The 144,179-nt window shown below is 43.4% G+C and overlaps 2 protein-coding genes across 5 annotated transcripts; both read right to left on the bottom strand.

The window, feature by feature from the left end:
* Positions 1 to 32,586: 32,586 nt before the first annotated feature.
* On the bottom strand, positions 32,587 to 33,182 carry LOC116147358 (thymosin beta-4-like). The gene has a single exon (XM_064496840.1). It carries the CDS (start codon positions 33,123 to 33,125, stop codon positions 33,009 to 33,011), a length of 117 nt encoding a protein of 38 aa, XP_064352910.1. The 5' UTR covers positions 33,126 to 33,182; the 3' UTR covers positions 32,587 to 33,008.
* Positions 33,183 to 60,196: 27,014 nt separating this feature from the next.
* ZFP64 (ZFP64 zinc finger protein) lies at positions 60,197 to 129,440 on the bottom strand. 4 transcript variants are annotated; one of them, XM_010975292.3, is made up of 9 exons: positions 129,243 to 129,440; positions 126,086 to 126,325; positions 112,282 to 112,443; positions 111,189 to 111,251; positions 107,982 to 108,233; positions 75,387 to 75,536; positions 75,078 to 75,140; positions 67,335 to 67,586; positions 60,197 to 64,333 (listed from the first exon to the last, which is right to left on the bottom strand). In XM_010975292.3, the coding sequence occupies exons 1-9, from the start codon at positions 129,286 to 129,288 to the stop codon at positions 63,624 to 63,626; spliced, it is 1,938 nt and encodes a 645-aa protein (XP_010973594.1). In that variant the 5' UTR covers positions 129,289 to 129,440; the 3' UTR covers positions 60,197 to 63,623. The 4 variants fall into 4 exon arrangements, with proteins under 4 accessions (XP_010973594.1, XP_031289467.2, XP_031289465.1 ...); XM_031433605.2 differs by lacking the exons at positions 60,197 to 64,333; positions 67,335 to 67,586; positions 75,078 to 75,140; positions 75,387 to 75,536 and adding an exon at positions 100,542 to 102,470; XM_031433606.2 differs by lacking the exons at positions 60,197 to 64,333; positions 67,335 to 67,586; positions 75,078 to 75,140; positions 75,387 to 75,536 and adding an exon at positions 100,542 to 102,470 and having other exon boundaries at positions 126,086 to 126,319.
* Between the last annotated feature and the right edge of the window lie 14,739 nt (positions 129,441 to 144,179).

Raw genomic sequence — 144,179 nt, 5'->3', positions numbered from 1 at the left:
ATGAGCCTGACGCGCTAACACCTGGTGTGAAACTTTCTATTCAAAATCAGCTAACCCTCCTTCCTCCACAATAACTCACAGGTGCAACCTTCCTTACGTCCACTTCTACAAGCACACTTGAGGTCTTTTTCAAGGTACAGTGTTATTTATTGCAGTATTTATATACTTAATTTAAGATATATAAAACGGTGATACCATTTTCATTACATTCCTGTCTTTTTTAAAAAAATGTGTCACCAATGAGGTTTTTCAATACTGTGCCCACTCCTATTTTTCCACCAGCCCTGTGGTTTTTATTGTGCAATTCTGCATAGCACGATGATTTTTAGGAACATAAGTGTCACCTTACAGAACTGACATCATACGCACAACCATACACATACAACCACACCCACACACAACACAAACGCCGCTTTTCTAGTCCCCTCTCCCTTCAAACGCAACAGCATGAACTCCAGGCAGTAAATCTTTACCCACAACATTACTTTTATAGGCTCTGCCACATTCCATTGTATGGATGGACCACAATTAGTGTTTCAAAGCATAAATGGTATTTTTTCCTAACCTCACGAAGAACACATTCGATGTAAATAACTTCAAGCACTATAGCATTCTATCACGTAGGAAGGAATGGTTTCCCATAATCCCACCCCAGCCATCCATCTGGCAAACACGTGGTGGGAACTCTACACACTGGGCTCTGAGTTGAGCCGAGGCTTCAACAGAGGGGGAATGACCAGGCACTGAAGATGCTCTCAAGAAGGCAACGCTGTAGCGAGGGAGAAAGGTATCAATCAAATAACCTTACCGGGCAGAATAAAATTGTAGGCAGTAGTAAGCGCTATGTAGGAAATGTGCAGTTTACAACTAGGTGCTACCGCAGGAGGGTGTGTGCGGGGGTGTCGGGGTGGGGGTCTGAGAGCACCTCCCTAAAGCCCATAGTGTCCAGGAGGACCACTCGCCCAAGCATGATACATGCTCTTCCTGTTTGATTTTTCCACAATGCACACACTAATTTTTTTCTTTTCTAAAAATGAAACCATGCTTATTAACTTGCCTCTTTTGGCCAAGCAGTATACCCAAGGCAGCTTTTCAAGGCCACGTAACACAATAGGTAAGACCTTGGCTTCTGGATTCAGACAGGCTGAGTTCGAATCCTGGCTGTCTGCCTTTCACTAACTGTGGAGACTTGGGCAAGTTCCCTATCTCTCTCTGCCTCAGTTTCTTCATCTGCAAAATGGCAACAATAGAAGGGTTCTTAAAAGAATTAAAAAGAGATGATGGCCATAAGACTCTCAGCACTCAGCAAGTGTTAGGTATTAGACAGATGGCTGCCTGGTATTCATTTGTTTAAATCAGGATTTCTCCATCTTGGGAGTATTGACGCTTTGGGTCAGATAAGTCATTGTAGTGGGGGCTGCGCTGAGCACTGTAGGATGTTTAGCACAGGATGGTCTAAGATGGTCTCTCCCCCCTGGATTCCAGTAGCAGGACCCTAGTCATGACAATCAGAACTGTCCCCAGACATTGACAAATGTCTCCAGGGTAGAGGGGATAAAAATTGCCCTGGCTGAGAACCACTGCTTTCAATAAACACATAATTTATATATATATGTGTGTATATATATACACACATATATATATGCGCACACACACAATACAGAATATATAATATATGCTTATATAATGTTAAAGTCATTATTTAATAATACTATATTATGATAAACTATTATTAAATATAAATAATCTATGTTTATGAATAATATGCATGGATAATATATAAATACACATGCATTCTAAAATATGTATATGAACATATGTAAAAAGGTATATATATCTTTTTAATTAAGGAAGCATTGATAAGAACAGTTAAAAACTTAAGAAACAAACAAACAAAACCCATGGATACAGAAAAGAAAAATCTAAGGAAACAAAGGACATTTCAAAATTTGAGCAAAAGTGGTATGGTTTCTAATTTCCACCAAAGCAAAATGCGGACCAGATGGGGCTAGGGGATGAGTCGGCCCCATAGAGGAAGGCAGTTTGCTTTGGGGAAAATAAGCTATTTGTGTGTGTGTGTGTGTGTGTGTGTGTGTGCGTGACCCTAACAGGGATGTGGGCAGGGGGAGGGGTGGCCAACTTGATTTCTTGGTCAACAACCTCTCGGTGAAGACACAGGCTGGTAGGTTTGGAAACACTTATGGGAAGAAAACTATACTGCGACACAAACCACTTTCGGTTAATATAAATCTCACTTTGCCCCCTTAGAACAAAAGAGGCAGGAAGTATTTAATGAGGGTGTCTCCCCAAACTGAACAATGAGTTTGAGCCACTCTCTTCCTGTCCTTGTTCCCTGTCTGAGTTTTCCATTCACAGGGACAGAGCCCGGCTCAGGCTGAAAACGGCTGCTTGGCAGGGAGACAGAGGGTGAATGGGAAGAAGGCTTTGGTCTGTCCTGTTGACGGGGACACCCAGGGACATCAGTGATAACGTTTACCCCATGTTTTAGTGTGTCATGCCCTGTCCTAAGCGCATGACACGAACTGGCTCCTTTCACCCTCAGAGAAAGCCCAGGAAAAGCAGGAAGACATGATTGTGCCCATTTTACAGATGAGGACACTGAGGCACAGAGGGGGAGACCTGCAGCTTGCAAGCAACAGAGCTGGGACTGGAACCTTGGCAGGCTGCCTCCAGAACCCAGGGCTACTCTAGGCCAGTGGGTCTCTAAGGTGGTAGAGGGTGTGTGTGGGTATTCCCCCCACCTCGGGAGGACACCTGGCAATGTTTGTAGGTATTTTCAATTGTCACAACTTGGGGAGTGCTACCAGATTCTAGAAGGTAGAAGTCAAGGATGTTGTTAACCTCCTACAGTGTCCCCACCCTGAATTATTTAGCCCCAAATGTCAACAGTGTGGCTGAGACTCTTTCAAGAAAAGATAAGACCATCGTCCTTCTAAAACTCTTGAAATACATTTTGTCTTCTACATTACAAACAGCACTTGCTCATTGGAAAACAGAAGCAAGATGGATAATTATAAAGGAAAAGACATTTATCAAGAAAAAGTTTATAAATGAAAAAATTTCTCCTCAGTCCCATGCCCTGAGGAAACATCATTAACAGTTAGGCATATTCTCATCTTTTTCTACTTATGGACATTTGTTAGTTTATCTCCGTTTATTTCTTTTCTCCCTTTCCACAAACAGAAGCCATATGTACGCATATATACATGTATATGCACATTTTTTTCTGCCTTCACTCGGAACTGCAAACCACAAGCCTTTGCATCGGCTGTTCCCCTTTGCTGGAACGATCTTTCTCCAGACAGGTATCCGCTGGCTTGCATCTCTCCATGTACTGAGATCTGGGCACATCTCCTTAGAAGCGTGTTCCTGGACTTCCCCACATAAACTGGTCCCCTCCTCCACCTGCATTCCTCACCTGCTTGACATCTCTGACATCTGGCTGGACACTTACTTGTTAACTGATTCACTGGTCGTGTCCTCCCTAGAATATTGGTCCCATGGCGGCAGAAATTGTGTGTCTTTCATAACTGTGTCCCAGGACCCACAGCATAGCCTGGCACACAACAGGCACTCAGTGAATACTTAGTATAATCAATAAATGGATAAATAGATCAAATAATAGTGAATTTATCATGTATGTCCTTCAAAGTCCACACATGCAAATAAAGCTGTATCATTCTCTTTCATGGATGCTGAACATTCATTTAATTATTCCCAAGGTGATGGAAACTTGTCTCCATTAAAAAAAAGTTTTTTTTGGTGGGAGTGTTTTTATGAATCATGCCATAATGAGCATCTTATAGATATATCTGTGTGCACCTGTCAAGGTATTTCTATAGGTTAGATTCCCAGAAGTGGAACTGTGGATCAAATGTAAAGTTCTTTTTTTTTTAATTGAAGTATAGTCAGTTTATAATGTTGTGTCAATTTCTGGTGTATCAAATGTAAACTTTTGATGAAAGTTGCTACAAACTTGAACTCCAAAGAGAGAATGCCCTCTTGCCCTGTTCCCTCAACAACACTGGATAATTAGAACTCACATTAACTTGACACTACGTTCTAAGGCTTTTACATGTGTTAACTGAGTTAATCCTTAGAAAAATCCTCTAAAATAATAATAAATATTGCTATAGGAATATTTATACGCTTATATGCTAGACCCGGTTTTAAGTGTTTTATAAATACCTCATTTAGTCCCTATAACAACTGTCTGGGGTAGATAGTATCATTATTACTTCCCAGATGAGAAGCTGAGGCACCAGAAGGTAAGTCCAGTAATTCCTCCTGGATCAGACAACCGAAAAGTAGGACAGCCCAGATTGAGCCAGAAAGTCCAACTACAGGGTCCACACTCTTAATGTCTCTCCTATCCCGCTTCTCCATGGGGTAAGAACAATGATTATCTCCATTTCAAAACATGAGTTCTTTTGCCCAATCTGACTCATAACAAATCCAGACTCTTTTTAACTCCTAAAATGCCTTTTTTTGAGGGAGGGGAGGTAATTGGGTTTATTTATTTTTTAATGGAGGTACTGGGGATTGAACCCAGTACCTCATGCATGCTAAGCAAGCGCTCTACCTTGCGCTTGCTATACCCTCCCCCCTAAAGTGCCTCTTAAAATTAACTTCCAAATAAATTACTTTCGAGATGGAAACCACAAAAATATTTGAATTTACAAGCTGATAAATGCCTAAATGCAATGTGGCTTTTGTATTGGATCAAGGACGAGAATGGCTGTGGGAAAACTGGCGAAATCCGCAGAGTTTGTCTAGTTAATAGTGTTATTAATTTCCTAGTTTTGACAAATGTAAAGTATTACTGACAGGCAACGTGACAGACACTCTCTGTATCAATTTCGCAACTTTTCTGTTAATCTAACATAATTGCAAATAAAAAGGTTTTTAAAAGAGTGTTTTATTTTTATTTTTATTTTTATTTTTAAGTTCTGTAAACCTTCTCCTGATGTGGCTTGTCAGCCATGGGAAACACCTGGCTATGGCTACATTTTGGTAAAAAGGAAAAAAAAAAAAAGATCTCTGTTATCCTCCTGCTGGACAAAAGGGTATATTTAGAGTCAGAATTTTTTTGTGTGTGTGGTGACCTTTGTGTTCTGAAATGAATTAGAGGTTTATGTGTAAGAATGTTAAGCGCAGGAAATCAGGAAGTCGACAGGGTACCCCCTTTCCTGTCATATTTCATTAGTTCTTGTGGAACAGTGTCGTCAAGAGAGATTTTATGAGATTACCTTGGCACGACACACCTCTGGGTTCTGAAGTCACCATGCGTGGGTGCGCACTGCCACCTCGACCAGAACTCCTGGAGTTCCTGTGTGGAATTTCAACGCCATGGGTTAGCTGAGCAATCGCGATGATAATGATGATGATTTTAGTTGACTTATTATTTTAATGTGCTCTTGGTCTCTTGGCTATTTTAATCTAGAATAAATAACTTATCTTTTATTTTGCAGACAGTAAAAACAAGTTTTAATGTCTTAAATACAATCTGAGAGAAATTTTGGAAAGTAAATCGTGTTCCGTGACCCATAATTTCATATTCACTTGCTCTCTGTGGTAAATTGGAGATGGAATTATGAAATGTGGAATCTGTTCATCTTTTATTTGTTCTCCAATTTCAAGGCAGATAATGAAAAGGTCAATTTTCAGAGAATTCTGACTATCTCACTCATATATCCCAAGACCTAACGTGGTATCTGGCACATAATGGATACCCATATTTAGAAAGTGGTTGAAGGCAGAGAGAAGAAAAGTACATAATATTTTTGCATTTCAGATTTTTAGTGAGGATAAAAGCATCTTCTCTGCAGGAATGTTAAAATATAGCATATTTGACAATGTGACGGAAGAATATTTCTTGCCTTTGATACTCATTTTTAAGGAGAAGCCTTTATTGCAAGTAATTTCCAAGTTAATAGTTAGAATAAGGTAGGTCATTTCCCCTCTTATTCCTCAAATTTGGCCATGTTTGACTTCTCAGAAATACTAAAATGCTTACATGTTGCTTTCGTTCATGAAACGAACTTAGGGCTTTTGGTTGGGTTTTTATTTCAACGACATTTTAAAACGAGAGCGTATGTTTCAAGAAGTAATTAGTGACTGTTTAATATAACGACCCCGCAGGCTGGAAAGGCTGTAGGTCAGAATTGTTAACAGGCAAAGCAATGAAAAATAGTAAAGCATTAGCAGATAGCATAAATAGTCAAATCTGACCTCCAAAGGTCAGGAGAGAACTAAATAATTTGGTCACAGCCCTGGCTGATTTAAATCAATGCAATCCCAATTTCCTTTTTTGCTGGTTTGCCTTTGGTATTCCACGGTCTAGTACTCGCCAGGAGTCAGAAGAGAGAAAAAAAAAAAAAAAAGTCAGAAGAGAGAGAGAGCGAGCGAGAGAGGAGGGTAGGGTCCGCTCAGTGATATAATTTTACTAAATGTGGGTGGTTTCAAGGAAAAAAAAATAGCCAGAAGTATTTCAGGAAGCAAATGAAATTATTTAAACAGAACGCCATTGTTGTCCTCCTACTGCTTTTTTTTTGTTTCTCTAAGAATGATTTATGACGGTAACACCAATATAAATACATAATTAACTATGGAAGCATTTTGTATCTCAGGTTTCCCACGTTTTTCTCATTTGTAGGCGTCTTAGATTGAAAATTGTGTCTTTCTCCTGTAAAACTGAAAACCAGTAAAATCTACAAATTGTTGGATCAAATAAGTTTTTATCGAAGTGAAAAAAAAAATTCCTGAATTCTTCCAGATTTCTATCCAGAAATTTAAAAAAAATGGAATCACTCCCTCCCTCCTGACTACTCCTGCCTTCTATTTTTCCAAATAGGATCTTTCTGTGCCCATCTCCCACGTAGATAATACACGGCTGTTCAAATGCATTTTTTAAGGCAATAAATTGATATGCAGTTTTGATTAGGAAAGGGACATTTAAAGAAAAAAAAAATTCTTTTGGTGATTACAAAATCACTTTAAGACCCAGGGGGAACCATGCCTCAGTGACAAAACAAATTTGCCACAAATCATTGTACAAAAGAACAGCAGGACCTAAGCCTAAACTCGGGGACCGGTCCTATTCATCGTTCGTTTGTTTTGGAAACTCCACCCTCCTCCTGCCATGTTCAATATCTAATTGGCATTCTGACCCCGCGGATAACTCAACATCTGCTACTCGGATGCGTCTTGGAAGCCCTTTGTCCCCTTCAGGCGGAGTTCAAGGGGCTCTCTTTACTGAGACACAGGATTCATGCGTGCCATTGTGGACACAACTCCTGGTGGAGATTGGTGGAGACAAAACTTCGGCAAGCCGATACGAAAAACTGAGCCACCCCCCATATTCTAACCAAATCACATTCAACAGATTGAAAATTATGAATGGCTGGAGGAGTGAGCAGTGAATTAGCCAAAGAATCAGCTTCACTTCTTTCTCAGCACCTTGAGGCTGCAATCCACACACATCTATTTTTACTTCCACTAGTTTAAATGTATTTTGACTCCATAACCTCAAGTTTTCACGATTATGAGCCAATGTCTGGACTACAGGTTTGGATTTTGTGGCTATAACCTGGGATTTTTAGGGAGAGCCACAGAGAGGATTGATTCACTAACATAATTTCATTGAATCCAAGGCCCCATAGACTGCAAACTGTGGAATTATTTTCTGTGCCACTAAGAAGGAAAAACTTAAGCTAATTAACTTACGACATGCCTTCGACTCTAAGATGCAAGCCTAATGTCAGAGACGTGAAAATGTGCGTGTGGGAATGAGGACATTTGGTGGTACGTGCATCACCTGGTACAGTTTGGTGGGACAGATGATGGAATTTATGTTTCTGCAATTTACTGGGAAACTAATCATATTTTTTCAGCTGTTTTTTATTCCCTTAGTGACTCTGTTCTGTTAAGGGATGTCCAATTGTTGTCCCTTACCCTTCGGTTTTGATACTGATCTAAGGAAGGTCTTCTCTGAAACTAACCCCCACCCCCCAAACCTCAACTGTTCCCTGGTGCCACTTGCTGGGATGGGTTCCATGGGCCACAAGTCAGAACCACTTGTCCAGGCAATTGATTTTCTTTTCTTATTTTACTTGATAGTTCAGTTTAGGGTCAGTAGGATAATATTTAATTATCTCCTGGAAAGAATTAACCTACAATGAGCTGAGACAGGTTTAGCACCTTTTGAATACTGAAAGTTTTCTTAAGTTTTGGATCAGGCTGGAAGATTCTACTGTGACTAGTTTAAGGTTCAGGAGAAGCCAACAGAAGGGTATGAACTCCAGTCAAACAATCAGGAATCTGGGACACGTTTGAAAAAATTAAATAACTGATTTGTCTTCTTTTCCTGGTTTAAATGGTTGGGCAGGGCATTGTGGTGTTTTGGTTCAAATCTCTGCTCAGCCTGATTCTAACTAGGAGTGTCTTAGACAAATGTGCCCATTTATGAAATGGGGGTAATACTCACCTCACAGGGTTAAATGAGTTAATGCATATCAAGGGTTTAGCCCGGCATCTTGTACATATTATTAATTGTACAATAAATTATGATTATCCTTGTTGTTGTGAGAGTCCTTTTGACCCGAAGTTGAAAGAAATTTCATGCCAGTTCCCAAACAGATACAGTGTTCTCTCACTACAGCCTGGAATTTCTCAGATTTCTCGACGGGCGGACTATCACTATTGTTGTAAAAATTATTATTAACGATGTGCTTTTCTTTCATGGTTTCTGCCAGTTCTTCCGTCTAAACCTTCAGTCGGTATTTTCCTATATCCAGTTACAAGAACTGACAATTCCTGGGCAAAATGTCTCCATTGGCTTCCTTTCCTATTTCTGAGACCTGTTTAGGACTGGTATTTTCCAGAGCTCTGAGTGCTGAAATGCTAGGTTCTCCTTCCTAATGAGCTGAGACAGCCACACAATCCATGACTTTTTTTTTTCATCCATCATTGTCATCTTTAGACTACTGTTATTTGCCAGAACTTCTGAACAAAAGGAAACATCCCAGTCATCAGAGATTTTGCTTTAACTTGATAGCCTTGAATTTGAACACGTTCGGCCATTCTGTGTGCTAACAGCTGGGGGCACGAAATGAATGACCCACGGTCTCTGCTCAGGAGAAGTGCCCAGTGCTGAGGGCCAAAGTCCCAACCAGCCGTTTCGTTTCTTTACTTTAAAATATGTCCTTAGCTGCCTCCCAGGCAAGCAGGCCTGGGATGAAGGTGAGGCCAAAAATGTAAGGGGACACCAAAAAAAAAAAAAAATAAAATAAAAAACCCAAAAAACAAACCTCAGTCATAAAGATAAATACTATTTTAATGTAATGCTTTTATAAAAAATGCAATGTTTTGATCTGCCCCTTTCTAACTGTGAGGCTTAGAACAAATACTCATCTTTTGTGTCTCTGTTTCCTCATTTGTGAAATGGGAGTAATATTTACCTTGCAGGGTTGTTGAGGATTAAATGAGGTAACACATATGAAGCTCAGTGCCTTAAAATAAAAAAATTCATGATGAGCTGAACTCCAAAATTTTGGCTAAAGACTGGATCTATGAGCAAGATTGCACTAAGTTTTGAAAAAGTCCAAATGGGTCCTTTGAAGCTGAACAACTGCTTTTAAACAATCATTGTGATTCTAATTCCAAAGAAGGACAGGGTAGCAAAGTTTGCAAAAGAAAAACGTTGCAAAGAATTTTCTCTTTTGTCTTTCCTTTCTCCTCACTTTTGTCACTAAGTAGGTACCCGGCAAGTGTGGAATCTAAAACTTGATAGCCTTGAATTTGAACACTGGATCTACCACTTACTAGCTGGGCAACCTCGGGAAAGTTACTTAACCTCTCTGAGCCACGTGAGAATGAAATGAGATCATGCAAGGAGAGCAGGCACTCAGTAAGAGGGAGCTGGTATTCCTAATGAGGCAGTGCAACTCAAAGAGTAAAACTACCTCCATTTACTCCGTTTCTGCTTGTCACCCATGGTGCAGGTCATCACTTTCAGGAAGTTTTTTTTGACTTCACCAGTGCAGATGAGAATGTGTCCAAGATTCAGAGGGTTTAACAAATCCGACTGATAAAGGACTTGGTAATTTTTCACACCACCAACTGCCATTTTTCAGAACACTCGAAAAGTATTATTATTATTATTATTATTATTATTATTATTATTATTATTATTATTATTATTATTATTATTATTAGGATAAAAATGTTCAAACTCTACCCAATTGTAGAATGACCAGGTACAGTGAATGTTATAGGCCTATGGACAATGACTCAGATTTAATAATTATTAAGATTTTGCTTCAGCTAGGCTCCTCCTTGCCATTTTAGTATCTTAAAGCATGTCACAGAATTCATGTCATGTCACCCTATACATGCTAGTATTCAGATATAAAAACGCAGTTTGTTCAGGAAAAAAAACATACAATGCCATCGTTACCTCTAACAAAAGGGACAATGATTCCTCGGGATCACCCAGTCCATATTCCAGGGGTCTGCATCATCTCAAAAATGTCTCCTTAACTCTTGATTTGTTGGAATCAGGATCCAAACAAGGTCTGCCCACTGCATTTGGTTGTCATACGAAACCCTTTCTGTTAAGAACTCCCAGCGGGCGACTGTTGAATCTCTGACATCTTCTGCTTCCCTGGCCCCCAAGCACAGAACAAAAACAAAAAAATCCCAACCTATTTTTCAAACATGTTTATCCGAGAGAAAGGGTGGCAAGCCAGAGGCCCAGGAGAAGAGGCAGGGCCAGTGCGTCAGGAGGGCCATCAGCCGCCCAGCCGCATCCAACCTCATATCCAGGTGTTCGGCCTCAAACCCACTTGGGCCATTGTTTATCGCCCTCCTGTGGATTAATCCCCTGTCAGTCAGGCCAGAGATGCTCTCGGGGAGACAGGCCTGCGTAGCATCCCATGTGTCAAGGCCCCTTTGATACACTTTATCTCCCCTTATCCTCTCAGACGCACCATGACTCCTCTGCCGGTCACGGCCCTGGAGCTTTAGAATCTACGCACAGGGACTGACACCCCTCATTTGGAGGGGAGGCAGGGGATTTTTCTTTCTTTGACAGAATCATTGTTGACCTGATAAGACGTTTTTCAGGGGAGTCAAGTTGTGGCAAACTGGGAGTGCCGTGAGCCAGGGCTTCAGTAGCAGTTCCAGGGGCTGAGCTGCGTTGCCTGTTCGTTTTGACTGCCAAGATGCCTGTTGGTCTTGTCAAAACTAGGAACTTCCTTTTCTTTCTTTTTTTTTTGGAGGGGGGAGGGTGGTTCAGGAGTGATGCCTGAATAGGGTTTTAAATGCACGTGAGAGTTAAAATATTATCATACGTTCAAGTTTTATTTCTAAAATATCATAACTATTCACTGAAGGGGGAAAGGAAGAAGACATACAGGTTACATGTGTTGTACAATAAATATAAACGTAGTAATATTAATATTAAACCAATGCTCTTGGTTGAATTTTTTTCTTTTGGTGGCTACTGTTGCTTTTACTACTTTTTTATACTTTCATCATGGTGGTCTTACAATTTAAAATCAAATTTGAATTACACCGGTGATGCATGAATCAAATTCATGTAGTAAGAACAGTCATATTTCAGAGAGAAAGCTGAAAGTTCTTGACCAGCATCCCTCAATTCAGTCCCTAGCTCCATAAAAGGCAGCTGTTGCTGTCAGTTTGTCACATACAGCCACATACATGTCCTAGACTTAATTTTTAGATCTTTCCTGGAGTCAGCGTGTGGTGTTTAGTAATTGTTGCCTGATGGAGATGATGGGAGTGCATTTCTAGGAGCCACTACCACAAACTATGAAGATACTGATTTATGGGAGCTTATTATATAGAATCGAGGCAACTGCACAGATCTTCTTGGTAGAGAATCACTTCTGTTTCCTTTGCTGGACACAACTCCAAAATGATACTGAATAGCAACATGTAGTGGGACAATGTTGGAAATGATTGTTCTCACCTCCGGCCTCAAATCTTAGATTTCTAAAAGGGTCTGTCAAAGTTGGATGAAAATGAATTTTCCTAAAGTGGAGAGCCCCGTTCACCTCTTGCTTCTCCCATTAACAGCATTTTGCATTCTTTCGCTACTCCCCCTCCTATTTATTAAACATAATGAAGAGAAGATGGAAGTGGAATAAGATGGTTCTCAACCAGTATGTTCTGAGTTTACCAGTGAAAAATAAAAAAAAAAAAAGTGTCTCATTTAACATATGATTTTTGTCTGGTATGTTCTTTGAAGTTTCTCTAAGCTAATTTATTTTTTTCTGAATATATAGAGAATCTGCTGGTTTTAAGCAATGGATGTCACTCCTGATGCTCTAAATCCCTGACATTAAAACAGGACCAGGGACATAAGACAGTCAAACACAGATACTTTTAATTCCCTCCCAATTTAAAGCATCAAAAATCTGAGTTCCCAAAATAGTAGTAGTATAAATAATGATTATCATTAATATCTATGAAATGCCGCCTATGTGTCACACATCATTCAAGATACTTTACGTGTAATCATCTCATTTCTTTTCAAAACAACCCTATTGGGTAGGTATTACGGCTATAGAAATGCTAAAGAAAAGGTAATCTAAGCATTGGGCTAACTGGACAGACCAAAACCCTCCCCTTGTAGAAGCTTATAAATACAGATTAACTAATAAGAAAAGTGAATGAACCAAATCCTTTCAAAGAGTGAACAGTGCTGTGAAGACAGTGGGACCCTTTTTCATCTTCAGAGAAACATGTCACATGGTCATAATGCCTAATATCAGACGGTGCTTTAAAAAAAAAATCTGATTTTACTCTTTAATTCTTCCTCCACTCCTGTGAATTATGTATTCTGATCTCTGCTTTCTAAAGTGAGAAAACTAAGGCTCTGTGGGACTGCCCGAGGGTGTCCAGGTGACAAGAGGCAGACCTGAAAACGGTCTGTAGGAGTTTGTGACTATTCCTGCAGTTTATTGTGGAATATTGCAAAGTAATTATTGGAGGCATTCTCTCCCCATCCCTAATGATAGGAAACCAAATAAAGCTACTCCAACCTACCAGGTATAGATAAATTTTGACAAAAAGAAAGAGTCGGTACGTTTCAATCAATCAACAGTATTTGCTGAGTAACTTCTATGTGTTAGTTGCTGGGATTTTACTGTGAACGAGACAGGCACACTTAGAGTTCACAGTCTAGTGGGGAACGTGGATCGCAGAGCTGTGAATAAATACATCCAGAAATAAACGACAGAATGGTACCAACAGCAATGTCTGCGATGAGGTAAAACAGGTACTCGGGTGGGAAACGACTGAGAGGGTGGAGGACAAAGGTGGAGCTTCAGCAATGGTTGCCCAAGAGGGGGCTCTCTGAGGAGGTGGATTCTGAGCCGGAGCCTGAATGGTGAGATGATACAAAAAAACGTGGGGGAAGTGCATTCTGGGAGGGGCTGAGCATGTGCACGGTCCCTGCTGAGGGGACCTGCGTGGCGTGTTCATGGGTGGCAAGGAGGGAGGTAGGAGCGGGGCAGATGGTGCAGGTCCGTGATCATGGCCACTCTACCATGTAGAACTCAGAGAGATTCTCAGTCCTTTGGCAGCTGTGGGAGGGATCGAATCCAAGGAACAAGAATGGTGCTCTCACACATGACTGCAGTGGAAGACCCCAGAGAGGGAGGAATTTGGCGCAAGAGCTGTTTGACTCCCAGGGGTCTCAAAAAGAATCGTTTAGCATTATCTCCCACAGACCCCCTTCTGCAGGACTCCTAGACACATCACCATAGCAGATTCCAGGGGGCTTGAACACTTCATGCAAATTTAAATTTTGGAGGCAGGGCAGAAGTGCTGGTAATGCATTTATCACCTTATTCAGAATTCAGCTTTCAGCTTTTCTTGGCCAAAGGATACCACTTCAGGTGATACAGGTCCTGCTAAAATTGCCATCTCAAATGTTAGAAGAAAGCCAGAAGGGGAAAATCTAAATTTCATGAATCAGAGCCGCTGGGGAGCATCGGAGTATGGTGCTGTGCGGAGGACGGCCTGCTCTTTGATTAAACCCCTGCATGGGGGCTCACCTGCAAATTGGCTCCTTTGGTGACTTCTGAGGAGGGACCCTGGGAAGCTGGGGACCGAGGGAGGACTTTTCCCTGTATCTCCTTTTGTGCCTTTTCAGTCTGGTAATATTAGACTAGACTACCCCATTAAAAAACCCAGAAATGATATAAATACATTTTCTATTCATTTTATCAGTTAAATAGGCTGAACTTTTAACTGGTACATTGTCTCCAAAGTTAATTTAGCTGGTTAATTTTTTTTTTTAATTTTGAGAATGCTTTTCATTATCATAACACCACTGAATACGTATAGAGCCTTTGCTAAATTCTTTTGTAAAAGCAAAATCTTTCTTAACCAAAAGCAGAATGAATGGCAAATACCACAAAAATCATTTAGTTGATTATATACCAGGTTTAATCTATTAGGTTCTTTAATGGGTGTTTTTGTTGTTATTTAGAGAATTGTATGAAATCTTCATGAAGGCCTCATTGACTTGGAGTGATTTATTTTGGGGGAAACCAGATGTTTGGGATGGCTGATAACGCATGAAAAGCTGCTTTCTTTGCTGTTTGTTTTCTCAGGGTGTTAGGCAATGATGACAAATATTAAGGTACCACCTTACCCCATCCTACTGACAGGCCTGTGACTGATCTTTTTTATCAGCTGGTTGAAAACACACACGGAGAAAGAAAATTAAATAATAAGGCCTAGATGTGTGCATAGTTCAAGAAGTTAATTTAAATTTAGATGGCTAACTTACCCTCTGTGCCTTTACACTTTTTTTAACAAAAACCCCACGTGCCCACACTAAACACACACACACACACACACACACACACACACCCCTGCAGAATGTGTCGGAAGTATTTCTGAAGAACTACCACTGGCTCAGGGAAAAAAAAAAAAAAAAAAAGCCAGGATGCCTGGGCCGTTTGGTTTGAATAGTACAATTGCTATTTGTATATTTTAAAAATTCCAAATCTTATTGAATTAGAAAAGTGGGCTCCAAAGAAGCTTCAGGAAACAACTGAACCACTTGTGTGGCTAATTTCAGAAATTTAAAGAAAACACAAACCTGAGAATGTCACATGACTTGGTTCTAAGGCACAAAGCAGAAGGGGGATGGCCTCGGTCATTTGCTTGGTTTCTCTCTTCACATAAGATGGTCCTGCCGAATTCCAATTCAATGTGATGACTCCCTGGGAACTGAGCTAGAATCTCCCCAATTCCCAGCGCTGAGGGGTGTCTTAGCCAATGAACAAAGCCCCCAGTCCACCCCTGTGCCTGGAGGTCAGGCTGCCCAGCGCACAACTGAGCCAAGATTCATTTGCCAGTTTCAGGCTTATTTTTGCCCCGGGGTGGGGCGGGGCGGGGCGGGGCGGGGCACCCTGGCCCTACGTGAGTTTTCAAACCATGTGTTCCTCACTTTCCAACCCAAGGCGCTGCATCTTTGTCCTCCACCGATAACGAAGTCCTGGGATAACTTCTCTCATTTTACAGCAAACTAAACATGAGTCTATCTTTCAGCATTCAGCGATGGAAGCTTCCAGGTCTTTCTGAACGGCACTTTATTTCTGATTTCTCAGGTCAGAAACAGAAAACTGTTGGCAGATGATCTGACTCAACATAAGGCCAGCTTCGGGCTTTACAGCTCTAGAGGAAAGATTGTAACAAGAAAAAAAGGAAGGGAACCGTGTTCAATGTCTTGTAATAAACGGTAACAGACAAGAACATGTATAACTGAGTCACTTTGCTGTGCACCAGAAATGAACACAACACTGTAAATTAGCTGCACTTCAATAAGAAAAAAAGATCCTCGTCATCGGAAAAGAAAAAAGGAGTTATTTCGATGCATAACGCAGCACCTCAGGCAGAGGACTGCAGCTGGCAGAGCTCATCGTTTTTTGAACGTGCGCCTCGACACGCGCTGCGGAACATCCCGGGGATAGGAAAGGTTTTCCTCTTTGAGTCTTTTAATGTGAACGGAGGACTTTGACGGCTCCAGCCACGTGGCCGTGGGGTGAGGCTCACTGATCCCCAGTGCAGGCACTGGGGGGAGGGGGCTGTGTCAACAAGACTAAAAATAGTGGTCAGTTGAAAGATGTAGTTAGTCAGCCCTGAGGGGTTTGCGGAGGGAGGGGGAGGCAATCCCTTGAGCAGGTGACTCCCGCTAATTCATGTATTAATATTATTATTTAAAAATCAACAATAAAGCAAACAGCTTCCTTGCTGTGCCCAGGATGGTTCTAAAGTGCTTTGTAAATATTCGCTGGCTTAGTTCTCATGGTAACTTTTCTTGTCCCCGTTAGAAAAGCGAGGCATGAGACAGATTGTAAACTGGGGGTCCCCAGGCCACCCCCACCCACAGATAGATCTTGTCTGACCTACAAAGAGTTTGACAGGTTGGTAAAATTCACAACAAATTTGAGCTTCTGGCGTTCCTTGAAAACTGGAAAGATTTGGTGACTTTGGGTCTGCATTTCTGCACGGAGAGTGCTGGCGAGAGTCAGACAGACTCAGAGACAGATGGGCCAAGAGACCTGCACACACAGACAGGGCCCTGGATATGGACTGGCTTTCCGGCTACCGGGGCTCCAACCCGGCCTGCTGCCCCCACTCCTGATCTGTGCCTGGGCTCTGAGACAATCAGAGTTGGTGACCCTGGTGTTTCAAGCTATTCAAGTTCATTATGGGGGACAGATCATTCATGGTGGTGGTGGGAAGGGGTTAGGGAAGTTGAGGAAGAAATAAAATATGTGTTGAATGAATGAATGGTGTCTCTGGCCTTGAGCTGATTTTTCTGGGTGGTGAGAGGGATCAAAGGGGAAGGTTTTCCTCAGGAGAAGGTACAAGAAACGCCTTAATGTGCTGGTCTGCACTGGGGGCTCTGGAGAGTGGGGCTGCCTGGGTTCAAGTTCCGTCTGAATAAGCACTGTGGTCTCTGCGCTTCAGTGTCCCCATCTGTAAAATGGGACGAAGCAAACCAGTTGCTCCACCAGGGACCTGCATGGACAACATGGTGCAATGCCTGGAACATAACAGGTGTTCAACAAATGTTAGCTCTGAAAAGCCCTTTACAAATGCTCCTTTTATGAAATTCAAATAAAAGTCTGGAGTTTAGCTCATAGTAATGTAATGATGTCAGTTTCTTCACAGTGACAAATGTATCCCCTGTGAGGACAAGCTGGGTGAGGGGTATATGGGAACTCTCTGTACTGCTTCTGCAACTTTTCTTTTAATTAAAATGATTCTGCAATAAAAAGTATATTCATGGGGGGAGGGGATGCTGAAGTGGTAGAGCTCATGCTTAGCAAGCACAGGGTCCTGGCTTCAATCCCCAGTCCTTCCTCTAAAAATAAATAAATAAATAAACCTAACCCCCCAACCCCTGAAAGTATATTCAAAAATCACCTTTGTCGGTAAACTGTCTATGTCCCTTTCATCAATGGCAATGCCAAATGTTTACCAAAGTAAAGAAAATCCTCAAACACACCCTCAGCTTTCACACACTGAGGCCATAAAAGCTGCATCTGTGAAATAAATAGTTTCCCAAACGGCTTTTTAAGACAAGTGGCGATTCTGGGAAACAGCCCTTCCCAAAGCACTGGCTGACCCAGCGCCATGATGTGAACAGACAGCGGGGAGCCATGGAGCGGAGAAGTCCCACTTTGAGAAGGCCATCCCGGCCACAACCGAGAGGCGGGATGAAGCCCAGGAGTCAGATGAACAGGTCTGAATCTCAGTCCTGCAGTCACTGCTTGTGTGACCCTGAGCCACATCACTGAAACTCTCTCTGCCTCAGTTTCCTCATCAGTGCGATGGACATGGTGACCGTATTTACTTGGTAGACATCAGACTTAGCAGAGGACCTGACCTATTGAAAACATTCAGTAATACTGCCGAGCATTTCTGCACCCTTTTTTGTCAGTCCAACCATTTATCTTATTGCACCCCAAACCTGAGTCAGAAAGCACGATCTAGGAGAGGTCAGGCTTCGTGTCTCCTTTCATGGCCCAAGTAGGGGCCCTCGCAACGTATTCACATTGCCTGTGTCTAAAATTTGCAAACATAAGATACTTTTACAGTCTTTGTTTTAAAGAGCCCCCCGATTGTAAAGGTTCAGGCCCCACACAGTCTAGATCCGTCCCTGCACGGAGGGCAGGTAGGGCTGCCACAAGCTCCAGAGAAGCAGCATTTTCTCTCTGCACTGGAATTCAGTGGTACCGCCATTCTGGGCTGGACTGGGGGCTCGAACGTCTAACTCCAGACGCCACTCACTTTCTGAGCCCTGTCTCCTCACCTGCAGTCCGGGAATTGGTCAAGATAATATAGAACTGATCCTAGGAGACGCTCCATCGACATTTATTTAAATTTTAAAAGCCATAAATGGCCTTTGTCACAATGGGATTCCACATGGAAAGTATAAACATGGGGTAATTCTTATGCAGCTGTCTTCTTGTTCTTAATCCTGGGCTGAGATACTCATCTTGAGTCCTACCTCCAAGCCTGATTATCTTTAGACTTCGAAAGACAATGCCTCCTAGGACAATAGCTGCTATCTCTTAAGAGGAAGACAAAACAAATGAAAAAAGCCCGGATCCCCAAACAGTGGAATGTGAGCTGGGTAGGGGCAGGGAACCCGACTAGGTGCTCGGTGAGCATCCAAAGGACTGAAACACCGTCGGGTCCAACCCGAGACCACCAGGGTCCTGCTCTTTTTGTCTCTTAGACCCACACCACATGCCTTCCTCACCCAGTGCTGGCTGAGAGTTGAACGTAGGGTCGACCAAAGCTGGTTGTGGAGCTGACACAGGAAACTGATTCAACCCCAGCTCTGCCACTTGCCATCTACATGACTCTGGGCAAGGTCCTTAACATCTCCGGGTCTCAGTTTCTTCATCTGTAAGATGGGGCTACTAGGACCTACCTGATATGAAATTATACATATAAAGCTTTTAGCCAAGTGCTTGGTACACAGTTAGTGCTCAATAAATGTAGCTATCAGTATCAGGCAGCAGTAAACATTTCTTGAATGTTTGGTAGAACTAGCCTGTAAACCTGCTCCTGCCTGGTGCATGCCTGCGTGTGTGTGCACACGTTAGGAACTGATTCAATTTCTTCAATAGTGTTCAGTCTATTTAAGTCTCTGGATTTTCTTGGTTTGGTTTTATAAGTGATGCTTCTGTAGGAAGTTAACTTTTCCAAGTGCTCACTTTTTTGGGCATGAAATCTTTCACGGTATTCAATTTCAGTTACTATTCTCTTCTGTCTCCATAGTTAAGCCCTTTTTTTTTTTATCCCTAGTATTTTTATTTACATGTTCTTTTTTAAAATTACTTGACTCGGTCTAGCTAGCTGTCTTCCTTAGATTATTCATCTTTTCAAAGAACCAGCTTTTGGCTTGGCCAGTTTTTTTTTTTTCTCTCAAAAATCTTTTTTTTTCTGTTTTGTTATTTCAAAAATTATCTTTATTATTACAACCGTCCTGCTTTCTTCAGATTATTCTATTTTTTCCCTTACTTAATAGTTTACACTTGTAAGAAGAATTAAGATGTGGCCGAACCGATAATTCTCACCTCACAGGACTGTTGTGAAAAGTAAAGGACATTATGCATACATAGTGCTTATCAAGATGATGGGTACATAGCAGGTGCTTAATAAATGTCAACTCTCATTACTGGCTTCATGCCTCAGTTTTTACCATCTCTGAAATGGGTCCACAGGAGGATTAAACAAGATAGTGTGTGTAAAGTTCTTGGCTCATGCAGGCCCCCTTGTGATTCATGCCATTCACTGGGTGTACAGTATATCTGTCATTAATTATAACTGTCCTGATTGTGCCTGGAGGGAGCAAGGGCCTTGGCCTCCTCTCCCGGGACTAGCGACAGAATTGGCAGGACCCAGCGCGAAATGGAAGTGTGGTGCCTCTTGTTAAAACCTTATTAAGAATTTCAAGATGACAACAGCAGAGCTTTAAACCAAGCTTGGGGCCCCTTCTGAGCACAGTTGCAGGTCGGACATCCCTGAAGTTGGTCCTGTCCTCTCCCGGGGTCACGTGGGCAGAGAGCTGGTGTTTGGGTCTCGGAGGATGATTTTTCTACAGGACTCTTCCCCTGTCCCTTCTCACATGTGCCTGCTCCATCCTTCTAACTGATTCCAGGACCTCGGAATTCCTTCTGACCCCTAAGGCTGCTCCTAATGTAATCAGAGGGACACCAGATCCTGAGTCAGCCCCCAAATCAAAGGCCAGGACAAAATCCTGGATAAATTACAGCTGTTCTAAAGAAGTCACCTTTTACCTTGTTCTCCTGTTCCTTATGTTTATCATCATAACTCAGTGAAGCCCACAACATTTGCCATTGATAAACCTGGCCGGGGAAGCCTGCCCGATGGGTTCACAAGGACAATGAGAGCAACTTAAAGTGCCAGGCTCCAGACGAGAGGCCAAAGCTGACTTTTCAATATACAAGGCTGTTTTTTTTTTTGTTTTTTTTTTAAAGAATGAGTGGTGATTTACAGAGATGCAGCTCAGAATAACATTTTTTATAAGAAATTTAAGAATTCGTGAGACTCGGTCAGCTTGTTTGCTGTTCGTGAGCAGATGGTTTTGCTCTGAAATGCCAGGATTTCCTCAGCTGCAGACACCGCTCCTGTCTTGCATGAACAGGAACCATGGCCATCCCCACATCAGCCCAAAATACCTCGTACACCAGGTCCCCCACCAGGGGCTTTACAAGGATCATCTCCTTTCGTTCTCCTGACCACCCGGTGGCTACTAAGTTACCCAAGTTCACTTAGGAAGTGGGTGAGTAGGTTTTCAACCTGCCTATTTGACAAACCTATGTTCTTAGTCCCCATCCAATACAGTCACCTGGTCCTATAAGCGTGAATGACAGAAAGAGATAAAGATACAGGAATAACTAACATATGTGTATTCAACGCAAATTGTGCCAAGGCCTTTACACATATCATTACATTTGTACCTCGTTTTGGTTTTGTGATGATGATGATGATGATTATACCCATTAGACAGATGAGGAAACTAAGGCTTCAGGGAGTTGAGTGCTGAGGGTCACACAGCTGGTGACAGATCTGTAGAAAGGTTGTATCAGCAGTTGTCTAAGCTATCACAAGATACCGCAGGCTGGGTGGCTTAAGTGACAAACGTTTATTTCTCACCGTTCTGGAGGCTGGGCCATCCAAGACCAAGGTGCCAACAGATCCGGTGTCTGGTTTGCAGATGGTGGTGAACAGAGAGAGAGGAAGCAAGTTCCCTAGTGTCTCTTCTTCTTACCAGCGCACTAATTCTATCACAGGGGCCCCACCCTCATGACCTAATGCCTTGTCAAAGGCCCCACCTCCAAAACCCATAATGCTGGGGATTAGGGTTTCTGAACATAACTGTGGGGAGGACACCAACGTGTAGTCCGTAACAGAGGTCGTAATGTCAAAAATCAGAAAAGAGGCATTTGTTTTCTTTGCAGCAGTGGAGAACTGTGCTGCCAACTTTTGAATTTTCATTAACTTTACTTTTTTTTTTTTTTTTTGCTCAGTATGCTTGGCCTTCAGGGCTCCAAACAGTGAGAGGTACAGGAACACGTGAGGCCTCAAGATCCTGAAGACACACACACACACACACACACACACACACACAGAGGTGGCTTGATGCCAGTGATGAAAGAGTTAACAATCCTCTTGATTGTCAGCCTCAAACATTGCAGAACTAGGCCAGCAACTTTTTCTTTTTTCCAGAAAAGGTTATAAGTAAACACAGTATGCAATAGATCTGTACTCCTTAATTGTAAGCCGCAGTCAGCATAGAAGGTTGCACAGGCTGCAGGGACAGACATGAGGACTGGTGGCAAGGAAGTTTTCTCTTCTCTGAGGGTAGCTTTTTTTTTTTTTTTTTTGGAGAAGATTCAAATCAACTGAAAAGTACAGAAATATAGTATAACAAAAACTTACATTCCCACTGCCCCAAATCACCAAATATAATCATTGTGTTGCAATCTGATATTTTTAAAATAAAAAATAAAACATTACTAATTATATCAAGCCCATTATACCTTTTCACAAGGCCTCCCCAAAAGCTACTGCTGTCATGAAACTGATGCTTCCTTTTAGCCTCTGTTACAATGATTTTAATACTCTTGTATGTATGTGTGTATCTATCTGTATCTTTAAATGTTATAAGTTAATTCATACAATGAGTTTCTTGTTCCACTTGCTTTGTGTCTGAGATGTATCATGTTGATACATGTGATTCCCTTCGACCTCAGGGTCCTGTTCTCTCTCATTCTATTTATCCTCGCTCGGATTAGTGCATTCAGGCCGTGTGCAATATTTTGCTCTTCCAGCAGTGCTGTGAGCCTCCTTCTGCCCTTATGACACTGGTTAGTGTGCGTTCCTAGGCTGTACAGTGTGGACTTGCACAAGCTCCCAGAGCTGATACGTTGCTCTCCCAAGTATCACGGAGAGATTTACTCCTACTTTTACTGCCTTTGACTTGAGGACTAACAAGTCACTCTTACGATACATCCGAGCATCTCACCCAGCCTGTGGGACCCAGGGGGACCTGGCTGGAGCCCATCTTGGCCTCTGCTCCCCGCTGGGGTCACTCTCTGCCCCTGGAACATGTCAAGCCCTTCCCGGCCCCCAGACCTTGCGCTAACCGGCCCTCCCCGCAGCTGCCCTCCAGAGGCTCGGACGCTCTTCCCGGACCCGAGCTGGCCAAGCCATCGCCACGCGTCGCGGGGGCTGCCCCACACTTGAAATGTGGCTGCCATGTCTGAGGAACTGGATCTCTGACTTTACTTCACTTGAATTTAAATTAAAACTTCAAAACTGCTACTTCACTCGGTTATTAGAACACTTTTAAGTACCTTTAGTACAATCTGGGGTATATGACTCTACCTTTTCAACTATAAACTTTGTGAAATCTAGATTTAGATCAAATCTTTCTCATGAAAATTTAGTGTCCAAATTGAGATGTGCTTTTTTTAAAAATAAAATCTGTACCAGACTGCAAAGACTTTGTGTGGAAAAAAAAAAGTTAAAAAAAATCTCATTTGTTATTTTTTTCACACATTTTTGAAAAGATCATATTTTGAATACACTGGGTTGAGTGAAATTAAAAGATATTATTAAAATTAGTCTCATCTGTTTCTTTTCTACCCTTTTTAATCTGGCTACTAGAAAATTTAACATTACATATGAGGTTAAATATGCCACAATGTACTATTAAATAAATGTAAAAATAAATAAAATAAGTAATAAAAATAAACTTAAAATAGTTTTAAAAACTAAAACTAAATAAAAATTATAATACAAATGAAATAAAATAGATCATTAAAATGAAATTTTAAAATGACTATGTAAAGATTAATATAATTAATACATTAAAAGATTTATTAAAATAAAAACAAATTTAAATTAAATAAACCCTAAATAAAATCTTTCCACCCATTTCTTTTTTCCTCTTTCAACTTGGCTACTAGAGAACTCAGCTTGCCTTATATTTTGAGTGGCGAGCTCTGGTCTGTATCTTCCTAAGGCTGGTTTCTTCTAATATTTTTGCTTTAGCATCACCCTCTCAACGAGGCTTTTCCCAACTGTACAAACTTGAGGGTCACCCCTGTACGACACAGTGGCCCCCATCACCCTGCCTTGCCTTGTTCTCATCCCAGCTCTTATGACCACCTGCCATTTTGGGGTGTTTATTTCTTTGTTGCTTTCCTCCGCACAGAACATAAATGAGCATCTTCTGAATAGGAGTCTTTGCACTCTTGTTAAGCCATGTGCTCGGTGCTAGAATCGCGCCTGCCTCTTGGGTTATGCTCATAAGTATTTGTTGGGTCAACTCATCCCCATCATTCCTCAGGAACCTTTCCAAGAATTTACAAAACAAACTACACGTTGACACACACCACCCACCCAAGGTCTCGGACTGTGTAACTTGAAATCTAACATCAAGAAGTGACATTTTCTACTTGGGATTCCGAGGGCAATTGGATCTAATGACTTTGCCACCCAGCCTTCCTGAGGGGTAGAAACATGGGATGGAGAGAAAGATACAGTTTGGATTTATGCGGGAAGTACATTTGCCTGCAGCTTGATTAAAAATCATGGCTGGAACAACACCCCCATCCCCACCAAAAAAAAAAAAAAAAATCAATCAATCATTCCTTTCTTGATGGCTATTTTAAATATTTAGCTGAAATTGTCCTCATCTGGGTGTCAGCTGTTTTCTCTGCAAACACCCGCAGCCCTCCTGCTCACACACAATGCTGGGAGGCTGGAGGCCCAGCTGCAGGACACCTTTTGTGTTTTCAATTTAAAGCTTCTGGGTTGATAGTTCACATTAACATGGAAAGAAATATACAACTTGTGAGTTGGGAAAGCAGTTTTTGCTCATAAAATCCTTTGATAGTTTAGCCATCTGGTCAGAGTGAAGCCCCGCATAAAAGAGGCCCAAATAAGGTTAAAGGGCACACTCTCTCAGGGTCAAGGGGGCCCACCAGAGTTTGCTCTAGCAGAGTCCACTAAAAGGCCGCCTGACAAATTATTGCACATTCCATAGCTTTTTGCGTAAGTATTTGATTACAGTGGACAGGAATGTTGTTGATATTTTCAAACGTGAGGCCCGGAGGAGGGGAGGACGCAGTCCTGTTCATTAACGCTTCTCGGATCGCCCGGTTCCCTGCTCCTGTTAGACGTGCTCTAAGCATTTTATTGAATGGCTCCGCGCGGCCTCGGTGCCTTCGGAAGCCTTTTGGATTCGGCAGTGGTGTGAAGTGATAATGTTCCTCCCCCTCGGGGAGAAAAAAGAAACACACTGCCTCCCCCTGCATTGCCAGGACAACCCCTCTGCTAGTTTTTCTTGCTGTTTGGTAATAAAATAGGGAAGGAACCGCAATACGAGGAACTCTGTGCTCTTTCCGGTGTGAATGTCAACAGAACTAAACATATTTATGGCTTTATTTCTCAGAGGGGATCCCAGACAGAAGGGAATTTGAAGTGATTAAGCGTCATTTTCTCTAGAGCTCTGGACAAAAGCAGAGGAAATCACTTGATTTTATGGGGTCTTTGATAACGCAAGTACAGTAAGTAAACACAGGTCTTCGAACGGCCGGAGCACACATCTTGGATTGCTAAAACGTGCCAAGAAGGTATTCCCTTCACTTGAAATTAGGAAGAACAACAGTTTCATCCTGGTAAGAGACACAGCTTTGCAGATCTTTTTCCATAAGACACATTTGGGCGTGCCTGTGTAATTTTTCCAGCTTCCAGAAGCAAAGAGGTGGGCCACGCAGATGGACCAGTCAGTCCAAGAGGAGGTGAGTCTACGAGTTGGGCCCCAAGTCTCCAGCAGAGGGAGGACTGGCTGTGGCGGAAGGTCTGAGTATCAGGAGCCCTACCCCATCTCCAAGTCTCCCTGCAGGTGCCCAGAAAGCCCCTGGGGCCTCTTTATATATATTTTTTGGCGGTAAAATACACATAACGTAAAATTTACCACTTTAGGTGTAAAATGCAGTGGCATTTAGTCCATTCACAAAGCTGTGCAAACAGCAACACAATTTAGTTCCGGAACTTTTTTAGTAACCGAAAAGGAAAGCTCTGTGGCCATGAAGCAGCCCTTCAGGCGTTTGCTTTTTATTTTTTCTTTTATTCTGGGGGGGGGTGGTGGTAACTGGGCTTCTATATTTATTTATCTACTTATTTTTAATGGAGGGGCTGGGGATTGAACCCAGGACTGTGTGCCTGCTAGGCATGTGTTCTGCCCCTGAGCTATGCCCTCCCCCCACCAAGGCGTTTTTAAAAATAACAGGTTTGCTCCTGTGGGAACAATGCAAGAAGCCCATAAAAGACGGTGGGAAACTGCTCATTGGATCTGTTTATTTACGGTTCTATTTATTTCCTTCATGACAGGATATAAAGTCAGGCATGAAGTAAATAAATACAGAGGCACACACACACACATAGATATTTAGGTAGTTTTATTTGTGTGTGTGTGTGTGTGAGAGACAGAGCGAGGGAATGAGAGAGGGAAAGAATAGATCATGGACCCGAGGACGAGGGAAGAGCCATTTCGCTGTTGCCTGGTCACGTGCAATTTTATGTTCTACTGACAGTGAGGTTCCCGCATGTCATTCCATTCTGGCTATTTGACAACATGTTATATTAAAACATCACCTTAGTAGGCCTCAGCTTCTCAACGTACCAAAAGTTTATGTGAACAACGGGACATAGATACATTAATAAAAGTTAAAAAAAAAAAAGAGAATTAATGGCAACCAACGCATCAGGCTCAGTACGAGTTGCTCACGTGTTTCGTCTCTAACCCAACAGAAGACTCAATTTGCAAAATGAGAGGATGGGTCCATTATCCCATTTTACAGATTAGGATATTGAGGCTCCTGGCAGTGAAGGCACTGCTGAAGGTTATTTAACTAATTAGTGCTGAATCACTGGATCTAAACTCTTAACCATGAAACTCAGTGCCATGAAGAAAGTCAAAGTTTAACAGAAATCATACCCTCCAATGACAAAAAGGAAAATTAGACAGGGGTACTTAACGATACGCACAGGCTATGTGCCATCTGAGTTCTTGGAAAGTACGGCAGACATCCTTGTTTGCCTCCTGGACAGCCCTTAGCCCCTGATTTAGTGCAGACTAAATGGTACTTACCTTCTGGATTCATCTAAATTAGCAGTTCTCAGTTTTTTTGGATGTCAAGATACCAACTTAGACATGAAAACTAAGAACATTTAAAATATTTGTTTATTACAGTCAGCCCTTGGCATCAGTGAATCCCGCAGCAGGGGACACAGAGGGCCGACCATACTATGCCATTTTATATAAAGGACTTGAGCATCCACAGGTTTTGGTATCTGTGGGCATCCTAGAACCAATACCCTGTGGATACGGAAGAACTATAATTCCTTTAAAATAATAACCCCATTCCATATTAATAAATATTTTTTTTATGAAATATGAATATTTCCCCAAATTAAAAAAATTTAGTGAGAAGAGTAGCACTCAATCTTTTATATTTTTTGAAAATCTCTTCAGTGTCTGGCTTTAATAGAAGACAGCAGGATTCTCATATCTGCTTTTGCATGATTTGTGCAAATGTCCACACAATGAAAATAGGCAAGGAACTTTTAAGTGTTATCATGAAAACTGTTTTGACTTCACAGCCTCCTGACTCAGAGGATCTCAGAGACCACAGGGATTCCATGGACTATACTCTGAGGACCAGCTGGTTTGTATCAATCAGAGCAATTCTGTCTCCTTTCCACAGTAATACTGTGGAAGAGGTCATGTGACCCAGTTTGGTCAATGAGATGGACCCTCTGGAAAATATTTTCCTCCCTGACAAAAAGAAGGAGCCACAAGAGAAAAAAGCACTGTTGCCCCTACTCCTGTCTCCCTTTGCTGTGTGAGAATATGATACTGGTTGTGATGGCAGCCATTTTGGTACCATGAGGTAAGAATTTTCTCAGTAAAATGCTGAGAAAGGAGAAAGGAAAATCCTGTGTCCTCGATGGCATCACTGAATCGTTATGTCAAATTGGAGATGCAAGATTTTTGCTTTCTGAGATAATTAAATGTCTTCGTCTAAACCACACTGAGTGACCTTTGGATATAAAAGCATCCTACATGATACAACTCGTTACAGAAATACCAGAGACTAGCAGTAGATTTTAGAAGGTACAGGGTTGGAAACTTAATTTATGATTTTTACCAAATTAAAGTAAGTTACTGCTTGAAAAAAATGCTTTACCAAATGCCAACCTAGGAATGCATGTAAATTCTTCACTCATTCAGTCAAGAAATATTTACTGAGCCCTGAATGAGCTAGCATTAAGTCTTGCTGACAGAAAATCCAAAGTAACAGTGGTTTAAACTAAGAGACAAGTTTGCTGTTCTCAAGTGCACATAGGCAACAGAGCCCCAGCATGGCAGTTCCACAATCATCAGGAACTGAGGCTCTTTCCATCTTGCCATTCTGCTACCTGTTCTCAAACTGTGGTTCCCGCTGTCCACTATGGAAGCATGAGCTCCAGGTACCATGTCAATATTTACCTAGGAGCAAAGAGACCATGCTCCTTCCCTAAGGCCACTACTGGGAAGTTCTATGTGATGCTTTCTCATGTCTCATTGGCTGAGCATAGTCACATGACCACACCTAGCTGCAAGGGAGGCTGGGAAATGTAGTCTTTATTCTGGATATCAATGTGTCCTGCAATCAATCAGGGTTTCTGTTTTTATAGAAGACAAGAGTGGCTAACTGGGGACAAGAGCAGTCTCTGCCACACGTACCTACCACGTGCCATTTGTGAAACACTGTGTACAGTTTATTAAGGCATCAGCTTGTACTAGGAAACAGTACACTATCCTTCACTTAAATATTCATTTACTCAACAACTATTGCTTGAGGGCCTTTGTACAAGCTCTGAGCTATAAGACACTGGTGATAGGAAAACAAAGCAGAAGAAATCGTTGCCCAACAAGAAATAGCCTGGTTGGGGAGAGGAATTACGTTCAAGAAGTAAATAAAAAGCCATCATGAATATTTTCTTCATGAGGGAATAATCAAGGGCATGTACAAAATTCTAGCTATACAGAAGCTCACTGTCCTTTTCTATAAACCCATGGAAGATGGAAAGCAACCAAATATCCAGCTATTGTTAAAATCCGTCATGGCTCATAATTAACACCAATGCTGTAAAGCAATAATGACAGTGAGCTTTTGATTACCACTCACTTTACGCCAGATTCTGCACCAGCTCTTTACCCGTGTTAACAAAGGTAAATCCTTAACTAAGGCAACTGAGTTCTATGAGATAGATAATTATTATTCTCCCATTTTACAAATGAGGAAACTGAGGCACAGAAAAATAACTTGTTCCAGGTCACGTAGCACAGTGGGAGTGCTGGGATTTGAACACACAATCCAAGCTCTTCATCACTATTAGTTTGTGCATCGATAAAAAAAATTTTTTTGAGCTCTTATTATGTATAGCAGTGTGTTCTAGGTGCCTGAGATACCTCCTTGTGAAATTTATATCCTAACTGGGGGCAGGGGTTCAGACAATGAATAATAGATATAATAATCAATTAGATCATAAAATGTCGGGGGATTATATATGCTGTGGAAAAAACGAGCAGTATAAGGAGGACCCAGAGGAACTGTCACTGAGGAAGCAACACTTGAGCAAAGATTTGAAGGAGGTCCATAAGGATGGATGCCTGAGCAAGGCTGAGGGTGCGGCCAGTGCGGTCTCCCGGGCACGAGCACATCTGGGATGTTGGAGGAAGCAAGAAGGCCATTGTGTCTGATGCAGAGTGGGTGAGAGGGAGAGTGGGAAAGGCGACCAGATTGTAAGGACGGTTGGGGGTGGGGGACTGGTCATCAGGGCTTCCCAGTTTAATGTGAAAACTTAGACGCCTTGGGGGGTTTGAGTAAAGGAGGGCTGCCACCGAATCCCTCTGGCTGCAGTGTGAAAACTAGACCACAGAGGGCAAGCGTGGCCCCCAGGAGACCAGAGATATTGAACACATAGGAAGACCTTCACATTAGAGTAAGAATTTTCTTAAAGAGCTACACAACCGTATGTACAGACATGGTACTATAGTCACATGAGTGTGACCTCTGGGAAGTGGGTGAAAGGCACACGGGGGCCTCTCTGGGCTCTTTGTCATGTCCTGTGAGTCTATAATTATTTCTTAAAAAAAAAAGTATGAATAGAAAAAGCGCATTTTATTTAAAAAATGTCTATGCAAAGAAATAACACTGAAATCTTAATCTTAAAAACTAAACACTTCTTTTTTTTCTTGTGTGTACATTTTACAGGTTTTTTGTTTGTTTGTTTTTCAATGTTCACTTACTACTTTTGTAATTTAAAGAAAAAACTTTTATAAAACCATCTAGACTCATCTGAACCTGAGGGATCACAGACAGTAAGGAAAGGAAGTGTGAGGGTGGTTCAGGAAAACAATTCTTTCTACAAAAGCTGACCCGGGGCCAAGAGTAAGTGCTTTGACAGATTTGGAGACTGACCTGACCCAACGATGGCACATTTGAACGTCATCCGATTTATGGCCACGGCTTTAACACGCTGCGTCCAGCCCCCAGTCATCACATGTCATGCTGGCTTTGGAGGAGGCCGTCACCCCCCTGGTGGTTCCATTTGTCACCAGAAACTGACATGTTTGGATAACACACCAGCTCTCACCACGTTGTCCAGCGCTCCTGGGAGCTCTGTCCAGTCCCCCCACCCCGACATCTCTGTAATGACCTGTCCCTGAGTCTGAGGCTCCCTCCAGCATGTGAGCCACTCGAGAGCAGGAAGGAGTACTTGCTGGGCCCATGGTGGGCACTATGATGCCATCTGTCAGAAGAATGTCTTCCACCTTTGCCTGAACAGAAAGTGGCAACTCACTTCTGTTGATTCTGCTTGGTCCCTTAAAGAAGGAATGGCTTTTCAACAATTCCCCTCGAGGGAATAATCAGCATACAAGCTAGCAAATATGAGAGTGAGTGCTGCAGAGTGTCCCGAACAGGTGCCCCTCTGAACCCCAGATGAAGCCTCAACGTGTTATTTAATATTTTTTTCAAAAAACCCCCAAACTCCGGATGTATCATTTTTCCTCTCTCTCTCCCTCCGTCTCTTTTTTATCTAACAAATATATACGGATCATCTTCTGTGTTTGAGAACACATGCCAAGCAGTGTAGTGCAGTGATGAATAAAAAAGACAGGGTCCTTACTCTTAGGAAGCCTGCAGGATAGGGGGCAATCAGACACTGAACAAAGGTGCAGATGAAACAATTTAACTGCCGTGGCAATGAGTGCCAGGACAGAGATGTTCTCAGCACAGCAAGAGGGTACCAGCGTGGCCCTGACTTAGAGGTGAAGAGGATGGAGTGCACAGTGAAGGCTTCCCAGAAGAACTGACTTTTTGTTTTCTTGATAAAAATATTCATACTTATTTCCATATGTAAGTGCCTTGGGATGCTAGGCTAGAAGACATCTGAAAGAAGTCTGACAACTATTCCAACCAGTCCAACAGCCAGCAGAGTTGCTTATGGGCAACATACTCTACAAAGTGATGTAATCACGCCCTCATCCTTTAGCCAGCAGGTGTCCATCTGTCAGTGGATGGCCATTTAGGACCCAAGCTATTCCAATCCCCTTTCACAGATCTCCAGGGTTAACAGGAAATGCTGGTATGAGGGGTAGGCTGGGGGAGGGTGTCAGAAAATGGATTTGCAGAGATGAGCTGGGTCCCGATCATTGGACTTTATTCAAGAGACATGGTTAGGGTTTCATTCTATGTTTTGTTTGTTTGTTTGCTTTTGTTTTTTTAAATTTCTGTTGTGATGAGAATCCTTAGAGGCTTATATTCAGCAAAGGTACATGCTCTGATTTCATTTTAAAAGCTCGCTCTGGCTGTCAGGTGAAGAATAGAGCATGGGAGTCAAGAATGGAAGCAGAGAGCAGTGAGGGGGCTACTGATGTCCCACATGGTACCCTAACACAAGATGGGGAGGACTGAAAGGAACAGATGGGGCTGGGGTGAGGGAGGCCATATGGAGACCAACAGGACCATTTTCTTTCACTTATTTCTTTTATATTTTGTTTGTTCTCATCCAGAACCGTAATCTCTCTGAGCATCGACTTCCTCAACGGCCAAAGGGAGAGAAGCAAGCCTGTCTCACAGGGATTCTGTGCCCACTGGGATCTTTTCAGCTGCAAGTAACCATGGCTTAAATACTAACAGGACTTTATGATCTCACATAAATTGTCTTGGAGGTAGGTAGTGTCACGTGGGTTTAGTGGCTCAGAAAAGCCACCAGGATTCAAGGTCTCTCCATCCTTTTGCTTTCTCTCCTCTTGCACTGGTTTTCAATCTTCAGACTTGTCACATGGTTGCTAACCATCATATCCTCACACAGTTCCATGCAAAGATAGGAACATACAAAGTAGTCAGAGTCTCTCTTTCAGTAATGAATCTCCCTGGCCACAGAGATTAGATCCAAGGTGAGCCCATGACCCATCCCAGGCCATTCAGAAAAAGCAAAATGGAATTCTTGTTCAGAACTCCTGACGTAACCCTAAGGAATGAAACACTCTCTTAGTGTTGGACTGGAAGCTGGAAGGACTGGAGCTCTTGAGGATCCCGCACATAGAGGCTGCCTAAGAGGAAAGCAAGGCTTGTGGCACAGCATCTGAACACCTGGATGCAGCCACGCCTGAAGCCAGACCAGACACCAATTGCCTTTTCAGTTATGTAATCCAGTATATTTCCTGTTTTGCTTAAGCCTATGTGAGCTGGGTTTCTGTCACAGTTGAAGGATGCTTTGTAGCTTGCAGTGAGAGTTTTTCCTTAAATTCTAGGGTCTCTAGAGATAAACAAATGTATGAATGTTTCAGTCAACTCAGGCTACAAAAATACTATAGACTGAGTGGTTTAAAAAATAAACAATTGTTTCTTTTTTTTTTTTTTCAGGTTTTGAAACTTTTTATTTGCATATTTAAAAAATTGTGCATTCCAAAAATTAAAATCATTTGAACAACAAAAAAATGGCACTCTGATTAAACTGCATTTTATAGCCTGCAGGACACCTTGGACTACCTTGCATTTCACTCTAGATTTCACTGTCGACCCACCCAGCTTCCTCCTTCACCAACATGCAAGTTCTTTTCCTTCCCTGCCTGCCAGACAGGCAGATGGGAGAGGCAGGTGCGGACTCCGTTGTCAGCAGTTCACCATTTTTGATGTGAAAAGGGGCAGCACAGTCATTTCAACTTGATCCAACCTCTGTGCATCTTACAAAGTTAAACAGCTAAAAGAAGTAAAATAAGAAGGCAATGCTTGTGGAATGTACAGTGCATACTGGCGGCGCACGTCTCATTACGACTTGCCTGATTGCTTCTCCTGTTCAGTTGTTTCTCTGGAAGGCAGTGGATTTTTCTCTTGCGTTTCTGACTTCTTCAATTTCGACTTACCGAATTTCTCAACCTCAGCCATATCGGGTTTGTCAGACGTGGTTGCAGAGGAAGCGGAGCGAGGAGAGAGCGAGCTGAGCCTGGTCTATGCAGTGGCCGCCGCCGAGTCCAAACAATTATTTCTAACAATTATTTCTCAGCCACAGTTCCAGAGGCTGGAAGTTTGAGATCTAGGTACCAGCAGACGTGGGGTCTGGTGAAGACCCGCTTCCTGTTTGCAGATGGCTGTCTGACTTCTGAGAGCATCCTCACATGCTCTCTCTGGACCAGAGCGAGAGGAAGCAAGCTCTCTGGTATCTCTTCTTACTCATCCCATCATGAGGGCTCCACCCTTATGACCTAATTATCTCCCAAAGGCCCTCGTTCCACACTAGGGGTAGGATTTCAATATATAAATTTTGAGGGAACACAAACATTTGGTCCATGACAATAACTTATCTTAGTAAATCCAAAGACTTCTATAAAAATTAGTTTAAAATAATTTTTAGAAAAATTCTAGAGCAGCTTTTTAATCCAATGTAGAATGCAGAGGAGTCTTTCTTAATTCAGATGGTGTGGGCAGTATTCAGGTAGTCGTTACATTATGCTTTTGAATTTACAAATAGCCATCGTGGCATTATTGTTACAGAGAAGGAAATGGCAACAAGAAAGTCAATGGTTAAAAACATTCAGTGCAGCCAGACACTGAAATACTATGAAGCTATTTTAAAAAATGTGGTAGGGAGCTTCCTCTAGTATTGATGACATGGGTCATTTTCCAAGATGCAAGAAAAAGCAAATACAGATTCAGGTGTCTAATATCCTGCATTTGTAGCAACAAATAAAAAAAGACAGGATAAAAACATTTGCTTGTGAATGCATAAAAACCTCCAAAAAGAGAAATAAGAGACTAACACGGAGGCTGCCTCGGGGATGGGAAATGGTGGTTGCAGAACAAGAGAAGCAAATGCTTCCCCCCCCCCCCCCCCCCGGTCTGGGTTAATACAGGGATTTTTATTTTTTTTAACTGAAGTATAGTCAGTTTACAATGTGTCAGTTTCTGGTACACAGCATAATGCGTTAGTTATACATATGCATAATGTGTTTGTTTTCATATTCTTTTTCATTCTAGGTTACTACAAGATATTGAATATAGTTCTCTGTGCTATACAGTAGAAACTTGTTGTTTATCTATTTTATATATTGCAGTTAGCAAATCTTGAACTCCCAATTTATCCCTTCCCACTCCCATCCCCCCCATAACTGTAAGGTTATTTACTACGTCTGTGAGTTTGTTTCTGTTTTGTAGATAAGTTTATTTGTGTCGGCTTTTTTTTTTTTTTTTTTAAGAGTCCACATATCAGCGATATTGTATGGTATTTCTTTCTCTTTCTGGCTTAGAGAAGCAAATGTTTTTATTGCACATCCCTTTTTACCTTCTGAATATTGAATCCCATGAATGGATTATCTCTTTGAAATAAATAAATCACACGCATGCAAATAACAAAAAAAAAGATAAGCAAAAACTGCAAACATCAAGATAACACAGGATCATCTAAGGTTTGCTGACCCAACAAAATTAAGAAAGAATTGGCGTGGAATCTTGCTAAGACTTCCGAGCAGAATCTACTTAAAGGAACAGAATGTCTTCCATGGATTTCACATTGACCCTGATGGTCCAGAATCAAATTCTGAGCCCTGCTCTGCGTTTTCCCCCTTGGGTATAAATGATGGACGCATCACATCTCTGCCACTTTCCCTGCGAACTGGTATTCAGTGTTGTTATTCACAATGATTCTTTTTTTAAAAAAAGATTTTTGTGCTGCATATTTGGTAATTACAAGTGGGAAAAGTGAAGGTTATTTAAAATTAATATAATGACAAGTAAGTCCCCATAAGAAAACACACAAGAAAAGTCTTTAAACTCAACGAAGAAAAAAAAAAAAAAAGAAATAAAAAGAGACTTCTGTCTGGCTCTGTTGAGACTGTAAAAGGCATCTTTTCTTTCTTAGAAATATTAAGCTCCCAACAAGTAGATTAAAAACTTTGCCCTCCATTAAATCCTAAAACAGTGGCAGTGAATGATCCACTTCCCCAGTGTCATATTTCCGGAGGGGACAATGATTATGAATGTCTCTTGGATCTGTATGCTCCATTAAATCCTGTTAGGAAGAATACTTCCAAGCTCCAAGAGACAATTAATATCTTACTGCAATGGCATTCTTGAATAGATGACTGGGATTTTAATTACACTGAAACAGAAAGTAGTACTTTCTAGGGCTGGGTGAAAACACTCTTCGGAAGTTAAGTTGGGGGTCATAAAAATGGGGGATTACTTCAGCTAGTCAGTTGTAACAGGTAAATGGTTGTGCTTTAATTTCCGGGAGTTAGGGCTGGAGAAACAGAAGAGGATATTTCAGGAGGAGGGAGAAGAGTCCAGCTGAGGCAAGGGGAGACCTTTATGAATTTTTCCGTGGTTGAGAATTCATAAATAGTAACAGTATTTTTTGTAAGAAGGATACAACTTCAGGAAACATTTCTACAAATTTGTAAGTAACCCATTGGTGTTGTTTACCCAGTGCATTAATCATTGCTATAGGAAATGCAAACACCTCACCAAAAGTTGGAAAGAAAATCTGGAAAACAGTCACCAAATCTTCAAGTGGCTTGCAATATCTTAGTCCAGTGGTTCTTAAGCAGGGACGATCTTGTCCCCCAGGGAACACTTCACACTCTCTTGAAATATTTTTGGTTGTCACAACTTGGGGTACCGCTGGCATCTAACAGGTCAAGAATGCTGCTAAACATCCTGCAACACACAGAACAGCCCCCAACCCCCAACAACAAATTATGCAGCTCAAAAGACCAACAATGCTAGAGCAGAGAAACCAGGTCCAGAGCTTTGTTGAGTTAATGTATTGGAGGGTCTCTTCTCTTGCAACCCAATGTGACATAAATTTAGAATAATTCCCTTTTAGAACGGAGCCTAGCCCTTGACATATCATTTCTTTTGGCGGGTGTGTGTGTGTGTGTGTGTGTGTGTGTGTGTGTGTGTGTGGTGGTGGTGGTGTGTGGAGGTGGATTATTCGGATCGCAGGAGACTCTACCAATAACTACAAAAACAGTGGCAATCAGTTGGGGAACAACGAGTATGCCATTTGTTCCCACAATAGAACACCATACACCCCATCACTTAAGAAATAGCTAAAAAGGCATGGAAAATAGAAAGAAGATAGTTTTTTTTTTTCCTTTGGCAGAGAGGATGTAGGGAAAATCAGCACACTAGTTGAAAGAGGAAGTTTGGCCTCCTGGTAATCTCTCTAATTGGAGTAGCAGTCTTTAAAAGTCTTGGGTGGAATTCAAGGGGGGTTCTGTGGGCCTCCTTGAAATTAAATGCAGAATAGTTTGCATGTGCAGAGGACTGCAGCTTTCCTCAGATTCTGTGTGGGATCTATCACCCCCAAATGACTAAGAACCATGATTGCAAAGGGTTCCAAATACCACTTGTGGCTAAATGCATTTTCCACCCTATTTTTGAATAAGCCATACTTGTACTTGGTGAAAATAAAGTCAAGCAGATGAAAGGGTGTTGAGCACCAAGACGAGGATGAAGAGGTCCCTCACTCATCTTGGGCACAAAATTGAAAGGGGGGTGTCAAAAAACTTGGTCATCAAGATAAAAACTCTTTTAATGTAATATGCTAAACACAAAATGAATGGAAATGGAAAAATTAATGGAAAGATTCCATGATGAACAAAAATATCAAAACTTTAAATAAAAGCAAGGACAGTATTACTGATTTTTCTTTTTGCCTCGAGCTTCAACACGGCTCAGATGGGCACTGTTACCGACCATGGGTTTTGTAAGCTTCTTGTGTATTCTTCCAAAGAGATCCCACGCAACTGCACGCAAGTATGCAGAGAGTATCCCTGCCGACCTGTACGCTTTTGGTTACACCATGTGCACCGTTTTATATCTTGATTTCTTCGTTTACTCTATTTTCAAGACTTTTTCGTATCAGAATGGAGCAGAATATATTACATACATATGTTATAAATATATATTTCATGTGATAATTATGCAAGAAAACCCACTTGCTGTCTTCTCTTTTGAAGTGTCTATCTCACGAACTGCTTTCTGTAATTAAAATTATTTCTCCAAAGCCCCATCTTTTCCTTCAAAATCAATTTCTCTAATACTGGTTTGCCATGTCACAGCATATTAAAAAAAAAAATTCCCCAGAGAACTATACTTAATTAGCTCTCTATTTTTAAAAAATGCACGCCTCCTTCCCTCCTTCCCTGAGTCTGGTAACGCATCTAGGGATGGCGGGGTGGACCTGCGAGACTCCCAGGTAAACTGAGCACCCTACGGAGCACGCTGGCCTCCTCAGGTTACTAGTCACTGCTAATTAGTTTAGCGACTATAAACCCTTCAAATTCTCGAATTCCGTTTTCAAAGAAACAAGAGGCTTAAGTCGCCACAGATGTGAATGATGTCACTGCGAGGAACTTCACGAGGTACAGTCGAAAATCATCTGGGGCTGGCAGGGCAACGTAAGCCCGTGGCGTGGCCCTCCGCTATTGCGATTTAGCCAACACAAGAACCATCCAGTGTGTCCCTGCGGGAGCTCGGTGGCTCTCATGCCTCGTGCTGTTTCAGTTTGGGCTTAAGAAAAAAGAAAGTAAAAAATAAAGTTGGAAATACATCTTTTGTTGCAAATGAGACCAGTATGTTACATAGGGTGTTTTCCTTATGTCAGTAAGGGCAGCGATTCAGTAAAACTTATTTTACATAATCCTCTTTATATAATGCTTCTCTGGTCACACATTTGCTATACACAGTAACTCCACAGATATTTATGTAGGGTCCACTTTGTGCCTGGGATGTTTCCAGGACTGATCACGTAGGATGAAGGCAAACAAACAAAAACCAAGCGTTACAAAGTATGTTCTACGGAAAGAAAAGACGATGAGGGCCCATGGGTTTCTCCAACTTTTCTCCTTCCCTGCCTGTGCTCACAAATAATATTTTGCAATGATGGGGCTTTCTTGTGTGGATATGTGCATACGTATATAGATATTCTCAGTAACATCTGTGAGGGGAATAAAAACCTCCCAGATAAGTGATATTATAAAGATCCCTGTGTATCTTTCATCTCTACAGAGATTAAAATTGCTGACACTTAAACTGTATTCTGCATTTAAAAGAATTCTCTGCCTTTGATGGTGGGTCAGCGTCGTCACATTTATATGAATAAAAATGACAGCGGTGATAATAATCATAGAAACAAAAATGCCCCATTCCTGAGGCCCAGCCGCAAGGCACACACACTATGCGGCATGTTTACAATGTAAAGCACTTAGCCTGGCTCTTGAAACCACACAGCAGCCCCGGGAGGCTGGGTGCGATTCTCCAGGTGGAGACGAGCATGGGATGGGGGTGGGGGTGGGGGGGGCTGGGGCCTGGAGCAAGGACTTAGCAGCTCCCATCACAGATCTGCTTGGCTCCCAAGCACCGTCCTGCTCTAATACCATCTAAGCGAACAAAGAGCATCCACAGAACCTGTGAATCGACACACAGGAAACGGGGCTGCCGTTTGTCAGCGGCTGTATTTTGATGGAGCAAGTGCACTGGAGAAAAGCAAGATTTCCAAGACCGCAGTTCTGTGATCTCGCTAGAGGGTGACAGTGGGTGAGTCAGGTCCCCGTGCCTCAGTACGAAATGAGATAAATGTTCAAAACATGGACTCCAAAGGGGTCCTGTCCTATGAGGATTAAGCCACACAGTGCAAGTTAAAAAAAAAAGAAAAAAAAAAAAAAAAGGAAACTGTAAAGTGCTTTCAAAATTTTAATTACTATATACTATCTTGGGTTTTTTTGGCAAGATGATCTCACTTTATTTTTTATTGATGTGCATTCACGTAACATGAAATTAACCACTTTAAAGCATATAATTAAGAGGCATTAATTCATTCCTGATGTCATGCAACTACCAAACTATACCATCTTCATGAACATACACATGTTGCACACGACAATGCTGGGCACCTGACAGGCAGCATTGTTCTTTGACCCTTCAGTGATTTAGTGCCCCTCAGGGACCCTAGGCTCTTACAAGAGTCTCCCAACCCCTAGGCGTCTAGCTCACACAGGGTTTCCTGCCTCTTCTCAATCCTGTCGTTGAATTTCAAAGCCTTACAATTGCACCTAACAAATTGCTACGGGTGTTTATTCATGGTCTTTGTGATATGTGGCCATTTTCCAAAGCAAGTGAATGTCTGGGTCTCTGACTGGCTACGAAGCCAAAAATAATTCCAGGTAACAAGATAAATTTTTAATTATCACCACACTTGGTTTTAAGGAGTACACAAACTGAAAACAACAGCCCCCACCCCGCCGCCACTTCCTTGTCGGGTCGTTCAGTGGAGGACAGACTCAATGCTTACTGCTGGAAAGTTCTAGAAACATAGAGGGCTCAAAAACATTTAAGACCTTTGCACAGAAATAGGGAAGCCAGTTCAGAGCCCTTTCCATATCGGATAACTGGAGCTATCATTTCTTTTCCAATGCAAATAAGTTATTTGGGGTCTTATCAGAAAAGATTAAACTAGGTTATCTGCAGCACCGTGCAGGAGGATTACTTTTACAAGTGATGCAGTGATGCATGGGGACCAGCCCTGCTTTGATTTCTAGACAAGTAGTTTTATAGATTCACACATGCAGAGAGGCCCCGGTGATTTTTCTGAAGCCACAAATAAGCCCTGTGTTTGTTTCTTCTGCTGAAATGCTCTGGCTCAGGCTGTGTGTTCGTGATCACACCAAAGCAGCAGCATCCAGTTAAAAGTGGAGGAAAAACAATCTTAACAATGTAAGAATTTCCAAAAGTCTAAACATCCCTGGCCACGCCGCTCCCACAAATGGAAATGGTGTCAGATCTGCATCATAATTGATCCTCCAGATTTCCATCCACAAAAGAAGGATGTGGTCAAACAGAACAAACAACCGAGGAGCCTTTTTGCAAACTTTCCCCTCCCCTCCACCCAGCAAAGTTTAGCAACCAGCATCCATTTCAGCATAATTGCTCAAGATACAATCACAGTGGAGGTTTATGACATGTAACGAAGAGCAGGGGACAAGCAACCTGCACCATTTTTCCTCCTTGAGTTGTGAACTGCTGATAGATATTCACGGTAGAGGTTTTTTTCATAATTCTCTGATTCTTCAAAAGCTAAGCCATTTTGGGAGTCCAGGCTTTTTGCCCCTGCCCCCTACCCTCCAGCCCTAAAATGAGGGGGAAGGGAGAAAGAGTGAAAATGAGGGAGAGTAAGAGAAAAAAGAAAAAAAAATTGATACAGATAAAAGAAATTAAGCGAGCCATAAAGTCTGCTCTTTATTTTAACTGGGTTGTAAGGTCCTGCTGTGCCGCACAAAGTCCAGCTGGGAGAGGGGCCCCTGCTGGGTGGCTAATTAAAACAATTATAAATACAAAGAAGGTATCAATGGCATTCCAGGACTCAAACAAAGAGATAAAGCATTGAAGATTTAAATTGTCAATAGTCAATCTCTCTTCAGGAGGTTCTGAAGAGGAGTCAGTGTCCCCAGGACCCCCCAGTTCCTCCCTATACTGACTTACGTTTGGTTACTTGAGACCCTTCCTTCTGTTGGGCTGATAGACATCAAAATATGTCAGCGATGGAATTAAGGGAAATTAATTTATAGGCACAAAGAGACTTCATTTTCCTAGCATGTCAGGATGGCAGATCTGAGTTTAAAAATAAAATCCTGCATAGGGGAAATCGATATTTTCAACAATCAGAAAACAAAAGAGATCGTGAGACCTTTTGCCCTGATTCAAAGTGACGAAATGAAAGTCAATGTGAAATGTGATTAGAGAGCTTTCAAAAAGTACCGTGGGCAATTTTAGGAATGTTGAAAATGTGGTAAGTGTGCTAGAATACCACTTCGATGCGTGTGTGTGTGTGTTTTTTTTAAATGAGCTGCAGAAATTAAATGTATTAGCCAACAAAAGTGAAAGTCTTTCTTAATTTCTTAGACCAAACTTTTTTTTTTTCCTTTCTGGCTTTTATAGGCTGAACCCTAAAAGGAACACTCAGAAGTAAAATAACCTCGAGTTGCCTAAATTAGTTCTCTGATTGTGGTCAAGATCCTCAAGGTGTGAAACTGAAAGCCACAGGGAGCCTGTTCTCAGGGAAGTGTGGGGCCACTGTGAGTAGTTACAGAGCAGGACAGAGTAAGTGTCAGATGTGGATTGAAGTGCGGGATGAGTGACGTTCCTGATTCCTGCAGATACTGCTCTGCGCACACACCTCGCACCTTCTCAGCCTGTACGTGCTGAGCTAGCTCCCTGCACTTTCAGGAGCCTCGCTGGACTGAGTCCCCCTGAACAGACTGCAAACGTTTCAAGGGGGCGTCCCTCGGGGAGGGTGGTCTGTTGGCTCTCACAAGCTGGGTGTGACCAGTGAGAGCCTGCACTTTGGGGCCGGTCAGCTGGGCTTCGGGAAAAACACCCAAAAGCTCCAATTCTCCAAGGCTCACCCTCAAAAGGAGCAACGCTTCTTTTCATCTTCGAAAGAAAGTGGGGAAGCCAGTTAAGGAGGAAGGCAGTTAAGGTAGAGGAGCGGATAAGGACTCAGTGGGGGTCAGAGCCCTAGAGGCGCCCGCCCCCATCCTCCTCCCCTTCCCTCCCCCTCCTCCTCCTTTCTTGTGTTGCCTCCAGTTGCAAGAGGATTGAGACTTTCTTTGAGAATACCATTGCCCTCTCACCCTTCGACTTCGTGTTATTTCTTCCATCAAGTAGCTGGAACATAAGTCTCTTTCCTGGTGTCGAAACAGTATCAGTAAAAAAGACCGAGAGACTGAATTGGCCCAAAGCATTTGCAACACGTGATGATGATTAGTAAGAAGAAAGATAGGATTTGACCAGAATGACATTTTTTTCCTAAGATAAAAATGTTGCTTTAAAAAAAAAAAAGTTGCCACCCAAAGCACCTTTGCTGATTTGTGTATTGTTCAGTTATTATGTAACCAGAGTATTAATACAAAGCCCAGAAACTCCTCTAGTTATGAATGTTCAATTCAGAGCTTTTCTTGTGATTTGAACAAAACTCCACGCGAAAGGAAGCAAAGTGTGACAACTCTGCTCAACGCCAACAGAGGGCGGTAGATACTGGGATCTGTCACTTGAGTCTGGCCAAAATTTTTCGGCTAAGGCAAGACAAACTCAGATACACTCAGGCGGTGGGGCAAGTCTTCCAGCAACATTGTGGCCCACGGCCCACATACTGTTTGCCAGGATGCGTACAAGTCATTAAACTAATCTTAAAACATTTCATCTTCCCACTTTGACACACAGACATTCATAATGACAAAAGCAAAACGTACGTGTCAAGCTATTGTCTATGTAGGATTCAAAGTCAGAAAATTATCACAAAGAGAGAATGTCCTTGTTTTTGCACACGTCTGGGTGTTCTGTTGACGGCCTGTGATTTTCATGTGAGGAACGAACGTACTTCATAAATCACTATTTATCCCATAGCATTTCTCTTTGTTGCTTCCACTTCAGTAAAATCACAAAATAGGTAGTTACAGTCAAGTTTTTACATAATTTATATTCTACTGACCATAGACTGTAAAATATTTTTGTAAAGAGCCAGATAATAAATGAGGTTTTGTGGTCTACATATGGTCTCTCTCATATATTCTTCTTGGTTTATTTTACAAACCTTTAAAAATATAAAAACCATTCTTAGTTCACAGGATAAACACAGCCCTCAGGCTGTTAGAAATAAAATTCTGTCATTTGTTGATGCCTGGTATTGACAATAATCATCTTAAAGATAAAAAATATCAAGTCCAGCTACATTCAAAATATAAAAAATGTGAACGTAGTCATTAAAAAGTTAAATGTTAAAAATACTTCATGAATGTTTTAAAATATTTTTCTACCAAAACATTCAAAATTATTTAAGATCGAAAGGTAAAATAGATAAGATAATTGAGATCAAGCTTTATATAAAGATTCTTTAAATGAAGCTAACATATATGTAGTTAAAAGTATTCATTAAAACCCATTAAATATTTGCTATTAAAAAAAACCTATTTTCAATTCCAGCATTCAGTGTTCATCTAGCTGCCAATGTTGTGACTCTAAGCATGTTACATCAAGACCAATATATAGACAAATTGAAGAATAATGTGAATTGTTTAATATCACATGTCCTCTGCTGCCATGTGCAACTGACGCAAATACTGTGCTCTTTGTAGGCACCTCCAGAAAAATGAATTGGGACACTGAGAAGCAAGAAAGGCGATGGCTGGTATTGCTGGGGAGACAGGCTATACAAGTATCTGATGAATTTACAGCAGGAGAAGGCTTCGACAGTTAATTCAGTTGTCTTTTCTCTTTCCTAAGTGCTTCCCCTGTTCAAATTCTCCCCCGCACTATGGAGCAGTGTCCTCTGATGCTGGCAGCAAGACAACAAGCCTTCAAGATGTTCAGAAGCAAGTGCTTCTTGCTTTGCAGAACAGGATCAGAGATGTGCAGTGTTCCCTGTGGCCTGAATGGTGTCAGGCACGAGCGTGGATGTTTAATGCCATGGGTTGCCCGTTGCTCTTCCCCCCTGAGTCTGTAGGAAGACTGCAGGATAGGTTGAGCAAACTCAAGTGGGAAGACAAGGGCCACTGACACCAGGAGGCAGAGTCAGAAAGATGCCATGAAGTGGTGGAGATGTAGTGATCTGGGAAGCCCACATTCCTGTCTAAAGAAGACTGTCAAGATTCCGCCCTTACCAGTTACTGACAGGTAGGAAAGTGCACCTGATGGTGCTGGACTGTGTGATTTCTCAAGAGAATGCTAAACTCTGGGGTTTTATATGAAAAAAAAAAAATGATATTACAAATAATTCAAATTAAAAAAATTAAAAGGTACATTTGGAGGGATCATATCTTTAGGCTAGACTGATTCCCAAAGCCACCATGATCAGCCTTTTGGTCTACCACATGTTCCTGTTTGTGCTCATTTTGAAGCATTTATGATCATTAATTCTTCATTTTGGATAAATATGAAAGCAATGACAGAGTCAAAAGCATGGAAGAGGTATTTGGATAAATATGAAAGCAATGACAGAGTCAAAAGCATGGAAGAGGTATATGGTTAGGTTAGAGAAGAAAGTGAAGGCTATGTTTACACCTGTCTGAACACAAGGGCTACACGTGTTCTGTTACTTAGACTTAGCAGAACATGGACTCAGCAAGATCCTGTTTACTGTAGTAGAGAAGCCTCCATGTGTGGATACGTTAGTCTGTTTCTCTAAGTTTAGATTAATGTTTTAGAGAGCTTTACTGTACTTCAACTAATTTTTAGTAATAGGAGAGTGAGTGGTGAAAAATGTGAGATGAGGGAGTGAAAGGATGAAGCGAGAGATCTATGGGGAGTATTTCCAGAAGGGAGGAAGACTCAGGGTGCGGGGGTGCATCCTGTGGTCCCGGAAGGGCTAGCAGAAGATATTTGGCCTGGGAGTTGGGGAGGGAGAAAGGAAAGGAAATGTATCCAGTTCTGTTTGAGGCATCTTGGGAGCACAGGTGAGAGGCCCATGTCGATGTCAAGAGGTCAGACTCCCCAAGTTCAAAACCCAGCTTCAGTTGCTTCTGAAAAGTTGCTTCTCCCTCTGAACTTCTGTTTCATCATATGTAAGAGGGTGATAATTCTTACCTATCTCAGAGGGCTGCTCTGGGCAGTAAAGGAGCTAATCAAAGTTCAGGTCTAGTGCACATTCCTCAGTAAGTGCTCAATAAATGCTGCCTGTTGTTAGCAGGAGAATCCCTGGGATTAGTGAAGGGAACTTGGAAATCATCAGCAGAAGGCAGGCAGCTGAAATCTGAAGACACCACCTTGGAAGGGGGCATATGTATTGGGGAGCATATGGACTTGGGGGAGTAGAGGAAGGAAGTGGAACCCTCAAAGGGGTCAGAGAAGGAACTATTAGGTAGGAGAAAGGCCAAGAAAGGGTTAAGGGTTAAGAATTAAATTGGTTGATTTCCAAGTATTGAACCAACCTTGCATTCCTGAAATAATCCCATTTGGTCATGATGGATAGTGGGAAAGAGACACATTGGTCAGACCTCAATCTCAGGTTCCAGGATCCCTTTCCAGTCTCCAGGGTTCAGGGAGACATGACCTTCTACACCCAAACAACACAACAGCTCCCTGAGACTTGGAAATAAACTAGAGGTCTTCAGGAGCAGTGATCTTCAAACTGTTTTTCTCTTACACTCTATAAATTAATTTTTTAAAAGTTTGTACTCCCTTGGATGTTTTAAAGTTGATATTTAGAAGATTTCCATATGTTTAAATAGCTTAAAAGGATTCTGGGGCTTTATAATTTATTTGTTAGATAATTTCTTTAAATGTATTGAAAGTCATCTAAATATCATACATCCTTGACCTCCACTGCCATCCATTTAAATAACATATGAATAACCTGTTCTTTAACAGTTGAAATTTTACCTCATTATTTAAGGAGTTTTTCTTAAATAATAACTTCAGTTCCACATCCTCATGGAATTTTATATTAATCTTATAAATATTTTTGGCTTAGAAGTCTTTTATTGGTCACCTTGTCAAACTTCTCAGCAAGGAAATTTATATATAAGTAAAAAAAAAGTTTAACTTCCTTTGGTCAAAATGGAGTTACTGTTACAATTATTAATTTTTGTGTAACTGATGAAAACAAGGTGAATGTTCTATAGAATTAGAACATCAGAAGTTGTATCATTGTTGAAGCTGGGTCATGGGTGCAGGGAGGACCACTGTGATTCTCCTTTGTACACGTTTGAAATTTTTCACAATAAAAAGTTTAAAAACATATTGAAGAAATAAGTATGCTATATTCTGGTTAAACATTCCTAAAGAAGAAATATAACATTTTATTGGCAGCAACATTTTAACAAGATGGATGTGACTTTTCATAAGGTCCCTTTCTTTGGTGCAGATCAAGTAGCAACTCCTATTACCAGGTTCTTGTGATCTTTCCAGGCATGTTGGGTGAATATATAAATATTCATTTTTTTGGATATACAAATGGTAGCATAATGTACACATTCTGAGCACTATTTTTTTTTTTGCCTATGTATCTTCTATGACTATGTCATATAATAATGTATGTATACATACAGACAGATACTTGCTTTCCATTTTTTAGAATGTCTTCAGAGAACTCCATGGAATGAATGAACCATAAGTTATTTAGCCAGCCTCTTTCCTACTTGGGAGCATTTAAGTATTTTCCAACCTTTCGCCTTTATAATCAGTGCTGCAGTGAATGACCTTCACAAATATTGATTTTACAAATTTTACTTCACAAATCTCTGATTTTATCCTAGAAAAACCCCCGCAAGTTTTAACAGAAAAAAATGCCCTCTTTCAATAGCTTAAAAAATGCCTTTCATAGACTTGAAACTGGCCACAAGTGATTCTCTTGGCTCATTTTCAGGTGGGCCCTTGTCCTCTTACTGCTTTTCTAATACAAACTAGCCAACCTCAGTGATATAATACAAATCTCACTTCCTGCTATTTATTTTCCAAATATTTAAGCACAGCCATTTGCTCCTTTTTCTGAAATGACAGAGAAGGGAGAGCTAGCATTTACTGAGAGTTTATGATATGCAGGTCATACTAAGAGATGTTATCTCTTGGAGCCCTCACAACCACCCAATGACATCGACATTGTTTAAAAATAAGCAAACTAAGGCTCTGAGAGGTTAAGTCACTTGCTCAAGGACACACAGCTGATAAGTGGCAGAGATAGAGATTCATTGCAAGGTCTGTCTGATTTCAAGAATTCACTCACTGCATCAGGAGTCCTATAATATAAATCCATGCTATCCAAGCCAACACTGTCTTGTATGCTTTTAAAACTACTTTCAAATTGATGGAAATATTTCAAAGATAGTACAGGGAGTTCTAGGCATGCTTCACCCAACTTTTCCTAATTAATAAGCTAAGAAATTAACATTGGTATAACACATAACACTATTAACTAAACTAGACATTTTATTTGTATTTTACCGGTTTTCCCTCTAAAGTACTTTTTTTATTTTCTAATTTGGGATCCAATCAAGAATATTATATTTCCTGTAGGATTTTCTACTACTTTTGTTCTTTCTTTCCTGTATTTCTTAGCTCCCCCACTACTTCTTGAGAGTAAAAATGTTATAGAACATTTGAGTCCATCCCAGTGCCCAAGAGCCAGTGCTGGACCCACAACAGTGGGGTCAACCGTGATGTGACGTTTCATCAGGCTTGGCTTGATTTACGAAGGATCTGGCTGTAGAAGAAAACAGGTTTCCAGGGCTCTGGACTATCAGGTGTGCTAATGAATGTCCTGTGAAGCGGGGCTGGCGGGGGGCGCCCATCAGCACCTCATCACCTCGTCTGCCAGGCGCTGGAGGAAGAGGGAGATTTGTTCATAACACCAGGTCATTTCCTCCCTTCCTGTCCTGACCTCCCAGCTCTTTTCAGCAGCAGCCAGCGAAGGCCATGGCCAAGTCACTTAGTGACGTCTTAAGGTGAGGCAAAGAACTGACAGGGCGTGCTGGGGCGACACGCAGAGGGGACCTTCTAAATCCAGACTTCCCCTCCTTGGCTGGGTTGCCGCACAGAAATATGAGAAGTCTAGACGCTGAATGGACATCAGAACATACTTAATAAAAAAGAAAATTTTGCTACGTAATTTTACCGAATTCCCTGATTATTTAGTACTTACTACCCATACTAAGGGTTTTAAAATGTGTGAGGCTCATTCTTGATTCATTCAACAAATGTTTACTGAATACTGACTATGTTCCAGGCACTATTTCAGAGGCTGGGTATAAGCAATAAATGCTAGAAAAGAGCTTTTAGGGATACAGAACGCAGACCAACAATCAATGAATCAATCAACATAGTATATAAGGCAAGTGAAATGTTAGCCAATTGTGGTAAGTGTTACATTCATTTAGTAAGTATCTGAGCACCATCATGTGCCAGGCACTGATCTAAATCCTGGAGATGTGACAAGGAACAAAATAGTCCCTTAGCTTTGAGATAAGACAGATTCTAATAAAAGGGGAGGTGATTTTAAATAGAAGGGATCAGGGAAGGCCTCTCCAGGTGAGTACCCTTTAATCTGGGATCTAAAAGATAAAAAAGAGCTAGCCTTGGGAAGAGGGTGGAAAGAGTATGCCAAGCAAATGGGGCAGCATGTGCAAAGGTCCCGGGGTGGAAAAGAGGCCAGTAGTTCTGAAGAACTGAGAGAAAACAACATAGCGGAGAGTGTGGGGTGAGCAAGGGTAGAAAGCAGCCATGGTATGGAGTGAATATCAGTCCATGGGAATATGGAAGCCACTGGGCTAATTTGTTGCCATTTTGCCATTTTCCAGAATCCCCTTCCCTGTGGGTTCCAGGTCCTGCCAGTGGGAGGCACCCTTAAGAAACTTCGCTGGCAGAAGAAGAGAGGCTAGCTGGAGGCAGCTTTCTGGAGAATTTCGTGAGGTTTAACTGTGGGGCTGCCCACTGAGAACTTTCTAAAGGTTCCCAGTGGTTTTGGGCAAGCTTTTGAAAACTACCTAAGAGGGCAAGGGTTGACAATCTACGGCTCTCAGGCCAAATTCAGCCCACTGCCTGTTTTTTGTAAATGAAGTTTTACTGGAACATGGCCACGTCCATTTGTTTGTATACTGTCTGTGTCTGCTTTTGGCTACGACAGCAGAGCTGAATGGCCTGCAAAACCTGAAACCTTTTCTTTCTGGTCTTCTACAAAAAAAGTTTGCCAACCCTGTGCTAAGATGTGGCAGGACAGCATGTCAGTGGCTGGCCTTGAGCAAGGCTTCAGTTCTCCGTGCTCAAAGACAGGGTGATTTCAGTTATCCTGACCTGACCCTGACACCCAGCAGAAGTTTTATGCAAGGAAATGATGAGGTCCAGTTAATGTTTTAAGATTATATTTTTTTGCTACTGTTTGGAGGACAGATTGGAGGAAGGCAACTGGAAGTAGGGGATCCATAAAGAGGCGGTCATCCAGGTGAGACATGATGATGTACCAGGGGGATGGTGGTGGGATGAAAAGAGAAGATGCAAAATATATTCTAGAGACACCCCGCAGCAACAGATAAACTAGTGCTCAGATTGTGATTTCAAGTCCTATTCTCCAATAAAAAGAACCAAAGCTCCTTTGGGAAATGGTTGATCCCAGACTGAGGCAGGAAATACACAAGATGCACCAGGAACATCTTATGATACCAGAAATTAAGAAGTGCTTTAAAAAGTATGGGGCCATGTTGAAAACAGGAGCCAACTTGAAGGACCTCCCAATGGCCAAACCTGGAGCAAGCCGAACAACAAAGCAATGAGAACAATAAACGATTTAAGTCAATAAATAAATAAACAGGGGGGAAAGACAGTGCTTCTTTAGAGAAATTCCAGTTAACAAGTGTGAAAGGAATGATAGAAATTGAAAATCACCACTTGGCAAACCACAGGAGTAACTGTTACAGCCAAGAATCGTGGATGGATGCTAAAGTTAGTGGGCAGAAGAATGATGACAAACGGGATACTTGCCATCTTAAAGAATCTCCCCTTCTATCCCCAAGACTCTTATTAAGAACAAAGGGAAGAAGAGTAACTCTAGAGTGAAGAAATCCGACGGACACCGTCTTCGCCAAGTTCCCAGTGAAGGAACATTCTGCAGAACACTGGTCAGTGCTCTTTAAAAGTGTCAAGGTCCTGAAGGACAAAGACGGAGGATCTGTGAAAGGACAACTAATGCATGCGGGACGCTGAACAGGATCCTGGACCACAAAAGGGACCCGAGAGGGACAACTGGCAGATTTTGAATAAGGTCTGTGGATGAGGGGGCAGGAACGTAGCGAGGTGGCTCCATGCCCATAGCTGTCCTCTGCTCATGTCGGACGGTCGCATTTGGAGAAGCTCAGGGGAGGGTCTTCCTGGGAATGTGACTATTTTTCCAACTCTTTTCTAAGTCTAAAATTATTTCAAAATAAAATGTTGGAAGCTCCAGGGGAAAAAAAGACCTGGTTTGGAGAGAAGAGAAGCAAGACTGCAGATCATTGGGTGTGTAGGAAGAAAAGGGGAAGAAGTTAACACTCTGCTTTGCATTGTTACCAAGTAAGATAAGAAGATACAGATACACGTAAAAATGCCCTAATACTTAAGGAAGACGAGCTTATAACCACCCCTGAACACTCTGTGTGTCCCTGCCCATAACACCCATTTATTTGTACCCAGTGGAATTGATTCTACACGTCAAGGCGGAGTTGTATGATTGGGCACCACCTCAATGCTGAATTTCCAGAGGGGAGCAGAGGAAATTCTGCCAGGATTATGAGTTTATATGAACATATTCATCTTGAATATATACACGATATGCAAATGCATATCTTGATTTCATTATCCGAAATGAGAATCTCTTGTGAATATTTTAGGAAAAACACTAGAACTAGCTAGTATTTATTCTGTGCCTGTCCCAGAGCCTATTGTCACAGACACTGTCGCAATTTACTGGGGACACAACACAAAGATCCCAGTTATAGCCATCACTGAGTGAGCCCCTACCTGGGTCAGGTGCCAAATGCTACCCCTCCACGAACCCTGTGCCCATCATTTAGATGAGGACGCTGAGCTCCTGGGAAATTAACAGTCCTGCTTAAGATCCCCTGGTGCAAGGATGAAGCAAAGGCATCTGAGGGTCACCGCCCCGGGCCTCTCAGCCAGTAAGTGGCAGAGCCGGACTGAGACGTGAAGCTAGGCTTCTAACCACAGTTGCAGGGACTCTGTTTTCTACTCTCTCCACAACCAGCAGAAGGCAGGGCCACTCGGGGAGTGCTTCCAGTTTTGTCCAAGTCAGTGTGTTCGTTTGAGACAGCAACATAACACGTTTGTACATTACAGGGACTGGACCCTCAAGCCCCTTATTTTATATTTTAGCCACTCTTTTTCCATAGAGGTACTGGGGATTGAAACCAGGACCTCATGCATGCTAAGCACACTCTCTCCCACTGACCAATACCACCCCCTCCAGCCCATTTTAGCCACTCTTGCCAACACTTGGTATCACCAACTGTACAAGGTTTGCCCATCTCATGGCTGGAAACTCTCTGTCCCCATTAAGTTAATTTTCTCGAGTCAGCCCCTTGCAAATGGTACTAACCACATCCATCTTCTCCCATCATCTTCCTGTCCACGCCTTTGTCACCTTTTCTCTGTCAGGTTGTCTTTTACTTACTCGAAAGAGTCCGTTATGTACCCTGGATGTTAGTAATTTGAAAAAGTAGGTGGCAAAGTTTTTGCCCAGTATCCTGCTTGTCTTTAAATTTGCTATTTGGTGACTTTTACTGTTATTACTATTACCGGTGTTTGGAATTTGGAGCTGTCAGACCTCTTTCTTTGACGGTATTTGGGTCTTCTGAATAAAGTCAAATGTATTTTTCCATATTTTCTTCCACGACTGTCAGTTTTGTTAATCAATGGGGATCTATTTTTGTAATGGAAGCAGGGACTCTAACTTTACTTTTTCCCGGCTTGATAGTATATTTTCCTAGCCACATTGATTAAATTGTCCTTCGTCTTTCTTTTTCAGTTATATGTAACATTTAAATCTTTTACAAATTTTCATGTATTATTTTTATAACAGCAATGACTGAAATACAATTACTTCAAAGGAATAAAATCATATATTGATGTCTCCCTCTCTCTCTCTCATGTCTCTCCGTGGCTCGCATAAAGCCAGCATAGTATGTGTTCAGTAAATATTTCTGAACTGAAGGTGTCAACTGTCTGTTCTCTCCAGACAGTTTTATGGGTGATATAATCTTTTTTAGCTGTGGTATCGTTACAGGCAGCTGGGGATAAGCTCACATCATTAAAGATTTTGTGCTCTTACTGCCAGTTTTTCAGTTAGATTTTATAGAAACCCGTTCTACGGATATAAAGACAGAAAGATGGGGAACCAGGATTCTCTCTTTAACTAGCGAAATCAACACGCTGTCTGTAATCTTCAGATCCTCTTCAGCCCTTAAGCATCGATGGACGACTCATCACACATTTTTAACTACTCTTAAACGAAGCTACTCTGCAGCAATCCTGAATCTTCTCCCAAATAATTCAATGCGGATACAGAAATGAGAACAAGGAGTAGTCCTTAATAGACACTAGAGAAGCATTTCTCTTTCCTTCCTTTTAAACATGTACATTTTAAGGAATTGCTTCCCTCCATCTCCCCACCACACCCTGCGGCTCTCATTCATTTTCTGACGCGCTTTATCCACTGCAGCATTTCCAATTTTCAGGTTGCCCTTAGTTACTGAAAATTCGGCAAAGCTGTACATTTATTTATTTTTTTTTTTTTGTGGAGCCCATCTCGTCCCCTTTCCTTGATCACTGTTGTGTTCAGCTTTCAAGAGGTACATTTAAATATAGGAGTAGAAACCATCTGTGAGGCTGTTTGTAATGAAGGGTAATCAATTAGAAATGGTTCCCTGCCCAGCAATTTTCAAGCAGAGTCATCACCAAAAACAAATTATGCTGGCAGCGTTTGGTCATCACGAACGGCGCTGTCCAATTAGAAGTTACAGCATCTGCTGAGTCCTATGATTTATATACAAGTGGCATTTAATATTGATTAAAAAAAATCAAGGCTCATGGTATAAATTCCCAACATCCTTGGGAAAACAGTCCAGATTTTTAATAATTTCCCTTTTTGCTGGTTACTATAGTAATTATGAGCTAAATAAAGTAAAATTCTTTAGTAAAAAGCTAAATAAAATTTCAAATGATTTTATGTCTTGTGCCTCCTATGGTGCTGGATTAAGGCGTTGGGGGATTTCATTTTTGCAAACTGATATCTGGTCATCAGGACACTCATTTTTTTTTTTTTTTTTTGCCATTTTAAAATTTAATATACATCACTTAACTACCCAAAAATAGGATCATGTATGGATTTTTTAAAAGTCCTCCACTAATGTCATTAAAAGTTACTAAGGCAATAATGATAATCAGCTTATCCAAATTAGCACAGCACTTAAAATAATACTCAGTTTTGGAGACGAGGAAAGTCGGCGTGGCCTTCTAGCATTGCTGACGAGGGGAAACCGGCCCCACTTTTGAAGAAAGCAATTTGGCAACGCTTACCAAGAGCCTTAAAAACGTTCATGAACTTTCACCCAGTAATTCAATTTCTGGGAATCTATCTGAAGGAAATAATCCTATAGATGGAAATTCATGCATTATGATAAATGTAGCATAACTTTTAATTATAAAAAAATGAAAAGAAACCCAAATGTCCACTAAGGGAGTAATGGTACGTAACGTACGTAGTTTTGACAGAATGAAGAAATGCCATGTTAGGTTACAAAGAGGGGAAAATAAATTTCAAATTGTGTATATATCAACATACATTCCACAATGATGTAAAAACATACTAAGCAGAGCAAAAGACCAAAAAAAAAGAGCAAAATGTTAGCAACTGCTGCCTATGGATTTGGGACTTGATTTTAGGTAATTTTACTTTCCTGTATTATTTTGTATTTTCTATAAGCATGAATTTAATTTATATAATAAAAGTAACTATATTGCAACAGTTTTAAATTAAAAAAAAACTAAGATCAATATTTCCTTTTGGTGTGATGCAGCAATACACTCTTATTACCCCAGCACAACATTTCCTGTTCGGAAGAGTCATGTTCTTCAAGAGATATTTTATTAAAAGAAACCACAAGCATGGAAGGTGAGTTCTAGATGGAATCAGGGAATAGATCTACTCTGTGACTGAATTTTTGGGGCAGAAACAAGGTTAGCTGCTGAAATGACTACTGCTCTAATTGGATAAATTCCTATTTTATCCTGAAGCTAGAATGTCAGAGAATAACAGAGAAACCCAGGAAAGCGATCAGTTCTTCTACGCTCACCTGTGGAAAGAAGAGGTTCCGTGCAATTCACAAAATGCATTTTAAAGGGCGCTTTTCAGTTGGTTGTCCAAGTATTTTTCGAGAAAATGAGATTAAAAAGTGCCTAAAGGCAACTAGGGGGGTGGGAGGGAGAGACAGGTGCGGAGGCAGAGCTTAGAAGAAGTAAAACGCAAGCAGTTAGTGCTCATGGAACTTCGAAATTCCTAGGATTTTACACACTGAAATTAATACATCATTTATATTTAGAACATGGATACCGACAGAAATAAACCGGCGAAGCAGATGAGAATCTGGTGGATAAACTTAAAAGCTATTTTAAAAAATACTCATTTAATACTTGCTTGTTGTAAAAAGCCTAACAGAACAGAGGGGTATTCAAGTAATAAAAGCTTTCCTCTTTCCCACATCTGCTTCACTTACCAGGGACACCCTCCATCAAAGTTATTTCACATCCTTGAAGACAATATTCACGCATACACCTTTTTTTAAAAACACCACTGGGGATTAAACTGTACAGAGTACTCTGCAGCTTAATTCCCCCCACCCCCCCTTACTAACTGACCTTCAACCACTTGCACATCAACACACATGGGTCAACCACACTTTGGTTCTTTTTAAAGTGACGTGTGGTCACGACCGGACCGCTGTAACATCACCTGCCCAGACCTGTACTCACGGACGCTTGGCTGTATCCCGTTAACTGCTCTTGTGAGCAGTGCCGCTCTGAACATCCTTGCGCATATTCATTTGCACGCCTAATCAGGTTAATTCCATGCGAGGAATTCCTGTAAGTTGAACTGCTGGGTCACAGGGAACTCCGATTTTAGTATTTTGGAAGATACCGCTAAACTGGTCCCCTCCCAAAGTCTCCCCCTAACAGGCCATGTGAACTCTCTTCCCCCCCTTATCTGGCTGTGGAATTAAATTTTATTTATGGTGAAAACGTGCTTTCTATTCTATTGGGTCCACTTATTTCTATTACGTCTGTTTATTTTCAAAGTATAGGCGCTTCTTACTTGACCGAAGAGAAGAGGATAAAGGGGAAGGTGTGTGAAGGTTGGTCCTAATTCAAGTAGGTGCGTCAAAAATTACTATTAAGAAAGTAAATCTAATACATAAAATATGTAATTAATTCCAAAGTCACACATGACTGATTTGAGGATTAAGGAAACTCCTTAATTGAGAATTGTTGGCAGTTATTAACTACTCATAAAAAATTTTAAATTATAATTAGCTAGTCTGATCTGGGGCTTAGCACATGCCAGGCTCTGTTCTAGCTCTTTACGTAGATTAACTTTATTTAACCTTTATGACAACTCTGTGAAGTGGGTGCTATGATTATCTCCATTTTATAGATTTAAAAAATGAGGCATAGAAGGTCTTAAGTAGTATGACCAAGGTCATACAACTCATAAAATGACAGAGCCAGAATGCAAACCAGGTATTCGAACTGCAGCCTCTGGGCTCTCAACTACTATGCTAGCATATATTTAAACCTCATCTTCGGGAAATAAGGATGTATTCCACAGCTCTCCACAAAGCTTTTCATCACTGTGTTGATGATGGAAAATTTCCTTTCTCCCTCTGGGCTGGAGGTGGCCCCCAAAGCAAGATGTTGCAATGACTGAATTATAGATTTTCAATTTTTACTTTGCTTTCCTACATTTCCTCCAGTGATTGCATATTGCTTTTGTAATAAAACAAAGTTGCTTTGCAATATTGACAGTTCTTAAGAGAACACTTTTGATACCAGAAAGTGGCTCATCTTTTAAGTGTCTCAGTCACCATCGTACCGACAGTCACTCAGCATCAGGAGGGTTTCAGCCCATCAAACCACAAAACCACACAGACACCCTGACCTGCTTGTACCTGATGACTCTGCTCCATCTGTAAAGTGGGGCCAGCATCATCTACACTGGAGAGTTGGCGTGTGGAGTAGAGATGTTTGTGAGGTTTGGAGCACCATGTGGCACTGGTAGCTCCTATAATGATTATTTCTGGCAGCTAATCCCAAAAGACAGCCATGATGACAAATTTTAAACCAAAACTTTTATAGGTACAGGCACTGCTAATGGTGACTGCCTCCCAGAGGGGAAAATGGGGGACTAGGGTAGGGGGGAGACTTCACTGCCTTTCCTCTCATATTGCTGGATTAAAAAAACCCCAAAAAGACATGTGTATGGAGTATTATTTTAAAAGAAATCATTTTAAGACCGCAGAACTTTTTATAAATGACTTTCACGTTTAGGAAGAGCTTTTTAATTAAGCGAACATTTTGACATATGTCAATTTACTTGGTATCAGTTAGATATGTAAGACACACTAGAATCTTCGATTACAACAGCTACATGGCTGAGGCTTTTGTACCTGAACTGCAATATATAAACCATTATTTGGGAACAGCATGGGTCAGAAAAAATCCTATTCAAACATTCCGTTCACGTCAAAAACAATCTAAGAAATTCTGGAGAGAAGTTTAAAATTAAGTATCATTTAAGTTCTGACTGGCAGGGGATGTAAACGGACAGTTTGGGGGCTAAATCCAGCCAACTACCTGTTAGTTTATTTTTTTTAACTGACATTTTTACCAAGGTAATTGTAGAGACACGTGCGGTCATGGAAGCAACACTGAGATCCCCCGCATCCTTTGCCTGGTGTTCCTCGTGGTCACCCACCACCTGTTCTGTATAATCCACAAGCTAAGAGTGGCTTGTAGATTTTTAAATGGTTGAGACAATTAAAGAAAAATAAATATTTTGTGGTGGAAAATCACATGAAATTCAAATTTCACTGTCCAGAAAGACTTACTGGAACACTGCTACGCGCCTTCCTTTATGAGTCATCTCCGGCTGCCTTTGTGCTGTGAGGTCAGAGTTGAGCAGGTGCAAGAGGCCAGCAAAACCTAAAATATTTACTACCAGCTTCACAAAAATGTTTGCCGACCTTTGCGCTGGAGACTGGGCTAGGGTCAGGAGAGAAATGAGTATCTAGAATATTTTTCTTTTAAAGACAAAAAAAAAAAAAAAATTTCTAAATGCTGCCCGCACTGTTGATTCCCTCAGATATGGATGTTAGAAATGTCTTCTAGCAGCAAGGGACAAATGGACAATGGAAGAAGAGATACGTCCAGTTCTTTTCAAAATCCAGAGATGTCTATGTGTTTTGAAAGAACGACACACAAGATGTGAACTTCTCTTAAATATGAAGGGGTCATTGATCAAAAACTAAAAGAAATGAAGATAGATTGTTTCAAATCTACAAGTAACAACCAGTACGACTCAAATAACCATTTCCCTCCTAGGATGCTTAACATGAACACATGCAGATGACACTGGGCTACATACCAGAATAACAGCTCTTTTCCTCATGTGTTACTCCCCCAGCCTTGGACAAAATCCTTACCCTTAGCATCAGGCTGAAGCCAGTCTTTTGTGACCTTTCAAGAAATAGACGGCACAGTGTGAGAGCACGTGAGTTTGTGCGACGCCTTGAGAATTTCAGAATTGTGTGTCAAACGTACAATGTCTGTTTTCTATAAAGTCTCTCAAACTACCATGTGAGAACTGAGCCATCCTAAGAACCGTTTGTCACGAAAGGGCTGTACGTAGGTATTACAGACAGCCCTGTTTGGTGAATCCCTCCCAAGTTTTTTTTTTTAGAGGGGGTAAAAAATTTAAGTGCTGGTGCTGATGGGTCTATTTATGATGGGAGCAACTGCAAATTCAAATTTTACCGAGAAAGCCAGACCCCAGAAGTTCCACTCACACCGGAGGTCATAACACAAGAGGCAAAGGGACCACGGATGTAATTGAGAGGGTCCAGGGATTCGGATGGGAAAGAAGATGAATCTCATTTCACTGGCCTCTTACTGAAACTGAGCACGTGTCAGTCTGGGATGCAGGTACCAAACCACAGCAGCACTAACAGGGCCAGTGATTCAGTCGACAAAAGAAATCAGTTACTTTTTCATGTAACAGCCTGGTTGCTGTAACTATCTTGCAATACCATTTATTATGCACATTTCTACTTCAAAATTCGAGTACCCTTGAACAACACTGGTTTGAACTGCACCGGTGTACTTATGTACACATTTTTTTCCCCCAACAGTCAATACTATACCACTACACTGTCGTGGTCAGTTGAATCCGCAGGCATGGAGGAACCTCGCTACGGAAGGCCAGAGGCCGACTATAAATTATCCTCAAATTAGCCCCCACGTTGTTTAAGAGCTCTAGTTAGTGGATTTGCTGTTACAGCCTTTACTGTGATGCTAATAAAACTGCACATAATCCAAGAAGCACTTTGATAACCATTTCAATATAACTGTTTTCCTTGGCAAACCAATGCATTTTGCTTTATTCTTTTAACATCACTCAGAGAGGGGACTGATAGAGCCCACTGGGTTCACAAAGGGGTTCAGGACTCAAAAAAAAAACAACGAAGAAAACTGGCTTTAAGGTGGGTCTACCAGGCAGGCGGTGTTGGGTATTTGAAGGAGCGCAGACGCGGGGTCTGATCCTGACCGGCTGCTGGACTGCAGGCCTCTTTACCTTCATTTTCTTCTCTATTAAAGCAGAGGGACCTGAAGGTGGGGCATAAGCAAGGTCCTCGCCACGTGTTCCCTGAGAGCGGCTGAGCGCGGGCCGTTCGCGCTCAGGGGAGTTCAAGTGCGGTTATCAGCAACCATCAGTATCGATGCAAAATAGACTGTAATTGTGTAACCTGCCCGTGCTGGGGGATGTAACCTGGGTCATTCCTGCCATACTTGCTCCCAGCATGCGGGCAGGCGGCCTAGGGGCATTTTCCGATCATCCAACAACACTCACATTCGAAATTTTTTTTCCAATCCAACGACAGGCCTCACCATCTGTGCAAAAGATCTTGTCCTTTTTTTTGCCTCAACACTAAAAACTCAAAAGTTTCCATCCCTGATCCCCCAACCTCTGCCGGTGGAAGATGCCCTAGACTAAGGGGAGAGTCAGGCTGCAGATAACACACAGGCCCTGGAGTCCAGCACACCCGGGATGGACCATCCTGTACCTGTGGCACTGAGCAAATTAACTTTTCTGAAGACCAGTTTCCCTCCTGAGGGTGAACGCAATGCCATTCGTTGTAACGTTTGAATGGAATCGTGCAGGGAAATGCTTGAACTTCATGGTTCATGGTGCGTGTTCCATCCAGAGCCCCGGCCGGACCTCCCCAGCCAGGAGTCTTGGCGTCAAAGGCTGAGACCTTTTTTGTACCAGCAATGCAGACAGCTTCCTTCTTAGGCACGTTTTCTTGCCTTCACAGGATTGGCTACATAATTTGCAGGGCCTGATGCAAAATGAAAACACAGGACCCCTTGTTCAAAAAAAATTTAAGAATTCCAAGACGGGGACAGCAGAGCACGCACCAGAGTGTGGAGCCCTCCGTGACGGCACCGCCCACGAAGACGGCCCTGCTCCTTCACCGGAGCAGCCGGACCTGCCAGCTTACACCTTACCATCACCTGCGGAACCTGAGAAAGTACCGATGCCCAGGCCCCTCCGCACAGAGACGGACTCCAAATACCTCCCAGGGGATGGCAGCATGGAGCCAGCTGAGACCCGCGGGACTGGAGGGACAGAAAAGCTCGGAAGAACGCCGTGGCCAGTATCTAAGAGCAGGCAGAGGGAGCCCCGGGAAAGCCCCGATAAAGCAGAAATGTCTGTGTATAGAAATACCCTGGGTGTCCCGGACCTGTGCCAGGCGTTTCACAGAAAACGAGCCTTCAAGAGTCTGCGCCACTGCTCAGGGGCAGAGAACACTCAGAACCCAGCATCCTTCCAGGTTTTAACTCCGCACGGGCTACTCCAGAGCCACGATTTCCCAGCACCCTTTGCACAGCAACGCCTCTGAGCGGCCAGGTGGCCGGGGGAGGAGAGCAGAGGTTTATGTGCAACTTTCCAGCCGTGCTAAGGGCAGGGAGGATGGCCTCCTCCCATCCTGGCTGGAGCTTAAGTTGCCACCTCCTTGGACCACATGAAGCTGTGGAGTGGGGGTGAGAAGGACAGAAACCACAGAGCCCAATGTCGTAAAGTCACAGTACAAGTTCTCAGTTACCCTCACCACCCCCAACAAAATAAACGAGAAAAGACACAGAGGAGCCAGTTTTTGTTTTGTGTTAAACCAGCTGATTTTATCCTTAAGCCAAATGCCCGAAATGGCCCATTTTACAGACGAGCAAACCAAGAATCTGAGGTAAAATCTTCAGCCTGATAGTAGTGCCCGAGGCAGGGCTACTCTCATCTCCTCCCTCCTCGACCCCATCACCTTTTAACAGGAGAAGGCTCCTTCTGGATTGTTCTCTCTTCACCCCACTGAGATCAGCTTATTACTCTAACGAAAGATTTGTTTTTTTATGGGAGACCCAGTCTAGCACTTTGGTTAAAATCGTGGGCTTTGGATCTACACTGCCTGGGGCCAAAACCCAACTCTGTTCTAGAAGTTGCTTCACCTTTGTGCTTCAGGTTCTGTATCTGAACAAGAGGCAGGGACTAGGGTGAGGTGGCTGAGGCCGTCCTCTCTGGTGCAAGTACAAAGTGACGTCCAAAATCTCACTGATCAAAGTCAATATTTTAATGCAACTTTTCTGAAAACCAAACGAAAGGCAACAAAATCCACTATGAACAAAAACATCAGAATCTTAAAGATAGGACCAAGTCTGCCCCTGTACAGCCCTGCCTTAATTCCCAGGCCAACTTCTAATAAAACTTTATTTACAAAAGCAAAGCAGCTGACCTGTGGGCCATACTTTGCCAATTGAAAAGATTGTGCCTTATGCTTTAGAATATGTGATGACCAAGTTTTTGGTGACTAGGCCTCCTCAGTCTTGCCCCAGTTCCAGCTCTGGTTGGCACCTGGGAGAAGGAGATGAGTTAACACAGGTCAAGTTCTTAGTCCAGTGCGTGGCTCAGAGTAAGGACTCACATCACCATGGCAACAGGAATTGAGGCTCATCCTTTTTCTTTAAGAAATTGAATGTGTGGACAAACACAAAATCTGTGTTGTACAGCTTTGGAAGGCAGAAAGAAACCTTGGGCGGAGGAGAGCAAGAGGATGCCACCTTGATTTCTGGACTCTTCGCTGGAGATTTTATAGCTGCACTGAGTATGGATCAAAAGGACTCAGCCCATCCCAGAGCCTAATCTGGAACTCATCTGTCTCTGGCATGAAGCTGTACCTTCCTTGAAGGGACCCTGGGAAAGTCGGCATTCTGAGTATTTCTCCCATGTTTTTACCCATCATCCATTACCCTGCTGCTTGCACTCGAACAACCCAGCTCAGGAGTCAGCAAGAGAAGGCCCTCCAAATCATGGCCTGTTTTTTGTAAATAAAGCTTTATTGCCACAACGCTGTACCCATTCACTTACCTGTTACCACGGCTGCTTCAGGGACGACGGCGGATTGAGTGATTGTGTTACAGAGGTGAACAGAGCTGAATGGTTTCGAGAGACACTAAGGCCAGTAAAGCCCAAAATATTTACTAAGTGGCCCTTTACTGAAAAAGTTCGCCAACCCCCGGTTCCAGGTGAAGTCAAACTATAAACATACCCATTAATCATTTTTTCCTTTCAGATCCATATCAACCTTACAAAACGGAGGTGGGTATAGAAACTTGGCCCCCCCAGCTCTGCACCCCGTCAGCGGCCTCTGCACCCCTATGGCTGTTTCCCAGTTTTATTTGGAGATTAGCTGTGTATTTTAAGTCTCACCCTAGCAGGGTTAGCCAGGTCGCTCTCCCACTTCCTGAATTACTTTACAAAGTTTTCTTGGAACACAGACACGTGGATTCTTTTTCTCACCATCTGGCTGCTCTGGTGCAGTCACAAAAGAGACCTTCTGGCTCCACGATGCCTCAAATATTTACTATCTAGTCCAGAACTTTTTGCTGACCTCTGCCCTACGGGGTATCCACATTTACTAGCTGATACCAGGGTGGACCCAAGACCCTAGACGCCCACACAGTTGTGAAAAACGCTTTCCAAAAAGGCTATTTTTCCTCTTTGTCGAAAGAGCTACACCACCAGGAAGTACAAGAAATGTCTGTACGATTTCGATCTATGGGTTTCCACTAGAAAGGTCAACAGCCCTTCTGTTCCTAGAACAGAAACATTGATAGCTCATGACAAATGGCACAAAGGTGACAACAGACTGTAAGATGCACCAGCATTCCCCAGCCAAACCCTTCCGAACAACCAAAAATAACTCCAACGCAAAGAAATGATTCCTTCTATCATGGATCTCCACCCTCAACTCCATCTTTCCCTCTTACAGCAAAGATTCAAAACTGCGTTATCACTCTCCTGATGCCACCCTTCCGTGGAATCCAATTTGTTCAAACACAATTTCTAAAGTAAGCTATGTCCTAAGTGAAACAGCCCCCATATAAACCAGTAACAGAGTTGTTTTCACATCCTTTTTCCCAGTTTACCAAAAACAATGAAATCTATTCAATGTTTTAAAAGCAGGGATGTTTAGGTTGACAAGGGCACACGAGAATTTGTATTAAACAAAGGCTGTATTTGAAGAAAGGAACTTTGCATAAACTGTCATTCCACAGCCTCTTAAGCTTTGGTCAAATAAAATGTCCATTTACAAGAAATTTGGGTTTTCACCTGCTTGTTGGTTCAGCAAACACCAAGCGCTTACGGTGATGAAAGACCCTTGTCTCAGGCTTTCCCACACATCACACGTCCCAGAACTAAGTCCAGGACCCAGTGGGCCCCTCATCTCTTTTAGAAACACAAGCACAGAAATTCTGAATTTCACAACACACAATTACAGGCTGAGCTGGGGTCAGCTTGATCTTTGGTGCCACCTACAGACCAAACTGCGTTTCTCTTCACCGCAGCGCTAAGACAGTGAGAAATCCCACGTGCATTTACAACGAAATTACTCAGGGGAAGGGATGGGAGGTGGGCGGGGTGGCACTGGAGAACCCCACACTGTAACCTGTCTACGGGAGAACATAAAAATGGAGTGTCCCTCATTCTACAGATGAGTTTGCATTTTTATTGTAAGACAACAGACGGAAGGAACCACACAAAAATGTATAAGGCGAATTACTCTGATAAACCATCACCCAGGTTAAGAAATCAAAATTTTCTGGCTACCCCAGGCCCTCCACCTACCCTGCCACCACCTTAACCTTCTACAGATCAGTGTAGTTTCAGTTTTCCCATGTGGTCAGGCTAATGAGTTTCATAATTCCATCGGAGATGGATCAGTTTTAGAACTGGAATCCATTGTGAAGACGCTATCCCTATTGGATAGAGCAGTGCTCGATGGACCCACACCTCGGAGCCGAGTCAACCTGCCTGGACGATTCTCGGAGGGAAGACAGCCACGTGGAGAGGGGTCTCCGTGGCACCTGCCCTCATGCCACGGGGACTGCAGCCGTCGCCTCTGTGGGCCTGTGAGGTTGAAGCAGGCGTCTCCGGAGCTAGTGATACAAGTCTGGCTTGATGGCCTGACCGCAGAGGGCTGGGCAGGGGCACCTGGACATCTGGACAGCTGACCACCCTCTTGGGCAGAACTAGAGGCACTGGCTGGGCTCCAGGGACGTCTCGAGCTGCCCGACGGAGACCAGGGTGCCCAGCTGCCCCGAGGCACTGCTTTCGGGCGGGAAGGTGACCAAATCCGAGTTCTTGCTCTCATTGTGGTCACTGTGCTGCTTCTTGTGGCACCGCAGAGAGTCGTCCCTGACGAAGGAGGCGCCGCAGGTCTCGCAGCGGAAGGCCCTCTGGGTCACGATCTTGGCCACGTGCTGCGCGCTGCTCTCCCGGGGCCCTTCCCTGCCCAGCGGGGCCCGGTTCTCCGTTTTGGCCTCGTCCCTGTGCACCTTGTCGATGTGCTTGGCCAGGCTGCTGGGCCGCTTGGTGTCGAAGCTGCAGAAGTCGCACTTGAAGGGGCGGTCCTTGCAGTGGACCCGGCTGTGCACACGCAGGGCGGCCGCGCTGGAGCAGGAGTAGCTGCACTCGGGACACTTCTCGGGGTGGTCGGCCTGGTGCAGCCGGCTGTGCTCCAGGAGGTCGGCCCGGTCCCGGCCCTGGAAGGCGCAGTGCAGGCACTTGAAGGTGTGCTTGATGCGGATGTGCGACTTGAGGTTCGCCTTCATGGTGCAGCGGACGTCACAGAACTCGCACTTGAAAGGCTTCTCCCCCGAGTGCACGATCATGTGCCTTTTCAAGTCCGAGCTGATTTTGAACTTGGCGCTACAGAGCCAGCACTGGAAGGGGGTGTCCCCTAGCAACGGAAGGTGTGTTTCCATTAGAGTGGGCAGGCCAAACAGAACTCCCCCAAATCATGCGTCAGAACGCCTGGCTGCGGAGATGGTTGGGTCTTTGAACTCCCATCACCCGTCGCCTCCTAAGGCCACCACTTACCGTGTACATTGATCCCTTAATCGTCATGATCCTATGAGGGGAACTATTACGTCCATTTCATAGATGGGGAACTGAGGCTCAGAGAGGTCCAGTTGTTTGACCATGGCCAAAGAGGAGAGATTTGAACCCAGGTATCATGGTATCTAAGTCCACACTCTTCATGAGGACACTTTGGTTTCGAATCTAAACTCACTTCACTCGGCATCCCAAAACTGGACGTGGAAGGAAGAGGTGTGACTTACATTACATACAACTCTTCCAAACCAAGCTAAGACTTATCGACACACTTTAGTGTTTAAGCTGTATTAATACCTCGGTGAACTGGCTTGTACTATTTAAGTTTCATAGTTTTACAACGACAGACTTTTATTTATAAAATTAACCCATGAATATGGCAGCAAAGACAAATAATGAAACGCCACAGCCTCTGCACTCCCTGGAGGCACCGTGAAGGGTTTAGCTCCTTTGGAGGCTGTTCCTTTAAACATCGTTGTCAGCTGTCCATGAGCAGAGGTGAGATTCTTACTTACCCTACACGCCCATCCTTTCCCCCAGCCTTCTCCTCCTTTCTGTTGGTTGTGACCTTCATTCTTCTAGCATTACTTTCTAAGTGGGGTAATAAGCTCCACGTTGAGCCCATCAGCTTGAGAGGTTTGAGGACTCCTTCGTCTTGGTCACACTACCTCCCCTGCTTGTCAGAGATAGCTTTACTGCACTGACTTGTGAATTCTCATGTTTAACCAGTTGTTTTTAAACTTTAGGATCAAACCCCAGGTAACTGACATTATGGCTGGGTATGTGAATATCCACCAGAGCCAAATGCTGCCCTGGGATCACATCCTCTTCCTTACAGGGTCACTGTCACATCGGGGCCAGTTGACTGTTGCTAGTATCAAGGTCAGATTGATTTTTTTAAAAAATGGAAGTATAGTCGACTTATAGTATTATCTTAGTTTCAGGTATGCAACAGTGATTCAATATTTGTAGAAATTATAAGCCCTTTAAAGTAATTATGAAGTAATGGTTATATTTCCCAGTCTTGTGCAGTACATCCTTGTTGCTTCTCTTATACACAGTAGTTTGTTTCTCTTAATCCCAGATCCCTATCTCGCCCCTTCCCTTGATTCTCATTTCTCGCATGCTCACTTGGGGTCACATTCTGTCTTGCTTCTTGTGCATTTAGGACAAAGAGAATCTCACCATAATGTCAAAAGCCATCGTGTCATTTAATGATGTAACATTTTACCTGAAATTTCTTATGGATTTTGAGTTTGATTTATGGAATTTCCTCTTAACATTCTATGTATGTATTATTCTGTTACTTCCCTTTACTTTGATTAGATTCAGCTATATCCAGATATTCACATCATTGAATATCTCATGCCAAATTTTGTTTTTTATTTGGCTAGAGCTGATCTTCTGTAACTTCCATCAGCCAGGTGGCTGGGAGTAACACCGAGTTCTTGCACACCTTTGTCTAGTCTACTTTCGTACTTGAGATAGTTTGGCTGGGTATAGAGGTCTATGTTCCAGATCATTTCTCAACTTTGAGGGTACGGTTCCACTATTTCCTAGAAGCCAATATTACTGAGAAGTTTTTCTAGGTAATGGATCTCTCCAGCCGTTCATTCCCTTTGTCCTGTGCAGCATGTTGTGAGCCCTCTCATCTCTCATGTCTCTAAGAATTGCAAAACTTTTCTCATTTCCTCACTTCTATTTTTTCTTCCTAGACCTAGTCAGAAACTAGACTTCTATCTTATTGTTAGTTTTCCAACTTTTTTCCCCCTTGTCCCTTGGAAGTTTCTTTATCTTTAAAGCCAGTAACCCTACCTCTTTGCTCTCACTACCTTTTTTTCACAGAACTCTTCTTGGATACAACATTTCTGCCGGTGGGGAGATACCAATTAGAACGGATAAATTCTTGTAAGCACTCAGGTACTCTGTTATCTCCAGCATTTGTTACTTGTTAGATCTGGCACTTTTTACACCACTTATTTGCTGCAAGTAACACATCATCCACAGCTGGCACGTTGCCTTTAGGAGGAGTAGATCGGTTTAAGGATTAGACATAAGTGCAACCTGTTGATAGACAGTTTGGGTCATTTTGCCACTAGGTTTCAGCTTCTCCTCTGAACTCTGACCTTTGCAGCCTCCATGCCAGCTCCAAGTCCAGAACTCTCAAGGCGGCCAGACATTGGCTGGGAAGACTGACTCCCAACTCTACCGCTGCCTCCCATTTGTCTCCTGGGACATAGTTTTCTTTATTCACTTTTAGGTGTCAGTGTATTCCTGTCTGTTTGCCATTTTTCATGAATTCATTGAAAATTCTCATTTTATGAACCTCCTTATGAACCCTGTAGTACCCATTTTTCTGTGCCATGATGGGTTGGCTTGTTCTATCTTACTATTGCAACAGGGTCTCACAAAGAAGAAAAGGAAAAGCTTTTTTGCAAAGTCTAATCTCTAGAACTAGAAGTTTGTGCTCTGCATTTATGTTCAGCTGATTTTGCTACATGTTTCTGAATTAAGCCATGCAATTAGAGTTTAAGTTAAATGACAGAAACACCTAGTTTATACATCAGGCTTTTATTGAGATTCATCCTTTGCTTCTTGACTGCTGAATTGGGTAATCATCCCCAGCTGTATTCTGCGCAGTCATGTTAGCAAACCCAGCTGTCAGACTTTGTGTTTTACTAAAAGCTGTTGTCCCAGGGAAAGAAACCACAATCTTCACAATCACCAGAGAAGTTCCAAATTTCTTTACTGACACCATGAAGTCATTTAAGTTGTGTTTTAACTAAATGAAGGTTGAGACATCAGGGAACGAGTCAGGCACAGAGGTCTCGAGGTGTGGGACTTACCTGTGTGGGATCGGAGGTGGACGGTGAGCTGGCTGGAGTTGCGGCTGGCATAGGGGCAGAGCTGGCATTTGTACGGCCGCTCATCCGAGTGTATCCGCAGGTGCTTCTTGAGGCTGCTGCTGTCCACGGCAGCATAGTCACACAGGTGACACTTGTGGGGCTTCACACTGGTGTGGCACCGCATGTGCATGGTCAGGTTGTCCTTCCGACTGAAGCACTTATCACAGAACTCACACTTGTGTGGTTTGTCCCCTTCAAACACATAAGATTCAAGGTGTTAAGGGTTTTCTCTATCAAGATGATGACAAAGAGATTTGACCAAGGTGGTAGTCTGAACACATGGGTGGGTCTCCTTCTTTCTGTCCAAATGCCCAGAGACAGCAGGACACTATGAGGTCTAGATTAGTACACTGGGAAACAAAAAGGTGTGCTATTCATTGATGGCTCAGAACTTTTGAAGAATCTTAAGAAACAGAGACAAAAACTAGACTGAAGGAGAAACTCACAGGCCTAACCTCATTTGGGAAAACGAGAATGGTTACAGAAGTATTCAAGATCAGAGATGGCAGGCATAGGGGTCTTCTGACTCACTAGTTGATGAACCGCATTGAGAATGATCACCAGAATATTTCCACCAAACTCTGTTCCATCCTTCCCCAATAACCACTCCAGACTGATCACATCCAGATAAAATTAATCTACCCAATAACCAAATGCTTGGGGAAAGTCAGAACTAGAAAGACATGCCCAACTCAAGAACCTGAAGTTGGAGAAAATAATTATTTCTGAATACTAAAGACAGACGTGGGTCTTAAGATGGCTTATCTAGAGGCAGGGTGGTATAATTTCAGAAGCCTAAGAGTGCTGAGATCTTAAAGCTTTCAGGAAAAAAAAAAAAAAAAGCCCTGATCAGCACAACTCCTTAGACAAAAGTGGATAATAGCAAGGAGACAATATCTGCAAAGTTCTGCAGAAATTATTTAAAGAGAATCCTATACTTGAATGAGCACTCAGTGGCAAGAGAAAATAAAGCTATCTGGCAAAGGACAAAATGTATCACATTTGAACTGTGTACATCAGAACAACAGAAAAAAATGGGAAGTGGACAAGATGTGGGGTATAAGTAATAAAATGGAAAGTTTTGCCTCCAAACCACAAGGGAGAATCAATCATCAAAAAAGAGAATACAACAGAACACAAAATAAGGTAAAAATCAAACTAATGTCATTAAGTACAACAAACATAAATGGATTAAATCTCCCTATTAGACGTGTCAATTATATTTAAAAAAAAAGTCAGCTTATTGCTCTTAAGATACCTAAATAAAAATGACAGAGTAGAAAACAGGAAAATATTTGAGGAAAATGCTAAAAGAAATCAGAAATAGCAATATTAGGCAAAACAAATCATGGTGAAAGCCACTAAAAATTTCATATTGAAGAGGCAGCTCACCAAGTAGATGTGAATCTGACTTATGAATCGAACCTGGTTTCACTAAAAGTTTTTCCAAAAGAGTGAGCCTGAAAATTGTCAGACATATTTTAAAACAATTTTGTTCAAAAAAATCAGATTACAAACTCCCAGGAGATGCAGTGAGAGCTCCAGGTATCAAAGCCTATAGCCTAATTACTTTTGAGAAGAATGTTTGTGATCTTCAGTCCATTTTACACAAATGGCTGAAAGCAAGTAAACCATATGCAACTCGTGAAACCAGAAGAAATGAAAATACACAACACTTGATCAATTAAAAAAGATCATCGTTAAGAGGGAGGTTTGCTCAAAGAGAAGATACTAACAGGTCAGGGTTTTCAGTCTCGGCACTAGGACCACTGGGGCCAGGTACTGTAGGATGTTTAGCAGCATCCCTGACTCCTTCCTGCAAGATGCCAGCAGCACCGCCTTCCCCAGTTCTAAGAGTCAAAAATAACTTCCGATATTACCCAAGGTCCTGGGGGAAAAGGAGGCAAACTTGCACCTGGCTAAGAACCATTTTAAGAGACAACTGGAAAAGAGACGGGACAACAGAGAGCAGCCGTGATTGACTTTGTCTAAGTAGACCTTTACCACAATTTAGAAGACTCAATAAAATGGTGATGGTCTAAGAAGACATCGAATTACAAAGTCTGAATCAAGAAAGAGAAAACAGAACGATAACTTCGAAAAACTGCTATCAGTCATGGTGTGTCCTGAGGTGAACTGTTTATTGTTCAAATATCTGCTGTTCTTCCCAGGAGCATCACACTGCATGGTCCCAGCTGCAGGCCTGGACGTGTGACTGGCTCTGCCCAGTGGGATATGAGCACGACTGACAAGTCCCTGTTAGGCAAATGCTTTTGAGAGCCAGTTTCCGGTTGGCTACACTTGCTTCTCTTGCTCAAGAGGACCTGTAACATTGCAGATGAGGTTTTTTTTTTTTAAATAGTTTTTTTAATTGAGGTATTGTTGATTTACAGTATTATGTAAGTTTCAGGTGTACAACATAGTGATTCACAATTTTTAAAGGTTATATATTCCACTTATAAAATATTGGCTATATTCCCTGTGAAGATCAAGAGTTCTTAACTTGAGCCTCGTGGATAAAATTTAGGGGATCCAAGATCTTGTATGGGAATGGATTACATTTTTACCTCCAATACCTCTAACTGAAATTGAGTATTCCCTGCATCTGTAAATGCAGTCGACAAACCACACTAACGGAACCCAAGACCCTCACCAATCGACAGGAACCGTGTTCAGACCGCATTTTACTTGCTGTAGTTCTCAAAGTATCATTCAAGCTCATCACTCTTCACAATTAAGGTAGTTAGTAGACCAGCCACTAGATCCTAACATTAAATGCATCTGGGGGCGAGATGGCTCATTAAAATGCAGATTCTTTTCCCCCAGCTTTGAGATATAATTGACATATGATATTGTGTAAGTTTAAAGTATACGATGTGATGGTTTAATACATGTTCATCTTCAGAAACGATTACCAAAGTCAGGTCCGTTAACACCTCCATCACCTCAGATAATTTCCATAGTGCAGTAAGAACACTTAAGATCTACTCTAAGCAACTCTCAAGTACACAATACAGCACTGTTAACGACAGTCACCATGCTGTACATTACTTCCCTAGAACTCTCATAACCGGAAGTTTGTTCCCTTCGACCAACATCTCCCCATTTCTCAAGCCGAACTCCCCAAAATAGTAAAATGCAGTTTTTGATTCAGTGGGTCTGGGTAGGGGACTGAGATTCTCTATTTCCAACAAGCTCCCAGTGGTGCTGACATGTCTGGTCTTCACCAGATTTCAGGTAAGCAAGGTTTAGTGTATTAAAACGCCACACATTGAACACTTTGATAGCAATTGTACGTAAGTATGGTTTAATGTGAGTTTATTATATTTAAAAACATTGTTCTGGGAAAGGGCCATCAGCTTCACAAAATCACCAGGACTCCACAGCAGAAAAAATGTCAAGAACGCCTTTATCTGATGTGTTCCAGACAAAGATGGCGCCACCCGCTGGGTCCTGGGGAGAAGACCACGGGGAGCAGAGCTGAGCCAGACTCTGCCGGACAGGGACAAGCAGCCTTCAGTGACCACTCAGACTGACACTAATCGCAGCCTAACCTACACCTCCTCCATCCTCTGAAAAAAGTTGTAAGCAGAGGATTGTGGGCATGTTCTACCAAATTTCCCAGGAAAAGTGTTTCCACCTTCAATTAGTTGTTTAATAGCATAGGGGAAGGAAAAAAAAAGCCTCAACTCACTTCATGTTAGGTTAACCCTAGTGGAAAAAAAAAGTGGGATAAAAACACACACATTGTAAGTCAATTTTCTTTATATGAGACTAAATGCCAAAGAACCATCTTAATCGCAAAACATTTGAAATTCAACCATCATTCTTGATTAAAAACCTCAAACAAAACACACCTCAAAATCAACCTCAGAAGCCTTGAAGAAAAAAAAAGTCTTTCACATGATAAATGATCCCTATGAATCATAAGGACTTGAACCATAAATGGTGGTAAAAAAAAAAAAATCTAAGTATTCCATTAGAGTAAGGAATAAGATATACAGATGGTTACTTTCACTGCTGTTCGTCAACTCCGACCAGAAGCACCAAGACCAGGGCACTCCAGATCCAGAACAAACAGGGATACAATAGTCCATCTGCGTGATCCAGAAGAACAGACTTGAACTCTCGGAGTAAGACAGAAGGGGCCGGGGAGAACACACGAAATTCACTTGAAAACACTGTGCTCCTGTCAGCACTCTGTCCAGCTCCTGTGTGCCCCTCACTCACACATCCTTAACCCCAGTCTTCTCCCTCGAGATAACCACGTTCTCCAGCTTGGCAGGTGGGGAAGAGGGTGTGCCGGTGATTAAAGTAAGTGCCCAGTGATAGACGACGCTCTTCGATTCACTATCTTAATTTAGTACTTTTTAGCTAACCAGATGAGGAAGATACAGTATTTGTGTTTCTGTGCGCTTTATTGGCTTGTGGGCTTTTCATTGGAATATCGGCACTTTTATTTCTTAACTGACTGAGTGCTTGTTCAAACCCTTTTCCACTGGGGGTCATTTGATTTGTAGGCATCCTTGTGTGTTCTGAAGATTAACTGCCCCCTGCTGCAAATTTTTCTTGTGGGACACTTGTCTCAACTTCAGCGGTGTTTTCTAAGCTAACACTTTAGTCATATTTAATGTCTTCTTTCCGGTCTTTGTTAATTGTTTTCACCTGTCTACTTATACTGTACGTTTGTCATCCGATATTTCCTAATAAGGAATGGACTTTAACATTTAACTTAATATATTTGGATGTAAGGTGAGGGACTGCTGGACTGTTACTTGTCCCGGCGCCATGCAGACTTCACCCACTCCTCCTCCAACCAAGGCTGGGTAAGAGCCAATCAGAGTAGGAAACAGACCAAGGGATTTTAATTTAACAGTTTGAAACACTCACGGATATGACTTGACTGCAAATTCTATACAGCAACTAGTCTTTAAGAAACTATCATTTGCTGTGTTTTGGTATAGTATTAAAGAAATACAATTATCTGAAAAGGCTATCAAAATACTCCTCCATTACATTATGTGAGAGGCCAGATTTTCCTCCAATACTTCAACCAAAGCAACACAGGGCAGTGGACTGAATACGGGGACAGAGGCATGAGAATCCAGCCAACTATTAAAAGAGGTAAGTTTGCAAATGTGCACACAGTGTTACTGGTCACATTTTGTTTTGGAAAATAGTTACTTTCCTTAGATGTGTTTATACAGAATGGGCTTAGTGCTATTTTAAAATCAATAAATGTTTTTAAATCAATTAAATTTTAAAGGTTTGGTTTTTAACTTCGAGTGCAATTAACTGTAGATAAAAAAACTCTGGGGATCTTCAGTTTTGAAGTGTAAAGGATCTCAAAACAGTGGTTTGAGAACTACTGTACTCTTTTGGCAGAGGTGAAGCTTAAGCCTTCAGTGATCACTTACACATACCGCCATCCCTGTCTCTCACTTACAGCGGGCCCCGAGATACCACCAGGCCTATCTATCAGTTCTTTTTCTAATTATGTTTCTCATCTCTCTCTTCTCTTCATAGTTGGGCACTTGCCACAGATTCAAGACTTCAAGCTCCTGGCCTTCTTTTCCACATTGAACACTGGCCATATGACTAAGTTCTGGCCCAATGGGCATCGCCTAACTCAAGTGAGATAACATCTAGGCTGTGCCGTTAAAGAGGAAGCCATCTCAGACCATGCCAATGAGAGCTACACCCTTGGGATGTCAAACCAACAAAGTGCGAACCTGAGTCCCTGAAACCATGAGGCTGGCCACGTACTTAACTTGGACGTCACGGGACAGAAGTCCTTTGGTTTTATGCAACCATTAGTCGCTTTTACTCATTATTCCCTCTTGTCACAAGGGATCCTACTTCTGGGTCATGCCCAGAGGGGGAGATGCTGTGAGGCTCCCAGGTCCCACTCCTACTTTCTACCATTCAAGAGATTCAAAGAACTAGCGAGAGCAGTTGCCTTGGAACCTGGAACCAGAGAAGTAGCCTAAGTGTTCCTTGGCCAGAGGGGCAACGGGTCTGCCTACATCACGTTCCTGACTCAGTGAACCCCACCAAGGACAGAGCCTTGCTTTATGCTTTCTGTGTCCCCATCATGCTCTGTATTATCCTCAATAAAACATTATTAATCCAGCCCCTGCCTCGCGAGGTCCACCCGGCACTGCTGACATCAGGGGCCGACAGTTCTTTGTGGGACCTGTCCTGAGCATTGAGGGATGTTGGCAGCACCTTTGGGCCCCACCCACTAGATGGCAGTAGCACCGCCCCCAACTGAGAAAGACCATTCAGTTATCACTAGGGCAGTCACCCACTTCGAAGTTGCCTAAAAGTGCCACGTTGGTGGGGGTCTCATCTTTGTTCAAATGGTTCCCGCAGTCTGCACGCTCTTTCCAACGTCATCCTGGCAGTCTTGTCTTTCAACATTCCCTTTGCTAAGAAGCATTTCATAGTCCCAGCCAAAGCTGACCCTTCGTTCTCTATTTCCAGAGCACAATGCCCATTTCCAGCAGAGACAACTAACTGTGCAGAAGCAGTCCTCTTAATGAGGCCCCAGGGTTTTAGCTGGGCATGAGGCTGCCCTTCTTAAAAACCACCTTCCAGCCCTCCCGATGCTTGATGTGGCCACAACTAAGCTCTGCACAAATCCCCCAGTCACAGGGGATGCTGCTTCTGGGGCACGGCCCGAGGGAGGGACGCCGTGAGCCCCTCCTCCTGCTGGTTTTCCACCCGCGGAGACCTGGAGTGCAGCGCAGCTGCCCTGGACCAGGGGATGAGGCCGTATGTGAAGGGGACAGCTCCCCTACCAGCTGTGGACTCTTCGCTTCTTAAATCGGACTTAGGACACTGGATTGTGTTTAAGTCACTTAGTTGGGTTTCTGTAAGAGCAAAGAGATCAGTACCCTAACCCATCTAGGTCCACACTAATGACAAAAGGTTGGCAAAGTTTTTATAAAAAAGCCGGACAGTAAATCTTAGGCTCTGTGCACCATGCAGCCTCCAGCAATTACTCCATAATGCCACTGTAGGGCCAGAAAACACTTACTTTTCATAATAATTGTTAATATATAATGGGATTACTGTCATATATTTGTAATAGGCTGGATTTGGCCCCTGGGCCGCAGTGTGCAGACCCTGGTTCTAGATCATAAATCCCTTTGCTCCAGCACATCTTATTTCTTTGTCTTCTCAGTAGCCGGTTGCTCTGAAGAAAGGCACCTTTAAGGAGCAGCCTTATTGGTCTTATGGTATTAAGATTACTACACCAGGCCTGTGTGTGGCAGCCCCCCCACCTCTGCCAACCTCCCCAACTTCATCTCACACCCGTTCTGCTCCTTCAAGCCTTTGCCCTGCTGTTCCCTCTGCCTTGAACCCTTCCTGCCCCTTGTCAGGTGACTCAGCCATCTTCCACACTTTAAGAGCATCTTCCGAACAGCCTCTCATGACCCGCCTGGACCAAATACCCTTCCCACAGTCCCAGCACTTTCCCCCTGGCCTCTCAGTTACCATTTTCGCCTCTGTGACTTTTTAGGTCACAGCCCACCCGACCAGACTAAGTTTCACGAGGCAGAGAGACCGTTTCTGTCCTGCTCACCGCTCTCTGTCCAGCACTTCACTCATACCTATTTCCTGAGGGTGTTGGGTTTTTTAAACATTACAGTTTTGAACAAATGAATGGGTACCTACCCGTGTGGATTCGTAGATGGCGGTCTAAATCTTTCATGCCGTGAACAGTTTTGAAATGGCAACCTAGAAGAGAGAAACAGGTTCTCTTTACATAACCTCAAAAAGGAAGCTACCGTGAATCTGAAATTCTGGAGTCACACACTGAGCTCTGATGCCCAGGAAACGCAGCACCCCGGAGAGGGCTCCTGTGCAGTGACTGTGGCTGGGACAACGCCAGGAGTCAGTGAGCAAATGGATGCAGCGAACTGAGCTCGCGCGGCCGTGCCGGGTGCCCAGATGGGGCTCAGCACGTTCGAGGTTCTTCTTTACCTGGATAGCAACAGTTGAACGTCCTCTCCCCAAGGGTGGCCGTTTGTTCCTTTGACTCTGAAGGAAGAGCAGTTACAGGGGCTTTCTGGGTGTCACTGCTGTCAGTGGAGGGACAAGGTGGCTTTGGAACCTCGTTATCTAGTTCTGCAGCTGAAATTTGAGACACAAAGTGTTACTTCATTTCTCAAATACAAGCACCATGGTACGTCTTATAATACAGCAGGTTTGGGCTCATTTCACCTACCTACCCACCCCCTCCAAAACCATTTAAAATTAAAAGCCATGTGCACTCTGGTCTTGAAGTCTTCTTCTTCTAAATACCAATTTCCAGGGAAGTGCAGGGGACAAAGGAACATGCTAACATGACAGGTACACAAACGGCAAAGATCCAGGCAGCAAAACTCGGCAACAGCGCTTCTCAAAAAACGTAGGGAAGGCTTAGTTCCTTCAATAATTTCCGATCCATCACTGGCCAATATTTGTATAAAGTAAACACTAATTACGAGAAAAGTGAAATAAGACAATAAAAGCCCAAACGTTATTTAGAGACGACAGAGAGCTGGATGCCGAGCTATTTTTAAGTGCTTATTCTCCATTTCTGAACTCATTTTGTCTCAACTCAGTGACAGGTCAGAGGCCACATGTCAAGAACCACTGCTCTGCAGAACAAAATGCCATTGTTTCAGCTTGACAGATGGAGGGAAAAATCAGACTAAAGGACATGTCTGCAACATGAAGACGTTTTTTGGATCCTGATTTAAACCTATTGGAAAAGCCATTTAAGACTGTGGGACACACGAACACTCACTGAAAGTTTGATAAGGGCTTTTAAGACGTGAAGATGAAATTAAAGTTTTTAACAGCATTCTCGTCATTTAGGGCTGGGCATTTATAAGTTCTATGTGTCTGATGGGCTTCAAAATAATCCAGCGGAATGGCTGTACAGAAGACTGGCCACCTGTACTTAGCTGAAGCTGAGCACCTGGCACGTGAAATCCATTGTCTCATTCTCTACCGTTAGTAAGGATGAATCATGTGAAACTGCCTTTTTTGGGGCCAGAATGGTCAGGTAACTCACATGGTTCAATCTAATATGTAGTTTTAAAAGTTTCTATAACAAAGACAAAATACTCCTAAAAGATTGTAAAATGATTTCTCTCCAAACAGATTTAAGGCCAGGGTAAAGAGAGGTGCTGTCAATGCCTTACGCCTTAAAAGAAAACTATATTGACCAGTTTATGAATTGTAGGCCAAGGTCAGGGACTCTCGGCTCCAGATATAGAGGTGGATTCTCTTTTCCTTGAGAGGTTTGTCCAGATAAACCTTCTTACCATGAGAAGGTGTACAACACACTGGTGAGGGCTCTTAGGCACAGGGTTTGCTTAGCTATATGCTAGCTGTTAATTACTGGCAACTTAACCTTTCTGAGCCTCAGTTTACTTGTCTGTAAAAAGGGATCACTAACTGCCTCAGAGTTAAGAGATGTACAGTGTAAATTCTCGGTACAGTGCCTGGCCTCTGTCAAGTAAATGCCATCACAGGGCTTCAGTTCAAGGACCACAGCTTTCTCATCCAAGTAGCTGTGATGCCTGAAGCCCCTTAACAGGGTCTGAACAAGTGACCTAGTCCTGTGGCTCTCAACTGGGGGTCATCTTGCAATGCCTGAGGACACCTAATTATCATGATCATGTGCACACATGTTTATGATGGGGGCATCTAGAGGGTAGAGGCCGGGGATGTTGCTAAACATCCAGTGATGCATAGGACAGCCCTGACAGCTATATCAGAATCACTTGAATTGTTGGTTAAATGTAGTTTCAGAAGCCTCAACTGGGGATGAGGGTGGTTAAGGGCAGACCCCAGGAACCTGCATTTCTAAAGCACTCCCAAGTGATATCCTCATACCACCCTCTAAGCCTTGGCTATGCAAAGGGTGGTCCCCAGAGCGCTGACATCAGCATAACCTGAGAGTTAGTTAGAAATGCAGAACCTCAGGTCCCAGACCTCCAGAACCAATCTGCACTTTAACGAGATCCCCAGGTGATTCCCATGCACATTAAAACGGGAGGAGTACACCACAACCCCAAGCCAGTGCTTCTCAAACACACGAGCATCAGAATCACCTGGAGGGCTTGTTAAGGTATGGCAGCTCGGGGTCCACCTCTGCAGCTCCTGATTCAGTAGGTCTGGAGTGGAGCTGACAGTTTTTCATTTCTAACAAGTTCCCAGCCGATGCTTTTGGTCTGGGGACCACATTTTTGAGAATTTCTGCCTTGTGAGAAGGGAAACCGGCTCAGAGGAAATGCTGCTCAAGGCTGCAGGGCTAGAAGCTTTCAGCTCATTCGAACTCACGCTTGCCAGACCTACAGTCCAGCTTATGTCCCTCAGAGGAAGACACAAAATCTTGCATTGTTTAGCAATTCACTTGTTAAAAAGAAAGTCATTAAACTTTTGAGAGTTTTCAATCCCACAGAAACCACATAAGACTGAATAGCTGGAATCTCAGTGAAAGGTTGTAAAGCACAAAGGTTTAGGAAACTGACCAGGAAGCTAGTTGGTAAGTTTCAAATTCCAATTCTATCTTTTTATTAGCTGTGTGACCCCAGATAAGTTACTCAACTTCCCTGTTCCTCAGTTTCCACGTTTGTAAAATGGAGATTACAGCCCCTATCTCACAGGTTTAGGTGAAGATTAAATTCTTCTACTTACAGACCTTACACATAAAGTAAGAGGACCTTATACAGTAGTCAGGACTGTATAAATGTTAATGGTTTTATTCACCAACGTGCACACAGATGAGCCACCAGATTCTCAGGGACAGCGAAACACATTGTGCAATGCACATTTGAAGATGGGAGACTGATGGGTTAAAGCTATCAGAAACCTGTGCCCAAGGCTATAAAGGGTCACCCATGCAGAATCCACAGAGGCATGAGGGGCCTCCAGAGGCGACTTCCTTCACCTTTAAGCATCCGGGAAAGCAAGGAAGTTCGGAAGCACAGTCTCCTGAGAAAGGTACAGCTAGGGCAGAGGCCCTTCTGGTCTGAAGGAAGGGGTGGGCCACATTGGACAGTTTAGCACAGTGGCCATTTTAACCCTTTGAGAAACTGCCTTGAGATGGTTCCTCCACAAGTTTGTTTTCCTGCCCCTCTTATTTTCCCACTGGTGGTGACTGTCTATCAACTGACCCGCTCCATTAAATTTCTTCCAAAAGCTACAGAAGTTGCAAAGCCAGTTAAGAGTGAGTTAAGAGTGGCCCAACCTTAAAAAAAAAAAAAAAAAAGGCGGGCCTCTCGCTCAGCCTTCTAACAGACCTACCACGACTGGAGGGGGCACATCAGTTGGAAGGCCTTTCTTCTCCTCCGCGGTGGCTGGTGTCGGGGTGCGCCGGCACCCCCAGTGCTGCTCTATACAAAACACCCTCCCCAGCCCTTCCAGACACAAGGGCAAGGCTCCAGGAGGTGCCCTCCAAGTGTTGTTTGCCGGAATAAAAAGTAGCCCATGGCACTCATTTTGAACAGCCTGGGTTTATTCAGGGAGGATTCAACATCCTCAGTAACTCCCCAATTCTTTTACAGGGGATCAGCAAGCGCCCTGCCCCCACCCCAGGAAGACCCTCCCGCTCCACCTACCTGTCCCCGTCCTAGGCCTTGAGCACAAAGGCAGTTATGGCATTTTGGTTATGGTAGCCAAGCTTTAGTTTTAAACACAAACCGTCAGTGTGGGAGTGGCTGCGTTAAGTAAGCTTCGCTCCTCCACTGCCTCCTTGGGAGCGTGTGGTTATCAAAGCCCACCAGACAGGCTGCGCTGCTGGAGGTAGGATCTTTCTGGCGGAAGAGACTAGATGCCTCCCCCCACCCTCTTGCTAAGCAAAAGGCAGCAGCTAACCTGGCCGGGAGGGCAGGTGGAGAGCAGAGAGGCTGTCAAGCAGAAACCTACACAGTCTTATCTGAGTGCAAGATCATCAGAAGGGGAAGCGCCTGAGAAATGCAGATTCCCCGACTCCGCCCCCACCCCTGAGATTCCAACGCATGAGGAGGGGGAGAGGAGCCTGAGGGTAGACCGAGGAATTCAGCGAATTCTCGAAGCTTCCTACCTGAAGGCTCTTCAGAAGCGGAGCTCTGAGGCCCACGGGGTAAGAAATAGTGCTCCGGGGGCTTAGAGCAGTCTAGGGACCCCCCCCCTCGCCCCAGCCTCGGGGCAGCCGGGGAGAGCCCGCGAAATCCCATCGCGGCACTGCCCTGCTCACTCCCCGACCCCACCCTGGCTCCTCTTCACTTCAAAGACCTTATTGGATCTCGGGCCCCCATCACTTCTCAGACCTCAGTCAGTCCCGCTCCAGGCTTCAGCCTGGCTGACGCCCTAGGCCTCCGCACTTGCTGTTCCCTCTGCCTGGAACGCTCTCCCCTCCGCCATCTCCAGGGCTCGCTCCCTTATAACCTGCAGATTTTTACTCGACGGTGCCTTCCTTCGAGGCGGTCCCTGGACAGTCCCCCCCTCCCCATCTAACTCCCTTCCCAACTTTATGTTTACCCCAGCGCTCACCCCTAGCACACTTCACGCTCCACCGCTTTATCTCGTGTGCCATCTAGCTCGTCCCCACTGGGCCATAAGCTCCAAGGACCGGAATTTTTTCCTCCTTGTTCATTGCTGTGTCTCTCCAGCACCCGGCCCCGGGGTCCTGGCAGAAACTCAGACATTTTCCAGATATTCCCTCTCCATCCCGCGGAAAGACGCCGGGGGCCCGGGTCTCAGAACGCCCACCTTCCAGGCGCACAGACCCAGCCCAGAGCCAAGGAGGTCGGGGACCCGGCTGCCGGCGCACCCCGAAGACAGCCTCGGAAGGTCTCAGAGCATCCTTCCAACGCGTTCGGGAAATGAACCTTCATTGAATAGCTTTTAGGGGGAGTGGCAGCAGGAACCCACGCAGGGAGCGACGTAATTTACCCGAGGAGGGTGAATTTACAAGGAGCGGGGTGTGTAATTTACAAAGGCGGGAAGTAGCCAGGTCGGAGCCCCAGAACTCGAGTTGGAAGCTGCACCCACCCTTCCACGCCCGATGGCGGGGACCTCGCACCGGCGCGGGTCTGGGGAACGTCCGAGAAACTGCCTCCAGCCCTGGGTCGGGCGTCCGCAGCGCTACTCACCCGGCTCCCCCACCACCTCCGGGGCAGCCTCGGCGAACTCCTGGCGTTCAGGCTGCGGCTCCTCGGAGCTGAAGTGCTGGGGATTGGCCTGCTTGCGCCGCGACATGGCGTGAGGATCCGGGCTCCGGCGCGTCCCTACGAGTGGCCAGCCTCACACAACCAATTCCCGGAGTTCGGAAATTACACCCCCCAACCACCCCGCCTCGGCCAGAGCGCGCATGTCCCGGCAATTCGGCTCTTCAGCGGAGCAGGGCGATTTATCAGGCGCCCTGACGGCCGATTGGACCAGAGCCAAGGCCTCAGGACTCCAGGGGAAGCGTGGTCCGCACCCGGGCAGCCCGCACCACCTGGGAGCTGGTTAGAAATGCAGACTCTCGGGCTCCACCCTAGACCCGCTGAATCAGAATCTGCATTTTAACAAGCTCCCCAGGTGATTCGCATGCACATTAAAGTTTGAGAAACCGTGTCTGCATTTTAACGAGATCCCCAGGTGATTCGTTTGCCCATTAAAATTTTAGAAGCACTGCTCTCCTCCAACTTTAATGTGCGCACGAATCACTGGGGATCTCGTTAAAATGCAGATTCTGCCTCAGTGGGTCTGGGGTGGGGCCTGAGCGTCTGTATTTCTAACGAGCTCCCAGGTGGTGCCGTCGCGGCGGCTGCTGCGCGGGCTGCGCTTTTAGATTCTGACTTAATTGGTCTGGACTGAAACTTCGGCACTGGGATATATATATTTTAAAAAGCTCTCCAGGTTATTCTGATGTGCAGCCAAGGTTGAGAAGCACGACCTCCACTCGTGGCTGCATATTCGAATTTAAAATTTAAATGAGAGTTGAGTGTCTCCAACTGCAGGGTGAACCACTGGTCCTGGAAGAGCTGGTTAAAAATGCAGATTCCGAAAGTTCTGGCTTCAGGCGGCGGGGCCCAGGAATCCGTACTGCTAAGCAGCGTCTCCCTCGCGCTCCCCACCCCCCACCCCCACCTCCACCCCAACCCGCGCCGCGGCTCCGGGATCCTGGCGCCCGGGGTCTGAGACCACACAGATGAAGCCTCGCGGCCAACAGGGGCGAGGGCCCCGCCCAGCAGGTGACTGAGGCGTGGTCCACCGGGGGTTGAGCTAATTGGCGTTCGTGCTCAGACTGGCTGGGCTCTTGATGAGACCCGAGGGGGACCCCTCCTTGCACCAGGTAAACGACAACCAACAGGGAGCAAGAAAGCCACCTACATGCCCCAGGTGTTTACTTTCTTCAAGTTGGGGAGTTACTTAAGGCGAGGCTGTGCCCCAAGCTTGCCCGAACCTGAGAATCACGTGGGGGCCTTGGTTAAAAAAAACTCAGGTTCAGCTCTGACCCCGTGGGGTGGGGCCTGGGAATCCGTATTTCTGACAGCGCCTCGGGTGAGTTTTTCGCTGTGGCTTGCTCGGGCCCTTTGGGGTTTCGCAGCGTCCTGTAATTCGCCTTCTGTGAGGTTCCCGTTGACAAACCCTAGGGGACTGCCTGCGAGATAAGCATTTTTATATTTCTCAAAAACAGAGCTATTATCCTCAAACTGCCCGTTGATTTTCAAGTTGTGAATTGATGGTAGTGATGTTTGTGTAATGAAGTTACTCGAGGTTAAATTTTTCGAGGCGAATTTTTTTTAAAGCAACTTTTATAGTTTTCTTTGGGGGGGGGTGTAGCTACACATATACGTAAAGACATTTCAACACATACATGTGTGCTTGTGTTTACCTGTGTCCTTTTGGAATGTCTCAGAAAGATACTGGGTCATCAGGGGACAGTAGTTGCCTCTCGGGAAGTTAAAAGAGGAAATGCACCCAGCCAAGAGGTTGGGCGACATCTGATACCCCTTTTTACTACTTGAGGTGTGTATCTGGGTTTGTTTTTGCCGCCTCTGTAGCTAATTTCTTCAGTTTAGGTGTACACAATGGGATTAATCAATGTTTGGTGCAAGACCCCTTTGTCATCACTGATCCACCCCTCGCCTGTATGTGGTTGCTTGTTTGTTCCTTGGTTTGCTACGACATAGTACCAGGAAGCCCACTGCCCCAAGCTAGGACCTTAACTAGAACCTGCATTTCTCATATGTCCTTCTTTATTTCTCCCCAATTTAATAGCGATCAACCTAAACCCTTCATATTTCATTCCTTTGCTGCTTCTTATAAGCAAAGTTGGGTTTTTTTTTTGTGCACTTGCATGTATTCCTAAAAAAATACGCAGTTTTATTTTTTTCAAATGAAGGTACTGGAGAGTGAACCCAGGACCTCATGCATGCTAAGCATGCATTCTACCACTGAGCTATATACCCTTTCTCCTCAACAATTTTAATTTTTAAAGAACTTCATTGAAAAGGTATGTAATCTTCCAGGAATTACTCCCCCAACCCCATTTATCATATTGCTAAGATCATCCAGATTGTCACGGTTCACATATCTTGACTGATGTGTAATATTCCATGGTGTGAAAATACCAGTGTATTCATCTACCCTCCTGTTGATGGGTACTTGGGTGGTTTCCCAGTCTTTGCTATGTGCATAGTGCAGCTATGATCTATGATCTCTGTAGCAAGTGTTAGCTTCTTAAATGAATGTATACACTGGTTGGATTATATGTGACTATGTAAGAGATAATAAAAAAGAAAAGAAGAGGAGAAATGATGCTACAGCGGAGGCACCAATTTTCACTTCCCCCAGCAAGGTCAGAGGTGCCACGGAGCCACGACCTTTCCCACACTGGGTATTATCAGCTGTCTTAACTCTTGCCAGTCAAACTGACAATACAATGATATCTCACCATGCTCTAGATTTGCATTTTCCCTGCATGTATTATTTAAAAAAAAAAAAAAACCAAAATGAAAATGATCAATGTTTTCCACAAATATAATGACAGCAGCTGATTAAAACTTGATTCCTTTTTTGAAGGCATTATGTTAATATTTTACAATACAGCCATTCGAAGTTATGGTCCTAAATTAAGTTTATTACCATGTTTGGTTTTAATGGCTTGATTTTAAGGGTCATAACTGAAAAATTGAAGGAAGAAACCCTCACAGGGTATGTAGATCTAAATGAAAGCACAGTATCTGTGTAGTCAGTCAGGAGTCTCCCTTTTTAGCCCCGCCCACCATTTATACACACTGTTCATTGTCTTTGAAATCCAGCTTGGAAATGTTCATCTTCCCTGCTACTCAACCTGGGGCTTTGGCAAATTAAACTGAAGAGGGTGCATCACTGTATTTTTAACAAGTGGATTTCAAACCCACTGAAGCTCTTTATTTGGAAGATGTTTAAACAGATGAGGAAATTCTGTTTTAAGTTTAAACACGTGGATAGAGATTTTTATAGGTGACAATTTTTCATTATTTTCAGCAAAATCACCTAACAAGGGAATCAACTAGACACACATTTCAAAGTACTCCATAGGCTGTTTCTTTTGGAAACTAGTTACTTTCACCTTCTTTATATACATATCACCTTTATCCTGATTTATTTTTTTAATTTTATTTATTATTATATTATCTTTTTGGGGGGAGAAGGTAATTAGGTTTATTTTATTTCTAGAGGCAGTACTGGGGATTGAACCCAGGACCTCGTGCATGCTAATCATGTGTTCTACCACTTGAGCTACACCCTCCCCCTTTATCCTGACTTATTTTTAATGGTTGTTAGGTTGGCCCTTTCCTTCACAGAGAAAGTTAGTAACTTCTCAACCCTTGTCATTTCGTAAAAGGAAAATGGAGAATATTTGTAATTTTGATAACATAAGTATTTTGCCAAGAGATAAAGTATTCCTCTGAGTTACACGGAAGATTCTCCTGGCCACTCTACATCTCCTTACAAAGCATTACAAAGATTCCAGAGGCAGTAGGACATAATTACTAAGCACATGGACTGGGGCTGGCCTGGGTGAGAATCCGGGCTCTGTTTCCATGTGACCTGGAGAAAGCTACCCTGTGCCCCAGTTTTCTCATCAATAAAATGGCGATGCTAAGACAGCCAGGGTGGTTGGGAGGATGAATGAATTCGTATATGTAAGTACACGGAGCAATGTCTACCACAGAGGCAATGCTCTGTGAATGTTAACAGTCACTAATAATAACAGGGTAAGAGTTGCAGTTACCTGTAATCGTAGCTAACACTCGTCTAGAATTGGTGGCTCCAATGAACTCGGCACAGATATTGTTTTATGTGGAAATAAATTGGAAGCAAACAAGCCTGGGCTGACCTTACCCAACCCTTCTGAGCTGCAGATTTCCCATGCCAGAAATACCCGTTTCTCTCTCTATATTAAACGAGTATTATAATAAGTTAATATAGTAATATAATAAAGTATTACTCATTTAATATTGGTCAAGTAATTGCTTTCTTAAGAGAAATAGATAACAATTTCATCGGCTCTCTGATTGTCCTGGGCCTCCTGCGGGTGTGTGAGCACCCTGCCTGGGTCGTGTTCTCCTAAGCCACCTCACTTCTGTCATTATCACTAAGTACTTTCCACTGTGGATACAGGGATGAATGAAGAAATATTTATCCAGATAAAAATGATTCCCAAATGGGGTGTAAAGCTGGACAGGAGCAAAGCTCATTTCTTCATCTGCCAATAATTCACTTCTTTTTTTCATCTGATGATAATCTGAGCCCAGACTATTGCCTTGCTCTGTTCCAAGCGCTGGGGCTGGAGGAATAGGCAGAGCAAGATCCAGCAGGGCAGTCAGAGAAGGAATGAATGAATGAATGAATGAATGAACGAACACACAGGTCATTTCAGATAGCGATGGGTGTGGCAATCAAGGTGAAATGGAGCGGTGTGATGAAGAATGGTACTGGGGGCAGTACCTGAGTCTGGCTGGAAGTGACCTTTGAGCTAAAACCTGAATGTAACAGGCAGCCCTGGGAAGAAGGGAGGGAGCATTCCAGGGGGAGGAAACAGTAACCGCAAAGGCTCTCGGGAGATCGGCTCTGGTGTGTTTGAAGCAAAGTAAGAAGATTCAGTGACTAGCTGGCTCCCAGAGAAGATGAATGTGGCTGCTAAGAATTTGAAAAAAGATGTCCAGGCTCACTTATGATTAAAGAAATGCAAGTTAAAAATACACTGAAGTCCTGTTTTATATCCTGACTGAATAGAAAAGATTAAACACACACACACGTTGGTAAAGGTGAGCATATGCTGTGATCCAGCCATTCCTCCCTCACTGCACGTCTCAAACTGTGCACGGGCATCACTGGGGACCTTGTTAAAATGCAGGTTTTATTTTCAGTGCTTCTCAAACTTTAATGTGCAGAAGAGTGACCTGGGGATCGTGTTAAATGCAGATTCTGGGCAACAAACCTATAAGAGGCATTTGCAGGCTCACTAATTATAAAGGAATGAGTATTAACCATAAATTCCTTTTTTCCTTTCACCTACCAGATCAGTAGAATGTAGGAATGGTGATAACACGGACTGCTCTTAAGAGTGCAGGGAGATTAGGTTTCTAACGCATTGCCAGTGGGAGTATGAATGTTTGCAGCCACTTTGGGGGGCAGTTCGGCCATCAGTCTTTCAATGTGCCCTGCCAATGACCCACCAGGGCTGATTTCCATCCTTTCTTCTCCACATGTGCACAAGGGGGCAGGTCCAAATATGTTGCAACACCATTGTTGTAGCAAAAACATTCGGGATACAACCTAAATGCCCGACAGGTTATCCCAGGGGACGTGATAGCAGCATTTGTGACGCAGTTGTTTGAGTGACTGACATCATGCCGTATACCTTTTTGTAATCTTTTAAGTTTAAAAATTTTAAATAAAATCTGGCACACATACAAGAATGTATAAAACAGCGGGGAAGGTAGAGCTCAGTGGTAGAGTGCGTGCTTAGCGTGCACGAGGTCCTTGGTTCAGTTCCTAGCCCCTCCATTTAAAACAAATAAATAAATAAACCTAATTACAGCTCCTCCAAATAAAAATAAAGGTTTAGATTATGTAAAAAAATCAAAAAAGAATATATAAAACATAAATGTGCAATTTAAGGAATAAAACACCTGGGTAACCACCACCAACGAACATTCTTAGTACTAAAGAAACCCTTCACCTGTTTCCATCCATCAGCTTCTTCATTCCACCACCTTCTTCCAGTCTCTAATTTTGTGTAATAATTACTTTAAAATAGTTTTGTCACCTAAATAACATGTTGCTTAGTGTTGCCCCTTGTTGACCTGGATGGCTAATTTTCCTTCACTTGCCTCTTAAGGCTGTGAGATTCCACCCGTCGCTGCAGGCAGCTGTAGTTCGGTCATTGTCACCCTGTGACGATACCACACCTCATCTGCACCTTCACTGCCAATGGCTGGTCTCCAATTTGGTAATTAGAGCAACGTAGCTGTAAACATTTTTGCACAGGTTTCCTGACTCGTGTGTGTGAGCTCCTCTGCGCCCAGAATCTGCATTTACCAAGATTCCCCCCTGGTGATTCCCACACATGGTAAGTTTGAGAAGTGCAGTGTGGGAGGAATAGCATACGCTTATGTTCAACTTTCCTAGGAAATGCCAAACTATATTCCAACGCGGCTATGTTAATTTCTTTGTTTGTTTTAAGGAGGAGGTAATCAGATTTATTTATTTATCTGTTTATTTAATGGAGGTACTGGGGATTGAACCCAGGACCTCATGCAGGCAAAGCACGTGCTTGATCACTGAGCTATACCCTCCCCGCCTTATATTCATTTCTATTCCCATCAGCATCTATAACTTCTTAAATTAAAATGAAAAGAAAAAAAAAAAAAACTAGCTAACAAGTCACTAGGGCACAGTCTTAGTTGAAAGTGGAAATAACCACAATACAAATCCTCAGTTATTCCTCCTCTTTCCTTTCTGCTCCTCCACTCCAGCCCCTCCCCTTCACGGATTAGAATTTGAAATGATGAGATGAAATATAGGAGGAGGGTACTGTATAAGCAACAAGGTGGATCAGGACCTTTGTTTACAGTGAAAACAACCTCCAGTTCACTGCTGGTCCACCCCCACCCCGCCAGGTTTGGAAGTTCCTGAACTGTAAAGGAATGTTATCCAAGAATAGGAATCCTAAGCTTCTAGACCCGGGGCACAGTGTGGCACACCTGGGTTGTTCAGCTGTCTTACCTGCTCTTGAGAAAAATGAGTTTCTCATCTCTTTCTGGTGACATTGAAATCACCCAGATCATCTGTCATTTCAGGATCTTTTAGTGTTTTCATATCTTACAGCACACAGTCTCCCTGACTCTGACATTTTCCAACAGGGCTTGGTCCCACAACCATTTTGTTTGTTTACCAGACATTAGTTGGGTTCCAACTGGTTGTGAGGTGCTATGCTAACCTCTAGGAATGCAACACGAAGCCTTAAGGAAGTCACAGAGTAATCAAGAGGAAAAATAAAGAGACAGGCAGTTGCCATACAGTGTGATGAAGATTCACACAGTGGTCAGACAAAGCTTCCTGCAAGAGGCAGATTCATAACCTCAGATGTATAGGAAGAGTAGGTCTTAGGCAGAAAGAAAAGTGAGGCAAAGAGGGTTCCAGGCAGAGGGAATAGCTTGTGCAAAGTCCAGCTCTGGCCAGGGTGGGCTCAACGTAACCCACTGTAGCTCCCTGACCACTCCTAGGGTATTTACACACCAAAGCAAAGAGACAGAAGGACTGCCCTCTGCGTTTGCTGAATTGGGATGATGTTAAGCTGGAGTTGCCTGTGACTGTATCTTTCCCCCATTTTCAGAAAAACCACCTGCAAGGGGGAAGAATAAAGCCAAGCAAAGGCCAGCAGTGAAGAGCGTGATCATGAAACAAGAGCATCTCCTTGCTTTAGGTCTCAGGGTCCCTGGAGCAGCCTTGACCCTGGGGTTTCTTTCTTAGATTTTGGAAATGACCTAGTGTCTGTCCAGGAAGTCTTCTTACTTCTGGTAGTTTTATGTGTTTTCTGTCACATGTAACCAAGACAGCGGTAAAAATACCTGGTCAAGCTGTAGAGAAAGGGCGGAGAGGAACTCCCCTTACCTAAAGTCAGGAGGAAGCAAAAACCCTAAGGAAGGAGCAGCCATGAGGTGTGTAAATCGCAGGGAATAGAGGGTGAGGTGCAGAACAGAGAAAAGAAGCCGAACGACCAAACAAACGTGGAATAGCTCACTTACAGCAGAGAAAATACCAAGAACTCCCAGAGCGAATAGACTTTGGTTCCCGTGTCTGATCGCCTGCAAGCCTGGGGGGCGAACTTTTATTATCTTGTACTGCAGATACCTCTGTTGTTATCACCTGAGTCTCAGAGGCACTTAAGCCCGGGTTTGAAAGGCCCTTTAAGAATCAGCTAGCTTCACATGAGTTGATATGGGATGATTTCTGAATCTTCAGCCCCGAGTGGGTGGAGCAGTTTGCTCCGCCCGTTCAAGGTGCCTGGTGTACGGAAAAAATGTCTGGTGCATAGCAGGTACTTAATAAACGTTCATGAATGAACCCTGAGTGAGAAAAGGAAGGCAAAGTACAAGACAGTATGTTGAGCAAAGACCTTTAAGAAGAAATAATGAAAAAGAAGAAACTAAAACTATACATACAAGCATATGTAAGCACGTGATTGCCTTTGGGGAAGGGAGCTGGGAATCCGGTGTGGAAAGAGTAATTCTTCATCGTATACCTCTGGGAATGTTTGAAATTTTTTTTCACTCTCTGCATGTATTACTTTTTCAATTAAAAATACTGCAATGACAGATATATATGATAAAGCAAAAAGAGTAATATGTTAATGATAGAATATTTGTGGAAAGAATGTGGGTGTTCACCAAACTTCTTCTTTCCCCCCACTTTGCTGTATGAAATGTTTTATGAAGAAAAATTGCTGGGATGGACGTTTTTACTTTAAAAAGTTCCCTATCTGATGAAATCAAAGGCCAGCCCCAAAGCACTGGTACCCACCCAGCTCTCAGAAGGAAGGAGAGTTCCCATGGTGGTGGTGGGGGGGGGCATCTTTCTGCTTAAGGGTGCTAAGGTTTGCACTGTTAGACTGGAAACATCTGAGCTGGCTTCTCTGCTAAGCGCAAGGGCTGAGTCTAAAGCCATGACTTCTACATTGATATGGCCCCCAGTTCTGCCCAGTTGGGGTCCACAGTATTGGACAGTGACAATAGATCCCCAAAGAGCTTCTCTCTTTGGGATGTAAGTGCAAGACAAGATGGGGCTTTTTTCATCATGCTTGCACTGAAAGTGATTTTAAAGCGGTATTGTAGGGAAAACATTATTTCACTCACTCAAATAAATGCTAAACACAGAATATGGCAATTCAGTAGGTGATCATAAAGTGAGTTTTTTCACTAATAGTCTCCTGCATTAGTTTTTGCTGTGTAACAAACAACCCCAAGATCTCAGTGGCTTTCGATAACAAATATTTATGGTCTTCTTTATGGGCCTGTAAGTCACTGTGGCTCTGCTGGGTTGGGTTGAGGTCAACTCCACGTGTCTGCTCATTTCCCTTTCAGTCTTTAGCTACACAGGACATGTTCTCCTCATGACAGGTCGCGTGAGAGCAAGAGGATGAGGCAAATTGTACAGCACATTTAAAACCCCTCTCCCCATTGGCCAACACAAATCACATGGCTTTGCCCAAAGTCAATGGGGCCAGGAAGCCATCCTACCCACCATGACACCAATGGATAAGTATGATTCTGCACCAGGGAGAGAGTGCCGAGTTGGAAACAAAAATCTAATCTATCACAGCAGCTGACGTTGAAAATAGGAATATAATCACACAGCAAAGAATAAACAGATTGATAAACTTGATACACTTACAGTAATAATATATTTATATCTAAACCATTAGGTCAGAACCCAAACTCTGATCAGCTCTGTGGCATGTGACATTATTTTTCTTGAAAAAACTGACCCACAGATATGAAAGTCTGATCCTTGCCTTGCTGCGTTGTGTTGCTATATTCTACCACTAGGGCAAAGCATTAGGCATTACTTGACAGCTTCTGGGCTGGGCCTCCCATCTGTTACAGTGTATTAGACGCTGACTTACACCTGCTCTCCCAGCGTAATTATCCCTAGTGCCACCTCACTCTCAAAGGTGTCCCAGTTTGATGTCCCAGTCTGGATGACGAACTATATGATCATCTTATGTACACGTATACATGTGATGCTGCTTCTCCAGAAGTAAACAACCCTCCCAGGAGCTAATATTCCACAAGGAGCACCTTTTCCTTTCTAGAAAAACGCTCCAATTATAAGTAACCTCTCTCCTTCAGACCCTCACATGTTCTAGTCCACCTTAGAATGCTCACCCCCCACTTCTCTGTTCTCTGATTTCAATGATCATTTTGACTTTCCAGGAGCAGCCTCCCCTGGGCCACCCAAATCTGGGTTATGTGGGTTCCCCGTTGTCCTGCTGTGTCCCCTGTTAGAGCATTTATGTGCTGTGACAAATGTTTATTTGCTCACCTGCCTTATTAGTGTGTGAGCTCCCAGAGGGCAAGGACCCTGCCTGCCTCATGTCAGCACTGTCATATGCCCCTTTGGCAATTAGTATTTGCTGAATGAATGCAACCGTTGCTATTGTTTTAGTAATTATTATAAATTATGGTGGAATTCAAAAAACATACAGAACAACACTGCCCCCAAGCCCACTTTCTACCTGCCCCGCTTTCCCTTGCTCACTTTCCTCTGGCCACATCAACCTCAAACACCCCAGGCAGGTTTCCGTTTTAGGGTTTTTGCATTGGCTGCTCCCTCTGCTGGGAACTCTCTCCTTCTTGATAGCCACATGGCTCCCTCCTTCCCTCATTCTGGTCTTTGTTCCAATCCTAACTCCTCAGGGAGGCCTTCCCCGACCACCCTAGGTACAACTGCAACCCCTCTCCCCATGTCAAACTCCACCCCCCACTCCCCAGCACGCATCCTGCGGAGACGCTGGACTGTGTAACGTGGATCCCGTTCTACATGTACTGTTTCCCCACACCATAAAGGCAGACTCCACAAGGACAAGGGTCACTCTCGGTTTGCTCTTGATGCCTCCCAAGTTTCCAGAACTGCAGCCAGCACATAGCAGGTGCTCAAGAAACACTGAATGAATGAATGGATGAATGAGTTCAATGACCATTTATTGAGCACTTCTGTCTGGGAGTTGGAGAGGCTAGAATCAGTCTCAGACTTCAAGATCCACAATTTTGGTAGAGGAAATGACAAGACAAGAAACAGTGGCATCAAGACAGTAAGGCAGTGGATGGATCACAGAATCCCATGTCCTCAGGGCTCCGTGGACTCTGTTACAAGTTCTACACTCGTGCGTGGAATGAATCGACCAGTCAACTAACAAAACCGCAGCAGCTGATGGTGTTCAGAACATTCGCCCTATAGTCTCCCTTTTCCTAATAACTAAGTATCGCCCAATTCCACCTTCAAGACTCAATGAAGTAACTCTCAGGGAAAGATAATACCGGAAAAATACAGCCCAAGCTAAATGACTATCATCGCTGCTTAAGAACCACAAAATCAGCATTAAAAACATAATGACCAACTAATTATTTTAAAATTTTATAGCTAGCATTTTGAAAAAAAAAAAAAACAACAACAGAGGGAGACTGGTTTAATACTCAAAAGCACTATTTTACTGACAATTTGCAAAAAATCTTGACTATCCTAAGAAACCATGTTCTAAAAATACAAATAAATGTATCTTTGTGTGTTAAAAAAAAAAAGGTAAATGTACTTTGTGTGTGGAGAGATGCATTTCCTGAGGATGAACAAGTCCCAGACCAGAGATGTTGGATTTAAAATACAGATTCTCAGGCCCCCCACCCAGATGCACTGTATCGGAATTTCCAAAGCTGTGCTGTGGCTGTAGGCATTTTAAACAAGTTTTCCAGGTGATACTTACACCAGGCTGAGTTGGGAAATATCTTTTTCTGCACAATGTGGGTCATAATAGTGCCTCCCTCTCGGGCTGTTGGGAGGATTCCATGAGATTATTAGGTAGTGCCTTATTGCCCCTGAGTCAATAAATGTTAGCTTTTTAATCACTGAAAATCATCTTTGCCATTCATTTAATACATATGAGTTACGTGCCTACCATGTGCAGGGTCCAGGGCAAGGAGTGGCAAATTCTGGCCCAATGCACCTGTTTTCGTTTGGTCCATGAGCTAAAAATGGTTTTCACATTTGTTTAAATGGTTAGACAAAAGAAAAATCATAGTTTGTGACACTTGAAATGAAGTTCAGATGTCAGTGTCCATCCATGAGGTTTGATCGGAAAACAGCTGCGCCCACTCCTTCACTATTGTCTCTGGCTACTTTCACGCTACAACAGCAGAGTGGAAGAGGCGCAGCGAAGACCACGTGGCCCACAGGGCTGACAGTGTCTCCCGCCTGCTCCTTTACAGAAGTTTGCTGAATGCTGCTCTGGGGCGAGGGCCTTCCATTGGGGTTCTTGTGTTTTGAGAATATACAAAGGTTTCTCAAGACGTGTATGGGCGTGATTAAGGAGATCAACTCTCAGGTCCTCAGCTTTAACATGTACTTTTCCCTAAAACTGGTCATCTAAGAATACACCCAGAAGGTGACTCAGGGTGCCCGTGCTGAGAAAGTAAGTGCCCCACGACTGGGAAAGAAACTCCAGATGGTTCAGTTCTTTGCTTTCAACAAAATGGACCCAATTAATTATGATTGATCCTTGTATGATTTTCTGGTATTTAACTCAGAAGGAATCACACTAATTGAGAAGCATTGCTGTAACAATACACTTTCTATTTCCGTATCCTTATTTATGCGAATGAGACTTCTCAGAGATCACATCAATATAAAAGAAAATTGGGACTCTAACTGAAACTGACCTGTATCTCATTCTAGCAGTATGTAAAACATTTTTTTTTAAGTCATAATCATCGCAGATATATAAGCTGATTAAAAACTAGGCCTACTTCATTAAGATATATACATTACCAGCACATTTTTGCTTATTTTAATTATTTATCAAAATGTATCACATATTTATGTTGTTTACAATATAACAACAACAAAAAATTGTTTCTGGTGATAATTTGATGTGAAAGAAATGTTTAAAGCTTGGAGCCCTATGGTTACAGGGAACAAAAAAACGTAAGCCCCAATTTTTATAACCATAATTTTGTTACTGAGTAGTAGGATGAAATGAAGAACAAAAAATGTTCAAGATGAGTAATGTTTCCCATTTTTCAATCCCCTCCCTCTGCTCTGGAAACCTCAGAGACCGGTTCTTTCAACCTGATTGGCTGAGGTGAGCCCTCCCAGTGTTTTTTTTTTTTCCCTGGCAACACTGCCATTTTGTTCCCACGTTGCTGGTCACTGGAGCTAGGGCATCTGAGAACTGGATCAAATCTGTATCAAATTTTCCATCTCCACGAGAACAGGACTTAAAGATTACTGAAGAGAAAACAATCCTCTGTCCAAAGGTATCATTCGTCTGCTAGGATAGAAGAAATACCAATCTATGTGCCCTTTCTGAGAAATATATGTAAGAAATTAATGGAATAAGGATAAAATCAGAGTGAAGACATGAAATAGAGGAAAAAGAGCATAAGGAACTATGGCGAAAAATGAACGTTATAATTTTTGGTTAAATCAAAATGGATGGTGGCAATTTGGGAATCATAATGTAAGAGACACACTGTAGGACACTTAATGAAAGCCTGGAAATAAACTTGCAAGCTACCTCAGCAAAACTCAGCATGCGGAGAGAGGGGGTTGTAGAAAGAGTCCAACGGCCTCCTCTTAGGAGCAGGAGACTCTTTAATGGAAGACTGGGGCCTGGTTAATACTGATATTTGATATAGCGCTAGAGGAATTAATTTAAAGATAATTGCTAAAGTTTAGAAAGAATAGAGACATACATAAGAACTTTCAAGAGCCAAGCGGAAAGTTAGAAAGGAAAAAGGAGAAAATCACAAAGCTTTATAAATAGTAACTATTAAATAAGAAATGAGTCATACGAAGTGTATGTCCCTTGATAAATGCAAACGTTTTGAATTTTCCTACAGAAGATAAAGAGAAGCTGATAAAGAAACATATTAAACAACAGAGTGGGCACAGGTAAACCAGGCAAATGTAATAATATAAAAGAAGACTTAGAAGACTTCGAATATTGCTATGAAATAAAGTGGAACTTAAGGCCAAAAGCTATTCAATGAAAAGATCAGGCATAGACTGAAGGACAAAATGTAAAATTGACAAAGAACATGTAATAGTCACATACTTATATGCATCAAACAACATACAGCAAAATATAATAAAATAAAACACCCTAGTAATACAGAGAAAGCTTGATTAAAAAAACACAACCATAGTGAAAAGTTTAAAAATACTTCTTTCAAAGTTTATCAAATAGACAAAAACTAAGAGGGGTTTAGATAATCTGAGTAACAACGTCAACGTGCTTGACTCACAGACCACCAAACACCTGCAAAACTGGTCATGTACGTGACCAGAAAGGAAACTAATAAATTACACAGAGCACATGTTTCACAGGCCGTATCTTCAGATCAAAACTCATTAATATCAGAAATCAAAACCTAAAATATAGTTTCACAAACCTTTATACGACCCTTGGATGTTATCCCCCTGACTCACCAAACCAACCAACCCTAAAACTGAAATAACAAAGTACCTAGAAATTTATGAAAGAAGGACACTTCATATAAAAATCTATAGAAATATGAATGTCATGAAAATTTCTGAAAGAACTTGAAAGAGGCAAAAAAGATGACTGGAGATCCTGTCAGATCCCAGCTCTGGGTTATCTAGTTCTGGAGAGGTTAGTGCCTTTCAGTGAGAGACCTGAGGTATTTTACAACTTTGTGTGTTATAGAAACATATAATAATGCAAAAAAACGTAAAAGAATGTAAACAGACTTTGTGGGTGGAATGCAATTGATGGTTGTCCTGCAGACAGTGACCAGTTTTGCATCTGTCTGTAAATTCACTTCAGCATTCTTGATTGCCTGTGTGAGTACTGATTCACTGAATTCTACTTTGATCCTGTTGTAACATCCTACTGATCCCCTTATCAACTGATGACTTACATAAAATTGCTAACACACGTTCCTTTGATAGTTTATGACAGTCATGAGTTTAACTTTGAAAAAATGATCTTTTAACACAGATGAAGTCATACCAGAAAATATACAACTTTAAATGCTTTCATTACTAAAGGCTGGAAATAAGTGAACTTAATACAGGAAATTAGACTAACAAATAAATGGAAAGAAAAGCAGGGGAAAGAATTAATGAAGTTAAAAAATGAGTACTGAAATTAATAAAATGGAGGAGGAGTAGAGAAATAATAAATGAAAGAAAACGCTTTACTTTTACATAAATGACAGAACAGGTAAACTCTTGGCAAACTACCTAAGGAGACAATGGAAAATCCAAAAAAAAAAAAAAAAAAAAACCACCCCAAAACCCACAAACAATAAAAAAAAAAAAAAAATAAAGAAAATGGTAATAAGAAAGTTGTTAGACCAGAAAAAAAAAATGCCAAAGATTCTAAAATAATTTTAGGAGAAAAGTTAAGTGGAATTACACGTCTACAGATTTGAAAATTTACAGCAAAATGAGTGATTTTTTCTTTTGCAAAATATAAAATACCAAAATTCATTGGGTTGAGACATAAAAGCCAAATAGACTGTTAATTACAGAAAAAATGGGAAAAAATGAAAAAGGCTATCAGCCCAGAAAATAGATACCTCTTGAAACAGGGAACTATTGCTGGTCCCTGGAAAAGAAGGAAAGAGCCTCACTTTATTTTCAGAGCAACAACCTACAACAAAAAAGCAAAGTCAGAGCGCAAAGAAGAAAACCAGTGCTCAACTGCACTTAACACACAGAGTTGTAAAAATTTCAAGTGAAATATTAGTAAATGAATGTATTAGAAGAATAATCCAACATGACCAAGAGTTTGCTTCAGGAATATGAGGGGATTCAATACCAGGCTATGTCCTACACTAATTCACGTGTCAACATATTTAAGTACAAGCCCCAAATACCTATGTCAAAAGGTATTGAAGAGATATTTGACAATAAGCAGCAATCTACCTTGATAAATCTACCTTGATAAAAACTCTTGAGTGAAAATTGAAGTGGAGTATATGAAAATGAAAATGAAGTAGAGTACTTAAGTATACAGTACCCAAAAACTGTACCCAAAAGAACAACATATATTATATTAAATTGGGAAATTCTAAAGCCATTCAAGTTAAAGTTAGAGATGCACTAGAAATTCCAGCTCTATCAACATTGCTGGGAGGTTTTGACTATTGTGATAGGACGTGAAAACAAAATAAGTAGAAGAAATGCTGCAAGGGAAGAGATAAGACAACCTAGGAATGAAGTGACTATATCATAACCATCATAAGTCATATTTATCAGAGACCAAGGGTATCTAATAAATACTGTCAATAAGGTTTTTTCCTAAGGTAGTGCAATACAGACAGAATTACCAATCATAGCTATTCTTTGTGTTTGCAACAAACAATTATTTTAACATGAAAAAAAATCCTATTTACAATTATAATAGGATTTAGAATAACAAGAAAATACAGGCTTTATTTAATAAGAATAGACTATATATAAAGGGAACTATGTAATTTTATTGAATGACGTTTATAACAGGCTTTAAATGAAAGTTTTTGGGTGGAAGATTGAACACTTTTTAAAAAGTCATTCTTTTCATAAGTTCATGTAATTATATTGATGCAATTCTAACCAAAATCCAAAAAGATTTTCTTTTTTGGGAGGAGGGGAGAGAGGTACTAGACAAAGTGAGAGTTGATTTGGAAATACGAGTATCTAAGAATTGCTAGGGAAATTTTGGAAAAGAATAGCTACAGAAAGGCTTTGCAAGTCTAAAAGATCTTAAGGCTTACCTTAATGCTAATATGATCAAATATGTGATGTTGGCAAACCAGAGAAGATATAAAGATCAGTGGGACAAAAGAAGGACTCCAGAAGTAGATTTAAGTATACTTGGGAACTTCATCTAGAGGTGAAATTAAGATTTCAGTTCCAAGGGAAATAATATTTTGCTTAACCAGTATATGGTATATGTGGGCAGCCAAACTCCTGTATCACACATATATATAAATATGAATTACGGCTGCAGTAAGGTGATAACTGAAAACAAACACTGAAAATAACAATGAAAATATTAGAGAAAAAACCCTCAAGAGAAGGGAGGACTTTCTTAGAAAACACAGGAGCCACAAATAAAGCACTAGAAGAATCTGACTACATAAAAAGATGGTTATTTTTACATGGAAGCAGCACCATAAGGAAAGTCAAAAGACAAAAGATAAGAGAGGATAAAACTCAGCACTATGTGACAGACATGGGGTTTGTACCCCAGATGCCCAGGAACCCAAGGAGAAAAATGAGTATGAGTTTAAAGTTCACAGAAAAAAAAATCAACAATTCTAGGCAAAGATGTCACGCAGATGCAAATCCCAACACCAGCTTGGGAAACGCACAAAGCAGATCACCATTTTCACGCATCACACTGACAAAACTTCAAAAGACGGACAGCACCCAGGATTGGTGATGGTTGGACCCCACACCACAGACGAGATAATCCTTCTGAAAAAGTCCTCTGAATCTATGCAAGTACAAATTACGGAAACTCGCTGAAATTGACTTTGGGAATCAAACCTGTGGAAAGGGGGAAAAAAAAAGCGCAACTGAATGGGAGGAATTATGTGGGATGTTTACTGTGGCAGTTTGTGATGGCAAACAAAAACAAACACAATGGAAATATCCATGAATAGAGAGATGGTTGAATAAAACATGGTATAGTCATACTCTGGCTTTCACTTGAAGAAAGTTAGGCAGACACATGGTACTGTTAATAAATGAAATAATAAGAGCAAGGTAGAGAGAAATGTACATAGTATGATACAATTAGTATAATAATAGGAAAAAACCTTTTCCAGTTTATCTTTTGGGTCTATGTATCTTGGTATGAACAAGGAGACCTTACTTAGGGTGGGGTGAGGATAGGCTGGAAATTTCTGGCTTAGTTTTTGTACAATTATATATATATAGTTTATTGCAAGGAACAAGTTTTACTGTTGTAGTTTGTTAAAAAAATCCAAAAATGCATGTATGTGTATGTGTATTGTATGCATACATGGAGGGCAGCATCTGGGTGGAGATAAAAAGATATAAAGAGAAATATAGCATACAAAAATAGTACGCTCAGTTCAACCCCAGTTCTGTAACTGGAGTAGAAAACACACAAGCATAGAAAAAAGCAGCTCAGAAGGAAGTCCATCAAAATGGTCACAGTTCTTACATCTGGGTAGTGAAATGATTAAGGACTCTGAAGTTTTCTTAATAACATACAGATAGGTGGTCTCTGACTTACGGTGGCTCAATTTATGGTTTTTTGACTTTACAGTGGTACAAAAGTGATACACATCCAACGGAACCATACTGTGAATTTTGGTCTCTTCCTGGGCTAGCAATCTGTGGTCTGACCCTCCCTCCTGACGGATCACGAGGGTGAAACACCGGTACAGTTACAAGCATTCTGTACCCCTACAATCCACCCGCTTTTCACTTTCAGTACAGAATTCAGCAAACTGCATGAGATACTCAATGCTGTATTATAAAACAGACTTTCTGTGAGATGATTTTGCCCAACTGTAGGCTAATGTTAAGTGTTCTGAGCATGTGTAAGGTAGGCGAGGCTAAGCTATGATGCTTTGTAGGTTAGGTGTATGAAATGCATTTTTGACTTAACGGTATTTTCAATTTACAATGGGTTTATCAGATGTAACCCGCTGGTACATCAAGGAAGATTTGTAACATGGTTTCCATATTTTCTATCTTGAATACACATTACATTTATAATCAGGAAAAAAAATCCTTTAAATGTTGAAACAAGGGGCACTTTGGAGGGGGGTGAGATGTAGAGCACAAGGTTCCTGACAATAGAAGTTTCCCAGCTAAAATTCAGTAGCTAAATAGTTTCCTAAAGAGTGGCAAGCAATAATTCTAAATTGATGAAATAACTAAAATACTAACAAAAAGAAAAGCTGAAGCTTTTCTGATTTCTTACCAAACCACAGTTAATGATGCATTATGACCATTGCTGATAGGAAAATAAAGAAATCCTGACAAAGAAGACGTGCAAATGATCAGAATTGTGTTCAAACATTAGGGATCAAAGGAAGAAAGGTGACAAAATTCAGCCTGAGCCCTGTTATATATTTCTTAAGGGAAGCTGATTTTCTATTTCCAACAGGCAACCCTCAAGGTTTCCAGCATCACCATTTTGCCTATTTTCTTAGTTTGTTATTACCAAAAGAAAAAAGGAAAACAAACAAACAAAAAACCCCAGTATCTTTATATACAAGTGAGCTTACCTGCATGAGAATTTTAATAAGTTTATGTGTAGGGAAGTAAAAGTGGTGACAACTCTGGCAAAAATGCATCTGAGCATTCTCCCAACATTTTAAATGTGCTTTTGTCACAAAGTAACCTCCCCTCCTCACCAATCCCTGCTGTCGCTCTGTGGGAGAATGTTTCATTCATTCCGTATTTATTAAGAGCCCATCATGAATTGCAGATCACGCTAGAGGCTGGAAATCAGAGATTACGGCCCTAGTTCAGGTCCTTAGATAAGTGTGAATAATTCTAGCTCACTCTCTGGCGCCACCTACTGATCACACGGTATTTCAATTCAAAACAAAAAAATTTTAATTTCCGTCACCGCAACACAGCCTATGCTTTGAAAGAAACTAGGTACTTTTCCAATCCCATTTGTCTGGTCCCTGGGACTGCACATATATTAACATCTAAAACAACAGCATCCAAGAAAACGGTCCTAAAGGTTAATAGGAACTTGCATTCTGTTTGCATCTAAACAGAAATGTTAGGTTTGTCAGCCTGAAGTTTCAAAATCAAAACAGTTGGGTCACTTTAGGTATCATGCATATTTGATTTGACTGTGAAAAAGGTAAGACTGTTTATGAGAGAGGACTAAAAACCTTTGCTTCTTTAAGTTCTCTTTAATTATATAATTCACATCCCAATAACCTAAATCACACCATTACTCTAAAGAATCATTAACATTCAGTATATTTTAACCATGTATCAATTTATTAGGAAACCATTCCTTTTTTTCTCACTTGCACTAACCTTTTTTTTTGGGAGGGGGGTCAAATATCCATGTAACATTGTGTAGAAAATGGTCCTTCATGCCAACAGATTTGTATCCATGTGTTAAAAACACTATTACCCCAAACACTGGGGGTTATTTTCAGAGGCTGGAAAGTACCATCTACTACACAAATTTAATGAGATGGAAAAACTCTTTATTAGAGTTGGGAAATCAAGCTGGAAGCAAGTAAGTATATTCACTACTCAATTCATTTAATTCCAACCCATAATTGGAATCATCTTGGTAGCGTTTAAGGTTCTACAACAGTTGCAACACGGCGATTCAGAAGTGGTCTAGAAATTACCACAGTGTTAAAAAAATTATAGTAAGCAGTATAAAATTACAATTTATTACGGAGGTGGGGTGTTTTCACAACGATCTTTAAAAACGTTGAGGGCAAACCTCTTACAGAATTCTATCTCTGACTTTTTTGGGGTCATCCTCTTCTTCCCCCTTTCTTTTGTTTTATGGGCACTAGTCTGGTATGGAATCTGCTGGACAGAGCAAAGCTGGGTGGGTGCCTCCCTGGATGATGGAGTAAGTCTGCTTGGGTAGCTCTTGCTGGGAGGTGGAGAATATGGGCGGAGCCGTGGTGGGCACGGCGATGCTCTGGCCTCCGTCGCTGACCACGGTCACCTCAGCGGTGCCCTCCTGAATCAGCGCGTTCAGGCCTTCAAAGTCAGTGCACGTGATGCCCGAACTGGTGATGAAAGTCTGGTTGCCGGAGCCTTCCTGGGGGCCGCCCGGGGCCGTGGGGATGAGAGTCTGGTGCACAGTGGCTCCGTCTGTCTGGTCGTGAGTGGTCAGCAGGACAGCCGGCTGGGGCATCGTCGCGGCCGCCTCGCTCGGACACCCCGAGGACGGAGGCGGGGCGATCAGATTGACCTGGCGTAAGATCTGCAGCCGGCTGTTCCCCTGCAGTTCCTCTGGGTTCTGGGCCACCAGCGCCGGTTGCACGATGTTCACGGCGGCGGCCGCAGCCTGGACGATGGTGTTTGCCTGGGGCACTTGGTGCCCGACGATGATTTTGACCCTGCCCTCGCTGAACTGGGGCACTTGGCTGGGCTGGAGGGGCACCTGGAGGTGCCCCACGGTGAGGGGCGCGGCGGGCTGCTTGCCGGGGTCGATCTGGAACTGCAGGACGGTCACGTCCGAGTTCTTATTCTCGCTGTACTCACTGTGCTGCCGCTTGTGGCTGCGGAGCGAGTCCTCGCGCATGAACGAGGCATCGCACCTGTCACAGTGGAAAGTCTTCTTGGCGTCCAGCCTGGCCACCTGCCGGCTGCTCTGCCGGCCCGCGTCCTTCCTCTCCAGGGCCTCGGTCCTGACCACGTCCCCGTGGAACTTCTTCACGTGCTTGCTCAGGTTGCTGGGCTGCTTGGTATCGAAGCTGCAGTAAGTGCACTTGAAGGGGCGGTCTGCGCAGTGGATGCGCTCGTGGATGCGCAGGGCGGCCTTGCTGGAGCAGGAGTAGCTGCACTCGGAGCACTTCTCCGGGTGCTCGGACTGGTGCGCGCGGCTGTGCTTGCGCAGGGCGGCCTTGCTGTCCCCCAGGAAGTCGCAGTGCGGACACTTGAAGCTGTTGCCGCTGTGCTTGATGCGGATGTGCGACTTGAGGTTCCCCTTCATGGTGCAGCGGACGTTGCAGAACTCGCACTTGAAAGGCTTCTCCCCCGAGTGCACGCGCATGTGCCTTTTCAAGTCCGAGCTGATTTTGAACTTGGCGCTACAGAGCCAGCACTGGAAGGGGGCGTCCCCTGTCAACACAAGGTGAGTTTCGATAAGAACAGGCAGGCAACAACCACAGCGGATCCCCCCGAAGCACACACCAGAAAATCGCTTTATACCAAGGCAGGCGGGCGCAGACCTTCTAACTGCAGCTCCTAGCAGCCCCTGGGAGAAAAAAAAAAGAGGGGTGGGGTGGGGGGGCTTCTCTCCTTTTCCCAAACCTAAACCACCACCACAGGCTTGGGTGCACGACCACAATGATGTCTCCCAGGAGAAAGACGGAGACTGAAAATCAAGCTATTTAATAACTGTCCCCCATAAAATAAGATCTGCGAATATACACCTAGCATATTCTGCAAAACAGTCAAGCTATTGTTCCTACAGTTAACGTGCCCACTCTGCTAGTGAACCGTTCAGTTGTATATTTTTTGCATAATCCGTTGATTTTGATTGAGTTACATGTTGTAACAGATTCAAGGGCACATTTTTCAAGTCAGTCAGCTCCCGGCTCACTCGTCAGCGTGTTCTTTTTAACAGTGATTGAAATGCCCAGCTTATACTTCATGCAGATTTTTATTAATAAAGACGTGTTTATTGCGCACAATTTATTTATCCCACATTGCCAGCTGTGTTCTTTACTTGTGAAGTTACAAAATCCAGCTGCTTGATTTCTTTCCTTTTTTTTTTTTTAAATTCATGTTTGGTGAAAGATGAACAGAAAAAGCGAAATTGCAAACATCTGAAAGGACATGATATTCCAAATTTATTTTCCTCAGTGAATGCCAAGTCCAAATCGTCTACGGCACTGATAATTCAAGCAAATTGGTGACCCCGCCTGTGGCAACAGTGTTTAAGCAAGCAAAAACAACAGCCGCTAAGATTCTTCCGTCTCTTCTGGGATGGCAGGCGCCCTGTTGAGCGCTCCACAGGAATGGTCTCATCTGATGATCCTGACCGTCCCATGAGGTGGATACTGTTATCAATATTATTCTCAACACTATTGTACAAAGGAGGAGACTGAGGTCTAGAAGGGCTACATGACTGGTTCACGGCCACCCAGGAGGACACGCCAGAGCTTGGATTCGAACCGAGGCTGATTCCAAAGCTGGTTATTCTCAGATGCTAGGTGAGCACCTGTACCTACGAGCGATGTTTGCTTTCTTAGGCCATACGCTCACAAGAGTGGGATGGTGTTCCCGGCCTTTTGGTATAAGCCCTATAATATCACAATGAGCTGTTTAATAAATGCAATTAAAGATGGCAGGGAGCAAATTAAACAAGCTTCTAGGAGATGGAGAAGCCCCAAACTAAACGATGCTTTGTATGACTCAATGCCCGAGATCATTCACACAAAACTCTAGAACAAGGAACCGTAAGCTATATAGACTGTCGGCCAAATCCAGCTACAGCCTGTTTTTGTAAATAAAGTTTTATTGTAACACAGCCACGTCCATTTCTGTATTGTTGATGGTTGCGTTCAGGCTACAACAGCAGAGGTGAGCAATCGTGACGGGCACTGAATGGCCTGCCAAGCCTCAAGTGTCTACCATCTGGCTCTTTGTTGACTTCTGCCTTAGAATGTTGTTCTTAACCTTTTTTTATGCCACGGACCCCTTTTTGGCAGTTTAGTGAAATCCATGGACCCTTTCTCAGGATAATGTTTAAATGCAGAAAGTAAACCAAAATAAAAATCAACAGGCATACAAATGCAACTAATTGTATTGAAAATTACTTTAAAAATTAAAAGAAAAAAATTGTGATATGGCAATGTGTGTGCTTTTTAATGCATTAAGTAACAAGCACCAGCGGCGGGTCGAGTGACTGCGATAATTTCTAAATAGAGGAGAGAGTAAACGATATTCTGATGTATCACTTGCTGTAAAGAGTGCTGCAACTTCTACTGGCGACAAGTTCACATGCCCTGTTATCAGATGGGACGCCTATTTTCATAATTGAAGGACACATCACATTTCAGGAAGGTTAGTGAAAATGAAGATGTAATTTTTTTCCTCGTCCAAGTTTACGAACCTCCTAAATTCTACTCATGGATCCCTGGGTGGAGGTGCCTGTGGACTCAGAGGAAGAGTCTCTGCTCCAGAATGTTCTACTAGGTCTTCCAGTTCCATCACTGCCCAGGTTGGTGATCTGTTTGTCTTTTGTTTTTCTTTTTCAAAGCAACCAGCAGAGGTCAAACGCAGAACAACCAGATGACCAAATCTTGCAGCTGAGTTGCTCTCTGACATGAAAGCAAAGGGCTTACATCTCGTCATCAGCCTCCTCCTCATCTTCTTCTGCTTCTTCCTTTTAACCACGGATTTGTGTCTTCAATGAGGCAGACTGGTCAGCAGCACTCCCACTAGACCGTAAGCTCTCCAAAGCTAATGACCATGCTCGTCCCTGCCCACCGCCTGATCCCCACAGTGTCTGGTACCTGGTGGGGACTTCATGTTGCTCAATGAGCAAGCAACTGGCATATTTAAGCTGATAGATCTTTCTTAAGTTTAAGTTGCTAGTAAGACAATGCAGTTGAACAAAGCGATGGAAGGGTAAAAACAAAATCCTATTAATTTCACAATTTGTGAAATTTTATAAGTGCCACAGATTTATAAGAGGGAAATGAACATTCCATGGAGACACGTCATAAATGGCACACACTTACATTTTTAGAGAAAACAGCCTTTCTAGATCAACTTAAAGGTGCTACTATAAATGGTAAGTTTATCCTCATAAATCAAAATGATTCTGAATCACTTCCCTAATAAATCCTTCAGTGCCTCTAACTTAGGCTGGGGAGATTTCTCAAGAAAGTCAGACGGGTATCAGTTATGCCAATGTCTTAACCTGCTATAGGAGATTAATGTCCCCAAACCTCCCCACCTCTGATCCCTCCCTGTAGCCATGGCCTCTGCCACGTATGTAATTATACATGCTCTCTTGACAGGGGCAGGATGACCTGCCATGACCCCCGAAAACAGACTCGATCGTGTCATTGGATTTCGCCGATGGTATGTTAACTAGACTTGCTACAAGCAATGGCTCGAAATGGGCTTGCGAATTGGGGTTTGCTCGCTGGCCCTGTGTCACGCACCGCCATGAGAAGGTCAAGCCTGTCCTGGCCCTCCGATCCCAGGAGGCAGATGACAGATGTGGAACAGACCTGGATTACTGCCGCCAAGTCCAGTGGCTGGCCAGCCCACAGCCCACAGATTCTCGGGTTTGTAAGTGAGCCCAGTGAAGATCATCAGTTCTGCCCAGGTGTCACCCAGCTGATCCCCAGGTGTGAACAGAGAAGGCATGTTGCTGCATCCACTGAGGATTTTGGGGGGTTTTTTGTTACACTGCATTACTGTGACAACAGGTAACTGATACAGATATTCCATCTAGAAACAGAGGGCTGCCATAACAGAAAACTAAAAGATGCAGCGTTGGCTTTGGGATTGGTGGCAGGCAGAGGCTGGAAAAGTGGCAGTGCACATTATTTAATGGCAAACATTTGGTAAAACTATCACCTGTGGTAACTGAGAAGATAGAAAATATGCCCACTGAATTTTGGACTTGAGCAAAGAAATGAATTCTAGGCAGAAGAGTGAAACTGTCTTCCAAGCCACCTATGATAAGGTACCCTAAGAAGGAGAGAAACTCAAAAAAGAACCAGCCATTTTCAAAATGGAATTTAGAGGGAATATGGGAGATCAAAGATGTGCTGGGTTAGATGAAGTTTCTCATCTCCAACCAGCAAAAGATTTTCAAAGTAAGACAAAAGCCTGGGGACAAAGATCACATCCAAGGAACCGATCTCAGAGGGAAGAACAGATGGGCAATGAGGCTCGCAAAAGTGAGGTTCTTTGTTAAAATCGCCAAAAGAATAAAGTTGGTGCCAAGGAAGTTCTTGCAGCTAGACAAGGAGTCCTAAAAGTCTCATAAGATTCAACCTACAAAAGGCTAAATGCCAAAAGTGCCTCTAGTGGGGTTTAAAGAAAAGACAAGTCTCCAAAATAATTATGGGTGTGGCTTCTGGCACACAGATACACAGGAAACTCACACAGTTTTAAAGATAGCTCCACCAGTGAAGCTGTCACCAGCTTAGACTAAAATAAAATTAAAGATCCCAACTTTCGGTAGGCAGGTAGCAGACTGAGAAAGTCTCTCAGAGGTACATTTTCCACTCCTTTTCAGAAGTGGTTTAGGAAGGTGATGAAAGGATGCTCCAGGGGACAGTCAAAACCCCGGAGACTCAGCCAAGGCCTAATGAAGAAACAGTCCCGGTCCCCAGAGTCAGGGAGCTAGAAATATTTGCCCAGAGGGGTTTCAGAAATCTGTGCACCAGTGACTACCAGCTGCCTCCTGTTCCTCCCTGTTGGAACAGCAGGATTATTATCCCAGCTCTGTCTCACCACTGCACACTGGGAGCATGCAGACAGACAACGTGCCTTTTTACTTCAAAGGGCTCTACGTCAGGAGAAGCTATACGCCTACCTGATGGAGAAGACGAGGTCTTGGTCTTTAAGCCTGAGCCTATGCTTAGGTGTGACTTGGAGGGGTCCTGGGAGGGCATGAATGTCTCTGCATGTCAGAGAGATGTGGTTGATGGTGGGGTGAGCTGAGGTTGCTTGCAAAAATGGCCTTTGTCAAGTGACCCTGTGATGACTCTCCATGTGGGCGAGCTCAGCCCCATCCCTTGACACCAGGCCCAACCATATAACTTGCTTTAGCCAATGGGACGCAAGCAGAGGCTTGAAATAAGCTTACACATTGGGGCATGCTTGTTTGTTTGCTGTGCAGAGGTCTGTCACTGTCATGAGAAGAGCCGGAATAGCTCATGGATTCCCAGTGGGAGGTGATGAGACATGTGGAGCAGAGCCAGACTGCCCCAGCCAAGGCAAGGGGACGGCGAGCTAACCCACAGCCAGCAGATCCCTGGCCAAGGTCAGCCAGTGGACACCCAGCCTTTGCCACACATATGATTAAGCCCAGCCAAGATCAATGGAAAGTCAATCCAACCCTCGTTGACCTGAAGTATGTGAGCAATAAATGCTTTTATAATACGACACTGAGGTTTTGCGGTAGTTGTTACACAGCATCACTGTATCAAAAGCTAACTGATACACTTGCTAAAAGGAAAACGTACATAATTTGTTAACTTATATACTCTGCTGAGTTTTTCTGTCAAGCTGTCTCATGCTGAACCGATCAGAATATACTTTAAAAAAACGACTGAACTGCCTAACCATACATTATACAATTTATTAAAAATGCATTGTTTGTATCTCTTTTATTTAGTGCACCTCCTCATTTAAATACTTTACTAGTGAATAAGTTATAAAGCTGCATAAAGATATACATAAAGTTATAACCTTGATGTTTTCCCCTATTTTACTGAGAAAGGCACTTCAGAGCAGACAAAAAGCAAAACTGCAAACCATGGGGTGACCAAACATCCCCGATTCCTTTACCCAGGTTGCGACTAAGTGCTTTATGGTCTTGTGACTGAAGCGATAGGAAACTGGGAGGGTAGCGCGAGGACCACACGAAGGACTAACCTGTGTGGGATCGGAGGTGGACGGTGAGCTGGCTGGAGTTGCGGCTGGCGTAGGGGCAGATCTGGCACTTGAACGGCCGCTCGTCCGAGTGTATCCGCAGGTGCTTGTTGAGGCTGCTGCTGTCGGCGGCAGCATAGTCACACGTCTTGCACTTGTAGGGCTTCACGCCTGTGTGGCACCGCATGTGGGTCTTCAGCTTGTCCTTCCGGCTGAAGCACTTGCCACAGACTTCACACTTGTGGGGTTTGTCTCCTTCACACACGCACAGATGGCATCAGGAAACAAGGTGAAAAAGGAAAAAGGCTTATTTCCCGCTGCCTTATAAAAAGAGTAAAACAGTCACCAAAGAATATTTAGACACCCCCTCCACACTAGATAGATGATTGGCAAAGAGAGAACATCTTGGGAGAGGGGGGATCTCTTCTGTTTTGCTTATTTGTATTTTCTAATTTTTCCTACATTGAATACGAATTCTTTATTATTTAAAAATAGATGGCAACTCAAATGTTTAAAGTACAGCTAAGTAAAATAAGAAACACTGTCTTGTACATCCATTGGTTCTTCTTTCTTTTTCATAAAAGACATACCCTAAAACTCAGAATCTCTAGTTTTAGGAGAACTCATGGCTGACCAGCTAAAGACGACATTTTCCAGCCTCCCTTGCAGCTAGGTGTGACTCTGAGACCAAGTCCTCATTAGTCAAAATGGTAGAGAAGGTAAATGTGTCCTTCATAAAAGGAAATTGCTTGCCTCTTACTTTTTCTCTTTCCATCTGACTTGCCAGCTGTTACCAAGACACAGGGGTCAACAGGCAGGTGAGGGCAGCACACCAGCAGACAGTGGATAACGTAACCAAATATACTCTAATGACACAGAAGGAACTTAAGTCCCTGGATGATCTCCTAGGACAGAACTGCCTACCTGCTCAGACCACTTGCTGACCTCTGGACAGTGCGACAGACATAAACCCCTACCTTGTATGAGCTGGTGTCTGGGCTTTGTAACAGCAGCTTAATGTGTCCTCACTAACACACAAGTCAACTTGCTACCCATGAACTACTGCTTACTTTTCCAATTATTTCTGTACGTGTGTGTGTATATTTTGGGGAACAAAAATATTCTTGGCCAAAGTCACCTGAAATACTTATTTTTTGAAAAGCACTGTGCCTCTGAGTGATTTTACTTAATCCTCTCAACAAGTGGGATTAGTACCCAAACTCTTATTTTCTTAGCCAATTCCAACACTGCCTCCCCACTGACTGCTTTCTGGTACTTACAATAATTTCATTTTCACATCATTAAGTTTCTACAACGTGATTTTCTTTTTTTAAATGAAGTATTTCACTGCACGGATGTACCGTGTATTACTAAACCAATTTCCTACTTGGCCATGGAAAAGAATGACATAGATACATATATGCTGATGTGGAAAGATGTCCAACATTAAATGAGAAACAGCAGATTGCAGTGATAGGTGCATAATTATTAACTTAATAAAAGATGGAAAAAGCAAATTGTGTGTGTCTGTGTGTAGGCCCGGTAGAGGTAAGCCAAAATTTAATGACACACACTGGACTATTAAGACTTGGTGACTTTTGGGCATGTGTCAGATGATGAGGTGGGTGGTAAGTCAGAATTTTCACTTTTTACCTTATATATTAAACATGTATTTTGGCCAAATCCTACACAGCCAAGAGCTAAAATCAACTGCAGCCAAAGCTGATGACAATCATCATAGAGTAAACACCTGGGATTTAAGAAAGCATCTCTAAGTGTATTAAAGATCATACTCTTATTATTAAAAATGTTCATAGTCAAATTTAAAAGTCCAGGAACAATACTTTCTCATTATTGTCAGTTGCTAAACAGCTTCTGTGGTTGCCAGCCTGTGTCTTTGCGACACTGAGTGGATGCTGGATGGTGGTGGAGCTGGATGGTTTTTGGCCAGTTCTGCTGGTAAAGAGCCCTGTTGCTCCTGGCCACGCCCTCCTCTCTGAAAGTAGCTAAGGTGAGGACACCTTGTCAACCCTCTGACTTGAAGATGCTGACGGAGATGCTGCAGTCATACAGAATCTGTCCGACAAACCCAAGCCTGGCTAACCGTGAGCAGAAGATGCTTCCTGAAGATGTGCCGCCATGGACTTCAGGTTGCTGTCCTACATTTTCATAATGCTTCCCCAGTCATCATGAATAATGATAGCACTTTACTCTGGCAATGATGAATGTGGTATGTGTGACTGATGGAGCTCCAACAGAGGGAGCCCACCAGGAGAGACTCATTGCTTGTTGCACTGAGAATGCTTACCAATACCTGAAACGTAGTAACGTCAGATTCTGATAATTAGAAGGAATCCAAATGACAGATGCTGTGAGGCTGATCAGATATGATGGAGACCCCAGTGCAACAAGGCAATCATTGGCCACGGCCAAGGACTATGGAGACCACTGCCGGATAGATCATCTTCCAAAGGCTGAGGCTAAATAGCAACACCTTGGCAATGGGTGATGCCCACGCTGAATTTCAGTGTGTCCCTCCCTGATCCACACTGGTACTCTTTGAATTTACACATGTCTGTATCATTTGAATTATGAGCATCTAATACTTTGTTTAAAATAGTCTAAAAGCTATTCCTCCTCCATGCAAAAAGTCTAGGAGACGTAAAAATAACATAATGAAGAAAACTAAAATCATCAGAAGTAATCACAGTGTTCTTTTTCCAGGCATCAATCTTTTTTCTCTCTTTAAAAAATAACTCTTTATTAAATTCCCCCTTCTGAATGCAAAAATAACACACACTCATCATATCCAATGATATAGGGTAAAGAAATGAAATATATGAAAACCTACTATTCTCCCCCCATTTTCCTCTTTTTACCAGTTACCACACACCCACACACTCTTATAGGATCAGCTCCTCAAAATGAGAAGATGTGCATTTAATTTCAATTAATTCTGGAAGAATAATTTTCAAAACAGTTGTCACCGCTCTCAGTTCCTCTCCTGTTTGCTTATAACTGTCCTAGTACTGGATTTTCTTGCTCTAAACATTTTCTGCCAAAATCATGTGTGGAAGCAGCATCTCATTTTTATTTAACTTCTATTTGTATCCCCGTGATGACCAGGAAGGTTCTGGGTCGTATCACGTGTCTGACTTGTCGGGACCCACAGCTCCTAGCTCAGAGGAGGGATCTGTGAGACTCACTTACCCGTGTGAATTTTTAAATGACGTTCCATGTCCTTCATGCCGTAGGCAGTCTTGAATTGGCAACCTTCAAAAGGCGAGGAAAGATTGTCAACCGAGGGAAACACAGTCACCTTAGAATAGAGAAACCTGGCAGAAACTTCCTTAACCAAGTGATGAGAGCGAACCCCACGGTAACAGGACCAAGAGCATCAGTGTGCCTCCTGAAACCACGCACCAAGAAGCACACAACCTCACTTCTGTGCTTCCCACCTACGTCCAATCATGAGGAAACATCAGACAAACCCAAAGGGACGAACATTTTATCAAATAACTGGCCTGTACTTTGAAAAACTGTCAAGGTCATGGAAGACAAAAGCTTAGGATTAAAGGAAGCTAAAGACATATGAAAACTAAATGCAACTTGTGATCATGAACTGGAGCCTGGATCGGGGGGAAAATGTTTTTCTTTTGATACAGAGGATATCTGTGAAACCATTGGTAAAATCTTAATAAGGTCAGCAGTTTGATAATGTTATGTGTAAATGTTAATTTCCTGATTTTGATGATTGTACTGTGGTTATATAAAAAAATTTCTCTGCTTCTGGAAAGACACATTGAGATACTTAGGGGTAAAGGGACATCATGTCTGCAACTTCGGGGGAAAAATACACGTATATATATAGAAAGAACAACAAAACAAGTGTAATATGCTAACATTTGGGAAATCCAGATGAAAGGTATACACAAATTTTTTGTACTATTTTTGCAACTTTTCCCTAAGTCTCAAAGTTTTTTATTTAAAAGTAAGGAAAGAACAATTTTTCTGGTTTCTTCCTAAGCTATTGCACAGAAAGAAAAACTCACAGTAATCTGAAATGCTCACTAGTCCCATTCAAAGTCCCACAGCTATAAAAGTCTAAATAAGAGCCCATGTGCATGGTGACCAGAGACAGTGAGAGACGGGTCATGTGTGATGATGGAAGAGCTGTGGGGTTGACGTTTACACCAGGCAGCCTGGAGCTTCCATGTCCCATTGTCAGGAGTTCACGAGTTCGAGCCCTGGACCTGTTAGATGTCACATTCTCTACGTGGGTGGGACATGATGCTGCCTTTACCTGGATAGCAACAGTTAAGCCTCTTCTGAGCAGGTGGGACCGTGGGCTTTTTGGCACGTGACTTGGCAGGGAGAGAGATGACAGTGGCTGTCTGGTTTTCATTGCTTTCTGTGGGCAGATACGTTTGATAGCCATGTTCAAAAACAAATTCTGGAGCTGAAACTAAAAGAGAGGATGATTATTAATTTTCATAGTATGAATACCAATAGCTCTTCCCTTTGCCTACCTTCCTTTGTAGAGAAATAAACATCTTAGATTTCTTTCCCAGCCTCCTTTGCTGCTTAGGAGTGATCATGTGAACCCATCCTAACCAATGAGACACTAGAGAATATGTTGGGGTGGGGTTCCAGAAAAGATTTTCTCCCTGATTTAAAAAAAAAAAGGTAGGGGCAGAAAGAGAGGCAGCCGAGGAAAGCTCATTCTTGCTGCCCTGATTGCCCTACTTTCTAACTTTGGACGTACTGGAATAAGGATGTGCATCTGGTTCTGTGGCAGCCATTCTGTAACCATAAAGAGAGAGCAAGAAAATCAGATGTTGAGCCACAGCCCTAAAAATAATTCAAAACGAGACTTATTAAACAAATAAGAAATGTTCCTATCATTTACACCAGGGAGGTTTTCTGTTCACTTCAGCCAAAAGCATTAGGCACTTTCATAAGCTTTATCACAAAATCCTAACAGACACTGGAAAGGAGCTGACTGAAGGAATTTCAGGCAAAACTACAAATACACTCTAAACACAAGTACTCATTTAATAAAAAAATTCTTGTCCTCTCACTGAAAGTTTGAGGAAAAAAGAATGAAAAGGAGATCAAACATGTTTATCACCTTTGTCTTTAACTTTGTCATTATAACAGGTGAAATACGCAGTCTCACATTTCTTTTTTTTTCCTACTTATAAAATAGTTTTTTTACTATTTTGTTAATTAAACTTACGGTCTGGGGCTTGGGAATATGTATTTTCTTTCTTCCTTTATTACATGTAATCGTCACATGGAGACTTGGGTTCAAATAGAAGTAAATGTAACCATGGGGACTGTTCATTGGGTGAACTTGTCCGGCCGAGACACCCTAATGATGACTTTGAGAGCCACTGTCACATTCTGTTTCCCAAACGTCAGTCACTGAGGTACCACCTTCGCCATTTCTGCCACTGTATTCACAGAGCATACTTACCTAAATCACCACGTGCCTGGCGTCCCTCTCTATTCTGGCTTTGCCTGAAGCGGTAAAACTCATTCCACAGGTGCTAGTCATATTTTCTCTTAAAACAAACTTCATCTTTCTTTGAATCTAAGATGTTATAGACTGCTAGATGCAGCATTATTTTACATACAGCAACTTTTAAAAAGCCACCGCTTTGACACATTATAATAAAATGCTTTCATACTCTTTGGGTATTTTATGCACATACTGATATTCCTTAGAAATGTTGTATTGATTGAATGAATTCTTTTAGACTCCACTGAACATTGACAGGAAATCCAACTTCCTGACCTGTACCTCTTGGGTACCTCTGGCAATGACATCACTCCAGTGTGCGTCAATGAACACCTGGGTTCTATCAGCATTTGGTATTTGAGCAAACTCATGGTTTCCATTTTTCTCAATTGAAACATGAAGGGGGAAGTTAAGTAGCTTCTGTTTAAAGCTGGCCAAAAGATTCTGACAAGTTCCATCTTCACGCCACATCTCTCCAATGCATTAATCAACCACACCTGCCCCTTGTTGAGATGTTTATTGCTCCTGCTTCCTCTGCTCTGCTTGGCTCTTAAAGAGTGGTCCCCAGCCAGCAGCACTAGAGCTTGCCACGGAGGCAGAGTCTCGGGCCCCACCCCAGCTACTGTATCAGAAACTCTTGCGTGGACCCAGCAATCTGTTCTAACAGGCTGCCCACATGATCCTGACACACACTCAAGTCTGAGAACGAATGGTGTAGATGAGGCTTTTCCGCGCATCTCAGCAGCACATCTTAACCCAGCTTTGTCTAGTTGAGGGGCTCTGTCTTTCTCCATTGTTGCTTTACAAGAACTGCAGTTGTTCCTCCAACAACAAACATTTGTTTCATTAACATCAAATTGATCCCCTGCTACTGTTACCAGGTATTTCTGGGCATCCAGTTACTTTTCATCTTCAGCCTGAATCATCCTGCAGTATCTCAAAACGTGTTTCAAACAGCAATTAAACTCAATACACACAGTTCTAAAAAAAATGCACAGCTCTACCGAAGTGACAAAGTGACCAGCGACGATCAAGTCTTCACAAGTGCTCAAAGACAATTTTTTTTATGACTGCCTGTTGGCTGACAGTGTGCTCTCATTGCTTCAAAGGTGCACCACCATTTCAGATACGATACAATATATCTTTGAATTGATGAGTCCAGGTTCATTCGCTGCCTATGTGTGGGACCTCAGGCCAGTTATGCAACTTCTCTGAGCCTCAGTTTCCTTGCCTGTGAGTGGGGATAATCCTGGTGTCCCCTTCATAAGGGTGCTGAAAAGTTTACTGAGAGAATCAGTAGCCACAGCTAAGTCTTAATAAACGTCAGCCGCTACAGAGGACCAGAACTGGGCACCAAACTCTCAACAGGAATGGTCAGGATCTAGCGGGGGCCAACTGCCTCTGCTTGCCTGGGACTGAGGGGTCACTCAGGACACAGGACTTTCCATGCTACAACTAGGATGGCTGGTCACACTATCACGACTTCCCAACTTCCTGCTCTACCACTTTTTGAACAAAAAGAAGGCTGGAAGGCGCTGGGGTGGGGAGGGGTTGTGAGAGTGGCCAGATCCCCCCCCGACGGTTCCACTGTGGAGTCCTCATAACCCTCCTGGCAGGTAGGTGAATGCTCCTGAGCCCAGGACTTCCTGCCCGCCTCCCCGGGAGATGGGTGGGGCTCTGTCTCCTAACTGTCCACCTGCCCCTCCACCTTAAACCTTAGCATCCTTTTCGTGCGGAGTGACGGTAGAGGGGAAACATGGAAGTATTCCAGATATGAACCTCTGCTCAGACACACATTTCTGCCCTTCTGTAGGTTGCCTTCACATTCTGTTGGTTGCTTCCTTAGATGCACAGAAGTGTGATGTGGTCCCATTTGTCTATTTTTTCCTGTGCTTCTGGCGACTCCGGGAGGTGGCAGAAGCACAGGGAGTCAGGCACCCAACTGCAGGAATCATCTGGGGGTGGGGCTAATCACACACAGTGTGTCACCCCAAGTAGATGGCTCCTAGACCGGAAGGGGTCTGCTCAAGAGCTTGGGCTATTAAGTCTTATCTCCTGAGCCTCAGTTTCCTCACCTGGAGAATGGGGACAATTTCCATTCCTGTCTCCTAGGGCTGTTGTCAGGATTAAGGATCAGGCATGGGAAACATGCTGTCACTGTCCATCGGTTGATTCGGCACCTACCATGTGCCAGGCACTGTTCTAGGTAATAGAAACATCAGGGAGCCAAAGGGACAAAAGTCCCTGCCTTCATGGAGCTGACCCTCAAGTTGGCAGTGGTGCAGGCAATAAATAATTTAAATCTCTATAGCCAAACGCTATGGAGGGAGATAAAGCAGGGAAAGGGTGCAGGGCTGCTGGGGCATGCAAGTGCAAGCAGGGTGATCTGCAAAGCGGTCAGTGAGAAGATGACATTTCAGTCTGGAACGTGGAAGCACATAACTCTGAACAGGTGTCGGGAATTCCACAGCCAACAAAGGGCACTGGGGCATCTAGTACCCCAGTGGTGAGGCCCTCTGGCTGGCTTTATCCAGGTCACTTCCTCCCATCCCTCCCCCACACTCGGCCCCTTTCCAGGACCCCCTGTAAACAGCAGGACCTGCAGATACCTTCAGGGGCTTTGATCTCAGGGGCCACCTCAGTCCTTTCCAGTGTTAGCGTGATTTGATGTTGAAGTCGCTGTTAATTTCAAGGTGTATGTGTGTGTGTCTGTGTGTCTGTGTGGCCTCAGTCCTTTCCAGTGTTACCGTGTGATTTGATGTTGAAGATGTTAATTTCAAGGGTGTGTGTGTGTGTGTGTGTGTGTGTGGTCAGACAGACCCGGGACCCACATCTGTCTATGGGGCCTGGACCAAGTCCCTCGTCTGCGGTTCAGTTCTTTCACCAGGAAAATGGGGATGGACGTTAGCCGAGACCTCAGCACTTAGACCTCATTGTTCCAGTCACACTACGCACAGGCTAAGACACACCAAGCTGGGCACACCACCACGCTGGAAAGTTATCAGAGCACAGAGCTGTCGTATCATACTAGGAGAGATGGAGTCACTTGTCTGCCTTCAGATTTGGCAGAAACGGTGGCAGTGGCCTTGGGGGATCTGCATGCCCAGCAGAAGCGAAGGCAGCACGCACAACCCCACGCACCCAGGTCTGCTGAGGGGGGAGGTGCGCAGAGCAGAGGCGTGACTTGTTCCCAGGGCAGAATGTTCTGAAGCCCCTCTTTTCACTGAGAGTGTAGCAAGGGACACCACTTTCTGGGCACATGGGGTGGGGTGGGGGTCTCATTTCTAACTTTCTGCGTGGGCTCAGGGCCTCATCTCCTCCTTGGGCGTGGCTGTTACAATCTAGTCCAGACTTAGTGAGATCAGCCCCCAGTCCTCTGACTCCCAGCAGCGCACAGCCTCACCCCTGCTTTCCCCTGGGTTTCTGCCCGCAGGGCCCTCCCCGGCTCTCCGTGCGCCCGGGGGGTGCATCTGAGATGCGTTTGTTATGTGCAGTCCCAGCCGCAGTGGGGGCGCTTTGGGCGTTTAGTTATTCATGATGTTGCTTAAAAAGCAAGACTGTCCCATGAATTTCATAGGGAACCAAAATCTTTCTCCCTGAGGTTAGGACCCATTGGTGTCTTAGACCCCTTGAGCTTGCATGGGCAAACTGTAGCTCCTTTCCCAAAACTGCTCTTCAAGTAGCTTTCACATCTCCCAATCCACTTTGTTTCTCCCTTCTCTTCTTCAATTAAAAACCTCGATTTTTTTTTATCCTTTTCACTTCTTCCACGCAGTTTTTAAATTAAAAATGTATTATTTTTGCAAAACCAAAGTAAACACCAATTGCAGAAAATCTAGCAAGTATAGAAAAAAAAAACCCCACCCAATGCTGTCCTCACAGGACAATATACCCCCTTGCATGACATCCTCATTAAATGCTGTACTTTTTCTCCACAGCGCTCAGTCTCTACTGTGATTAAATGGTTCTTTGGGAAAGTAATGACCGTCCTCTCCTCCATTTGGTTGGATGAGCAGGTGAGGACAACACCTGTTTCTCTCCATCACTGTCTCCCAGCATCTCACACACAAAACCTGGCAAAGCGCAGGGGCTCAAAGAAAACTGGTTGAATTAATGATGAGCTAAATGCTAATGCATTCTTTTTATATATATTTTTAAAGTATAAAACTGGGATCATGGCTTAAGTCATTTTGTATTCTTTTCTTTTTTTTCTATTAAACAATTACACAGTTTTACTAAACAATTCTGCCATGTGAAAGCCTTTTTGCCATGTTATTATTCACCCAGAACATAATTTAAGACTATATAATATACCACTATTTTGGCTGTCATAGTTAAATCAGCCGTTCCCCTTTTGTGGACACTGAGTTGGTTTCTAGGTGTTTGCCTCTATAAATAACACCTATCCAAAAATGTAACTTAGCTCTGGTTTCTCTGGATACCTTCCTATAAGCTGAAAAACTGGGTCAACATGGATTGGTCACTTTATTGCTTGGTGATTCATAGTTATATGATCCTTCCAGAAAATCTAAATCAATGTACATTCTCCCCTTCACCTTGGCTACCACACAGACTATTTGACAGGACAAAATGAGGTCATTTTCGTTTAATTCTTTCATAACTGGTGAAGATGAACCCCTTTTTGCCATATTTTATCTACTTGCATACCTGCTTCGTGAACTGCCTGTTCAAGCTATTAGTTTTTTTTTTTTTTTGAGTTTTTACTTTTTTCTCATTCACCTGTAAATGGCCTTTATAAATTAAGGATATTCTTTCATTGTCATATATTCGTATCTACTGCTGGTTTCTTCCTGTTCCTTCCAATATTGTCCACGCCTGTGAGTCACATGTAGGGGTCTTGATTCAAATGTAAACTCAGGATTCGCCTCCTGAGAGAAAAGCCACCTCTCTAAGGAAAAATCGTCTCAGGCTTTTCCCGCGTGTGGAACACACCTTCCCAGGCACATCAGCCCAACTGTCCGCTGTCCCGCGGGAGGAGCCTGCTGCCCCGTTGGAATTCCTGACCCCGCCCCTTCTCTCTGCTGCAGTTGATTGGTCCAGGGCAGACACCTGCACAGAAGCTGGGCCAGTCAGACCCGCTTACCCTGGAACTAGGAACTGGGGCTAAGCCCTTGTAGTTTTGCGCGGACTTTCTTTCTGAGAAACAAGCACCTATGTGCCAGACATACTGCCACCGATAGATTTCCATCCTTTCTTGCCTTCCTCCTGGTCCAGTGGTTCTCAAAATCGATCATGTACCAGAGATTCTGATGCAGAGATCTGGGTATAGTCTGGGTATATTTATAGCTGTATTTTTTTTTAAAAAAAACAAGTTTTCCAGGTAATTTTTTTTGCATACCAGCATTGAGAATGCCTGCTCTAGACTATTCTAACAGGGCAGTGGCAAGAGTGTGGCTCTCCAGAGGGGCCTTGGGATTGGATTCCACTGCCAAGACCCTCTTCCTTGTCCCTTGCTGCCTCCAAGACAGGGGAACTGGGCACAGGAACTGGGCATGTTACCCATCTTGGCTGATGGGATCTGGAGATTCTGGGGAAGCATTTCCTCTCTGATAAAGGGAAGCTTCCTCTTTCCCCATCCCTGGGCAGGGCTGAGAAGACTTGAGGTTAAAGCAGTAGCCATGAGGACAATCGCCGAGGACAGCGAGAAGATGAAAAGACCTGGGTCTACCCTGCCCGTTCTCATCCTGAGAGAAGCAACATCTCACAGTCCAGCCCGCTTGTAGTTTAGTGTTGCTAAGAGCAACTGAAAGCATCTGAACTGACCCAAGCCGTCAATCACTGGCTGGTCCTGATTCCCAGGACCCTGCTCAGACCCACCCAGATGGTATCCTCAGGGGAGGGCACCGGGCCTCTGCGTTTTTCACCAAAGCTCCAGGTGGTTCTTTTGAGAAACACCACAACGAGGACTTTACTAAGGGGTGATGTGGTGTGGCCAAGTTACAGACGCTGCAGCCAGGCAGCCTGGCTCTGAGGCCCACCCAGTCCTGCCACTTCACGGCGCTGTCACCTTGGTCAAGTTATTCAACGCCTTTGTGATTTAGCTCATTCTTAGTAAAATGGGGACAATAATTCTGAATACCTAATTTATGTTTTAAAATTTTAATTAAATATAAAATTTATCATTTTTTTTGAAGTATAGCCGGTTTACACTGTTGTGCTAATTTCTGGTGAACAGCATAGTGATTCAGTTATACATATGTACATATATATATATTCCATCTCATATTCTTTTTTTAAATTGTAAATTTAAATTCACAACAATTTAAGTAGTGAAAAACTACTTCACATAGAGGACTTAGAAACGTGCGTGGCACATAATAAACACTTCCTACCAATTAGTTGCTATTCTTCTTATTATTGCCAGATCCTCCTGGCAAATTAGTACATAGTCTGTCTTACTAAATTACTCACACACTCAACAACCTTCAATGGCTCCCCAGCTCCTTCAGAACAAAGGCCAGAGCTAAAGCATGGCTTCCTACATTCTCCCTGTGTCACTGAGCTTCCCTACCTGCAGATCAAGTAGGCAGTGCCCCCTTCCCACCATCTTCCTCCCAAATGCCAGGGAGTTTTTCCAGGCCTCTCATACATTCGTTCTCACTCATAACTTTTCCCTCCAGGCTTTCCCCGTAGGGACCAATCTACTCTATTGACTTTTTGCACAAGGCTGTTCTTGTCACAGATGGCTGGGCTTGTATGTGTTACAGCTAAATTCTCCTCCCCTCCGCGTGCGGGCTTGGGGTTTCCTCTCCGGTCCGTTATCTCAGCTCTAGCATGTGGCACAGAACAGTCCCAGAGCTGCCCTCCCCCGGCCCTTACGGCAGGGCAGATGCCAGGCCAGGAACTTCGGGCACCTTAACAAATGTAATCCTTACAGCCGTCCTTTCCTGGGCTCATTCAGTAACTGACTTGCTGAGGGCCCCGGATGTGCCAGGCCTGGTGCTGGAGGGCAGGAATGTAAGACTGATTAGCTCCTGCATGGGGGAGATTCACAGTCTAGTGAACTAGAAATTAAGCCACTACTTTGGAGATCACAGGCTCAACTTTTTTTTTTTAAAAAGGTTTTCAAGATCATTTAGGTGGGCGAGGTCTTCCTTCTCCTGATGACTCTGGCCAAAGACCACCAGAGACACGCCTGCCGTTGAGGGAAAACTCCCACCACAGGAGCCGTGGAGGGTCTCTGGAAGAAGGTGCTAGAAAGGGCTTCATGTATTATAGGTTTGGGGTTCATGTTAGATGGTTCTGGAGGGAGGGTTCAAGGCCACAGTGGAGGCTGTCAGGAAGCACGGACAAGCGGAGGATTTGTATCTTAGTGAATGTTACCGGGCAGCAGAGGCTAGAGCCGCACCAGCTAAAGCAGCAGCGTCCCTCGGGTTAGCGGGGGAGGAGGGCATGCCTGGTATTCTGTGGCTCAGAGATGATAACGGAGGGGCTTTGTTTGTGTCCTGCTCCCCATGGTCAGAGCGTGGCCCTGTCTCCCGCTGAAGTTCTGTGAAACCCTGATATTCCACAGGGGAACAGCATGGCCTGCCTGGGAGAGCCAGCCAGCCCCCAGCACCACTGGGGCCCAGCTGACGATGCTTCCTGCCTGTTGGAGGGTGCTTTCCTCTCCCTCTGCCGGTGGTCCACAGGCCCGCCCACTCTCCATCACAGCAGATCTGTTGCTGCCTTCGCTGCCACCGCTTGAATCCCGGGAGCATCTGAATTCACTTCTCTGGCTAACTAAAGACTGCTTGATACCAAATAACAAGTTAACTGCAACTGTGATAAGTGCTCGGTGGGGAAGCAGTGAAAAATCTAACCTTGGTGGGGGTGGGAGACAGGGAGAAATCATGGCCAGCTTCTAGGTGGAGGTGAGATTTAATCTGGGACCTAAGAGTAGAAATCAACCAGAAGAGGTGGGAAAGATCATTCTGGGTCCAGGGATAATTCAACTAACATCGGCTGTCGGCCTGCCATGAGCCAAGCCCTTTGCAAAAATTTCTGTGTGCTGTTTAATTTTCACCGTCCCCTGATTCGGTAAGCAATGAGAGCTAACCCTGATGGCTCTAAGTGTCTTCTGTGCAGAAGCCCACTGAAGCCTGGCTAGGACCCTGTGAGGTCGGTACCGCCATCACCCCCACCCATTTCTCAGTTGGGGAAACCGAGATACTGAGACCCTAAGTCACGTGCCCAAGGTTACCTGGTTAGCAAGTGCTGCAGCCGGGATTCGAACCCAGGCAGGCTGGCTCAGGACCCCGGACTTGTCACTACCAAACTAAGTGGCCTTTCTATTTATTTTTGCCCCCACTTTAAAAATGGGACACCAAGAGCTCTTTAACTTGCACTGGTCACATAGCTCCTAAGGCCCTACGCAGCCAAGACTCACACTCAGGGGCCTGATTCCAAAGCCCGTGATTTTAAGTCATAAACTTAGAAAATGCATGTAGGATGTGCTAATTCTTTTCACCAGTATCAGCAGCTAATCCCACTGCTTCTACAGGAAAGTTTTTAAATGCCAAACAACAGGCAGCTTATGAAGCTAGCAAGCAGAGAATAAATTTTACTTTATATACTGGGTCGAAATTTTACTTTACATACATACGAGCTGAGCAAGGAAAAGGGTTGGTTATATCAAGTGCCGAAGAGGGACCAACACCCCTGGATCATGTCTGGGTGGGATCTGCCAGGGTCGGGGGTCGAACTGTGGCCTTGGGCAGAGAGTGACTCTCCAACTGAGTTGAGACACGCAATCTCCCAGGAGTTTTTTTAGTTTGTTTGCTTTTTAAAAGCCTCTTATTCATCTTTTATTTTTATTTTGGGAGGAGGGAGGTAGTTAATTTGACTTATGTATTTTTCAGAGGAGGTACCAGGGATTGAACCCAGGACCTCGTGCATGCTAAGCATGTGCTCTACCACTGAGCTACACCCTCTCCTCTCTGGGAGTTTGTTAAAAATGCAGATGCCTCAACCCAAGCCTCAGTGACTCAGATTCAGAGATACAGCCCAGGTACCAGTGTCTTTAACAAGCTCCCTGGGGACTGTGGTCCACAGGCAGGTCTGGGGACTGCTTCTAGTGGGACATGGAAGCCCAAAGTTCGGGGGAGTCAGCCCCAGTAAACCAAAATAAATGGTGTAAAAGAAGGGAAAAAGCAAGAGTCCGCTTGTTTTGTGGCAAAGACACAGGAGAAATCAGGAGCAGCTGAGTCAGGCCGAGACAGGGCATCCCACACATCGCACCATGCACCCACCACCTGCTCATTCATCTCTCCATTAATAAAACAGCTGTTTATTGAGCCCAAGTGACTCTGTCCCAGGTCCTCTATGTGGCTTATTGCAGAGTCCTCACAATAACCCAATCATATCAGGCACCTAATTCTATCACCTAATAGTATTACGTACCATTATAACCCCCTTTCACGGGTGAGGAATATGAAGCAGAGAGAGTAAGCGACTTGCCCGCAGTCTAGGTTGGCAGACTGGGATAAAGGCTTGGAGCTCCTATCAACCCAGTGCAGTGGGTGCCACTGGGAGCTGTGTACAAGAGGACTCCAGGCCTGGCCTGACCGTACAGGGCGGTCGACAGCACTGGGGCATGGCCCACAGTAGACATGCTAAGAGAAGGGTGACCGTCTGAGTAGAGAATTAGGGCAGAAGGAGCAGTTATTTGGTGTGGGGTCAGCTTTACTGATGGACGTGAGATTTGGGCAATTGAGTGTTCATGCCCCTAAAGAATAAGTAAGTGCCTAGAATATGGTGCTGGGATCCATGGTGAACAGGAGGGGGGAAGCCCTGACCTCATGGTGCTTATGGGTCAGTGACGGGACAGACCTTAAGTTTGTTCTGCAAACAACCATTTAATTACGGGACCTGTCCTGGTCTGGGAGAACAGTGTGCACGCGGTGGGTGTTGTCAGAGGGGCCCTTTGAGGAAATGCGTTTAAGCCCAGCTCTGATGCGTGCATAAGAATTGTCAGTCCCAGGCAGAGGGAACAACACATACAAAGGCTCTGAGGCATAAGGAAACGTGGCTCATTTGGAAGACAGAAAGGAGATCGCAGCTATGGTAATTCAGAGGGTAAGGGAGTGTCCTGAGAGGAAGCCAGATTCTCTCTGTGTAGACTGTCCTGAACCTTAAAGTTCTGAGGTTGACTTGGCATCAGCCAGGTAAAGGCAGGAAAGGTATTTCAGGCAGAGGGAACAGCATAAGCGAAGGCTCAGAACCCAGAAAGATGCAAAGGCCATAGACAAAGTGTGGCCCTTGAACCCTCCTCACAGGGCCCTCGTGTCACAGGCTTCACACCCGGTGTGTGGCGTTACTGGGAGTTTGTTTCCGAGGACAGGGAACCGAACACGAAGTCTTCAGGCAGAAGACCACTAGGGTAAGGGCCAAAGTGCTGAAGTCCCAGGACTGTCTTGAACCTGTGGTGGGACCCTGGCCATGTCTCATGCCCACCTGCAGCTTTACTTTGTCCAGCTGTCAAATGAGAAGGTTATACCAGGACCAACTCTAAGGCAGTATTCAGTTTTAACATTTTCTTGGTGACTTTCTCTAAGATGAGAATTAAGATAATCGCAAGAGAAAGTGGGAAGATGTCAACGTAATCTTACTGCAGTTTCTGAGGTGATCAATTATATTTCAATGCTTAAAAAATTCAGCAGAAACATGTTGGATGCATTAAAGAAACCGCAAAACCTTGCTTATTTTGCCAAAAAATTCGCATACCACATCAATATACGACTGACAAGGTGAAAGCTGGTACCCCCACTTCAGATGTCCTCTGCTCCGCAGCCCCAGATTAACTACTTGGTAAACACTGAGAACAGGCTAGAAGTTGCTGGTGGGCTCAGTCAGGCTCACAGATGTGTTTTGCTTGGTCAACAAAGTTTTAAAACTTGGGGAATTTTACATTTTTCAGTTTCTCAGACAAACCCAAATTTCTAACCAACTGGATCTGAAAAGTAGCTTTCTCCACTTTACCACAGTCCCCACCATTCCCTGATACCTTGTGCACAGCTTACTTCTCTCATTAACATTGCCTGCTTCATTCCCGTTCTAGAAGCTTTCTGTGAATATAATACCATGTGTGTACACGTATGTGTGTTTTTTCACACTCACCTTGAGAATCTATGTCTGTACACAGATCTAGTGCCCCTTTTCAAAGCTAAGTCATATTCCTTTGTCTGAATGTATTCATTTAATAAATTGTTAGATTACCATTCATTATTCATCTCTGGTATTTATTCATCTAATTTCCTCCTGACATATACATACAAAGGTTCCATTGTCTTTATAGTATATACTGTAAGCAAATGAACTTGCACACTTGTTCATCAGGTTTTATAGGATAAATACCTAGAAGTGGACTTGCTGGGTATATGTGTTTCTGTACATTTTAAAATTTGAAAAGATTTTAAATGTAAGATTTAAAGTTTGAAAGATACCACAAAATTGCCCAGGTTACATGAATTTACATCTCCAGAAAGGAAAGGAAAGTGGTACCTTGGCCCTAAGCCTTCTTTTGATTTGCATTTCTTTAATTACCAAGGCAATGACATATCCTTTTATGGTTAGCAGCTCTTGAATATCATCTGCTGCCCTTGGCTGACTTTTCCACTTGGTTCTTTTATTGGTTTTTAGGAGTTCTTTATATATGAGGGACAAGTCATGTATGTGCTGCAATTTTTTCCCCCTAGTTATTTGTCTTTAGATTTTTTTATACACTGTTTTAACTTTGGAAAAATAGTAACTTTATTTGCAGCCACATAACATAATTCTTTTTCTTTTGGGGGAAGGATCCCACAACTTGTCTTCCTTGATGGGCACAGTTTTAATAAACGTATTTTTTAAATTAAAAATCAGCTAGGGAATACATTCTCCATTTCCCCACGGGATCCAGCAGTGTCTTTACTATCTCATAAATGGGTTACTTTCTGTTTTTAAAGTTATCTGCCTGGTCCCTTAAGGCAGATCATATAGGTGTAAGTAGGAGGGGAGTGTGTGTACATGTGTGTTTCTGTATGTGTATAATTTTTACTCTAGAACTTTTACAGTTTCATTGTGTAGATTTAAATTTTGGATCCATCTGAACCTTATTTTGGACACAACCGAGAACTAGGATGTACTTTTCTGTTTTCCTGTTGGTAGCACAGGGGAGGGGAGGCATCAATGTGTGTTTATAGATTTAACAATTTTTTAAAAATCACTGTTTTGTCCCTTTACACAAATAACGCAAATTCAGGAATCACATACATATTCCCATCACCCAAAATACTTTTCCCTTTTTATCATTTCTTGCAAGTATTTTTTTCTTAGTATATAGGTTTTTGTTTTAGAAACTTGATTTTTGTCTGTTTTTGTTTATCACATGACAACAATTTATAACTGCTACCACTTAATGCTTTAACCCAGCAGCTCCCAAACCTGGCTGGGCAGCTGGCTTCCCAGCGGAGCTTGTTAAAAATAATGAATTTCAGCAACCCTCAGTGGTGGGCCCTGGGTATCTGTATTTTTAAGAAGCTCTGCAGAGGCGTTTGGGACACAGGTTAACTCTAAGTGACTTCCTCTCACCCCCCAGCCATACCTGTGATCGTCTGGGTCTCCGAGGTGATGGTTCGTGTGGTGGTCTGCGTCTGGGTGGCAGGCACCGTTTCCTCTGATACAAACTGGACGGTGCTAGGCACTGCCCCGGCCGTGCTGGTCAGCTGGCAGCCACTTTGCTTGTGAGCGACAAAGGTGTCCAGGTTGTTAAACTGCTGCTTGCAGATGCCACAGATGTGGATGTCGGGAGTCAGCTCAACCAGCACTGTTGTGCCACCTGGAACTCCATGGGACAAAGGGAAAGTCACGGATGAATTCCAAATAGCCTGAAATTACTACACAAACCAGATTCATGGTAGGAAAAAGGACATGGTGGCAGGCATGACTAGTTACTGGCCCAATATCCATTCGACTCCCCTCTTCTTCCTTGCAAACAGGATCCCAGTTCTGACCCAGCAGCAATGTACCCAGACCCAAGTGGTGCTCCTGATTATTGCCCACAGGGGCACTAGTGGCATTTTGATGCAAGAGAGTTTTTCAACGTGCAGCGTTCTGCACTGCACTTCAAAGGATCAGCAGGCATCTCCTGTTCTAATTAAATGGTAGTTGTACTTCCCAGTCATTATGAAAGCCAATGCCCCCACTTTCCCAACCCCCTCCACCATCATGAGAACCACTTGTCTAAATAATCTTGGTCCCCTACATACTTGGGAACCCCTCTAGCACAATGCTAGAGGAGCTTCTGGGAAAAGTGTGGCTTTGTGATAAAAAAGGAGCTGATATGGTTGGGACTGTCCCCCTCTTCTTCTGGCCTTGAAAGCAGTTGTGATGCCAGGGGCTTTTGCAGCCATGTTGTAACCATGAGGTAAATGCTAAGATCCCTACAGAAGCTTACTTCACTGATTCCCCGAATCAACCTTGGAATCAAGTAAGTCCAGAATTTTCATGAGGCCAGTATAGTTGACTTTTGTTACTTGTAGCCAAAATTCATTCCTAACTGAGAGAGACATTATTTCTTAATAGTAATAATACCAAGAGTTAATACTGTGTTAACATTTGCAAAGCACTTACCACAGTCCTGGCACTATATTAGAAAGTGCTATATAAATGTTTGTTAAATAAAGAAATACAGTTAATAAGTCTCTAATATGACTACCTTAATTTTTATTTTAAAATCCTTGTTTGCCTCATTACAAGTAAAGTCATGTTTATAACAGAAAATTTGGAAGAGAAGAAGCTGGGAGGGAAATCACTTATGTGTACCATGAATATTACAAAATATTTCTTTCCATTCATTTTCAATTAAAAATTATTTTCCATTAAAATTGTTTGAGATCATAATGTGTTGTAATTTAATCTTTCCCCCACATAATACTGCATAAGTATTGTGCTACATCACTAAAATCTCTTTATAAATATAATTATTTAATGACAGCACATTATTCCATGTTTTCCATGCCTCATAACTTCTCAGTAACTATAAGGTCTTCATATTATTTCCAATTTTCCCCAAGTCTAAATAGTATGAGAACTACCTTTGTGCATATATAGTTGGCATCCATGCATCATAATTTTATGAAAATTTCTAGAATATGAGCATTATATCCAATTTCCCCCTTCCAACCAAGACATCTCTGTGTGGAAATACCATTTGGTTGACTTGCTAAGAAGAGGTGCTCTGGGCTGAGCATGGTAATGTTTTATAAGCCATCTTGCAGAGCACCCTGTGCACTTAAGTACTTTGAAATTAATGGATGGAAGGAATGGACCCTTTTCTTCTCCTCTGAAACACCACCTTCCTGTGCCCACGGGATTAACAGGAAGATAAGAAACCAAGAGATGTAGCGTGTTGCATCGCTGAGGACTCTTTAATGGTCAAATAATACTGATGCCCAGGATGAAACGGGGAGAGGGTTCTGCCTCCTAGGATGGTTATGAGGATTAAATGAGTTGGTCCTTGTGAAAGGCCAGCACGGGGATTGCCACCCCCCAGCATGTCACCTGGTGGGCTTATCACTGAAGTGCCCTATTTGAATTTGAAAGTATCCCCTCTGTAAATCTGTAATGAGAATTAACTGAGACCAAATAAAAAAACAAGGGCAGTCTGTGCTCACCTCAACAAAAAGAATTCCTTTATCTCTGCAAAGTTCTCCAAACCGGTCTTGGCATCAGAACAACGGGGGTGGGGGGTGGGGGTGGGGTGTTTAAACAGACATATCTGAGCCCCACTTCGGAGACAGACTCATAATGGAGGAGGGGTACATGGGGGCTGCGGTTCGGGGAAATCTGTGCTTTTCTCAAGTTATGCGAGGAATACATAGCCAAGTTTGGGAGCCAACGTCTCCAAAATTGTTAACAGTAACAGCTAACAAGCTATGTGCTTACTATGTGCCAGGTGTCTGCAAACCCCTGAGCCAGGGGTTCTCAAACTTTACGTGCATCGGGATCGCCAGGGTAAGGAGGGCAGATCCCCCTCCTTCCCTCAACCCCAGCCCCTCACCTAATGGGTGGGGCCCAGAGAGGTTTTTTGCTTTTTTGCTTTTTGTTTTTAAATAAGCGCTTCAGCTCCCAGGTGGCTGGTTTGCGCTCAGTCCCTGGACCAGACTTTGGGAAACAATGTGCCGGACGAAACCACGGGCTTGAAAAAGGCTGCTGTCCTCAACAAGAAAATAAAAATGAACCCCGAACTCTAAGCAAACGACCACGGCCCCGTTCCCTATTCAGATCTCCACCTTTAATGTGCAAAAGGCTTTGCAGTAAGCCGGCAAGCCCAGCCGGCAAGACCTCGTGAAATCTTAGGAGCTCCAGAAAGATTTGGGGCCACTGAGGCAGAAGTTTTCCCATCAGCGTTGCCGCGGTTACCCCAAATCCACCTTCAAACTCCACCGGGGGGCGGGGAAAACCCCGAGGGGGTGGCGATTGTCTGAACGGCATTCCCTCCCCCACCGTTCCCTTCCAACTGGTCTTTCGAGGCTGCAGAGCGCCCCCCGCCTTGCGCTGGGTTGGGCGCCCCCACCCCAAGCCCACTCCGGCGCCTCCTGTACTGCGCGCCCGCCGCGGTCCCCGAGACGCCGGCTCCGGGCCGTCACCCCGATTTCGGGGCCCCGGGCCTGCTCGCTGCGTCGCAGACGTGCTTGGGCCCGGGCCCCGGAGCGCGCACTGGGCCCCGGAGCGCGCACTGCGCCCGGAAAAGCACTTACTTTGCACCGAGCCCGGAAAGCTCTCGCCCTCGCTGCTCGCGTTCATGGCCGCAGACTGGGAGGTCCCCGGCCGGCCGGGGTGCCAGGGTAGGGGGCGCGGGTCTACATGGTGCAAGGACTTTTCCTTTTATTTTTCCACACCCCCCAGCCTTCCTTCTCCCAACTCTGCGAGGCGGGGAGGACGGATGTAAAGCAAGCTCCACTTCCGCTGCCTAGAGGGCGCTGGCCGGGCCCGGCCGCCCCAACCTGGCTTCGCATCAGCGGCTCCCAGGGGAAGCAGCGGGCCAATCCCGATGCCCAGGCCGCGCGGCCCCGCACCCGCGGAATCCCCCGGGGTTCGGCTGGTGCACACGCGTCCCAGCGAGTTGGGCGACCGCGGGCGAGAGATGCGCCCCCCGGGCTGCAGCAGCCGGCGTCCTGCCCGCACCGCTGCTATCTGGGCCGGCGCGTCTGGCCTCCGGGTTCTGGCGCCTCTGCACCTGCCCCTTGGGCGTTTGGTCCCCACGGCGGCCGGGCAGCCTCGTCAATCCCGGGTCGCCCGGGAGGCTTGCAAGAGGACCGAGTCGGGGTTCAGTTGGGGGTGTGCGCGGGGCCCGGCGGGCTTGGGAGAAACCTCGGCTGAGCGTCAGCACCCCTCAAATCAGCAGAGCGCTGGGCGGGTCCCCTGCCCAGCTGGTGGAATAAAGAGGACCGTGATCACGTGCATGGGTAACAGCTGGGATGAATCGCTGTAGCGCCCCCCTACCCCCGCCCCGGGTCTGCCAACCTTTTTGTGCATCTCAGTCACCTGGAGAGCTTGTTAGAATATGGACTGCTGGGCCCACCCCAGAGTTTCTGATTCAGTGGGTCTGGGGTGAGGCCCAAGGGTGCGCATTTCTAAATTACAAGGTGAAGCTCCTAATGCTGGCTGACACTGCCCTCCCTGATGTCACCACTTGCCTGGCTCCATCTCCTACTATTTCCTTCTCTCTGGTGTCAGCCCCACACACTCTCCAGCTTCAAGGCTTTTGTGCTTACTGTTCCCTTGGTGTCCACCTGCCACCCTCCCTAACACCTTCACGTCTAGATTTCAAATTCACATTCTTAGAGAGGCCTTCCTTGGCTAGCCCATTCTAATACTGCAGCTTCCTCCTCCCCACCCGGTGGCTCCCTGTTTCCTGCTGGTCTGCTTTATCTTCCTTCTTAGAACTTAACAAATCCAACATTGTGTATCTGGAGTGTCTCTATCTGTCCATCCATCCATCTAGCTATGTATCTGTCTATAGACATAGATGGTAATTTACTTGTTTATTTCCTGTTTTCCCTTTCGCTTATATTCAATAATTCCCCATGAAAGTGGGATTTTAAAAAAAACAAATCTCTTTACTTCACTGAAGCATCCATCCCCAGCGACCTGGCCAAGTGCTTGGCACATAGTAGGCCCTTGGTAGATAGGGCTTGTACAACTAATAGAATTATCCTACTGCTTTCATTAAGGGTTTGTTTACCCGTCCTGCAGCTATACTCCTGTTCGCAGTGGGCCAGGCACTGTACTCGCCCCTGGAGGTATAAGGGTGATCCACACTATTTGGTGCCTGCTCTAACACAACTGGGCTAGTGGCTAGCGATGCAGTCAACACTAAATAATCAGATCAGCAGTGTAATTTCTTAGTAGTGATATGATCTCAGAAGACATAACACCAGGATGTGATAGTGGCTTCGGGAATGGTCAAGGAAGCCTGTCTGAGCAGGTAATATTTGAATGAGGTGGCGGGGCGGGGGGCCTGAGAACTGGCAGGAGCAAGAGCCCCAAGACAGGAATGAGCTAATGGGAACCGGCCATTGCCCACCAGTCCCACTGCAAGTCTTGTCATTGTGTTCCCCACCCCCCCTCGGCGTTCCTCAGGTCAGCCACACCTGCCTCCTTGCTATTGTTCAAACCCACCCTCCTCTCCCAGCTCCAGGAGCTCTGCATCGGCTCCTCCCTCCGCCTGGATTACTTCCTCCTGGTCTTTGCAGGACTGGCTTCTTTCTATGATCCAGGGCCAAATGGAATGCCACCTTCTCAGGGAGACTTCTCCTGTCTCTTATCTAAAGCACCTGCTACCCTCCTACTTTCCGCTACATCACCTTCATTAACCTGCCTGGAGCCAACATGATCCAGGATGGCACTGCAGCCAAGGGCAACACTTACTTTCTAGTGCTTGCTTCATGTTTACTCATGTGCACACCTGGGTAACCCCTATATGGATGAAGATACAGAAACTTTCCAGCCTCCTGCCCCTTCCCAGTCAACGCTACTTTGGCTCCCCTGGCCCAGAAAGGTACCTGACTTCTGTTGTCACAGGTTCCCGTCATTGAAAGTACTTTTTCTATTTGCTTGGAGGGAAGAAACACCAAGAAGGCTTGCTAAAGAACAGATTCTCAAGTTCCAGTCCAGGCCAACTGCATGTGAGTTTCTTAGGGCAGGACCTGGTAACTTGCATGTATCCCACAGGTGCCTTGGGTAGTCCTTACCATGTACATCAGGGCCTTAACAATAGATGGTTAAGTCTGTAGGTCTTGGATTCAGGCTGCTCCACGGCCAGGTAAATCCTGCAGCTGCGACACTGTAACTAGTTGGGTGACCTTGGGCAGGAGATTCAGCTGCTTCTCAGCTTTCTGTAAACTGGAGAATAAAAACTGTATCTCATTTTGTAAATTGGACATAATAGGTGACACCTACTTCACTAAGCTGTTTTTCAGAGGAAACCAGTTAGTACATATAAAGTGCTTAGAATAGCGCCTGGGCGACGTTAGTGTATCTGGGCCACAAATCCCAGCCATTATCATTTTATACCTTATACTTGGTTATTATCTGTCTCCCTTCCAGACTGTAAGCTCCAGGAGAGCACGGACTTGGCTTCTTTTATTAACCTTGTATCCCTGGAGCCTAGAACAGGGTCTGGCACACAGGCCCACAATACAGTTTTGCTGTTGAATGAGTTCATGTATGTTTCCATCGGCTCCGTTTTAACCATTTGCTGTTATGCCCAGCCAGACTTTCCTGCACACGTAGGTCACTGCAATGTGTTTTTTCTTCTGCTCTTAAAATATCCTTTTTTTTTCCTTGTTTTTCTTTCTGTACTTGTTTTTCCTAAGAGTTTTACAAGTTCTTGGATTAGAAATTCAGAAAAAATACAGAATAATATAAGGAAAAAAATAAAATCCATTTATAATACACTACCCAGAAATAACATTTTCATTGATGAATATACCTAAAGTCTTTTTTCCTTTTTATGTGTATATATATATATATACACACATTTTTTATATATATATATATATATAAAACACAAGTTATATTTATATATTTCATAAAAATGTGATTATAACTTACATGCTGTTTTTAAAGTCTCTTTTTGGGGGTATATATTATGATCATTATTTATAAAAATTACACAGTACATGGCTACCTGAGATTTTTTTCCTATAGAAATATAATAGAATGAACCATATGAAATTGCAGACATTTATCTACTTTATACTTAAAAATGGCAAAATCACTAGATATTCACCATATTAGTATTACATTTCTGGTAGAGATTTCGTTTGTGTGCCCATCATTAGCTCTCTCAAGCTCTCTTAGTATTAGAATTTCCGATTCGCAGCTGAGCACATGGCCTCCCTGAAAGGACAACACGGGGAATATAGCCAGTATTTTATAATAACTGTAAACGGAGTATAACCTTTAAAAATTGTGAATCACTATATAGTATACCTGTAACATATAATATGGTACGTCAGCTATACTCCAATTAAAGAATATGATACTGTAAAATAAATTTAAAAAAAGAATCTTTGAGCGCAAGAAACAGAAACTGTAGAAGAATAGAGATTTGCATGGTGTTTCAAAGCCAATCTATTAGAATTCTTTCCTTCTCTAACCGACTTCTGGCAGGACCAGATACTTTCTTAAATTATTAAGAGAATACACAATACTTTAAAAATTCTGGCAAGAATTGACTGGGAAGGGGCAGGAGGCTGGAAAGTTTCTGTATCTTCATCCATGTGGGGGCCACCCAAGTGTGCACATGTGTAAATGTGAATAGTGAGAGCATAGTCACTGGTTTAACTGTCGCAGGTTTTGTGAGCAAAGGTATCTCTCTCTTAACAAAACAGTTTATAATTTCAAGGGATTGACATTTTTTTCCCACAGCAAACATTTTAACACAGGGTTCCTATAGTAGCCCTGCACAATTCACTAAGATTTAAGTCCACAGGGCAGAAACTTCTGTTTATTTTCCTCCTTGTTGCACACCAGCGTCTCTAACAGCACCTTGTCTAAAGAGGGCTGGCTGGCTCAATGGTTAGCATCAAGGTTATTTTGGAAGATAACTGTCACCAGTTGGCTGTATCTCCACTGTGACCCCAGATCCCAGACGGGCCACTGTGGCCTCAGCTTCTGGCAGGTGACTCCAGCTCCTAGTCTCTGAAAACACCACCTCCTCCCTTTGAGCCCAGCCTCCTCCCTAGGGAGCAGAAGCCGTGACTTCCAGCTGCTACTAATCTCTGGGTTGTCTAACTGTTTCCACGTGGCCTTTCAGCTCTTTGATCGCCTGTATGTCAATTCCTTACATTAAGTTGACTCAAATCCTCAGAGTTGCTTTCTTTTACTGGTCGGGACCTGACTGACCCGGCCGGATTAAAGTTTGTGAGGCTTATAATTTTATTCTTGCTTTTCTGGACACGGCAGGTGATTCTTAACTGGAGAGTGCCTTAGAGTCTCCAAGGGAACTTGCTGAGAACACACATGCTCGGGCACCACCCAGATGCCCTGGAAAAGAATCTTGGGGTGTGGAGTCCAGACACAGAGCATGGAGACACGGCGTGGGTGACACTAGTGAGCCCCTCCTGACTTTATCACCGAAACCTGATCTGAAATCTTGGAAGCAGACCAGGGGGAAATTTTTTTTTTTATTCTAAAATTGATTCACTAACAATGTTTAACAACTGCCTGCAATCCTTACATAAACATGAAAGTCGATGAAGAAACACTTGAAAGTTAAAATCAGTGCTAAAACCTCTGTAATAGGATATAATCAAGACTGAACTTGTTGGACATTAAGTGGTGATTACACAACCAATTATTTTGATGAGCCCTGGCTGTGAGTCTTGCCTGGCACCTACCTGAGGGCGGCACACCTGTGTTTTAATAGGATATTCACTTAGATAATCTCACAGGAGCAGCCATACACATGCCTGACTTTTTCCCTCTCTTTTGTATACTTAATGTCTGAACATGAAAATGCTCAAAAAGTATAAAAAGGTATACAGTGAAAAGTGGGTGCCTCTTCAGTGTCTCACAGCCCCCCAGTTTCCTTTCCAGGAAGTAAACACTATCACCAGTTTCTGGGATGTTCTTCAGAACTTTCCTACATATGCACAAAGGTATATGTGTATCCATCCAAATGATACCGTAATGTAAACAACACTCTACACCCTGCTTCTTTTTTTTTTTTTTTGTCATACCAATGTATTTTGGAAAATATTGCTTATCAGAGGATCTATGTTTGCCTCATTGCTTTAGGAAGAGTTCAGTTTTCCATTGTGTGTGTATATATATATATACACTAAAATCTACTTAAACAATCCCTGTTAATGAACATTTTGTTTCCGTTTTTTTATAACTACAGACAAAGCTGCAATAAATATCTATATCTATATCTGTATCTATGCCTGTACATGAGACAGTAGATCTGTAGGATAATTTCTTAAAATAGAATTACTAGGTCAATGGGTTTGTGCATTTAAAGTGTTGAAGCCTTCTCAGAGGGGTTGCAGCACTTAGAACTCCCATCAGTAACTTGTCGGAGTACCACTTTCCTACATCCTCACACAGTGTTATCAAGTTTCTGATTTTTGTCAATATGACGGGTAAAAAAATGCTATGTTGTAGATTTAGTTTGCATTTCTCTAATTATGATACAGTTCTGAATTTAAGCAAACAAAAGCAAACTCTTAACAACCATCTGCAACAAAACAGAACAATGTACTTACAATCTGTGTAATTATTGACGCAGAAGAGGTTCAAATATAACCGCGTCGATGGCAAAGGAGACACTTTGTTCCAAATTTTGCATCTCAAAGAGCTAATCTGACAGTACATGTGAACTTGCTGGGGTCCCCAATGTATTAAAAGTTAGCATGTGATACTCTGGCTTGTGTGTTTTCAAATGGTTTTAATATGTTAAAGATACATTTAAATGAGATATTTGCTCAGTTGTTGAAACCCCCCCAGTGACACTGTGGTTTGAAAATGACTGACCTAATCCTCATTTTACACAATGGGAAACTGAGGCCCTTCCCTTGCTGTGGGATCCAAAGCTACTGATGGAAATTGGAAAATATTTATTTATTTTACCTTTTTGAATACCTTTTTATTTTGAAATAGTTTAAGACTCACAAGAAGTTCCAAATCAGTACAGAGTCCTCACACTACCTTTCCCTCAATGATAATATCATATTCTTTTTTGAACTGCAAATAAATAATCTTGAAATGTTCATTACTTTTAAATGCTTTTTACCCATCTAGGTTTGCAGCCAATTCAGGAGGTAGTGCTCTCACAATTGTATTGATAATCCAGATTTGCATTAAAACATCCTGGGAATTATTTTAGTTAGGGCCACTCTTGCTAACTGAAGTCAAGAGTCCCCCAGATACAAAGGCTCAAAGTCACGGAAACTGACTTCTCATTCTCAGTGGTCTAGGATGGTGTCCCTGTCAGTGGAACGGGCAGTTCTTGGTCTCCTTGAAGGAGACCTAGGCCCTTTAGACTGGGGGGTGGGGCAATGCCTGATGGACAGCTAGCGGGCAACCTCTCCCATGATGTTATCACCCAGGAGATCGGGGGACCTAGGTTTTAATTCAGTTTATTATTACTTAGCTAACTCTAGTGGACTTTTTTGTTTGCTTGGTCTTCCTAGGACTCCTTTCTTACTTCTGATAACAGGACTGCTTCTTTCCATGACTTACTTTTGGGAATGGCTCCCCCTCACTCCGCCTAATGTTAATCACACCCCCCACCCCCGTCCCAGTGGTCACAAAGGTGAGCATGGGACCCCGACCTGGCCAGTGTCTCCTCCCACACTGAATTCCCTGGAACGTCTCCAAGCTTCTGTACATCTGCATTCTGTTCTGTTTCCCACTTTGTCTCCCAGGATCATGACCACGCCTTTAGTCTGGGCTCGAGGTCTCTGTGAAGCCTCCTTCAGGATCTCCTGGGTGCCTTTAGGGGCCTTTCCCTAGATCCCTGTGTGGCCGTATCCCAGCACTTACCCCAGTGCTCTGTACTGGTGGACTTGCTGGCCTGTTTCAGTTAGGATGCCTTTGGCTGCCGACATCTTACAGGGAGTTTTTCTCAGTTATGCCTCAGGGCAGAGATACCCCCAGTCCTCCCAGTAGCTGGACAGGCCTGGGTTTGCTGGTGTTCCTGGACTGCTTACCTTGGTCAGGACCAGCTTTGTCTGGGGCTGTGTCCAGCCTCAGACTAAGCTATACATGGAAATAGTCATTTCCTTTCACTAGTGATTAATTTATCCAGTGGACAGGTGGGATATTGTGATTTATAGTGAGAAATATGTATTTGGTTTTCAACATTTCTTGGCATGGAGCTCCTGAAACCCCTGGAATTTCCTAAGTGCTGTGAGGAATAAAAATATCTTTTGTTATGTTAATGAGGTGACTTTTGGAAAGCCCCTAAGTAGCCTAAGGATGGGGGCTGGTTGTCAGGGGGAACCAACCCTGAGATGAGAGGGTTGGAACTTTCAGTCTTACCTCCCCTCCTCCCCTCAGAGTAATCGCCAATGGCCAGTGATTTAATCAACTCTGCCTCTGTAATGGAACCTCCATAAAAACCCAAAAGGACAGACATCAGAGAGCTTCCGGGTTGGGGAACGTATGGCGATTCAGGGAGAGCATGAGAGCTCTGGGCCCCTTCCCACATCCTTGCCCCGGGTATCTCTTCCATCTGGCTGTTCCTGAGTTGTGTCCTTTTATAATAAACTGGTAACTGGTAAGTAAAATGTTTCTCTGAGTTCTGTGAGCCACCCAGCAAATTAACTGAACTCCAGGGAGGAGGTCTTTGGAACCCCTGATCTACAGCTGTTGTCAGAAGCACAGGTGACAACAGGGACTTGTGATTGGCTTCTGAACTGGAGTGGAGGCAGTCCTGTAGGGCTGAGCCCTTAACCTGTGGGATCTACAGGTAGGGAGTGTCAGAATTGAATAGGACACCCAGCTGGTGTTGGAGAACTGCTTGGTGTCAGAAAAAAACCCCAAAACATACCTTGGAACATGTGACCAAATTCTGCTCAGTAAGACACAGAGGAAATCTCCTGGCACCTCCTGAGAAAGACCTTCCATCCTGAAAAGAAAGAGGCATGTGAGAAGAAAGCCCTTTCCTTCCTCATTCCCAGCTTCATCCTCTTCACTCTGGGCGTTGCCATGAGTGGACCAGGTTTCCCCGAGCTGTGGCCACCGTCCTGTGGACTCCAGGGGCAAGCCTGCAGGCAGAAGCTGGGATGCTGAGGTAGGTGGAGAGCAAAAGGGAAAAGAACCTGCGATCTTGCTGACACCACTGAGCCCTGACTCCGCTCTGGGACTGCCTACCTCCTGACTTCTCATTAATTGTACTAATAAATGTCCTTATGATTTCAGCCAGCTCTCTCTAGCTTTTTTCACATCAGGACACACGATTAAAACAATAATTAATTATTGTCACACCAGGGTAAAATGGCAGAAATTTTGAGGCATTGATATGGAGGCTGGTAAAATAAATTAACCATATTTATGTTATTTCCTTAAAATATATAAAGTAGTTTTAGAAATTAAATATTATAATTGTATAAAACTTCTTGTTACAAAATATCAGATCTTTACATGAGAAAATTGAGTTTGCATCCATAAACACAACTTTTATGTATCAGATTTTATGCTTAAAGTGGCTACATGTAATTCCTTTTTGGGTCTTTCTAATGATGATCTTGTCACATATTTGATAGGTACCATCAATGAAAAGCTTTGTGAGTACAGGGAGACTATATAGAAATATACAACTAGTTTTTTTAGAACACCCTTTCAGAAATTTCCAATACTAACATTTTATTTAAAGGCTCTAACAGTAAGGATCTCCTTTGTTGTCACTGGTAAATGTTGGAATTTCTTGTGATGGTGCAAATGGCTTTCAAGTCCAATCAGACTTAGAGGTGAAATATTGTATATTTTACAATACTGATGAACTGCCACCTGCAGAACACAGAGGTGCGGTTTAAGCAACCCCCTGCAGTGAGCCCGGATCCACTAAGCGGGCACGGCTGAGGATGCAATGAAGTAACCAGGTTACATAAAGGCAGAGATCAGGACGACTGCCTGCAAGTGGACCAACCAGGAGTTCTGGCCAGACACTGGGCCAGCCCCGGGTCTGTCGGCTTGGGCGCCGTGTGCCTTGGGGATCTGGAACCCTGGGTCCTGCAGCAGCTCCGTGGCGCCTTGGCCACTGTGTGCAGTAGCAGCAAGCGAGCCCTGCAGCGGGAGTGGACGCCCAGCTGGCAGGGCATCTTCGTGGTCGCATTCGGCACATCAGGCACCCTCTGGGCTGCTCAGAGGGGGGCCTAAATGAAGACGTGGTGCTTCCTGCTGTGGAGGGTCCATAGCTTTGGTATTTGCCAGTTTTCTGTCAGTTGTTAATGACAGAAATCCAACTTTGAACTGGCTTTAAACAAAGAAGGGGATTAATGACTCCTACGTCAAAGATGGTGTTCTCAGGAATGGATTTTTTTTCTTCCTCTTGCTGGCCTGATTTAGAAAAAAATGTATTTCACCAAATTAAATTTGTTTTTAGTTTAGTTTTCATTTTCATCCACGTTGTAAAGGCACGTAGTTTTAAAGAGTTAAATAATTCCACAAGGCTTGTTATGAACGAGAGTGATCTCTCCACCCCTATTTTCCAGGCCCCCAAAGAATCACAGTGTAATTATATTTAGACAAATATTCAATGTTCGCATTATGTAAATCCTGGTCATAGTTGTGCCATAAGATATTCTGATTATTTTTCCTGTTCTGCACAACTTTTTGTTTTCATTAGAGTTAAAATTTTCCCTCTTCTGTTTATCTGCTTACTTTTCTGTGCACTAATTCATCTGAATCCTCCCACTACCACCGCAATGTGTAACTCTCTTCTCACTGTATTCAAATACTTCACCATTTCTATTGCATTCATGTTCTGAAGGTTCTTCCGTGTGGGCTGGAGCAGCTGAGCAGCTGTGTCTTGGGCCGCTGTCTTTATCATCATCCTGGAGATTTCACAGGCTTCCTCCTGATGGCAGATGCCCTGGTTTTACAGATCTCATGTCTCCACTTGGTTTATTCTCCACCATCCACTTTGTGTGTGTGTGTGTGTAGCAGACTCCTGTGACAAAGTAGAAGGAAAGTACATTTCAAGATCGAACATGTGTATCCTCATACTTTTATTGATTTGAGTTTAAAATGCTAGGCTGGATAGACTATTACTCAGCAGTGAAAAGGAACACATGACAGATACACATAAAAACTTGGATGAATCCCAGAAGCAGTCGGTTGAGTAAGAGAAACCAGTCTCAAAGGTTACCTACTGTAGGATTCCATTTGTAGGACACTCTCTAAAAGCCAAAATGATGGCGATGGAGAACAGAGCAGTGATGGCCAGGGTTGAAGGGTGAGGGGAAGCCTTGGGTACAAATGGGCAACACCATGGAGATTTTGAGGGTGGGGGATTGAACTGTTTGGTGTCCTGACTGTGGGGGTGGTCACCCAAATCTAGACATGTGTTAAAATTCATAGAACTGTATGCTGAACGAAAAAAGTCACTGTCTGTATTACAAAACAAAAGCAAAAGAAACACCCTAGGTTATAATTCTAGTTGATTCTTGTTGTTCGAGGGAGCGTGTCCTGCAGTTACCATAACCACCAAATTAGCCAATACTGAGCTGCTGTCCGGGAGAAATACAGAGTTGGGTTCCTTTGAGCCCCTGGTCATGACATTTTCATCCGCCCATCAGTCCATAATCCTATTTTGTGTGTGTTTCTGTTGAAGGACAACTTATTTCATATGCACTGTTTATTCATGAGCATCGGACTCTGCCAACAGAGCGGCTGCCTGTGCCTGAGCCACACTCCTCCCCTGCACCCATGTTCCCCATGGGGCGCGTGGGAGCTTCTTGCACCAAGAGCAGTTCAGCGCAAGCTTGGGGCCGTTTCAAACGGTTTGAAATCACTGACAAGAAGCACACACAAAAACCGTGGCCCTAAATGCACTGTGAAGAGGACACTTGCTTAGACACGAGATCGGGAAGGGAAGGCAGAGCGTTGCCTTGGTTGGCCCCAGCTGGAAACGTGTGCTTCACGGGACTCAGATTTTGTGCTGCTCTGCACGTGTCTCTAAATGACCTGAAAAGCACCTCAAGTATTGATTTTGGTGTTAAAAGTATATTGTAGCGAGTAGATAAATTCCAAATACTGAATCCACTAATAATGAGGATCAGCTATAACTGTCCCTCAGAAATTTGGTGGCCTCGCTCCACTGTCCTTGACTTTTTCATGTCGATGCCATTCTGATAGTTGTACCTTTTGATAAAAACTTCATATTTTTTCCACCAGCTTTTAATTACTTTTCCTTGTCTTTCTGTAGTCTGAATTTTAATGATGATGTTTATTTGTTGGGTCTATATCCACTCATTGCACGGATCCCTGCTGCCTAATAACTCATGTCCTCTGGCTCTGGGACATTTTATTGGGCTTTTTCCCCTTTCCCTCTGTCTTCTCTGTTCTCTTTCTAGAACTCCCAGTATTTGGGACTGGAACTCCTGCATTGGTCCTCTCCTTTCCAATTTATCATTTCTCTCCAAGTTCCATGTCTTGATTTATTTTGCTCTACTTTCTGGAGTATTTCTTCAACTGTATCATCCAAGCTTTCTATTTAGTTTTTCATTTCTGCAGTCGTATTTTTAATTTCTCAGAACTCTTCTTTGTTATCCGAATTTTTAAAAAATTGACATCTGACTCTTACGTGTGGCTGCGGTATTTTCTCTTTTTGACGATGTTAATGTTTTAGGGGGAGAGATTTTTCTTCCTCCTGCGTAGTTTTGACTCCCTCCGTGTGGCCTGACTTTGGCTGTTTGGTTCTTTTAGCTTGTCTTTCAGGTGTCTTCAAAGGTCTTGTGGACGTCGGGTGTCCAGGCATCTCCTAGAAGGAGGCACCGAAGACCTGATGGGCGGCTCTGAGAGCTCGGGATGAGGGCGGTTGCTTGTCAAGCCTGAGCATCACTGTAGGATGACCTGGCTGGGCTGTGTCACTGCCCACCCCACCCCCTTCACCCACATATCAGTATCTTTAGGTTTTCTTTTTCTACACCAAGCAAAATTTCCAGAGAATCCTCATCCACTTGCCTGCCTGGAGGACATCAGCCTTCCTGCCTGTGGCCTTGGAGGGGGGGGGGGGAGGTGAGAGGTGGCGTGGAGAATCTCAGCAATCAGAATGTAACCTTTCACCTGCTCCTCTGTTTTCAGTTCAGTCCCTGAGCCTGAAGCTCCCTGTCCCCTGACCTTCTTTTCTATCCTCTCAAAAGCCCAAAGTCCAGATGTGGAAACTGGTTTGAAGAGAGCTGGATGCCCAGCGTGTGGCATGGGGGAGGGGAGCAAAGGCTTCTAGCTCTTTCTTAGATTTTCACACACTCATCCTTTTTGGGTCACATTTTTACCTCCAACTTGCAGAGGTTTCTCGTGCCACTAATTCCTGAGCGTCTCCAGGGCTTTGCAGGATGCACGGTTCCTTCCTGGCCTTTCCCACGGCCAGCTTAGGAGGCAGCTTTCCTGAGATGGCTGGTTCAGTGGCCATTTGTTCACCTGCTTTCTAGTGTTGCAAGATAATTCTCAGAAAAGGTAGAGTCATGGCTCCCATACAGACAGGAAAGTGAACACACCTTAAAGATTTTAAGATTTTAACGGGTTGGGGAGAGTGTGGCTATAAAGGGGCAGGATGAGGGTCTTTTCTGGTGGGGGTGATGGAACTGTTCTGTATCCTGCTTGTGGGGGTGGTTACACATGTCGATATAGGGGTTAAAATTTATAAAACTGTACATCTAAAGAAACAAAATCAAATGATCTGCATTTTAAATTAGAAAATAAAATAAAAATACATTAATTAATGAAAAATTTAAGACGAGGCTTTACCTTTGGAAGGGTGTGTAGTCTGAATCCCTAGCAGTGGGCTCTGTGGAGGCGAGATCTGAGGCTCAGGGAGAGGCTGTGTGTATTAATAGATTTCTACACACCTCTCCTCCTCTGATGCTGAATTAGAGGCAAGTTGGTTTCCAGTTTCCAATTTCTCCTCCTGTGTTGGCAGAGTAATGCCCCGCCCCCCAAGATGTCCAAGTCCTTATTCCTGGAAACTGTCACCTTAATAGCAACAAGGACCTTGCAGATGTGACCAAATGAAGGATCTCAGATTGCGGAGATGATCCTGGACTTCCTGGGTGGGCCCAATGTCATCACAAGGGTCCTTATAAAACGGAGGCAGGAGGAGATGTGGAGACCAAAGAAGAGGTCAGAGAGAGAGAGAGAGAGAGAGAGAGAGAGAGTGAGAGAGAGAGAGAGAGGCTTGAAGTTGCTACCCTGATGGATTTGAAGATGGAGGAAGGGGCCATGAGCCAAGGAATGCAGGCACCTCTAGACGCTGGAAACGACCAGGAAATGGATTCTCCCCTTAAACCTCCAGAAGGAATGCAGCTTTGCCGACATGACATCTTGGCTCTGCGACTTCTGCACTGTAGATAATGGCCACTTAGTATTTTGAAGACATTAAATTGTGGTAATTTGCTATGGCAGCTTTACGAAACCAGTACAGCTCTGTTCACACAGTCACTCCATGTCCCTGCTCTGTGAATGTGTTCGTCCTTTGGCTCCTCCTTTGACCTGGTTCTAACACCTCCATCAGGAACCAGACCTGCTCAAAACCTTAAATGCAGCCCAGTGAGACTGTGTTTGGACTTTTGACCTCCACGGCTGTAAGATAATGCATTTGTGTTGTGTCAAGGCACTAAGTTTGTGGTAATCTGGTCCAGTAGTGAGAGGAAACTTCCCTCTGCTTTGGGACACAAAGGGAATTTTAGTGCCTGTGCCCGAGATGAACAGGTGGGTGTGGAGAAGTGCTTGAAAAACTCACGAACCTAGTAACTCAAAACGAAGCCTGCAGCCTGCAGCCTGCAGCCTGCAGCCTGGGTTAGAGTATGCTTTTATCGTATCAGGAGCACTTAAAAGGTTTTTGAAATGCATTCAAGGCCCCAAACTCCTATTAACGTAACAGAAATCCAGCTAAAAGTGTGAGACACAGAGATCATGTTGGGTCAGCATTTTTGTCTGACCACAGTGTATGAAAGGGTCCCAAGACCTCCTCTGGTCAAAGGAGATGAAGTTGGTGTTAATGAGACCACGTCCAGGAGGTGTCAGAGGCAGACGAAAGGTACACAGTGACGGTCACCGACTTTCATCTTTTTCACCACGCTGCCAAGATGACTCGATGGCTGAAATATCACAACTGACTTCCTTTTTGATTTTTACCAGAGATTTCATCGCTTGCTTCATCTTTTTTTGTTGGCAGACATGTGACATATTTTCTTCCAAAAAACTTATTCAGCACTTCAAGGTGTCATTACTCTTCAGCCCTGTGTCCTAGCATATTTGGCTCAAGTTAAAAAAAAAAAAAGAAAAAAGATGACTTTAGTGTGTACACTTGGCTGACCAGTCCTAGAGTAAGAAGGAGAACGAACGTGAACAGAATTGACCAAGAAGATTTCAGGAAGGTCTCATAGCAGCTCATTTCTGGCACGAGTTCCACATTACATATATATACTTTTTTCCCCTTAAAGTCTTCTTACCTGGGAAAT

Source organism: Camelus dromedarius, chromosome 18 (assembly GCF_036321535.1).
Source record: "Camelus dromedarius isolate mCamDro1 chromosome 18, mCamDro1.pat, whole genome shotgun sequence".
Lineage (NCBI taxonomy): Eukaryota > Metazoa > Chordata > Mammalia > Artiodactyla > Camelidae > Camelus > Camelus dromedarius.
This window is presented reverse-complemented; position numbering and strand designations above follow the sequence as displayed.

Excerpts from the sequence above, each read along its gene's own strand:
- LOC116147358 (XM_064496840.1), bottom strand. The coding sequence starts at position 33,125 with ATGGCTGAGGTTGAGAAATTCGGTAAGTCGAAATTGAAGAAGTCAGAA.
- ZFP64 (XM_031433605.2), bottom strand. The coding sequence starts at position 129,288 with ATGAACGCGAGCAGCGAGGGCGAGAGCTTTCCGGGCTCGGTGCAAA. Across the intron at positions 126,326-129,242 it reads CTTTCCGGGCTCGGTGCAAA|TTCCAGGTGGCACAACAGTG; the intron begins GTAAGTGCTTTT and ends TGTCCCATGGAG. Across the intron at positions 108,234-111,188 it reads TCATTTAAAAATTCACACGG|GAGACAAACCCCACAAGTGT; the intron begins GTAAGTGAGTCT and ends GCGTGTGTGAAG.